Genomic DNA, 137,534 nt, shown 5'->3' with positions numbered 1-137,534 from the left:
GCTAATGCCAAACACAGCATGTCTTAACTGACACGTCCACAACTGTGGTCGGCCAATAAACAGCAGCACACACAGGAAACACAGTTTGAGTGACAGCAGCAGCAGGAAGCTGAGCTCTGAATTATTTGAACGTACTACAGGTGTTTTGCGGTGATGGGCAAAAACGATTGTGACAACAGCACAGAAGCAGGTGCCGAGCAGAGAAGCAGTGGTCAGGGAGATGCCCAGAGGTTCCTCATAGGACAGAAACTCCACTTCTTTAGGAATACAGCGATCATTATTTAGGTTCGACCAGAAGTCATTCGGACATGCTATACATTCAGTTAAATCTGTATGCAAGGAAGAATCAGAAATGTTAAAAAAGAGATAAAACAATGTGAGTAAGACAAAGCAAATTAAAGTGACAGCATAAGGAAAGTGTTTTAATATATAGTGTAATTAAAATGCATGTTCAATTTGCAATGCACAGTATTATCTTTTCTTGTTTTGCTATAACTATTTTTTTCACCTGTTGTATTAGAAATCTCTCCATCTGCACATGGCAGGCAGTCAAAACAGCAGACAGGAAGGCCTTTCCTCCTGGCTCGTCTTGTGCCTGGTGGGCAGCTCTCACTGCACACAGACCGTGGAGGCTGAAGGATACATCAACCATTACTTTTAATCATGCAGTGCATATATATATATATATGGAAAATAGTCTGTTTAAATCGGCTATAATTAAATATAAACATAAATCTAAAATGTTAATTACTTTTCTTGTCTCAAAGTTCCAGTATAATGCATCTTCGTCCAGTGTGAGCACCTTTCCTGTTGCTGCCCCTTCATCCACCACACCGACTGTGCGGACAATGATTGACCCGTCAGCGCTCGGCTGCCAGTTCAACACATCATAGATGGCCAGAGCATCTCCATTCTTATCAAATGACACATGATCCCCAAAACCTGTGGTGAAGTTCACCTTCTGTAAGTAATAGACCACCTGCACATTTTACAAACAGGATAGTCTTTTACTGCCTTCAGGTTTTTGTGCACTTGCTATAAATTTGCTTTGTAAGTGACTGCACTTATTAGTCTTACCTGCCAGGGCTGCAGGTTTGTTATGTCAGCACAGGTGTTGTCACTGAATGGTCCTCTCCCCTCCTCACACTGCATCAGATCATGAAGTGCATGTGCCAGGGCATAAACTGCCTTATACACATTATATGAGGCCCTTAGTTCTGATACATCAGTGTATGCTGTGTTTGTGCTCCTCAGATCCTCTTGCCCGGTACAGATGTTTTTTCCTGTACTGTCTCCAGCCTCAAATTTGCACCTGAACATGTTCTCCCAAAAGATTCTCACCATATTATTCTGTGAATTGTTGTCAGGGCGAAGGCGTAGTAGAAAATCACCCAGTCCCTGAATCTCTCCACGTCGGATGGCAATACCCAATGTGCCCCCGAGGACAGGCTTAAGCCGTGCAGCAAGAAGCACAGGTGAAGTGGCCCAAGCCTCACTAGCAATCCATTGCATTCCTGTCACATTTTGCAACAGCATCTCATCAACAAGGGGCAACAAATAGCTTGAAGTGGAAAACACTACCACAACCTTTGCTGTGGAGTCCTGCATAACGTTTATTATGCGCTGTATTTCCTTGGGGTTGTTATCAGTAGGTAGTATCTCAGAGAAAGCCACACATCCTCCAAACAGCTGAACATCCTGCTGAAAGGATTGAGCGGCATATTTACCATAGTCATCGTCACTATACAGAAGACCAACCCAGGTCCATCCAAAATGTCTCAAGATCTGAATCATAGCTCGAACCTGGAAGGCATCACTGGGGATAGTTCTGAAGAAGGAGGGATATTTCTTCCTGTCACTTAAACAGGAGCAGGTGGCATAATAGCTAACCTTATAGGGAGATGAAAAAAGGGAAAAATTAAACACAGATGACAGTAAGCACAAAAAGGTTACTTTTACAGAGTTATTGTGTTAGCAGAAACTAAAACATTTTTGAATATTTGCACAATACTATAATCTCTACCATAGGCACTCTGAATAACCCCAAGACACTGGAGATCGCAATAGAATGAGTGGAACCTGGGTCCCCAATGATCCCAATCACTGGTGGTGGTCCAGTACAGTTAAGATGAGAGAGGGACTCCTTTGCCCCACTTATTAAAGCTGTGGCAGCACGAAATGCCACTCCAAGTCGTAAACAGTTATCATAGATTTGGTAACCAAGCGTGATGTTTGGCAGCAGATTGTGATTATTATTGATCTCATTTATGGCAAAAACCATAGTCTGTGCCTGCTGAAAGCTTGTCATATAAAATCTGGAAAAAACAACAATTAAGTTTGCATTTAATATAAGCAACATACTGTAGATACATTAAAAACATTACATTTATAAAAACATTTATAATAAATTTAAAAACTTCAAATACATTTTCATTATACACTTATTTAGGCTTTATGTTACACAAGCAGTTTCATTTCAGTCCTGTATCTTGTCAAGTTTCAGCTCTTCACATGATATCAGTTAAATGCGACCACCACTGACAAGGGACAGTGCAATACAATTGTTCATTTGAAATGAAATGAAGCATTACGGTCCAGACTCACTGCTCACACTTTGGTAGTTCTGGCTCAGTTGTGAAGCTCAGCACTGGAAATGCTTTAAGGTATTGAACCTCAAAAAGACCACCTATGATAAAGTCTCCATCCGTGTACATCCCGTTCAACTTGAAGCGTCTCAGAATCTGACAGGAGTCTGAACTGGCCATCATAGATACAGAGATATAGTTCGATAACAGGAGCAGGCAAATATGCAGAATTATCCACATCTCTTACTCCGTATGTGCCTCTTTATCTTTCTGTATGACCCTTACACACTGATTTCTCTTAAAGATTGTGTGTGGTGTTTTATAGAGCAGGCGGTGTCACATGGGCATGAAGACGTCATTTTGCCATTCTCAAACTCTCCACCTTTTCATCATAACATAAACATTTAATTTGATTTCATCTATCATTAAATTCAATCTAATTTTAACATTAAATATGAGTTAAAACAGAGATATCTCATATAGTTTAAAGTTTATACGGTAGTTGTATTTTTTAAAACTGGATCTTATAGATCCCTGGCCTAGGTAAAAAAACACCATTTAGTTTGCTTTTATAACATCAAATCTATAATCTCAAATTTTTTATTCAATTATAAGTGAATTTATATGATTTAATTGTTAAACAAATGTTTATGTGCTTGTGTGTTTATGAACCATGGTCAGCATTGGTGAATCTTATTTAGTGAAATGGGTTGCTAATTCATCATTTGTATTTTATGAATTTAAATTTTTTTTCTTTGTGAACTATGCTCTGTATTCTTTATCATTTCATTTTTAGACTATAAAACATAATCTGTTACATCACACAGCTCTGATTCAATCTCATCGGCATTCTGCTATTTGGAGTCTAGATGGCACTCGAGTGCTTGAATTTGCTTTGTAATGCACCTGTGGTCCTTCACAAAGCCTTATCCTCCTATGGGTATGTGTAATTACTAACATACATACCGTGTACATGGCTTAGCAGGTTATACCCATATATAACTATAAGTTAGAGCTGTAATCGAGCCTTAAAAGTTAGGCCCGAAATGACCGAAGCCCGACAGAATTCCCACTGTGCAAAGTGACGTTGGAATGACGTCTTTTTCATGTAATTTTTGGACGTCCGAATCCGGTCCATAAAAGGGGTTGTTTTGTAACGGCAGGCGACGTCTTTTTTTCGACGTCTTCTGCACGTCTAAAGGTTGACATCCGTAGGACCTCCGTGTGAGGAAAATAGACATAAAAAAAGCGAAAAGAGATAATTGTCTCTGCAGTTCACCCATCCATTGCAACACCGAAACACTTTAGTCATTTCGTGCCTGCCGCAGGATTCGAACTACCGATCTCTGGGTTACAAGCAAGTCTCACTAACCACTCAGCCTCCACACTCTATATAAGGCACACTTATTGCATTCATACCATGAACTCAACATTATGAGAATATGTGACAATATTTTCATGTTAAATTGTTAGTATGATCATATACTTTTAATATAACGAACTACACAGTTAATTACAGATTTTTAATTGTACATTTAGATGAATTTGTATATAATTCAAGAAAGCAGAAAAACAGTACTGTATAAATAATATAGACTATTCGTAAGTATTAATCATGTTGGGACAACAATCCTGATATTTGTATATAAACACATTTTTATAGGCCTTATCATGTAATAAAGACATAGGCCTGTCATAGACGTCCAAATGACGTCTCAAAAAATTACCCAGTTCAAATGTTGCCGTAAATATGACGTCCAAAAAATTACCCAGTTCAAACGTCAAATGTTGCAGTAAATATGCCAATAAAATTATTATTTCTTAACAAATTAAATAAAGATAATACATTCTGAATTAAGATGGGTATTTGGCAATAATGAAATTAAGATAAAGGCTCCGCGGGATTTGCGTCGGCACTTCTCGCCATTATTGCCAACATTAGTCTATATCCTGTCTAAATGATGTATTTAAGACTCAATTAATATTTAGTTATACATTGAAAAACCTTTACTCATGAAGATTAGGCTACATCTTTTTGTTGAGGAAAATTATTAAATCCACTGTAAATGGCTTCAGTGCAGTCCTGCGCTTACTGATCCTGCGCTGCATCCAGCAGCATTGAACTTGACCGCTCATTTACTGCGCAAAGCCGGAGCGCAAGCCCGAGCCCGGCCCGAGCCCGTGTAAAATGTTAGAAATGAAGCCCGACGGGTCCCATCGGGTTCGGGCAAAGATCTTCAGCTCTACTATAAGTATGCTTTCTATTGCGTCTTACTTAATGCAGCTAAAACATTCAATACTGCTTTAAATAACTTTCAGGATTCAAAATGTCCTCTTTAGTTGAACATTTCAGGATTAAAACTTTCACCCCAATCCTCAAATATGCTGTGAACAGCTCATTTCAAAATCTTACTAGTCATGACATCACGACAGTGAATATATTAACAACAACAAAACTCTGGATGATCATTGCACTCTTTTCCATTAAAAAGCCTATATTGCTTCAATATGGCTGCATACAAAAAGTAAAAAAAACTTCTACCCACTCTAGGGAGAGTAACACAGCAAACTTAAGTGAGAATTATATTATTTAGTCACATGATTAGATAATAGATATCATGTGACTAACATCTCATAGTATTAAACAATTGCCAGTACAACTTGTCTCCATTCTCAAAAACACCAGCACCAAGAAAATCTGCTTGTTTATTCCTGAATATTTCCGAGCCTTAAGTTTTTAAATCCAAAGTCTCTCTGGTTAAAGGTATATTTCACTTTAAAATGAAAGTTCTGTCATCATTTAGTCATCCTCATGTTGTTCTAAACCTGTATGAATTTCTTTTTTTTTGATGAACACAAAATAAGATATTTTGAGAAATTATGGTAAACATACAGCAGATAGTGACCATTGACTTCCATAGTAGGAAAAAATATTTTGGAAGTATTGTGATGAATGATGAAGAAAATATTTTGGTAAATGATGGTAAGCACACAGTTGACAGTACACATTAAACTCCATCATATTTTTTTATTCCTACTATGGAAGTCAGTGGTCACCATCTGCTGTGTGTTTACCATCATTTCTCAAAATATCTTCTTTTGTGATCATCAGAAAAAAGAAATTAATACAGGTTTAGAACAACATAAGGATGAATAAATGATGATAGAATTTTTATTTTAAAGTGAACTATCCCTTTAAGTCCATTTTATGTAGTTTCAACTTCTGTGAATAGGAACCTAATACTGCGTCTCGTCTATCTTGCCCTTCATCTTTTGATATCTTTGGGCTGACGAGGCCTTACTTCAAACCGTATCAAAGCAGTTGTAGGGCTGTCACAATGATTAAATAATCGTCTTAAATAATCGCGATTGTTTGACCTCATCGCGATGATTTCAGATCACCGCAATGATTGCACATTTCTCTAAAAAACACAAGGGGGAGCTGTAGCGCCTTTATAAATGAGACGGTATTAGATTGCGTTCCTTAACTGACAGTGTAATGCGATACATTGCAAAACCATTCAATACAGTGGAAAAACAGCATTTAAAAAAATCCTCCAAAACTTTGATAAGCAGTATGAACTATTATCATTAAATAATTACTTTTAAATATGTGTTATGTGTATTAATATTCACTGCTAGGTAAAACTTGCAAAATATGTCATTTAAATAATCACAACCATGTGTGAAAATGATTTCATGAACAAACTAAATGTATGTCAATTAAATGTCAAAGCAATAAAACAGACAATTAATCCTCATAACCAGCAAATACCAAAAACAGGCAATTAATTTTCATAATCGTCACAATTTATTAGGCAATTAACCATCAGCCAAATTTCACAATCGTGACAGCCCTAAGCAGCGGCCGAATTGTAAAGGTGGCATTTTTAATTACAACTGCAACATCTATTCTTTCCCCTTTCATACACACAGATCAGGTACTGTAATAGGTGTGTTTTAATAGTTATTAGTAGCATTTTTTTTAAATAAAAAAATTGGTGATATGAAACTGGTCAGCTGTTTTATAGCATTATTGAAACATTTAACACTCTGTCAGAGTTAGCAAATTAACATAGCATTATTTCTATATTTTTATTGTAATTGTTATTTATTAATAACAATAATATTGCAGTAATTGTATAAATATTTTACAAATATATACAATGCATCAGACAGAGAAAACATGCTTAATGATTTAATGAAACATATCTGAAAAATACAATTCCTATAACATGGACAATAAGACCATCAAAGATGGAAGTACCAGAATTAAATTATTTAACAGTAAACATTTATTTATTTTTTTCAGTTTGTCGGGCCATGACAGCTTTTTTAGTGTTTCTCTCTGGATGTAAGAGGATGATGTAGCACTTCGGGGCAAATATGGCCACCAATAATCCAAAACTGGAAGCCAGGATGGCAAAAATCTCCACAGCCACTGCATATTTCCCTGGTGAGCTGACATAAGCTGGAACAAACGTGATCCACACAGCACAAAAGATCAACATACTAAAGGTAATGAACTTTGCTTCATTAAAGTTATCTGGAAGGTTCCTTGCAAGAAATGCTAACATGAAGCTCACTGCTGCCAGAAACCCAATGTAGCCCAGCAAAATGGCAAAACCTGCCACTGAACCAATAGAACACTCGTATACTATTTTGGAGCGAATATACATTGTGTTTTTATGCGGTGTTGGAGATGCAGTTGATAGCCAGACTGCACATATTACCACCTGGACAGTGGTAAGTACCAAGACTGTACCTCTTTGTTGTGCTGCTCCGAACCATTTCATTGCACTTTTACCCTCTGGTCTAGATGACTTAAACACGGCTATTACCACCATAGTCTTGACCAGAATGCTGGAGACGCACAAAACAAAGCTAATGCCAAATACAGCATGTCTTAACTGACACGTCCACAACTGTGGTCTGCCAATAAACAGCAGCGCACACAGGAAACACAGTTTGAGTGACAGCAGCAGTAAGAAACTGAGCTCAGAATTATTGGCACGAACAACTGGAGTGTTGCGGTGATGGCCGAAGATGATCATGACAACAGCACAGAAGCAGGTGCCGAGCAGAGAAGCAGTGGTCAGGGAGATGCCCAGAGGTTCCTCATAGGACAGAAACTCCACTTCTTTAGGGATACAGCGATCCTTTTCTGGATTCGACCAGAATTCAACTGGACACAGTGTACATTCAGTAGAATCTAAGACAGAGAGACAAAGAGTTGTATAATAATTGAAAAGGGATAGTTTACTGAAAAATGAAAATTATGTCATCATGCACTCACCCTCAAGGTGTTACAAACCTGTAGAAATGTTTTTTTTTATTCTGTTAAACATAAATGAGAATATTTTTTAAACTGTTTGTAACCAAGAACATCTGGGGCACCATTCACTTCCATAGTATAATTTTACTATGCAAGTGAATGGTGCCCCAGATTTGCTTGGGGTCAAATACACTTTAAAATATCTTCCTTTGTTTAAAATAACAAAGAAATGTATACAGTTCAGGAACATCTTGAGTAAATAATGACAGAATTTTGGGGGTGAACTATGCCTTTAAGATTTGAATATTTGTGTATTACTCTTCACCTGTTGTATTAGAAATCTCTCCATCTGCACATGGCAGGCAGTCAAAACAGCAGACAGGAAGGCCTTTTCTCCTGGCTCGTCTGGTGCCTGGTGGGCAGCTTTCACTGCACACAGACCGTGGGGGCTGAAGGATACATAATATATATTTTTAGTCATTTTTCTTATGAATGTCTGATTAGAAAGAATACACTACTTTTAATTAATTTATCCTCTTTTATCGTATATCTTTGAATTCTATTTATACTAGTTATTTACACAAAGGATTACATTAACATTCAATGTAATTTACTTTTCTTGTCTCAAAGTTCCAGTATAATGCATCTTCATCCAGTGTGAGAACCTTCCCTGTTGCCGCCCCTTCATCCACCACACCGACTGTGCGGACAATGATTGATCCATCAGCGCTCGGATGCCAGTTCATCACATCATAGATGGCCAGAGCATCTCCATTCTTATCAAATGACACACGGTCTCCAAATCCTGTTGTGAAGTTTACCTTCTGTAGGTAGTGAGCAAGCTGTACAGTTTGTACAGTTGATTAAATGTAATCTAAATGAACATGTAGCACATCTTTAGTTTATTTCTGTGACTACATATTTGAACCTTACCTGCCAGGGCTGCAGGTTTGTTATGTCAGCACAGGTGTTGTCACTGAATGGTCCTCTCCCCTCCTCACACTTCATCAGATCATGAAGTGCATGTGCCAGGGCATAAACTGCTTTGTACACATTATAAGAGGCCCTTAGCTCTGATACATCATTATATTCATTAACTGTACTGCTCAGATCCTCTTGCCCTGTACAAATGTTTTCTCTCACACTGTCTCCAGTCTCAAACCTGCACCCGAACATGTGTTCCCAAAAGACTCTCACCAAATTATTTCTGGGATCATTGTCAGGACGAAGGTTTTGTAAAAAGTCCTGAAGTCCCTTGATCTCTCCGCGACGGATGGCGATGCCCAGTGTGCCCCCAACAAGAGGTACGTAACGTGGAGAATGAAGCACAGGTGAGGTGGTCCAAGCCTCACTTGCAATCCACTGTCTGCCTGTCACATTTTGCAGCAATAACTCATCCATCAGAGCTAATAGATCAGTTGAGAATGCCACAACTACCTTGGTTGTAGATTCCTTAATCACCCTCACGATTCGCTTAATGTCCCGGTGATTATCATAAGGCATTATTTCAGAAAATGCCACACAACCTCCAAACAGCTGCATCTCCTGCTGGAAGGACTGAGCAGCGTAGATCCCATAATCATCATCACTATAGATAACGCCAACCCAGGTCCATCCAAAATGTCTCAAGATCTGAACCATAGCTCGAACCTGGAAGGCATCACTGGGGATAGTTCTGAAAAAGGAGGGATATTTTTTCCTGTCACTTAAACAGGAGCAGGTGGCATAGTAGCTAACCTATTTAGGAAACAGAAATTATATTGTGAAATATTACAATAAACACCATAAAGGAAATACAATAACAAGTATTTTACATTGTATAATGTAAACATAAGTAATGACTATATATATATATAGCATTCATTATCATTATTATTATTTTCATTCTGTATTTTTGTATCATATCTTACCATTGGAACTCGAAACAGACCCACTAAACTAGAAAGAGCAATGGAGTGAGTGGATCCTGGATCTCCCACAATAGCAATCACTGGGGGTGGACCGGTACAGTTGTGGTTTGAGATGGTCTCCTCTGTTCCACTGATAAGAGACGTGGCTGCCCTGAATGCCACCACAAGCTTTAAACAGTTGTCATACAGATGATAACCAAGATTGATGTTTGGCAGCAGGTTGGGATTCTTATTGATCTCATCTATAGCAAAAATCATGGTCTGTGCCTGCTGGAAGCTTGACATATAAAATCTATAGAAAACAAAGTTTTACATTCAGTGACTGAAAAAAGACAATTAAATATTCAGTGATCACATTTTGTGAACTATACACAGTCACACTATGCAGGAATTGATTTCTGTACATATTGTGTATGTTGCAAACGATCAAATAAAGTTTGATTTCTTTAAAACAAGGCATTAAAGTAGTTATATTGGTATTAAATAACATCTTTTTCTTTTTCTCACTGTCCTCCTGTTTTGTCCAGACTCACTCTTCACACTGGGGCTGTTCTGGCTCTTTTCTGAAGCTCAGTTCTGGAAATACTTTGAGATGCTGAACCTCAAACAGGCCTCCAATGATAAAATCTCCATCCTGGTACATCCCATTCAACTTGAAGTGTCCCTGGATCTGACAGGAGTTTGAGCTGGGAATAAAGGTAGCTGAGATGCAGGTAAGGAACAGATACAGACAGATGTTTACAGTGACCCACATCTCTCTCTCTCTTCATCTCTGTGTTACACACTTACCCTCTCTGTGCTGCAAGTTTATTATAAGGGCTGTGAACTTTTTTTCTGTGGAGCAGGAGGTGCCAAATGTACCTCCCTGGGAATGAATGTGTTATTTTGAGTTTTTTATTTTTTTTTAATTTACTTTTTGTTACAAATATACATTTTATTATTAGAAACATTCACACTTTAAATTAAAAATAACTTTTTAAAAGAGGAAATCACAAAAAAATTATTTTTACCTTTGTCCTTAAAAATTTAGTTTTTCCTTCTGGAAACACACACACACACACACACACACAAATTGTTTTAAAAACTGTTCTGTTAAATTATATATACATGTTTGATTTGTTTAAAATCTGCTAGAGAGAAACCGCTTTTACATGTACTCTACATTTAGTAATGTCCAGTTGGGTGAGATTACATTTGGTAAGATTTAATGATTGATACTGAAAGACCTGAGCTGATGTGACCCAAGGCCCATTTTTCAATGTTAAAGTAAAACTAATGTAGCTGTTTTAAAGCACATCATAATTAAACCAAGAATCGTATCTCTGATCAACAGTGTGTTACATTGGACATCATCTAGATGGCAGTCATGTGCTGGACTTTGTGTCTTTAATGCGTATGTGGTCCATCATAAAAACACCTTTGGTTATCATAGGATCTCTCACTATCTTCTGGGAATTGTGTAACACAAAGAATTAAAGCATTTTTTAACGAAAAAGAGGCTCCAACCCTTTACTAGCAAGGTGTACCTAATAAAGTGACCGGTGACTCTATATGTAGTACATAAATATATATTCATAAGTGTATAATGTATCGTTATCATTATATTTAAAAAACATTAATGTTTTTCCACATGGCTGGAATGACAGCTTTGGAAAGTTTTCATGTATCCATATTGTAATCCTACATTAAGTGTTTCCATTTAAAATTATTATTTTGTTTTAATGTGTTAATTAGTGAATTATTCATTAATTTTTAATTAACTGACCAAAAACGTAATGGATGCATTCCGACAGCTGTTAAAAAAGGATCATAAACCTGTGAGAGATACACATACCTGCATTTATATATATTTTTGCAACACACATTTATAAAGATTTAATAAGGATAAAAGATTAGTTTAACTGGATTTTACAGTACATGTTTTAGTAAGAACAGTAAAACGAGGTAAACGATCATGGTGAAACATCTTACAACGGTAAATTTATCATACAGTCAACAAGTGACGCTATTTCAATTTAGTTTCTTTACCCATGATTGCTTTTTTAGTGTTTCTTTCTGGATGTAAGAGGATGATGTAGCATTTTGGGGCAAATATGGCCACCAATAATCCAAAACTTGAAGCCAAAATGGCAAAAATCTCCACAGCCACTGCATATTTCCCTGGTGAGCTGACATAAGCTGGAACAAACGCGATCCACACAGCACAAAAGATCAACATACTAAAAGTAATGAACTTTGCTTCATTAAAACTATCTGGTAGTTTTCTTGCCAGGAAAGCTAATAAGAAGCTCAATGCCGCCAGAAACCCAATGTAGCCCAGCAGCACAGCGAATCCAGCCACTGAACCAATAGCACATTCATAAACTATTTTAGACCTGATATACTGACTGTTTTTATGAGGTGTTGGAGATGCAGTTGATAGCCAGACTGCGCATATCACAACCTGCATAAAAGTTAAAACAACAACTGTGCTTCTTTGCTGTGCTGAACCAAACCACTTTATGGCAGCTTTGCCCTCTGGTCGAGATGACTTAAACACGGCTATTACCACCATAGTCTTGACCAGAATGCTGGAAATGCACAGGACAAAGCTAATGCCAAACACAGCATGTCTTAACTGACACGTCCACAACTGTGGTCGGCCAATAAACAGCAGCACACACAGGAAACACAGTTTGAGTGACAGCAGCAGCAGGAAGCTGAGCTCTGAATTATTGGCACGAACAACCGGAGTGTTGCGGTGATGAGCAAAGATTACAATCACAAATGCACAGAAACTGGTGCCTAGAAGGGAAGCAGTGGTCAGCGAGATGCCCAGAGGTTCTTCATATGATAGAAACTCCACTTCTTTGGGAACACAGCGGTCATTTTCTTGACTGGACCAAAAGTCATTTGGACACAAAAAACATTCAGCTGAATCTGTAAAGACAGAAAAACAGAAAAAACATAATAGAAACAATAATTTGTTCAAATGCTTATTACTGTACACTTATAATTATGATGAATCTCATCACCTGTTGTATTAGAAATTTCACCATCTGCACATGGCAGGCAGTCAAAACAGCAGACAGGAAGGCCTTTCCTCCTGGCTCGTCTGGTGCCTGGTTGGCAGCTCTCACTGCACACTGACCGTGGGGGCTAAGAGATAAATAATTAAAAAAGTAAGGCATGTGTCTGTATATTACAGACCATTATACACATAAATACCGAACTGTCGTTTTGTTTAAACTGCTTACTTTTCTTGTATCAAAGTTCCAGTATAATGCATCTTCATCCAGTGTGAGCACCTTTCCTGTTGCCGCCCCTTCATCCACCACACCGACTGTGCGGACAATGATTGACCCATCAGCGCTCGGCTGCCAGTTCATCACATCATAGATGGCCAGAGCATCTCCATTCTTATCAAATGACACATGGTCTCCAAATCCTGTGGTAAAGTTTACCTTTTGTAGATAATGGACCACCTGAACAGTTTACAAACAGGAAAAGTGTGACTTTGCTTATATGAATATTTTGTATTTATTATCTATAGCTGCCAAATAAGCTGTGCTTCTGTTTACAGTCTTACCTGCCAGGGCTGCAGGTTTGTTATGTCAGCACAGGTGTTGTCACTGAATGGTCCTCTCCCCTCCTCACACTGCATTAGATCATGAAGTGCATATGCCAGGGCATAAACTGCTTTGTACACATTATATGAGGCCCTCAGTTGTGATACATCAGTGTATGCTGTGTTTGTGCTGCTCAGATCCTCTTGCCCTGTACATAGTTTCCCTTCTTTCATTTCTCTGTCTCCAGTTTCAAACTTGCACCCAAACATGTTCTCCCAGAAAATTTTCACCATATTATTTTTTGGATTTTTGTCAGGATGAAGGCGTAGCAGAAAGTCAAGGAATCCTTGAATCTCTCCTCGTCGTATAGCAATGCCCAGCGTGCCTCCCAGGAGAGGCAGAAAATGTGAAGAGTGCAATATAGGTGTTGTGGTCCATGCTTCGCTTGCAATCCACTGCTTGCCTGTTACGTTTTGCATCAACAATTCATCCATTAGAACAAACAGATCAGTTGAAAATGCTACTATAACCTTTGCTGTAGAGGTCTGAATGACTTTTACTATGCGCTGAATATCTTTGCGGTTGTTATCATAGGGAATGATTTCAGAAAAAGCAACACAACCTCCAAACAGCTGCATCTCCTGGTGAAAGGACTGAGCAGCGTAGATGCCATAATCATCATCACTATAGAGAAGACCAACCCAGGTCCATCCAAAATGTCTCAAGATCTGAACCATAGCTCGAACCTGGAAGGCATCACTGGGAATATTTCTGAAGAAGGAGGGATATTTCTTCCTGTCACTCAAACAGGAACAGGTGGCATAATAGCTAACCTAATGTAAAATGTCAAAAACAATTTTGGACTAAATAAAATGTTAAACTTTAAAAAAAATGCATTTCTGTCAAAAACAACATATCTTACCATAGGCACTTTGAACAACCCCAGCACACTGGATATTGCAATGGATTGAGTGGAACCTGAATCCCCAATGAGCCCAATCACTGGGGGTGGTCCAGTACAGTTAAGGTTGGAGATGCTCTCCTCTGTCCCACTTATTAAAGCTATGGCAGCACGAAATGCCACTCCAAGTCGTAAACAGTTGTCATAGATTTGGTAACCAAGCGTAATGTTAGGCAGCAGATTGTGATTATTGTTGATCTCATTTATGGCAAAAACCATAGTCTGTGCTAACTGAAAGCTTGCCATGTAAAATCTAGATAGAACAACACAAATGTTGTCATTTTATGACTCTCATGTAAGTTATACTTATATAAAATAGGTTTATTACAAATACATTTTGAATGTTGAAATGTGTTTTATGAGAGATTTATATAACAATTTATTACCATAATACATTTTCTTCTCTTAACACAATGTCAGTTAAACATGTTAACAGTTTGGAGGTCACACATATAATACAAAATATACACTAGATAGCTCTATCATTTTCTCCTTTCATTTAAACCTCATTTTAGTGTTCTTTGATTGTTTTTATCCTTTGCAGTCCAGACTCACTCTTCACACTTGGGCTGTTCTGGCTCCATTGTGAAGCTCAGTTCTGGAAATACTTCGAGATTCTGAACCTCAAACAGGCCTCCAACAATGAAATCTCCATCCTGGTACATCCCATTCAACTTGAAGTGTCCCTGGAGCTGACAGAAGTCTGGGTTTGGTAAGAAAAAAGCTGAGGTAAAGAACAGATATAGGAATATGTTTCGAGTGATCCACATCTCTCCTCCTCTGTTCCACTCCGCGATATTCACTATATGAGTGTGTGGGGTGTTGTTTATAGAGGAGGAGGTGTCACGTGAGGAATGAGGACATCATTCTGGATAACTGATTTGTTTAATTTACTCATGAAATGGATGAAGAATAGTATCTAAGGCATGATAAATTCCCCAGGTTTCCCACTTTGTGATTATTATTGATCTCATTATGCCAAAAACCATAGTATGTTCTTCCTTAAATCATATCGTGCTGAATTAAGAAAAAAAGAAATGTTGCCATTTTAAGTTTCTAGGCAAGAAAGGTTTATACAGAGCACATTTAATACACAGAGGTAATTTACAGTTTTACAGTTTGTTATTTGTTTCACTATTTATTGTTTTTCATTATTTGCTTGGTTTCTTATCTTTCCAGCCTCACTCCTCACACTTGGACAGTTCTGGCCTAACTTTGAAACTCGTTTGTGTAAATTGAAGTTATTGAAGCTTTGGACCTCAAAAAAGCTGCCAATAACCTCTCCGTACATCCATTAAAATGTCCCTGGATCAAACAGAAGTCTGAGCTTGGGATGAGGGCAGCTGAGATACAAGTAAAGATCAGATACAGGTATGACCTATCACCCTTATACAGTATAGTGCTTTTCTCAAATGTAGCATTAGCACTGTGCACCAATGAAGCAGAAGGTTCTACATGGACCTCTCTGGGAATAAATATGTCAATTTGAATTTATTAATATTTCTTTATTCTGATAATTGCAGAATGGCTCATGGTTCAGGATGATCAAATATTAGATTGCTTGCTTTGCTGTCACTGTCTCAAAACACAGCTCTAAAATCGAAAAAAAAATTGTACATAGCTCATTACAAGGACTTGTAAGGACTTTGATTTAATGTAATTTATTATTAAATTAATGATGTTTTCTTCTCTTTAGCATTGACCCTTAAAGAAACCTCTTACATTTTTTTGAAGATCCCTGAGGTCACTTTTTCTCCCTATAATATTGGTCAAATCAGAAAACACACAGGTTTTTTCTCTATATTTTTAATGCAGCTCATAGACATACATAGTTTTCATATCAAGGTAATGCAAGGGATCTTTTCCATACCCTTATTCAAACAATCTACAATGTTCTTACAAAACTGTTTCTGACACAAGGCTGTTCAAAACCTACCATGAGAGCTGTATCTAAATGCAGGGAAAATTATTTAATAAATGCAAAAGAGCACAATGTTATCTATGACATGAACGATAAACAAGGACCACATAAAACTTACAGCTTGCAACAACCATAGTAACTGACAGAAGACAATGGCAACATAAGGGCTTTAAATATACAGACCAATCAAGGGTAACAAGGGACACCTGGGGACAATTAGGGTATGCAAACATGATAGGACTAGAATGACCCAGACACATGGACTACACCAGGAAATGACGAAATACAAGATTAAAAATAAATAAATAAACTTCAAAACACAAAAGGCGGCTCCTGACGCCCAACAAAAACAAAAAGTAAAGTCCAGGGGTGGGATGGGTGGGCCTAAGCCATGGAGCCGTGGCGGGCCTTGGCCATGGAGCAGTGGTGGGCCTTGGCTGTGGAGTGGTGGCAGCCTTTGCCATGGATTAGTGGCAGTCCTGTCTAATGGAGGACCTGGACCGTGGAGCAAAGGGCCATGGTGCAGTGGTGAACTTGGACCGAGGACCACTGGAGGACCTGGACCTTGGAGGATCTGGGCCGTGGATCAGACGGCCAGGGTGCCGTGGTGGACATGGGCCTTGGAGCACCGGGGAACCTGGGTCGTGGAGCACTGGTATGGGCTTGCACCAGGGCGAAGCTGATGGAGACCAGGGCGAAGTCGGCAGGGCAGAAAGCCGGGGCGGTGCTAGCTGAAGACCAGGGTAGTGCCCTCTTGGCCATGACAGGAAGCTTAAAAGACTTGGGTTCAACCATTTTACCCATGACCGGATGGTCTGGGAAATCTAGTTCAGTCAACTTGGCTGTTAAAGGAAGGTATGAAGAGGACTTATGGGCTGCAGTGACATCTGGGGAAACTGTTGAGCAGTGTGTGGTCCAAACACACCACAGAGCAGTAGGCACAACAGGAAGAACAGAAGACAGGGGATAAACCTCAGGCACCTTAGGGAACACTGGACATGGAAACTTTGGGATGTAAGAGGGATCTGGCTTGGTGGCCAGTTATTCTGTCACGAGGCTGTACAAAACAAAACACATGAGAGCTGGATCTAAATGCAGATAAAGTAGTTTAATAAAGGCAAAACAGCAAAACGCAATCCATGACATGAACGATGAACAAGATACTAATAGCTTGCAACAAGTACACATCCCTCTAAATGAGTATATACATGGACTTAGTCAAACCCTACCCCAACAGAAAGCATGAATTTACATGTTTACATGAAACATGTTCTATTTCATCCCTACTGACCGCCAGAGGCGGTGCTTTAGCACTGAATGATCCATCTTGCGCATGCACAAGTCGAGTGTTTATACCAACAAAGTCAACTGTGACCCCTGATGACTACGGAGAGTCTATATCTTCCGGTGACAACAGGGGATCTTTTCCTTTTCATCTTCTTGTATCACCAAGCTAGCTGAAGACTGAAGGATCTTGTTAACTGTTACGTGTTTCATTCGTTGCTGGTGTCCTTGTGACTTTTTTTGTCGGAGCTGCGAGTTGCTCGCCCTCCAAAGGGCGCAACGGAATCCACAGAGAGGTTTGTTACATGCTTCGGTGAATTTTCCTCAGCTGGGTGAGTTACATACTTTACATTTAGCTGGTTGCTTATTTGCTTGACTATTGTTTCGGTGCATTTGTTGGTGACGGCTGTTTTCGCTCCCTCTCCCGACATTTGTAACCTACCTTTTATATTATTGGATTAATGTATTATTGTATTTTGTACCAACTCGGTTGTGCAGTTTTTTTGTTACTAGCGCTTACCCTTAATTGGCTTCACAACATTTGCGGTGACGGTTGTGCTTTTGCTTCTGCTCCCGGCACCTGTACTGCTTTTAGTGTTTTCTTTTTGTTGGGATAGTTTACCCTTAGCTGGTGAAGGCAGTGCTTTCGCTCTCGCTCCCAGCATATTTGTGCCTCAGTGACTAGATTGGTGGCAGCGTTCCCGCTGAGGCTACCTTTTTCTTTTTTGCTACGTTTGTTGGTGAAGGTTGTGCTTTCGCTCCCTCTTCCGGCATTTGTACTGCATTTTTTGTCTTCTTTTTGTTGGGATAGTTTACCCTTAGCTGGTGAAGGCTGTGCTTTTGCTCCCGCACCCAGCATAGGTATGCCCCTGTGACTAATTGGTGACAGCGTTTCCACCGAGGCTACCTTTTTCTTTTTTCTCAGTTGCCAGCATGGTTGACAACCACTCCTGCTCGGCCTGTAAGGCTCCCCTGCAGCTTGAGGATGGCCGTGATTTATATCTCATGTCTTAACTTTGAACATTTAAAGGAGGGTCTTTCTGACGTCCGCTGCATGAACTGTGGTATCATGCCTCGGGCAGTGAGGGCAGCTAGACTGACTGAGGTGGAGCAACTGTTGGGCTCTACATCGTCACCTGGACATTTGACCCCAGCCCAGGGACTGGCTCCAGATCAGACTGGGCAGTCTAAACGTCAGGCTGCTGAGACCGCAGGCCCCACTCCTACAAAAATGGCTAAGGGGCCCCGGCTTGCCTCTAAAGTGGACCAACTAACAGCGGGACTTCAATACTATAAAGTCCCTGTTCCTGGCCTTCCAGTACGGGACTGGAGGAGAGCTGCCAGATGATTTTCTATTTTAATGATAATGAGCCAGAGGTACTCCTACAGATGGGAGCCTCTCAACCCTCTGCAGCCGGCTCCCGTTCTTCAACCCATAGCTGTACTGGTGGTGTTGAGGACTGCTCTATGGGAGCCATCATGCGTATGGCTCTAGCCTGTCTCCAGTTAGATGTGCCACAGACTCAGCCGGCTCCGACCAGAGCTTTTTTCAGAAGTGTCCCAGCCTCCATCAGCTTTACTGCGCCCCCATCGGAGGAGTATCTGAGGGAATTGCAGGCATGTTGGAGCGATTCTAAAGCCCTCTGTCATGCAACGTCCGACGGCCAGACCCTGGCAGCCATGCAGGATGCACAAAATTTTGGCTTGGACCACATGCCAGCAGTTGGGGCGGTTGATGTCTACTCTTGTGCAGGCTCGCCGCCAGGTATGGTTGGCACAATCTCGTCTCAATGAGGCCTGCAGGAGAACCCTCTGCAGTGTTCCAGTGGAACCGGGAGAGCAGTTTGGTTCCGCAGCCCTGGAAGCGCTTGAGTGCCTCCTCCTAGCAAGCCTAGAGGTCCTCCAGCTGTCCCACAGTGCAGCTCTCGTCCACAGGCTCACCATGTAGTTTTTCCTTCTGGGAACACACACACACACACACACACACACACACACACACACACACACCAGAGGTGTGGACTTCAGTCATGTGACTTGGACTTGAGTCAGACTCAAGTCATGAATTTGATGACTTCAGACTCGACTCGACAAAATGTACAAAGACTTGCAACTCAACTTGGACTTTAACATCAATGACTCGTGACTTCACTTGGACTTGCACCTTTTGACTTGAGAAGACTTGCTACTTCACATGAAAACCTGGGGATTTTTTTTCACACGGCCGCGCCTCTCTCAGTGTATCTGCATCTGTGAAAAAAATGTGCACCACCTGCATGCAGAGAGCACGCGCGCTGCCTGCATGACATCCAATCACTGTAGTCCCACGTTGGTTGTGGTGTAGTGGTGTAGTCTACGTGATATGCAGGTACACGCCTTATACCCACTAGGAATTGTCAAGGATTTCTGTATACCCATTAAAAATAGCGTAAGGATGCTAACAGCATGGTTTTGTGACATTTCAAACTTTTAGTCATAGTAAAGCACTGACCATTAGCATGCTACACTTGCTACTTACAGCAAAGTACCGCGAGTGCGATTCCAGTTATCACATGGAGTAATCTGCTTTGAATCACTCTCGCGGTACTTTGACATCATCAAGAGGTCTGCTTAGCGCCAAATGAAGTCGAACCTGCAATGTAGCTGCTCACGCGACAATGTAAACAAACAGTCCATGTGGAGAAGTGAACGAGTGGAGCAATGCTGCAACATAAAATACGGGGAGTTAACAACGCACATGTGAGTAAACAACATTTAAATCATCAGTCCAGTTTATTACTTTATCTGGAGGTAAGAATCCAAATGCTTTAAAATAAGTCTGTGATTATATTATATCCTTATGGTTTTTAGCTGCCTTCAGTTCTTCTTTCAGCATGTTTGCTTGTGCTTCACAGTGTTAAACTTTCCCTCTCTGTGTTCATTTATATACAGTATCTACGTTCAAGATGTATATGATTTTAAATAGTGTTGGGTGATATGCCCCATTTTGAGATCGTCCTATCGTCAGCCTGTGAGATCGGCGATACACGATAGTATCGGGGGGCGGGGCAGTAGTTTACTCGTTTTTTATTTGTAAATTTTTTACTCATTATAACAAGTCACTTGATTGGTGGAAAAAAAGGACAGGAGCAACACCGTCATGACCGCAACCTTTTTAAAACTGATGCCATTAATGCGAGCGTGTCATTAAAACCCTAATCATGATTACTTAATAACTGTAAAAACATGCATCTGCGCGCGCGCACACACACACACACACACACACACACACACACGTGCACGCACATACAAACAATTCAATGCATTTGTTAGGTGCTGTTGTTGCAGAAGACAACACGTGTCAAGCAGTGGTGCTCTCAGAGGTGACTTTTTAAACACCTTGGTCCAGCGGAACGCGATCATATTTTAAACACAATCATATTTTAAACACGAGGGACGTGTTGCTACAACTCATTATAATGCATATCATAAATAGGATTAGTGATCTGACTTCGGACAGAGCGCAGCTCTCTGCACGTACGCGAGAGTGAGAGAGGCGCCAATATGCAGCGGGTCATATTCTAAACAAAAAGTAAAGTTTGCCTCAGCTCGCATGAAACGCATTAAACGGAACAAAGACATAAGGATTACTACTTTAGTTTATGTTTAGACTTCGGACAGATGCGAGAGCGCGTGCATGTGAGACAGAGAGAAGCGCAGCTGTTCATGACACGATGGATTTGCTAGAAGGAGTCCAAGACGCGCGCATTAAGTGCAGGTACGTGCAAGAAGGAATTCTCTCTTTACAAGCTCTCCGCGTAAAGCGAAGCATGCAATGTGGGTGTTAATGTAAAACTATGATGATAATAATAACCATTCGCCAACTATCGTCATGACTATCGCCATGAAAGCCCGCCAGTGGCGATATGTCTGAAGATCGTCGATACACGATACTATCGTCTATCGGCACAACCCTAATTTTAAACTTCTGTTTGGTTTGGGTGTCTAATATTAGGGTACAGAATAATCTTGTAATAAGTAAAAGCCTATTTTCATTTTTAGACAATGCTTGTATTATATGCAAAAAATAAGCTTTTTATATCAAAGACTATGCAAATTAGAGTTAATTCATGGTCATCTTAAATCTGTATTAATTAAAAACATTTAAACCATTAAATTACACATAGTAACATTATCAATAGTTGTCAGATAATAGCTATTGAATGAAAGAGTGGATATTTTTCTCCTTCAATGCATGTGTTAGCCACGGATTGAAGATTGTAAACAGTTTATTTAATTTTAATTAACTGTTGAGTAACTTTTGGCCCCAAGATAGATGTTGATTAACACTAAACCAGTCTAAAAATCAGTCCAGTTTCCCCAGCTGTAAATGCCATTGGCTGTTAAAGTCTCTTCTTTTCCTATAATAAACTGACATGTTGATAACACATTCAGTTTATGTGTTTATGAGTACACTTTCAGAATGCTGATGAAGATTTATACTATATACATCTGTGAGTGTGATGGTGCTTATGGGGTGTCGCGCTGGGCCGAGTGAGCATAAGGGTGAGAGAGAAAACAAAAATCTATACCACTGCAGCTATGTCACTACATTGACATGGCAGAAGGACAGAATGCCCTTTTGTTCTGGGCACTTTTCCTTCACTCTTTCAAAAAGCCATCCGGGTCTTGGCAGTGCCTGCTTCTAGTGATCCAGTGGAGCGAGTTTTCAGCCATGGTGGCATCATTCTGCATCCCTTTCACGCACAAATGACTGACGGACTTTTGGCCAATTTGATCTTTTGCAAATGCAATGCAGTATAGGGGCCTCCCTCCACCTGTCCACAGCAAGCATTTTATTTCTGTGGTAAGAGGACTTGAAATGACTAGAAACTAAAATGGTAGGACTTTGGACTCGACTTGAGACTTGTTGGCTTTGACTTCTGACTCGACCGGGACTTGCCTAATCTTTGACTCGACTTGACTCGGGACTCGAGGGCAAATACTTGAGACTTACTTGTGACTTGCATAACAATGACTTTGTCCCACCTCTGACACACACACACACACACACACACACACACACACACACACACACACACACACACACACACACACAAACACACGCACACACACACACACACACACACACATTTTTTTTAAACGGTTCTATTAAATTATATATACATTTTTGATTTGTTTAAAATTTGCTAGAGAGAAACAGCTTTTACATGTACTGTACATTTAGTAATGTGCAGTTAGATGAGATTACATTTGGTTATATTTACTGATTGATACTGAAAGACCTGAGCTGATGTGACCCAAGGCCCATTTTTCAATTTTAAAGTAAAACTAATGTAGCAGTTTTGTAGCACATCATAATTAAACCAAGAATCATATCTCTGATCAACAGTGTGTTACATTGGACATCATCTAGATGGCAGTCATGTGCTGGACTTTGTGTTCTTAATGCGTATGTGGTCCATCATAAACACCCTTGTGTACCTCCTGTGGTTATGATAGGATGTCTCACTATCCTCTGGGAATTGTGTAACACAAAGAATTAAGGCAGTTTTTAACGAAAAAGAGGCTCCAACCCTTTACTAGCAAGGTGTACCTAATAAAGTGGCCGGTGAGTCTATATGTAGTACATACATATAAATTCATAATTGTATAATGTATTATTATCATTATATTTAAAAAACAGAAAAGTTTTTCTTTATGACTGGAATGACAGCTTTGGAGAGTTTTCATGTATCCATATTGTAACCCTACATTAAGTGTTTCCAATTAAAATTATTATTTTGTTTTAATGAGTTAATTAGCGAATTATTCATTAATTTCTGATTAGTTGACCAAAAACGTAATGGATGCATTTCAACAGCTGTTAAAAAAGGATCATTAAACTGTGAGAGATACACATACCAGCATTTATATATTTAATATACATGTATTTTTGTAACACACATTTCTAAAGATTTAATAAGGATTAAAGATTAGTTTAACTGGATTTTACATGTTTTAGTAAGTAAAATGTGTATTTTTTGCTTATTTATACATGTCTGTTCAGTAAAGCTTCTACAATTAGAACAGAAAAAGGTGAAATGTTCATGTTGAAACATCTTGCAACAGAAAGTTTATCATACAGTCAACAAGTGAAGCTATTTAATTTGTCTTTCTTTTCCCATTATTGCTTTTTTAGTGTTTCTCTCTGGATGTAAGAGGATGATGTAGCACTTTGGGGCAAATATGGCCACCAGCAATCCAAAACTGGATGCCAAGATGGCAAAAATCTCCACAGCCACTGCATATTTCCCTGGTGAGCTGACATAAGCTGGAACAAACGCAATCCATACAGCACAAAAGATCAACATACTAAAGGTAATGAACTTTGCTTCATTAAAACTATCTGGAAGTTTTCTTGCCAGGAAAGCTAACACGAAGCTCACAGCTGCCAGAAAGCCAATGTAGCCCAGCAGCACAGCGAATCCAGCCACTGAACCAATAGCACATTCATAAACTATTTTAGACCTGATATACAGGCTGTTTTTATGAGGTGTTGGAGATGCAGTTGATAGCCAGACTGCGCATATCACCACCTGCATAAAAGTTAAAACTACAACTGTGCCTCTTTGCTGTGCTGAACCAAACCACTTTATGGCAGCTTTGCCTTCTGGTCGAGATGACTTAAACACGGCTATTACCACCATAGTCTTGACCAGAATGCTGGAAATGCACAGGACAAAGCTAACGCCAAACACAGCATGTCTTAACTGACATGTCCACAACTGTGGTCGGCCAATAAACAGCAGCACACACAGGAAACACAGTTTGAGTGACAGCAGCAGCAGGAAGCTGAGCTCTGAATTATTGGCACGAACAACCGGAGTGTTGCGGTGATGAGCAAAGATGACGATCACAAATGCACAGAAACTGGTGCCTAGAAGGGAAGCAGTGGTCAGGGAGATGCCCAGAGGTTCCTCATAGGACAAAAACTCCACTTCTTTGGGAACACAGCGGTCATTTTCTGGACTGGACCAAAAGTCATTTGGACACAAAAAACATTCAGCTGAATCTGTGGAAGACAGAAAAAACATCATAGAAACAAGCATTTGTTCAAATGTTCATTACTTGTTATTGTACATTTATAATTATGAATCGCATCACCTGTTGTATTAGAAATTTCACCATCTGCACATGGCAGGCAGTCAAAACAGCAGACAGGAAGGCCTTTCCTCCTGGCTCGTCTGGTGCCTGGTGGGCAGCTCTCACTGCACACAGACCGTGGGGGCTAAAAGATACATGATTAAAAAAGTGAAGCATGTGTTGCTATATTATAGATCATTATGCACATGAATACCATACTGTAGTTTTGTGTAAAAAAATTTTTTAAAAGACTGAAAGGAAATATAATGTTAATTACTTTTCTTGTCTCAAAGTTCCAGTATAATGCATCTTCATCCAGTGTGAGCACTTTTCCTGTTGCCGCCCCTTCATCCACCACACCGACTGTACTGACAATGATTGACTCATCAGCGCTCGGCTGCCAGTTCATCACATCATAGATGGCCAGAGCATCTCCATTCTTATCAAATGACACACGATCCCCAAAACCTGTGGTGAAGTTCACCTTCTGTAAGTAATGGACCACCTGCACAGTTTAAATACAGGAAAAGTGTGACTTTGCTTTATACGAATATTTTGTGTCAATACAGTATTTATTATCAATAGCTGCCAAATAAGTTGTGCTTATTTGTACAGTCTTACCTGCCAGGGCTGCAGGTTTGTTATGTCAGCACAGGTGTTGTCACTGAATGGTCCTCTCCCCTCCTCACACTGCATCAGGTCATGAAGTGCATGTGCCAGGGCATAAACTGCTTTGTACACATTATATGAGGCCCTCAGTTGTGATACATCAGTGTATGCTGTGTTTGTGCTGCTCAGATCCTCTTGCCCTGTACATAGTTTTTCTTCTTTCATTTCTCTGTCTCCAGTTTCAAACTTGCACCCAAACATGTTCTCCCAGAAAATTTTCACCATATTATTTTTTGGATTTTTGTCAGGATGAAGGCGTAGCAGAAAGTCAAGGAATCCTTGTATCTCTCCTCGTCGTATAGCAATGCCCAGCGTGCCTCCCAGTAGAGGCAGAAAATGTGAAGAGTGCAATATAGGTGTTGTGGTCCAGGCTTCGCTTGCGACCCACTGCTTGCCTGTTACGTTTTGCATCAACAACTCATCCATTAGAAAAAACAGATCATTTGAAAATGCTACTATAACCTTTGCTGTAGAGGTCTGAATGACTTTTACTATGCGCTGAATATCTCTGCGGTTGTTATCATAGGGCAGGATTTCAGAGAAAGCAACACAACCTCCAAACAGCTGCATCTCCTGGTGAAAGGACTGAGCAGCGTAGATGCCATAATCATCATCACTATACAGAAGACCAACCCAGGTCCATCCAAAATGTCTCAAGATCTGAACCATAGCTCGAACCTGAAAGGCATCACTGGGAATAGTTCTGAAGAAGGAGGGATATTTCTTCCTGTCACTCAAACAGGAGCAGGTGGCATAATAGCTAACCTATGTGAAGTGTCAAAAACAATTTTGGACTAAATAAAATGTTAAACTTTAAAAAAAAATGCATTTCTGTCAAAAACAACATATCTTACCATAGGCACTTTGAACAACCCCAGCACACTGGATATTGCAATGGATTGAGTGGAACCTGAATCCCCAATGAGCCCAATCACTGGTGGTGGTCCAGTACAGTTAAGGTTGGAGATGGTCTCCTCTGTCCCACTTATTAAAGCTATGGCAGCACGAAATGCCACTCCAAGTCGTAAACAGTTGTCATAGATTTGGTAACCAAGCGTAATGTTAGGCAGCAGATTGTGATTATTGTTGATCTCATTTAAGGCAAAAACCATAGTCTGTGCCACCTTAAAGCTTGCCATGTAAAATCTAGATAGAGCAACACAAATGTTGTCATTTTATGACTCTCAAGAAAGTTATACTTATATAATTTAGGTTTATTACAAATACATTTTGAATGTTGAAATGTGTTTTATAAGAGATATATAACAATTTATATAATTATAAAATTTATATAATACATTCTCTGCTCTTAACACAATGTCAGTTAAACATGTTAACAGTTTGGAGGTCACACACAAATCATAAAAAATTGAACTAGCTTTATCATTCTGTTATTTTCTCATTATATTTAAACCTAATTTTAGTTTTCTTTGATTGTTTTTATCCTTTGCAGTCCAGACTCACTCTTCACACTTGGGCTGTTCTGGCTCCATTGCAAAGCTCAGTTCTGGAAATACTTCGAGATTCTGAACCTCAAACAGGCCTCCAATAATGAAATCTCCATCCTGGTACATCCCATTCAACTTGAAGTGTCCCTGGAGCTGACAGAAGTCTGGGTTTGGTAAGAGAAAAGCTGAGGTAAAGAACAGATATAGGAATATGTTTCGAGTGATCCACATCTCTCCTCCTCTGTTCCACTCCGCGATATTCACTATATGAGTGTGTGGGGTGTTGTTTATAGAGAAGGAGGTGTCACGTGAGAAATGAGTACTGGATAACTGATTTGAATAATCATTCTGGATAACTGATTTGTTTCATTTACTCATCTTGGGTGAAGAATAGTATCTAAGGCATGATGAAACCTGTTTTGCTTTTGTACTGTAGTCCAGGAAGCCAAAAACTCTCCAAGCAAAGAAAAAATGTCTGGATGGACACCCCAGGACTTTTGGAAACGCGTGGGCTGGGGCCACCGGCATATCATTGTTATCAGTTTCCAGAATAAGTTGTAGAAGGTCTCCTCTTTCCCACTTTGTGATTATTATAGATCTCATTATGCCAAATACCATACTATGTTCTTCCTTAAATCATATCGTGCTGAATTAAGAAAATAAACAAATGTTGCCATTTAGGTTTCTAGGCAAGGTAGGTTTATACAGAGCACATTTAATACACAGAGGTAACTCAAAGTGCTTTACAGAGAAAGAAATAATTTCAAATTGAGGAAAAAAAGAGAAAACATTATATTTCTAATGTGAAACGGTATATTTATAAAATATAAGAATTTATATAAAGAGATATATTAGTCTTGAAGTCACACAAATCATTGATAAAAAAAACTGTGATCTGTAGCTTCATCATTTTGTTAATATGACAGCATCTATTTATTGTTTTTCATTATTTGTTTCACTACTTATTGTTTTTCATTATTTGCTTGGTTTCTTATCTTTCCAGCCTCACTCCTCAAACTGGGACAGTTCTGGCCTAACTGCAGACAATTAGGACATGCAAACATAACAGGACTACAATGACCAAGACACATGGACTACAACAACAAAATTAAAGTAAATAAATAAATAAATCAATTTCAAAAACACAAAAAGCGGCTCCTGACGCCCAACAAAAACACCAAAATATCATAAGTCTAGGGGTGGGATGGGTTGGCCGTGGAGCCGTGGTGGGCATTGGTTGTGGAGCAGTGTCAGGACCTGGACCGTGGAGCAAAGGGCCATGGTTCAGTGGTGAACCTGGGCCGAGGACCACTGGAGGACCTGGACCTTGGAGGATCTGGGCCGTGAAGCACTGGAGGATCTGGGCCGTGGATCAGAGGGCCATTGTGCAGTGGTGGACCTGGGCCTTGGAGCAATAGGGGACCCGGGTTGTGGAACACTGGTGTGGGCTTGGATCAGGACGAAGCTGATAGAAACCAGGGTGGTGTCGGGAGGGCAGGAAGCCAGGAAGCCAGGGCAGTGCTGGCAAGCCAGGGTGCTGGAGACCAGTGTAGGGCTACAGGAACCAGGGTGAAATCTGGAACTTAGGAATGGCCACCTTGGCCGGGCCAAGGAGCATGGGAAACTACAGTGGGGCAAATAAGTATTTGATACACTGATGATTTTTCACGTTTTTTCACTTACAAAGAATGGAGAAATTTGTAAGTTTTTATCGTAGGTACAGCTCAACTGTGAGAGAAAGAATCTAAAATAAAATCCAGAAAATCATATTGTATGATTTTTAAAAATACATTTCCATTTTATTGAAAAACAAAAAGAGTATTTGATTCAATACAAAATCCAGATCCTTCAGGTTTTGGGCCTGTCAATGGGCAACACGGAGTTCCAGCTCCCTTCATAGATTTTATATGGAGTTCAGGTCTGGAGACTGGCTAGGCAACTCCAGGACATTGAAATGCTTCTTATGGAGCCACTCCTTAGTTGCCCTGGCTGTGCGTTTGGGATCATGTGAGAGAGCTCTGGCTTGGCAGCCATGATGTGAGAGGGCTCTAGCTTGGCAGCCATGATGTGAGAGGGCTCTTGTTTGGCGGCCATGATGTGAGAGACCTCTGGCTTGGTGGCCATGATGTGAGAGAGCTCTGGCTTGGCGGCCATGATGTGAGAGGGCCCTTGTTTGGCCGCCATGATGTGAGAGGGCTCTAGCTTGGCAGCCATGATGTGAGAAGGCTCTTGTTTGGCGGCCAAGATGTGAGAGAGCTCTGGCTTGGTGGCAGAGACATGAAAGGGCTCTTGTTTGGTGACCGTGACGTGAAAGAGATCTGGCTTGGTGGCCATGATGTGAGAGAGCTCTTGTTTGGCGGCCATGACGTGAAAGAGCTTTGGCTTGGAGGCCATGATGTGAGAGAGCTATGGTTTGGCGGCCATGATGTGAGAGAGCTCTGGCTTCGTGGCAATGATGTGAGAGAGCTCTGGCTTGGTGGCCTGATCTGAGAGGGCTCTTGTTTGGCGGCCATGACGTGAGAGAGCTCTGGCTTGGCAGCCATGACGTGAGAGGGCTCTTGTTTGGCGGGCATGATGTGAGAGAGCTCTGGCTTGGCGGCCTTGATGTGAGAGGGGTCTTGTTTGGTGGCCATGATGTGAGAGAGCTCTGGCGTGGCGGCCATGATGTGAAAGGGCTCTTGTTTGGCAGCCATGATGTGAGAGAGCTCTGGCTTGGCACCCTGATGTAAGAGGGCTCTTGTTTGGCGGCCATGACGTGAGAGAGCTCGGACTTGGTGCCCTGATGTGAGAGGGTTCTTGTTTGGTGGTCATGACGTAAGAGGTCTCCTGTTTGGCGGCCTTGATGTGAGAGAGCTCTGGTTTAGTGGTCGTGACGTAAGAGGGCTCCTGTTTGGCGGCCATTGCGTTAGAGAGCTCTGGCTTGGTGACAGTGACGTGAAAGGGCTCTTGTTTGGCGGCCATGACGTGAAAGAGCTTTGGCTTGGCGGCCATGATGTGAGAGAGCTGTGGTTTGGCGGCCATGATGTAAAAGTGCTCCTTTGGCTGCCATGATGTGAGAGAGCTCTGGCTTGGTGGCCATGATGTGTGAGAGCTCTGGCTTGGTGGCCATGATGTGAGAGGGCTCTGGCTTGCTGGCCATGATGTGATAGGGCTCTTGTTTGACGGCTGTGACATGTGAGAGCTCTGGCTTGGCGGCCATGATGTGAGAGAGCTGTGGTTTGGCGGCCATGATGTAAAAGTGCTCCTTTGGCTGCCATGATGTGAGAGAGCTCTGGCTTGGTGGCCATGATGTGTGAGAGCTCTGGCTTGGTGGCCATGAGGTGAGAGGGCTCTGGCTTGGTGGCCATGATGTGAGAGGGCTCTGGCTTGCTGGCCATGATGTGATAGGGCTCTTGTTTGATGGCTGTGACATGTGAGAGCTCTGGCTTGGCGGCCATGATGTGAGAGGGCTCTTGTTTGGCCGCCATGATGTGAAAGAGCTCTGGCTTGGACATAAATTATCTGCTAGATCCATAATGTTGGTCAGTTATTCTGTCACGAGGCTGTCCAAAACATAAACCTGAGAGCTGGATCTAAATGCAGATAAAGTAGTTTAATAAAGGCAAAACAGCAGTACAGTAATCCACGATGAACGATGAACAAGAAACTTATCCCTCTAAATAAGTATATACTATACATAGACTTAGTCAAACCCTACCCCTTAGTCAAACCCTACCTCTAACAGAAGACATTGATTTACATGTTTACATGAAACATGATTTACTTTATGTACAATCATTTGACAAATAAGCCACCCTCAGATGTCTATACAGAAAGGTTTATTACATAAAGCTAAATTCTGGGGAAAAATAAGTGATTAATCCCACACATGAACAAACTATAAAGCTTTACTTTTAATAATAATACCTTTAATAACTGTTGGTATTGTGAAAAAAATTATATGTTTAGATTTTAATTGAAAAGTAATGTATCTTTTAAAGCAAAATTATATTTAATTTTATTCGGCCTGGATTGGCCATCTCTTATAAGAGTTCCTAATGTCTTCTGACTGTCGTTTGTATTTCATTTTCTTTTATAGCCTAATGCAGCCAAGTGACTTCAGCTTTCTTCCTATTAAAACATTACTGGTTAGTAATGGTTAGTATGTCATGTATTTTTTAGTCATGCAAAATTATTTGTATAAGTAATATTGTTCACCTCATAATTTACAATTACAATTTACAATAATTAACAATTTACATATATAAAGAAAACAGTAAGTAATTTTTTTTAGTTTGTTCTACCCATAATTGCTTTTTTAGTGTTTCTTTCTGGATGTAAGATGATAATGTAACATTTTGGGGCAAATATGGCCACCAGTAATCCAAAACTGGATGCCAAGATTGCAAAAATCTCCACAGCCACTGCATATTTCCCTGGTGAGCTGACATAAGCTGGAACAAACGCAATCCACACAGCACAAAAGATCAACATACTAAAGGTAATAAACTTTGCTTCATTAAAACTATCTGGAAGATTTCTTGCTAGAAAGGCCAGCAAAAAGCTCACTGCTGCCAAAAGGCCAATATAGCCAAGTAATATGGAAAAGCCTGCCACTGAGCCTATAGTACATTCATACACTATTTTAGAGCTCATATAAAGGCTGTTTTTATGAGGTGTTGGAGAAGCAGTTGTAAGCCAGACCGCACATATCACCACCTGAAGGGCAGTTAAGGTCAAGACTGTTATTCTTTGTTGGGCTGCTCCGAACCATTTCATAGCAGCATTGCCCTCTGGTCGAGATGACTTAAACACGGCTATTACCACCATAGTCTTGACCAGAATGCTGGAGACGCACAAAACAAAGCTAATGCCAAACACAGCATGTCTTAACTGACACGTCCACAACTGTGGTCGGCCAATAAACAGCAGCACACACAGGAAACACAGTTTGAGTGACAGCAGCAGTAAGAAACTGAGCTCTGAATTATTGGCACGAACAACCGGAGTGTTGCGGTGATGAGCAAATATAACAACAACCACAGAACATAAGCAGGTGCCAAGCAGAGAAGCAGTGGTCAGGGAGATTCCCAGAGGCTCTTCAAAGGATAAATACTCCACTTCTTTAGGAATACACAGATTCTTATCTGAATTCGACCAGAATTCATCTGGACACTCTATGCATTCATTTGCATCTGAAAGAGACAGAAAGAAAAATAAATTTAGAAGAAAAAATATTATAAATTTTTTTTAGTCAATAATCTCCTTACCTGTTGTATTAGAAATCTCTCCATCTGCACATGGCAGGCAGTCAAAACAGCAGACAGGTAGGCCTTTCCTCCTGGCTTGTCTGGTGCCTGGTGGGCAGCTCTCACTACACACAGACCGTGGAGGCTAAAAGATACAAGATTAAAAAAAGTTAAGCATGTGTTGCTTTATTATATATCATTGAAAGGAAAATTTTATGTTAATTACTTTTCTTGTCTCAAAGTTCCAGTATAATGCATCTTCATCCAGTGTGAGCACCTTCCCTGTTGCTGCCCCTTCATCCACCACACCGACTGTGCGGACAATGATTGACCCATCAGCGCTCGGCTGCCAGTTCATCACATCATAGATGGCCAAAGCATCTCCATTCTTATCAAATGACACATGATCACCAAAACCTGTGGTGAAGTTCACCTTCTGTAGGTAATGGACCACCTGAAAAATTTACAAGCAGGATATCTGTGACTTTGCTTTATATGAATATTTTGTGTCAATACTTTATTATTATCTATAGCTGCCAAATAAGTTGTGCTTCTGTTTACAGTCTTACCTGCCAGGGCTGCAGGCTTGTTATGTTAGCACAGGTGTTGTCACTGAATGGTCCTCTCCCCTCCTCACACTGCGTCAGATCATGAAGTGCATATGCCAGGGCATAAACCGCTTTGTACACATTATAGGCAGCCCTCAACCCTGATACATCAGTGTATGCTGTGTTTGTGCTGCTCAGATCCTCTTGCCCTGTACACAGTTTTTCTTTCTCGCTGCCTATAGGCTCAAAGCTGCACCCAAACATGTTCTCCCAGAACATTTTTACAACATTATTTCTTGGATTGTTGTCAGGACGAAGGCGTAACAAAAACTCATAAAAACCCTGAATTTCTCCACGTCGGATGGCAATGCCCAGTGTGCCACCCAGAAATGGTAGGAGACGCTGTGTGTGAAACAAAGGAGAGGTGGCCCAACCTTCACTTGCAATCCACTGCCTCCCTGTCACATTCTGTAATGCCACCTCATCCATCAAAGGCACGACATAAGCTACTGTGGAGAAAACTACCACAACTTTAGCCGTGGAGGTCTGAATGACTTTTAATATGCGCTGAATATCTCTAGGGTTGTTATCACGAGGCAGAATTTCAGAAAAGCCAACACAGCCTCCAAACAGCTTCACATTTTGGTGGAAGGACTGAGCAGCGTTAATGCCGTAATCATCATCACTATAGAGAAGACCAACCCAAGTCCATCCAAAATGTCTCAAGATCTGAATCATAGCCCGCACCTGGAAGGCATCACTGGGAATAGTTCTGAAGAAGGAGGGGTGTTTTTTTCTGTCACTCAGACAGGAGCAACTGGCATAGTAGCTAACCTAATAAAAGAGACAATATTAAAAAAAGAGTCAGTTCTATAAATGTCCCTTTTACATGGCTGCAAATTAAGTAAAGCTAAATAATTGTTTAATAGAAAGATATAAGACATTATATTCTTGTCATCCTACCATAGGTATTCGAAACAACCCCAGCACACTGGAGATTGCAATACAATGAGTGGAACTTGGGTCACCTACAATTCCAATCACTGGTGGTGGACCGGTGCAGTTAAAATTGGAGAGGGTCTCCTCTGTACCACTAAGCAAGGAAGTTGCAGCCCGAAATGCCACTCCTAACTTAATACAGTTGTCATACAGATGATAACCAAGGGTAATGTTAGGCAACAAGTTAGGATTCTCATTGATCTCATTTATGGCAAAAACCATAGCCTGTGCCTGCTGGAAGGCTGCCATATAGAATCTAGAAAAAGCATCACAAATGTTGATATTCAGTCTAATAATACATGAAACATTGTTGTCATTAATGCAGCCCCATAATATGATGAAGTTTTAGTTCTTACATAATACAAGTTAAGTCACAATATCAAAGAAAATTAATTCAGCTCTAAATGAATGTGGACAGTCAAATACAAATCAATAACAGCATTAAATTTGTGATTTGCGATATGTATCCTCTTATTTCCTCATTTCTGATGTCCCTTATTTGCAGTCTTGTCTGATTTGGGATTATTTGTTCAGTTTAGCCCAGGCTCACCGCTGGCAATGCGGTTGTTCCGGTTCTTTAATGAAGCTCAGTTCTGGGAACACTGTGATGAGATGAAATGCAAACAGGCCTCCAATGATAAGGTCTCCGTCCTGATACATCCCATTCAACTTGAAGTGTCCCTGAAGTTTACAGATGCCTGTGTTGGTGACCGAAGCTGCAGAGATGAAGTTAAAGGTCAGATATATACATATATGTAGAGTGATCCACATCTTTCTTTCTTATCCACTGGACTATTAATGTATGACAAAGATTGTGTGCGGTATTAATTTATACAGCAGGCGGTGCCACATGGGCATTTCAGAAAAGACGTCACAGTAGATCTGTCCATTTCTTTATTACCTTTTTTTAGATAACTGTATAGCACTGTTTATATTGTATGGGTGAGCCATTACTTTGAAATAGACTTTTAAGTTAAACGAGTCCTTAAATATAGACAGTTTCAAGGACATCTACATGGCTTTTTGAGTCCCTCTAGAGTAATTTTTTTTTTATTAATCTACTCAAATAAATTACCTTAGTTCAAATTATAGCTGAAGCATTTCAACCAATCTGAGCTAATGTTAATCTGTATAAAATGAATGTATACAATATTAGCTACGGATCCTTACATTCTTGCTTGGCTGCTAAATCTGCACAGCGTTGATCGATGGTCGCCCTCTCTCCTTGTCTTTAGGAAACTGATTTGTTTATTTTTTACAAGTTATAAACTTGTAAGGTCAGTTTAGTCAGACCGATAAACAAGCACATACCATAAAGTATCTTTGGGCCAGGCATTTAACTGTGGCAACGCACGTGCTTCTGATAAAACTGTTTATGAAATGTAAATTGTTAATTTTTTAAGTACTGCAATTCCCTCACTTTTTATCACCATTTCAATGCTGAAAACCGATACTTCAAACATTTATTAAGTCTTCAAACTGTATCTGTTTATTACATGTTCTAGAATAAAAATCTGATCATGGTAGTAATGACAGTAGTTATGGGAGAACAATTTATGTTACAAAATATACACATAAAAAATATTTAAAGTAGATTTTTCCTAAATGTTTTTATATATTCATTAATAGTAGAAGCACACACTTTCTGTATGAATGCACACATATTTGTTAGTGTGACCAGAAGGCATTTTGTTTAAAGCCCTGACAGTGTCTGTTACACACAGATGATATATTTTAAACAGGTAATGAATGTCATTTGTACTGTAGTTGGGTATGCACCTTAAGTTGTCCAGAAGATGGCAGTCACCTCATTACAGGCTGTGTATCTGTCACTCCATCAAACACTAACCATAGAGGCCACAAGCCTTACACACATAAATACAGTATACATATACACGTATACACACAAGCATACATACACATATAGACATAATATACTGTGTAGCCCAACCTGTAGATTTATACACATAAACAAATACATACCATTGCATAGCCCTCAAAATGAGTACTGTACACTCGAAATAATATAGGCTTACTCAAACCATAATTTTACATCTAACAGAAAATGTATTGCATTTTTAGAATAATTTTACAAATGAGGACACACAACATGTTCATAAACGAAGGCTTTATTAGATTTGTATATTGGATTAAGTCAGCATTACTCTTGAGTGTTTAGTTAACTCTTCCCATAATTGCTTTTTTAGTGTTTCTCTCTGGATGTAAGAGGATGATGTAGCACTTTGGTGCAAATATGGCCACCAACAATCCAAAACTGGATGCCAAGATGGCAAAAATCTCCACAGCCACTGCATATTTCCCTGGTGAGCTGACATAAGCTGGAACAAATGCAATCCATACAGCACAAAAGATCAACATACTAAAGGTAATAAACTTTGCTTCATTAAAACTATCTGGAAGATTTCTTGCAAGAAAGGCCAGCAAAAAACTTACTGTCGCCAAAAGGCCAATATAGCCAAATAGTATTGAAAATCCAGCCACTGAGCCTATAGTACATTCATAAACTATTTTGGACCCCATATATTGGCTGTTTTTATGAGGTGCTGGAGAAGCAGTTGTAAGCCAGACCGCACATATCACCACCTGAAGGGCAGTTAAGGTCAACACTGTGCCTCTTTGATGGGCTGCTCCGAACCATTTCATAGCACCTTTACCCTCTGGTCGAGATGACTTAAAGACGGCTATTACCACCATAGTTTTGACCAGAATGCTGGAGACGCATAAAACAAAGCTAATGCCAAACACAGCATGTCTTAACTGACACGTCCACAACTGTGGTCGGCCAATAAACAGCAACACACACAGGAAACACAGTTTGAGTGACAGCAGCAGCAGGAAGCTGAGCTCTGAATTATTGGCACGAACAACTGGAGTGTTGCGGTGATGAGCAAATATAACAACAACCACAGAACATAAGCAGGTGCCGAGCAATGATGCAGTGGTCAGGGAGATGCCCAGAGGCTCTTCAAAGGATAAATACTCCACTTCTTTAGGAATACACAGATTCTTATCTGAATTCGACCAGAATTCATCTGGACACTCTGTGCATTCATTTGCATCTGAAAGAGACAGAAAGGGGAAAAAAAATTAGGAGAACATTTTTTATTAAAAATAGTCCTGTTTTTAAGTCAATAATCTCTTCACCTGTTGTATTAGAAATCTCTCCATCTGCACATGGCAGGCAGTCAAAACAGCAGACAGGAAGGCCTTTCCTCCTGGCTCGTCTGGTGCCTGGTGGGCAGCTCTCACTACACACAGACCGTGGGGGCTAAAAGATACATGATTAAAAAAGTGAAACGTGTCTGTATATTATAGACCATTATACACATAAATTCCGACCTGTCGTTTTGTATAAAATGTATAAATAATTACTTTTCTCGTCTCAAAATTCCAATATAATGCATCTTCATCCAGTGTGAGCTCTTTCCCTGTTGCCGCCCCTTCATCCACCACACCGACAGTACGGACAATGATTGACCCATCAGTGCTCGGCTGCCAGTTCATCACATCATAGATGGCCAGAGCATCTCCATTCTTATCAAATGACACATGATCCCCAAATCCTGTGGTGAAGTTTACTTTCTGTAGGTAATGAACCACCTGCACAGTTTACAAACAGGAGAGGTGTGTCGTTACGTTTTAAATAAATATTTAGCATTTTTTTTTTCATTTTGAATTAATTATATAGTTCTAATGTCAAATTAATATGTAGTGTCATCATATAAGCTGTGCTTCTGTCTACAGTCTTACCTGCCAGGGCTGCAGGTTTGTTATGTCAGCACAGGTGTTATCACTGAATGGTCCTCTCCCCTCCTCACATTGCATCAGGTCATGAAGTGCATATGCCAGGGCATAAACTGCTTTGTACACATTATAGGCAGCCCTCAGTTCTGATACATCAGTGTATGCTGTGTTTCTGCTGCTCAGATCTTCTTGCCCTGTACAGATGTTTTCTCCCTCACTGTCTCCTTTCTCAAACCTGCACCCGAACATGTTCTCCCAGAAAATCTTTACCATATTGTTTTTTGGATTGTTGTCAGGATGAACGTGTAGCAGAAAGTCTTGAAATCCCTGAATTTCTCCACGGCGAATGGCGATGCCCAATGTACCACCCAGGAAGGGCAGAAGACGCTGAGTGTGAAATACAGGAGAGGTAGCCCAAGCTTCACTTGCAATCCACTGCTTCCCTGTCACATTTTGCAACGCCACCTCATCCATTAAAGGTAACAGATAGGCTTCAGTGGAAATAACCACCACAATTTTAGCTGTAGAGGTTTGAATCACTTTTACTATGCGCTGAATATCTCTGTGGTTGTTATCAAGAGGCAGGATTTCTGTAAAAGCAACACAACCTCCAAACAGCTGAATTTCTTTTTGAAAGGACTGAGCGGCGTAGATGCCGTAATCATCATCACTATATATAACCCCAACCCAGGTCCATCCAAAATGTCTCAAGATCTGAATCATAGCTCGAACCTGGAAGGCATCACTGGGAATAGTTCTGAAGAAAGAGGGATATTTCTTCCTGTCACTCAAACAGGAGCAGGTGGCATAATAGCTAACCTAATAAAAAGACAATAAAAAGTGTCATAGTCACAAGTTATTCTTGTACATGGCTGTATAAAAGTAAAAAACACTTATAACACATTTTATTTATGTCATCCTACCATAGGTATTCGAAACAGCCCCAGCACACTGGAGATTGCAATACAATGAGTGGATCCCGGATCACCTACAATTCCAATCACTGGTGGTGGACCGGTGCAGTTGAAATTGTGGAGGGTCTCCTCTGTACCACTAAGCAAGGATGTGGCAGCCCTGAATGCCACGCCTAGCTTCACACAGTTGTCATACAGATGATAACCAAGGGTAATGTTAGGCAACAGGTTAGGTTTCTCATTGATCTCATTTATGGCAAAAGCCATAGCCTGTGCCTGCTGGAAGCTTGAAACATAGAATCTAGAAAAAGAATCACAAATGTTGATATTCAGTCTCAGTCTCTATAGAGTCTCATAAAACATGAAATAACTTAACAATTAGTGCAGCCCCATAATATGAGGAACTTTTAATCCTTAAAAAATAAAAGTTAAGTCACAATATCAGAGTAGTTTTTTTAGTACATTTCAACAATTCATTAGGCAATAATTCAGCTCTAAATGAATATGGACAGACAAATACAAATCAAAAACAACATTAAATTAGTGATTTGTGATATGTATCCTCTTATTTCCTCATTTCTGATGTCCTCTTATTTGCAGTCTTGTCTGATTTGGGATTATTTGTTCAGTTTAGCCCAGGCTCACCGCTGGCAATGCGGTTGTTCCGGTTCTTTTATGAAGCTCAGTTCTGGGAACACTGTGATGAGATGAAATGCAAACAGGCCTCCGATGATAAGGTCTCCATCCTGATACATCCCATTCAACTTGAAGCGTCCCTGAAGTTTACAGATGCCTGTGCTGGTGACCGAAGCAGCAGAGATAAAGTTAAAGGTCAGATATATACATATATGTAGATTGATCCACATCTTTCTTTCTTATTTACTGGAGTATTAATGTATGACAAAGATTGTGTGTGGTACTTATTTATACAGCAGGCGGTGCCACATGGGCTTATCAAGTAAGGCGTCACAGTCTCTTTATTCATATTTTCTTGAGATGGCACTTGAGATAGAACTCTGTAGTACTTCTTTATTGTATGAGTAAGTTATTACATTAATACATTTATGTTAAACAGGTAGTGATTCTTGTGTTTTAAGTAAGATTAAGTAATCCCCAAATGACTGACATCTTTATTTATATATCTTATTTATTTATTTTTGCTATTTTTTAATCCATGTTTATCACACTTATCACATTTCCTGCAATTCTGTATTTTCTGGATGATCTGATCTTAGTGTTAATGACATTAGTAAGGACACCAGCTCATTATTTTAAATTTTTTTACAAGCTAAATGATTATTTTTACATTTATTTATTAATTAATCACCCAATTACTTTACACAGATCCTCATGGTTTATGAGTTTGTGTGATTAAAGGGTGTTTTAGGTCATATTTAAAAGTGTCTTTTACAATTTAAAGTGTCTTTTTTACAGTTTAAATAATTTAAACTGGTAATGTCTACTATAGGGTATGCACCTTAAGTTGTCCAATAGATGGCAGTCACCTCATAACAGGCTGTCTGTCTGTCACTCCATCAAACACTAACCATAGAGACCTATACTGTACATGCCTTACACACAGATACAGGCACACAAGCATACAGTACACAGACATTCAGACTACAACACACATCACAGGAAAAAAAATTGTCTTGAATCTTAAGTAATCATTTAAAAGTTTTTAAGTAAATTCTGTTCTTTCTTCAAGCAAACAATGAAGTGTTGCAAACCAAACTGGTTCACCTGCTATGTAGTAAAGAATGATATAACATAATGGGGCAGTTTCCTGGACAGGGTTTAGATTAATCCCGGACTAGGCTTTAGTTAGGACATGCAAGTTGTTTTTACAAACATACATTTACTGGTGTGAGACAAAACAATGGCAGTGATATATTTACTAACAAGATATGTCATTGGAAGTTATTTTTAATTAAGGCAAACATGCACTTTAGTCTGGGAGTAGGATAAGCCGTGTTCGGGAAATCGCCCCAGTTTGTTTTATACTTTGTCAAAAATAATCCAATGTAATTTATAGATAATGCATTACCAATTATATTGTAAAAAATATTGTTTCAACAAGCAGAACATTTGAAGAGTTTGGTTCCAAAATGCAATAAATCCATTTTGACAAACTTCGGTAAAAACGTGTTTTCTATACCAAGAAAGTGATAAGATGAAAACCACTATTTTCTGTTACAAACTTTCACATAGCATCTTTAGGTTATAAAAACATAAAAGATTCAAATCCATAACTTGATTTTCAAAGATTTATTATAAAAACGAATTATTTTTTCCACAAAATGCAATTTTTTTTTTCAAAATTCTATAAATCTATTTAATCAATGTATAAATGTGCATTCATTTTTGCCATTTTATATTAATTTAGTTGAACAGTTGTACACACTGATTAATAAAATAAACATTAATGGCATGGCATTAATCAAAACACTTACTTTGTCATACTGTCATTGCTGCGCGTTTATACTTGATGTCGTCGCTTAACATTTTTCACAGCTATCAGCTGTGATTCTCATTGACTTTGAGTAAAATTATGGAAAGTTTTTCATAAGATCCCCTGGGGTCAATGTGTTAGCACGAAAGAAGCTAGATGCTCCCGAGTGCCTCTCTCGTAAATTATTAAATGTTGATGGCTTACGTTTCTTTCACAGGTTTATTAATGCTATTAAAGTATTATTTCGTTTTTGTTTGTTTGTTGATCACAAAGTACAAAGTTGATGAGAAAAACAAGGACTCTGTGTACTCAATGCGGCGCCCGCCATTGTTTGTTTACAATGTGTGGAATGGTGCACTGTAATTTGTGGAGCGGATTTATTGCATTCTGTAGAAAAGGAGGAGTGGCGTTATTGCATTTTGGGAAAAAAGGGAGAAAAGATGACAGAATAACACAGCGATATTGGATTTTACATAAAATTAAGAATTTACTTTTAAATACTGACCTGATATAATACTGATTTTTGCAGTAACTCTTAAAAATGGCGTTTATAGCGTTTTGGAACCAAAGTCTTCATTTAGAGATAAATTGTATTACAGTAGCAAAAATATACACTTCAGTACACTTTTAAAGTGTTTCTTTCTGGACATATGAGCATAAAATTGAATGCATTGAATGCAGTCCTTGGTTTGTCTGACATATGTTGGAAACATATCTACACAGTACCGATATTAAAAATGTACTTCATCATAATGATCTAAAAGGCTAATAAAAAGATCACTACCAGAAAGCCAATATATCCCAGTAGAAAGTCAAGTCACTGGGCCAACAGCAGTCAAACAACATTTTAGACCCAATCCTACTGTAGATTATGGATTACTTTGTTATTATAGACATAAAAAAGAATTTTGAAAAATCTTTTAAATGTGTGTTTTTAGGATGTGGCCCTATTTTCCATCTGTACACTGTTTGTTTAAAGTGTACTAGTTTTAGAAATGATTGCCCAGAAATGTGACAATTTAAAATCTGTAAATGAAAAGTATCAGCTAAATATTACTTGTCATATGTTTATTATTATGTCATATGTTTAGACACTATAATGTGACTGTTTGCGTACTCCACCCACCATGTATGTCATTGGTTAGTTTTATATGACATGTTTGTGATGTTATTTATATATCTGGGAATTCAAGACTTTGATGCAGTCTGAATGAAGTCCTCCTCAATGGCTGGGTCCATGGTTGGAATTAAAAGATTTAGCAATGGCCAATAAGATGCCAGTGAATGAACTGGTACCACTTGGTCTTTTGCTCCTACCTTACTTGTCAGTAGTTGCCTGCACCTTATTAGACAACGATTGCCGGAGATTGGGTGATTTTAACTCTCCGGTGCTGGAACGGGATGGTGATATTATAATAGGAGGGCTGTTTCCAATGCACAACATAGCTTCAGAAACTAAGTCCACTTACACTGAGCTGCCGCAGCATGAAGAGTGCAGCGGGTGTGTGAATCTGCAGTGCAAATAAATAGAGAATAACAATGAAATTCAATATAATGTTTCAGTTTAATGAGCAAATTAGTTGTTTTTGTTTTGTGTCTAGGTCCCATCTGTATCGCTGCTACTACTAACTTTCTCCTTTTAATCTCTCCTCTTTTCTTATCTACTCGAAAGGTTTGATTTTCGTGCCTTCCGGTGGGCTCAAACAATGGTGTTCGCCATTGAAGAAATCAACAGAAACTCTGCTTTGTTACCAGGAGTGACGCTAGGTTATCGGATCTTGGATAGCTGTGATTATATCCACACCAGCCTGCACAGTACACTGGCCCTGGTGAACGGCACCTCTAGTCAAACACAGTCTGCTCACAGTGTCGGTGCTAAATGTCTCTCCACTGCCCCGGTATCAGCTGTCATCGGTCTGGCATCATCTTCACCTACACGAGCTGTGGCTCATACTTTGGGTCCATTCGGAATTCCACTGATAAGCGAGAAAGGGGACAATAATAGCATGTGATTACTTATATTTCAGCTTTTGCACTTCACTATGTACTGTTTTTGATTTTTTTGTTGTTGTCAATTAGACAACCCATGAATATAAAGAAAAAAATCAGTCACAGTACTGTGCAAAAGATTTGGCCAACACCACCAGACTTGTTGTTTTAGAAAATTTAATGTCCATCCATATTTATTTTTCAATCTATTTTATTAGGATACAAACTGAAAATACAGGAAATATATACAAATTGTAAAAATTTAACATTTTTCAGGACTAAATGTCTTCTTTAGGCATCGTCTGTGTTTAGTGTGACATCTCTTGGCACTAAACACATCTTGAGCGGTTTTGAGCAGAATGAAGTAAAAAGACTAATTTCTTTAAAATTTGAAATTAGGATTTAATTTTATTTAGGTTTAAGAGATCCTGCAGCTTCTAGTGGAGTTTACCCTAAAAACTTGACACATCAGCTTACATTTTTATACAGTTTTAAATACTATATACACATTTCCTGTGTTTTCTGGATGTATCTTTTAAAGAGATCGAGAAACAATTATATATGATCACTATAACATTGTAAAAACAACTAATCTAATTCTAGCATGGTGGCCATAGACTTTTGCACAGTACTGTATATCTGCTGATGTTTGTAAAAATTTAAGACACACGGATTAAATGCCCCTTCATTAAAAAAACTTGTATTTATTTATTTCTTTATTTTCTTTCTTTCTTTCTTTGTTTTGTGTCCTCTAAGTTCAAATAATTTAAATGAAATAAACCTAAACTATTATATGTTGTCATATTTTATAAAAAAATCTAATCTAATATGAAATGTCATTTGTTAGATCTGTTATGAACCTCAAAACACATTTCACTGGGATGCAATGTTAGTGCAATGAAATGTTCAAAATATGATGTTGATATGATGTTCAAATATGATGCTCTGATTTTCATTAATGTCGAAAATAAGTCTCACCCTATTTTCTTGTGTGGTTGTACAGATAATGGGAAACAAGCCTAACATCTTAATGGACAAATAAAACACAACCCAGTTAATGCAACAAAACACATCTTAGGCATATTTGTATATGTACTGTTTATTGTCATGATTCTCTTTACTATAATTTATTAGCTATGTACTATTAGACATGAACTATCAATTATTTCAGTGTCCTAAATATGATTTCCGAATGTATTTCCCCTGAAAATGCCTAAGCTTTGACTTTATATCTCTTTTAACTTTTTCTCCTTCTTCATGTTCTGGTCTTCAAGATAAGCTACTTTGCGACTTGCACCTGCCTTACGGATAAGACAGAGTACCCATCTTTTCTTCGCACTGTACCCAGCGATGTATTTCAAGTGCAAGGCCTGGTTCAGATGGTTTCCCACTTTGGCTGGCGCTGGGTGGGTACGGTGGGCACAGATGATGACTACAGTAACTATGGCATCCAGGCCTTCACCGATCAGCTTAATCAACTTGGAGGCTGTATAGCCTTTCACCACACTATACCCAAATCAGCTTCCCAGGCACAAATCCACTCTATTGTCAATAGCCTAGAGGGTTCGACTGCTCGTGTGATAATAGCATTTGCCACTGAAGGACAGCTGCTGAAGCTCCTAACCGAGGTTGCTCATAGGAATCTGACAAGGTGGCAGTGGGTAGCCAGTGAAGCTTGGGTGACGGCAAAACTTCTCACTGTTCCTGAACTTCAACCTGTCCTTACTGGAACACTGGGATTTGCCTTCAGGGGTACCACTATTCCTGGCTTGGCTGAGTTTCTCCTAAGTGTAAGACCTTCACCTAGAACTGAATCGGTTTTTATTAACATGTTTTGGGAGGAACTGTTTGGATGCAGGCTAGGTTATGATAACAACAGTGAGTCTGACTTACCTCTCTGTACTGGCTCAGAGGATCTAATGGACACTGAGACTAGCTACACTGATTTTATACCGGTGAGGATTTCCTACAATGTCTATAAAGCAGTGTATGCCATTGGTCATGCTCTACATCAGCTCTTACAATGTCACTCCAAAGACAGAGTCTGTAACACTGCATCACAGTTTTCTCCATGGCAGGTATTAAGTCTGTCTGTCTATCAATACAGTCAAATGTATGTTACATATGTGACCCTGGGCCTGGTCGCATGGGTATATTTGTACCAATAACCAACAATACTTTGTATGGGTCAGTGGTTCCCAAACTTTTTCAGTGTGCGCCCCCCTTGTGTATGGTGCATTCCTTCGCGGCCCCCCAAAGAAAATTTGTGACAAAAAAACGGTTCTAAAAATTCATGAATTCATGATAAATTAATGTATTTCATAAAATGTCATAAAACTGGGGCCCCCCTGGCACCATCGCACGGCCCCCAGGTTGAATACCACTGGTCAAAATTATTGATTTTTTATGCCAAAAATTACTTAGATATTAAGTAAAGAACATGCTTTATGCAGATATTTTGTACATTTCCTACCATACATATATCAAAAATGTAATTATCATTAATAATATGTGTTGTTAAGGACTTCATTTGGACAACTTTTCTCAATATTTTTATTTTTTGCACCCTTTCAGATTTCCAAATAGTTGTATCTCTGCCAAATATTGTCCTATTGTAACAAACCATACATCACCTTTGATATGAAAGTTTATTTAAAAAAATGACCTTTATGAAAATAGTTTTGTAGTTCAGGGTCACATTTATTTTTATTTATTTATTATTTTATTATTATTATTTTTATACATTTATTTATTAATTGCATTTATATTGAATATATTTCTGTTTTAACCAACAGCTTCTTCAGTACCTGAAAAAAGTCAATTTTATCAACCAGTTTGATGAGAAAGTATATTTTGACAAAAACGGAGAGCCTGTGCCCCTTTATGACATCATAAACTGGCAAACGAATGGCAGAGGTGCCATTCACTTTCAGATTGTGGGTAAATTTGATGGCTCTGCCCCACAAGTTGAGCAGCTTAAGATAAATGAGAGGTCAATTCGGTGGGCAGGAGGACATGTTGAGGTGAGCTTGCATCACCATGGCAAACAGTTATAGATTTTTATCTTTTAGTTTTTACTAGATGACTAATTTTATTGTATATTGAATACAGGTACCTGTTTCTCTGTGCTCCCCTCCTTGCCCTCCTGGCACACGACAGGCCAGTCGACTGGGGCAGCCTATCTGCTGCTTTGACTGTTTGCCTTGTGCTGAAGGAGAATTCAGCAACATCTCAGGTAAAAAAGATGATACGTCAATTATTTATGTTGTCCATATACTGTATGTTCGGGTTGGGAAATCTGGTTAATCTTTTAAATGTCTACCAGGTGCTACTGAGTGTATGAAGTGTCCTCAGTACTACTGGCCAAACAAAGAAAGAGTCGCCTGTGTTGCTGGCATAGAGGAGTTCCTCTCCTACCATGAAATTATGGGCATCATTCTCATTTCTCTGTCTCTCTTTGGGGTTGCCACGGCAGCTGTTATCACAGTGATCTTCTTCCTTTTTCGAAGCACGCCCATAGTTAAAGCCAACAACTCTGAGATGAGCTTTCTACTTCTGCTGTCCCTCAAACTCTGCTTTCTTTGCTCGCTGGTGTTTGTGGGCCGGCCTTCACCGTGGACATGCCGTGCCCGACAAGCTGCGTTCGGGATCAGCTTTGTTCTCTGCATATCGTGCATACTTGTGAAGACCATTGTGGTGCTGTTGGCCTTTCGTTCAACAATGCCTGGGTCTAGTTCTTTAAAGTTATTTGGTCCTGGACAGCAGAGGGCTTTTATCTGCTGTTGCACAACAGGTCAGGTTATCTTGTGTGCGTGCTGGCTGGCACTAGCGCCTCCTTACCCTTATAAAAACACATCTTACCAGGGAGGTAAGATTGTTTTAGAGTGTAAAGACGTGTGGCCTTTAGGATTTTACCTGGTGCTGGGTTATATCGGATTGCTGTCTTGCATGTGCTTTGCACTTGCTTTTCTTGGACGGAAACTCCCAGATACATTTAATGAAGCTAAGCTCATCACATTTAGTATGCTCATTTTTTTTGCCGTGTGGATCTCCTTTATACCAGCATATAACAGCTCACCGGGGAAATACACAGTGGCTGTTGAGATTTTTGCCATTCTCGCTTCCACTTTCGGACTTCTGTTTTGTATTTTTGTACCTAAATGTTACGTCATTTTGCTAAGGCCTGATTTAAACACTAAGAAGGGAATGACTGGAAAAATGTCAAAGTGACATTTTATTGACATGCGTAACTCATGTTTAGTTACACACAATTTGTCATATTCATATATTCTGTATTTATTGATGATTGTATCTATTGCATTTATGCATTTGGCAGATTTTTTTATGTTTTTTCTCTGGGATCAAACCTACAACCTTTTGCACTGCTAATGCAATGTTTTACCACTGAGTTACAGGAGCATGTTATATTTTTCAAACTGTAAAGTTTATTTCCTTATTGTTACAAGTTTGTCTTAACATCAATAGAAGCATTGCTCTTAATTTTGTTGTAAGTAGAGCTATGCAATCACAAAAAAGGCTTTTATTCATTCATTCATAGTAAAAGGATTCTGTAAATTTGCATTTTTATTCATAAATAATACCTGATGACCATGTTGACAAATAAAGCCATTTAAAAAGTTGTTTTGACTTTTATTTTTAAAGATGAAGGATCTGCATAAACACAACATAAACAAACTAAATGAGTAACCATGACCATAACGAATTAGCAAATGAAATGGGTAGAAAGAGCATACCAGACACAAAACCTTAAGTCGATATGCAATAGCCAACAATACATTGTATGGGTAAAAAAAAATTTTATGCCAAAATTATGTAAAGATCATGTTCCGTGAAGATATTTTGTACATTTCTTACCATAAATATATAAAAAAATATTTTTGTGAGTAAATGCATGTACATTCATTCATTGGTTTACTCTTCTTTTTCAAACATATTTTCAATATAATGAATGTGAACATTAATGGGGACATTTCACAAGACTTTTTAAAGATGTCATATAAAACGTATATACGTATGTGAAGTTTTAGCTTGAAAAACCATATAGATAATTTATTATAATATGTAAAATTGCCACTTTGTAGGTATGAGCAAAAATGTGTTGTTTTTGGGTGTGGCCTTTTAAATGCAAAGGAGCTGATCTCTACACTAAATGGCAGTGCCGTGGTTTGATAGTGCAGATTAAGGGGCAGTATTATCCTTTTCTGATATAACACTAGGAGCCAGATTTTATTGACCTATTTTTTACATGCTTGCAGAGAATGGTTTACCAAAACTAAGTTACTGGGTTCATCTTTTTCACATTTTCAAGGTTGATAGAAGCACTGGAGACCCAATTATAGCACTTAAATATGGACAAAGTCAGATTTTCTTGATATGTCCCCTTTAAATCAGACTATTAAAACAAGTTTTTAAAATGGTTTAATCCTTAGTGTTTATCATTTATGCACTGTAAATATGTAATGTCCAATATTATGCACCATCAGAAATAAAGTCATTTGGGTATAAAAAGTATACCTTTGTACCATATTAGTATGTCAAAGGTACATATCTGTAACTAAATGGGTAAAAGGGTACCGCCCCCAAGTACAGCTTTTGTAGCTTTATTTCAGAGAATGTGCTGTATGTATCTCACAGGGCTTTTGATGATACTTTACCCATTAAGTGTTTTTTAGTATTCTGATCCGGTCTAAACACAATAATAAAACACTTAGGAGCAAAAATACAAAAAATCAAACCAAAACTCGAAGCCAAAATAGCAAATATCTCAACAGCTACAGTAAATTTTCCAGGTGAACTGACATATGCTGGTACAAATGTGATCCATACAGCACAGAATATGAGCATACTGAATGTGATGAATTTAGCTTCATTGAAGTTATCAGGCAGCTTTCGTGCCAGAAAAGCTAAAACAAAGCAAAGAAAAGCCAGGAGGCCAATATAACCCAACACAGCCCAGAAACCAACAGCAGAACCTAAATTACATTCTAAAATGACTTTTTCTTTATAGTATTGCATATTGTTGAAAGGGAAAGGTGGAGATGTTGTTAACCAAACCACACAGATAAGAACCTGTACAAGAGTAAAACCAAGAACGCTGAGTCTTTGTTGAGGAGGCCCAAACCATTTCATGATATTACTTCCTGGAAGTGTAGCCCTGAATGCCATTAACACCACTATTGTTTTCCCCAGAACACAGGAGATACAGAGGACAAAAGTGATCCCAAATGCTGTGTGACGCAACATACAGGACCACTCAGTGGGGCGACCAATGAAAGTAAGTGAACAGAGAAAACACAAAGTCAATGAGAAGAGCAACAGGAAGCTCAACTCTGAATTGTTGGCCTTTACTATGGCAGAGGCTCTGTTTTTATAAAACACTAAAGCCATGCTTAAAGCTAATAAAGAGCCAGTAACAGAGAAAACAGCCAGGATAATTCCAAGAATCTCATCCCATGACAGAAACTCCACTGGTTTAGGAAGACATTTATTCTTTTCTTTATTGGGCCAGAACTCAGGTTGACAGGTGTGGCAATCTAAAGAATCTGTAAGAAAAATACTTGTTGTTAAACATCTACAGCATTCATGAACCATAGCAATACAGAGATAAAATATCTAATACAGTACATACAGTTTTGTGCTTTCCTCATCAGAACACATTACCTGTCTCATTACTGATCTCTCCATCTGCACATGTAATACAGTCATAACAGCAGACAGGTCTTCCTTTCTGTACAGCCTTTCTAGTGCCTGGAGGACAACTCTCACTGCACACAGACACAGGCACCTGGAGGTGACAGGTGACACAAAGCATTTACAGATAATCACAATTAGACAAATAAACCAAAACATTTGTATACCTTTTCACTGCCATCGTTCCAAATGATAGCTCTGCTCAAACTGAACTCTTGTCCTTTCGGCTGGGATGCATCATAGTGACCCACTGTGACAAAGTCAATTGAAGCATCATCCTGAAGCTGCCAGTTCACAAGTTCATAAGTGGCTACTGGATCCCCATTGATATCAAATGAAACAGGATAATTATTTTTAGTGAAGTTCACTCGCTTGAGCTGATCTGTAATCTGCATGATTAACATAAGAAATGTTGTTATAGTTTTACACAATTGCTGGTTAGTGTTATTTTCTGCTAAATAATCTGTGCTGAAATCCCAATTGATGCCTGTGCGTCTGCACAAGATTTTACCGTTCACACACAGAAGCAGAATACAAGTTTTAATTAATTAATCCTTTGTGAAATTAAAACTTTAATTAATATGATAAGGAAGCTTACCTGCAAGCGTTCAATTTTGATGTTTTTGTCACATTGCACGTTGTTACAGACAATGGCATGGATGGCATGAGCTATAGCATATGTGGCTTTATACACCATGTTAGTGATTCTCAACTGGGATGTATCTGTATATGGATTCTGTAATGTGTGCAGATCCTGAGTGCCATCACATGCTGGTAAACCAGATGAAGAACCTGTCTTTTGTCTTAAATTACAACTAAATGAGCTCTCCCAAAATTCTGTCAGTAGGGGAGATTTCAGCACCTCATCTGTAGAAAGATCAAGCAGAAAGTTACGAAAGCCAGGGATAACAGAGCGCGGGATACCAAAGCCCACAGCACCAATACACAAATTGAGGTGCAGCATTCCTGAGTCTACAATCCAAGTCTCACTACCAATCCACTGCAGAGGTGGTGGGGGGTCATGGCTAAGCTCCTCTAAGAGGAACCTCATGTCACCTGAAGCCATGAAGGCAACTATTACACGAGCCGTTGACCTGCGAATGACATCTGCGACCCTCTTGAGTTTACTGTGTGGTTGAGTCCTGTAGTAGGCCTCTGAATACTCCACACAGATTCCCTCCTCCTCCGCAGCTTTCAGGAACGATGCCATGCCGTTGTTCCCGTAGTCTGAATCACTGCGCACCGCTCCGATCCACGTCCATCTGAAAAGCTTGACCATTCGTGCCAATGCGGCCGCTTGATGGTGGTCACTGGGGATGGTCCTGAAGAAAGTCGGATACTGACGCTTGTCACTGAGACACGCACAGGTTGCATAATGGCTCACCTATACACAACAAAAAAAAGCAAATTATATGCAAAAATTATATTTACACGTTATACACAAATTATACACTTACTCATTGTTTTTTATTTTTCCATGTTTCATGTAGCTCAAATGTTACAATTATGCTGTGATTAAAAAAATATGCAAAATAAATCAACACTTTATATTGTAGTATCCAAAATATCTACTAACGTACAGTTTTTGCTGCCTTAACTTGTTTATCAAATTCACTGTAAAAGTAAACTTTTTTTACATTTTGACTACTTGTACTGTTAGAACCTATTTTTATTAAATAAAATAATGTAAAACACATGTCATGATTATGTCATTCACATAATTTTTTACAGTATAGAGTTAGCAAAAAGTTTATTTATGGCATTTTATCAAGCAGTTTTGTGAGGTTTTAACTTTGGATGATTTTATCATTTATTATTATGCATTTAGCAGACATTTTATCCAAAGTAACTTACAAAAATAAGGAAAACAATGAAAACAGTAATTCTAAAATTCATATTTAAACAGTACTAAAGGAGTTACCATCTATTAAAGGCTCTTATGTTTTCTTATTTGGTCCAGGTCATTCATACAAACTCATATTATGTTGAGCAAGCACCTGTGGATATCCAAATCGACCAAAAACTCTTGACATGCTGATAGACGGCGTTGAACCAGATTCTGCGACTACAGCAGTTACAGCAGCAGATTTTGCACAGGAATCAGAGTCATTATATTTGAGATCAAATCCATTGACAAGCTGAAACGCTATTTTTATTGCCATCGGCACAGAGGCACAAGAGTCATAGATATGGTAGCCTAAAGTGATGCCTGGTAACAGATCAGAGCTGTTGTTGATCTCTTCAATGGCAAACTGCAAGGCACGACTAAAGCGCATCTCTCTGGTGTCCATGCTGGTAAAACAAACATAATAAATACTGCAGTAGAAAAACTGGTTATTAAAACTTAAGTGAACAAGTTATAGTTTTGATTTTCATTAACTTATTTACACAACAAATAAAATAACAATTATAAGCATAAGCATAATTTTAACAAACTCCTGTTGTATTTCAGCCTGTATATCAAACTCTAACCTGCCACTGCACTCTAGTGGCTGTGGTCGTCTGGTGTATGTGTGATTTTCTGCCTTCAGATAGTCATGAATGGAGAAAGCCCCTCCAATAAGAAAATCTCCATCCTTGAAGAGACCAGGAGGCTGTGGGTCACCTTGCAGAATGCAGGTTACTGGATGAACTCCACACAGAGCAGGACAAAGCCTGGTAATGTACAGTATTGTCACTGTCAGTACAAATTTAACTTGCATTTCTTCTGCTAGCTCAGCAAGCACTCCAAATGTGAAGTGAGCATTACATCTTGTTTATATACCCACTATTAGTACAACCATTGTCTGTGTTGTAACCCCACAAATGGGAAGCCTAAAAGGGTGTGGTTACAATATTTGATATCTGTCAATCATAATGACATCATTGTCCAAAGGCATAGATTTGGTTTGAATATTGATTTGAATTGTGTTTATTTGACAAAATTTACAAAACTGTAGAAGAAAATACATAACATCACTGTTATAATTTAACACAACTTTAAAAGATTAAAAACACAATAAAGCCTATAGCTTATTTCTATTGTGGTACTCAGTACACAGGCAGTGAGGCAACAATCTTATAATATACATAAAAACTTACAATTTACATAAAATTATTATTCAACCATCTCTTTACCTCAAATGTAAAATGTCCTAATTCATTTAACCCTTTAATGGCATTGGTAATTTATTCCATGAAATTGCACTAGTATATAAAATGTATATACAGTAAAAGTCAGTAAAATGCCTATAATATACACTAGGTAATTATTTAATATGCACATGAATGTAAATAATCTAAAAAGTTTTATCTCTGTTTGATAATTTAGACAACAAGTGGCGATTTGGAAGAGATATTTACTTCATTTTAATGATGTATGTTTTAAAATGTGTGCTTTTGGAGGTTTTGTGTGTGTTTTCTTATGAGCAAACATTTAACAAAAATTAAATTATCAGTGTTTTAAAGTCTCAAAAATGTCATTGATGATGTGATGGTTATTCATGAAATGTAATGTCAAATGCACTCACAAACGTGTCATGTTTAATTAAGAATTAATTATGTAAGAAATTCAGATGCAAAACCCTCTAAGTGCGTCTGACATGTTTCCTACTGTAGTAAATGAGCATCATTTGTCACTTAAGTCATTTTATTGGGATTTAAAGAGCAACTATGGTCCGATTCATGATTTTACATTTTCTTTGGTGTGTAAGTGTGCATTAGTTAGGGTTGTGACAAATAATAATTCAAACAGTGTTGGGAAAGTTCACTTTCTAAATGAACTAGTTCAGTTCACAGTTCACAAATTTTAAAATGAACTAGTTCAGTTCATAGTTCATATTTTTAAAATTTTGAACTAGTTCACAGGTCCAAAAATGAACTAATTTATAGTTCTTTTTTCTCATATTATTAAAAAAAAAAATGATTGCCATTATACCCCATATAGAACCACAGACAGCAATTATTTTAAGTTTTAACTCTGAAGCTAAATGCTTCAGATTTCATCTTCATATCCAACTTTAAATCTTATCCAACCAGGGTTTACATTAGCATTGACTGTCTTTTAATTTTTATTTTTGCTTGCATATACCTTGAAAGGCTAGGCGGTGCTTCAAGGGGGTTTTTCGGGCGAGAAGCGCTGAGAGGCATCGCGTGTAGTACAACTCGCAGTGCACCGCACGTGCAGGTTAAATAGCGTGAGAATATGCGTTCGCAGCCTATGTTAATCGTTAACGATTTAAGACAAATATGATGTTATTTAATGTTAAACTATATGAGTGGCGCGGCAGGGATTTCAGCAGCGTCCAGTCAGTGTTGCTTTGATGACGTATGCAGCCTGGTGGCGGTGTTGCCAGATTGGGTGTTTTTTACGCTACACATTAAGGCCTGTTTACAGTGTGTTTTAGACGGGTTTTCCCCTGGAAGACTCTACAGAAATCTGGCACCCTACTGAAAGACGTTAAACTGAAAGAACGTGCCGTTCACAGACACCAGAATGAACGAGTTCACTTTGCGTTCATCAGGCAGTAATGCAGTACGTTCAGTTCACGTTAACCCAAAATATGAACGACTTCATGAACTTTCGTTCAATGAACTCGTTCAGGCACAACACTGCATTCAAATGCGTGTTTTTTCAATGAATGAATTTTAATGAATTACGATGAAATGCCGCCACATCCAAAAGACAGAGGGTGCTTTCGAGCAGAAACACCATTTGTGCCACAGAAGTATTACAAACTCAATTCAAGGAAATGTCTAGAGGCATATTAATATCGCTGTTCTTCAGATTGTTTCAGGTATTTTCATGATAAAAACGAATACTTTGAATGATTATGTTTGATGAGTCTTGCTTTTTAAAATGCATGTTATAAACGACTCAGACTCGTAATGATTTTAGATTGATAAGGACTTCCTACTGATCACAGAGCCGTAGTACATGCACAAGCTGCGCATGAAACACAGAATCCGAGTCTTTCGATTCAGAATCGATTTCAGACAGGTCTTTTTAATGGGGACCACAATGCATCGTTACATCTCTAGCATTAGTACATGTTAACGATATGCAAAGGTACATATACCCCAAAGTAAACGATGAAACGAGTAGTTTTTTCTAACATATATCTCTTTTCTTGGATTACAACAAACACACAGATTTTAGGCAACAGTTTACTTCTTGGGCCTGTTGATGTGGACAAGACCGACATTATCATAATTACTCCCGCGTTGACAGCCTGTAAGTTAACTCCTGGTAGCATTGCATTGTGTGAAAAATAATGTGTTTTTTAACCATAAACTATGCAAACACATTGTATTATACCAAATACACAAAATAAAGTTGTTTTTAGCAATCAAATAGGTGCACTTTAACAATTTGACAGTCTTTTGCTGCAAAACCCTCTAAGTGCATGCAAGCTTTTTTGGCAAAAACTTCTACTTTAAAAAAACACTTTTTTGGAAATAGTAAACAGTTGCAAGATTACTGAAGATGCAGCTACAAACATTGCAAATGATGAAAGTCAGAATGTAAAAATAAAGAAACTTAACCACAAATTAGGGGGCGCTGTGATCCATGTGACTGCCACAAACGGGTTATACTGAATTGGGGTCCAAGTACTCACAAGGGACACAAGTTTAAATGTGATCCACAGATGTTTTCTATGTTGTCGTTTATCTAATTAATCTTTTGTGCACTTAGGGGACAAGTGCACAAAGTCACGTGGCGTTTAGCGGACCCTGACAACAGTGCTGTATTTGTGAATGGCACGGGGCTGGAGGGCAGCAGAGTTGAAAGTATTTGATGATGAACATATAGTACATGCTGGGAGCATTTGGTTAATATAATTGCCTAATTTTTGACAAAGGTGGCATTTAGCAACTTTTGCATCTGAGTGCCTCAAAGGTCAAAGAATAATCTAAATGTAGTCAGATTACATTAGATTATATAACTGACAAAAATTTTGCCATGTAATTTATAATCAGAAACTGGTTACATGTCCCAACCTACACGGCACTGGTCACGTGTGGTGCAATATTATATACCTAAGGTAAAATCCTTTTTTAATTTCTGATTAACTGCCTGTTTTATTATAATGTAATACCCAAAATGTCTTAAATTATATGAATTGTTATAACATTACAAGTAATAGAATAAAATTAGATACAATTAAATAATTATATTTTATGTCTTACATACCAAAAAATTTCCTAAAAACAACGTGGAGTTAAAAACATGAAGTACACATATCTTCTGAATAAACATCTTCGGTTGGGGTTACATATGTGAAAATTAATCCGTTAAAGGTGTATCAGCATATTTTTTAATTGTGTTATTATATTTTGCGTTTTTGCAATAACTGTACATTATGATTTATAGAGTTGTTCCGATTCCGATACCAGTATCGGAAATGCGGCCGATACCACAAAAAATTCTGGCATCGGAATCGGCGAGTACTTGAACCCATGTACCGATCCGATACCATTTTTTTACTAAACCTAGTTATGCCTGTTATAGCTAACGCTGCAAAGCGAAACTAATTTCTTCTTCGCTGCTCTGAATGCAAACACCAGGAAGTTACCTCATGCGTGACGCAACCACTGTTTACTTAGAGCGGCAAAGAAATGAAGGCATGCAGCCGTATGTCCGCTGTTTGTTAGCATTTCAGACTAATAAAACAAAACATCGACATGTCTCAACGGAATCCGCGCCCGCAGATTTTGGCGGAGTACTCAACGGAGTTAATGCCCGTGATTGACAAGCACACATACCCCGCGCTTGAGCGCGTTTGTGAGTGACCAGTACTGTCATTGACAACAAGTACACATACATAGCCGCGCGCGTTTGTGAGCAGCATTGATAAATACATAAACCCTGCGTGTGCTGTTTGCTGTGATTGTTTTTAATGATAAGAGCATGAACCGTTTGATATTTGAGATGAAATAAAACTTACCACTCAGTTTTACCGCAGATCTTACTTGTCTCTGTCGTCTATGTGACGCGACAGTCAGCACAGCACATCTATAATTTCAAATCCGTTTACAAGACGAATGCTCTTGTTATGTTTAATATAAAGTTTACATTGCGTTGTAAAAATGATGAAATTATCTTCATACGTGCTTATTTCATAATGAGAACGTTTACACAAGCTTTTTTATTCTGCTATATATTAACATTAATATATGTCATTTTATATAGGCTACAAACTATAATTCTATCTTGACATGCACATTATCTGGTTCATGTTGGTCCAGTTTAATTCAGAGGACTCATTGGTTTGGTGTTTTCATTTTAATTGTAAGCCTTTAAAAAGTAATTATTTTAGATGCAATTTTGTAATATTTAATAGCTTAAATTCTCTAATTTCTTCTAAAAACATTTAAAATCATCCCACAGAATTCCACAGATTTTTCAAATTATTCTAAAACTAAAATACCCTTTCAGTGTACAGTGTTAGATTTGTGGCTCGTTTTCTCTTAAGTCAAATGTCTTTCAGATAATAAAAATACCCTAGTTCACTGTATGTATTTGTTCATGTTTTATACAGGAATAAGTCTGAAGCACACCATAAAACCGTTATATCCATTCATACAGGACTAGTAGTATGTATAGCTGTATATTTTACAGATATACACCCAGGTATCGGATCCGTACTCGGTATCGGCCGATACCCTGAGCCCAGGTATCGGAATCGGTATCGGGAAGAGAAAAATGGTATCGGAACATCTCTAATGATTTTCAGTACATATATAGGCTTAGTTTCACAGACCATGCTTGGCTAAAGAAAGGACAAGGTCTTATTTATTAAGATGTTTAAGCATCTTTTATAAACATGCCTTAGAAAAAGATGTTACTGGTGTACATATTGAGACAAATCAATGGTACTTGGATCATTCAGTGCAAGTTATTTTCAGTTGAGATGTCTTTAACACGTGGTTTACTCTTGGGCGAGCTTTAAGCCTTGTCTTTGAAACCGGGGGACACAGTGTGTCACCTAATACAATGAAATTAGATTTCCCTGTGTGTTTCAAGGGGCTTTTGATGATACTTTACCCATTAGATGTTTTTTGTTATTCTGCTCTGGTCTGAACACAATAATGAAACACTTAGGAGCAAAAATACAGATAATCAAACCAAAACTTGAAGCTAAAATAGCAAATATCTCAACAGCTACAGTAAACTTCCCAGGTGAACTCACATACGCTGGTACAAATGTGATCCATACAGCACAGAATATGAGCATACTGAATGTGATAAATTTAGCTTCATTGAAGTTATCAGGCAGCTTTCGTGCCAGAAAAGCTAAAACAAAGCAAAGGAAAGCGAGAAGGCCAATATAACCCAACACAGCCCAGAAACCAACAGCAGACCCCAGACTGCATTCAAGAATGACTTTTTCTTTAAAGTATTGCATGTTATTGTAAGGAAATGGTGGAGATGTTGTTAACCAAATTACACAGATAAGAACCTGTACAAGAGTGAAACCAAAAACGCTGAGTCTTTGTTGTGCAGGCCCAAACCATTTCATGACATTACTTCCTGGAAGTGTGGCCTTGAATGCCATTAACACCCCTATTGTTTTCCCCAAAATACAGGAGATGCAGAGGACAAAAGTTATCCCAAATGCTGTGTGACGCAACATACAGGACCACTCAGTGGGGCGACCAATGAAAGTAAGTGAACAGAGAAAACACAGAGTCAATGAGAAGAGCAACAGGAAGCTCAGCTCTGAGTTATTGGCCTTTACTATGGCAGAAGCTCTGTTTTTATAAAACACTAAAGCCATGCTTAAAGCTAATAAAGAGCCAGTAACAGAGAAAGCAGCGAGGATAATTCCAAGAATCTCATCCCATGACAGAAACTCCACTGGTTTAGGAAGACATTTATTCTTCTCTTTATTGGGCCAGTACTCAGGTTGACAGGTGTGGCAATCTAAAGAATCTGTAAGAAAAATACTTGTTGTTTAACATCCACAGTATTCATGAACCATAGCAATACAGAGATAAATAACTCTCTAATACAGTTCATACAGTTTTGTGCTTTCCTCAGCAGAACACATTACCTGTCTCATTACTGATCTCTCCTTCTGCACATGTAATACAGTCATAACAACAGACAGGTCTTCCTTTCTGTGTAGCCTTCCTAGTGCCTGGAGGACAACTCTCACTGCACACAGACACAGGCACCTGGAGGTGACAGGTGACACAAAGCACTCACACATAATCACAATGAGACAAATAAAGCAAAATACTTGTATACCTTTACACTGCCATCGTTCCAAATGATAGCTCTGCTCAAACTGAACTCTTGTCCTTTTGGCTGGGATGCATCATAGTGACCCACTGTGACAAAGTCAATTGAAGCATCATCCTGAAGCTGCCAGTTCACAAGTTCATAAGTGGCTACTGGATCCCCATTGATATCAAATGAAACAGGATAATTATTTTTAGTGAAGTTCACTCGCTTGAGCTGATCTGTAATCTGCATGATTGACATAAGAGATTTTGTTATAGTTTTACACAATTGCTTGTTAGTGTTATTTTCTGCTACATAATCTGTGCTGAAATCCCAGTTGGTGCATGTGTGTCTGCACAAGATTTTACAGTTCATACACAGAAACAGAATACATTTCAAATATCTGCAGATTATAAATGTTTTAATTAATTAATCCTTTGTAAAATTAAAACCTTAATTATTATGATGAGGAAGCTCACCTGCAAGCGTTCAATTTTGATGTTTTTGTCACATTGCTTGTTGTTACAGACAATGGCATGGATGGCATGAGCTATAGCATATGTGGCTTTATACACCATGTTAGTGATTCTCAATTGGGATGTATCTGTATATGGATTCTGTAATGTGTGCAGGTCCTGAGTGCCATCACATGCTGGTAAACCAGATGAAGAATCTGTCTGCTGTCTTAAACTACAACTAAATGAGCTCTCCCAAAATTCTGTCAGTAGGGGAGATTTCAGCACCTCATCTGAAGAGAGGTTAAGCAGAAAATTACGAAAGCCAGGGATAACAGAGCGAGGGACACCAAAGCCCACAGCACCAATACACAAATTAAAACGCAGCATGCCAGGGTCTACAATCCAAGTCTCACTGCCAATCCATTGCAGAGGAGGAAGAGACTGCTTGCTTAGCTCCTCTAATAAGAAATAAATGTCACCTGAGGCCATGAAGGCAACTATTACACGAGCCGTTGACCTGCGAATGACATCTGCGACCCTCTTAAGTTTACTGTGTGGTTGAGTCCTGTAGTAGGCCTCTGAATACTCCACACAGATTCCCTCCTTCTCCGCAGCTTTCAGGAACGATGCCATGCCGTTGTTCCCGTAGTCTGAATCACTGCGCACTGCCCCAATCCACGTCCATCCGAAAAGCTTGACCATTCGTGCCAATGCGGCTGCTTGATGGTGGTCACTAGGGATGGTCCTGAAGAAAGTCGGATACTGACGCTTGTCACTGAGACATGCGCAGGTTGCGAAATGACTCACCTATAATGCACCATAACACAGAAAAAAACGTAACGCTGTGTCAGTAAACAATCAAAATATGTTTGTATATATTTTATACATTTATGCAACCCAGTCTGTAAAAGCCCAGCTGAAGTCATTTTTTTGTGATTTACTGTTTCTACATAAAATCATAAATCACACATTCTGTAAAAAATTTAACCTTAATATCTTTAATATTGACCATAGTGATCCATGCTAAAGTCTCATAATCAAATTTGAGATTTGGAGCATCATAATTTGATTATGAGACATTAGCATGGATTTCACAGACAGGGCACATATTTGATAATTCATATAATGCCAGATACATATAGTTTCTTAACATGCAAAAAAAAATTAAATAGACTATTCACTTTTTCACAGTAATGCATTTGTTTGACTTTATGTTTGCGGGATAGAAAAAGGCACCTGTGGATATCCAAATCGACTGAAAACTCTTGACATGCTGATAGATGGAGTGGAGCCTGTTTCTCCAACTAGTGCTGTAACAGCAGCAGATTTTGCACAGGAATCAAAGTCATTATATATGAGATCAAATCCATTGACAAGCTGAAAAGCTATTTTTATTGCCATTGGCACAGAGGCACAAGAGTCATAGATGTGGTAGCCTAAAGTGATGCCTGGTAACAGATCAGAGCTGTTGTTGATCTCTTCAATGGCAAACTGCAAGGCACGACCAAAGCGCAGCTCTCTGGTGTCCATGCTGGTAAAATACACATACAGTAATAAATACTACATTAGAATAACTGGTTAAAGTTATATGTCTGATTTTCATAAGCTTATTTACACAACAAATAAAATGACATTTATAAGCATAATTTTAGCAGACTCCTGTTGTATTTCAGCCTGTATGTCAAACTCTAACCTGCCACTGCACTCTAGTGGTTGTGGTCGTCTGGTGTATGTGTGATTTTCTGCCTTTAGATAGTAATGAATGGAGAAAGCCCCTCCAATAACAAAATCTCCGTCCTTAAAGAGACCAGGAGGCTGTGGGTCACCTTGCAGGATGCAGGTTACTGGATGAACTCCACACAGAGCAGGACAAAGCCTGGTAATGTACAGTATTGTCACTGTCAATACAAGATTAACTTGCATTTCTTCTGCTAGCTCAGCAAGCACTCCAAATGTGAAGTGAGCATTAGTCCTCATTTAAATAAGAACCATACCCCAAAAAAACTCTTTGTTGTACCTACAGCTGGGAAACCTAAGAGGGTGTGGTTAATATTTCATATCTGTCAATCATAATGATGATAATGTCTCAAGTGTATCGTAAAGTTTCAAAACACGAAAACATAGACCTGCCTTCTTTAAGTTCACCTCATGAGAAATGTGTTACAATGAAATCATATTTATTATGTAGGTTGTTTTATTTCCTCCTTCCTGTCACCAAAATATGACAATAAAGCTTTCTCAGCATGTACTGTAAATTAAAGCTTTTTTTTTAAGGCTCTTTGAGGCTCTGCCCCGCTTCCTGCCACCTTAAGCTCCACCTGCTGACTTTGCCGGTGTCACTAAACTCCTCACCTCTTCTCTCCCAAATGCTCTATCCAGATCTTCACATCTGTCTCAAATTTCTTCATGCCCAGCTATGCTCTGTGAGGCAGATCCCTTGACTGTACAGTATTCCCCTGGGCTGTCCCCATGACTCAACCTCAACCCATCAGCCGTTTGGCTCTTCTTTTGCTTGGCATTCTTTTGCTCCAACATGATCCATCATCCCTTAGGCTCCGTTGCTCAGTTCCTTTTCCTTTGTCTGTAGTCCTAGTTTCTCATCCATCCACCACTTTGGCTCCACCATGCTCCTCCTTCCTTCTGGCGCCATCTTTTGTTCTCTGTCCCTCCAGCATTACCCTGGTCTTTAGATCCCTTGAGCTGGTGGTTTCTTTGTAAACTTCTGGGTCTGTGATTTCCCCTGGGCCCATGATTCCACCTCGACTCATCATCCCTTTGGCTCTGCACTGTGTTGGCTCCACAATGGTCCATTATCCCTCAGGATCCACTGGACTCCCTCAATCCTCTGACTCTGTCTTGGTTTCTCATCATCCTAGTTCTGCCATGGACTTCTGAGCCTCACACTATGCCTCAGATCTCCTCAGCTAGTCTTCACTCCCCGTTTTCACATCAGTTCCTTGAGCTAGCAGCTTATCTCTGAACTTCTGGGCCTGCAATGTAACTTTAAGGCACTGTCCTTCACCTCCTTCCAGCTCCATTGGTCCTTTGTGTCCAGGAGTCCAGATTACTGGCTCCATTGCCTCTGTTTGTGTCACTCAGCTTCTTGCTTCTGCCTCCCCACTAGCGCTGTTCAGCTCTCTGGCTCTGCTTCAGACTTCTTCACATCCATCTTAGCATTTAAGCAAATTCGTGACTGCCCTACAATCCCCTGGGCCCACAGTCCATTATCTCTCAGGTTCCACTAAGCTCCCTTGATCCTCTGGCTCCACCATGGTCTCTTACCATCCTAGTTTTGGGACTTCTGAACATCTGCCTACGCATCAGCTTTCCACCCCTTTGGCTCTAAGTGCCTCAACCTGGATGCCCTGAGCTGACAGCTTCCCCCTGGACTGCCGGCCTTGCAAAGCCACTCTGGTGCATCATCCTTTCTCCAGCTCCGCCATCAGTCAGCCCCTGGGCTCTGCCTTGAAAGTCCATATGGGCTCCACCCTGGCTTCTACCTCTATTTGCTCTGTAATGATGTTGCTTTGCCTCTGCTGCCTAGTCCTCCAGTCCCTTGAGAATTGCCAGTCCTTTAACTTTTGTTAATGGCACAAGAATACACCTTGGGTCTCATTCATGAAACACGAGCAGAACGAATTTTTGTGTAAATCGTTCGTAAAGTCCTTTTGGCGTACATTTTCGGATTCATGAAAATGTGCGTATTTTCCAAATATTAGTTGGTACGAAAGAAATCTACACCTGCTCCCACCCACGCGTAAATGGTGCGTTTAACATCCGAACCTTTTGCTCATCAATAAGGCTGTATTTTAATTCACCATAATCATGTACATATTACACAGCATTTTGTAAAAAATATTACACAGTAATTATATATGTTTTTTCTTTTAACTTAAGCTCCAGTAATAGCATCTGCAAACGGAACACTTTAATCAAATACATTATTGATTTCAATAGGGCTGGGCAAACGAAATTGTTAAGGAAATTGTTTCCTATAAAATGGCCATAATCAGGCATAACACATTTACGATGGCTAATATATAGATTTGGCAGAGCGATGCGCAAAAGGCGTATTTTCAGAGACCGCACAGACTTACTTGCTGAGAATGAAGACTGATTAATGAGTTGTTTCAGGCTACCCAGACCAGTTCTTTTGTGAAAAGTTATATATGCTCAAATGTAAACTGCTTGTGTATTTTCTCTAAAATTATATATTTTTTATTTTTGAATAAGATTTTTTTTAAGTTAACTAATTCGTTTTTTGCAGTCAAGTTTCGTGTCGAACCATTTTCTTTTGACTTGTGGGACTGTTCGATTAACAGATGAAATTTCATTAACAGCATCTGTAATGTGCTGCTAAGCTTTCTTTTTTTAGGACCTGAGACGCCACTATGTATGCTTCAAAATAAAATTAGATTTTTTTAATTAACTTCTGATAATAAAACTTCAATTTCTGCATCTGATAAATTTTTCTTTTTCATTTGCTTTTAAGAAGACATGTTGAAATCCTTCGTTTGGTGTCTTAATATGATGCCCATATATAGTTTTCAGTCGGATTTAATGGGCAGTATTTACGGTAATTGAGAATAAGCGTGCACGCGCGTCCCATGTACGATTGATAGAAATTCATTAACACATACACACATTTAACTATCAAATCTGACGTTTACGAAGTATTTGTGAATCAGGAGGAGAGTTTTCGGGAAGGTCTGTTTACGTGCAAATCACTCATAATATAATTTACTCATATATTTACGAATGTTTCATGAATGAGACCCCTTGTGTGTGTTTTTGTATTTCCTTTCGGTTAAGTTCATGAGTTGCTCTCACCAGTTTTTCTGGTTACTGACTCCCTTTTCTGGTTTTCTGGTTACTTACTCTATTCCCTTTTGTTTATACAGTTACTGATTATTATCACGTGTCTTGTTTAGTTTATTTACTTGTGTATATACTTTTGGTCATGTTTTGGTTAATTTCTTGTCCATTTCTTGTCTTTAGAGCGTGTATGGTTTATATGTGTCCAATGTGTATTCTATTGGTTATTTTAAAAGACTCCTAAGGGTGCGCTTACACTATCCAAACCGCACCCAGGTAAGTTTGACCCCAAATCCTGGTTAGTTTGACTAGTGTGATCACTTTGTACCATGCCCGGGCGTGGATCTGTTAATCGCGCCCTGGCTGGTTTGACCAAATAAGAGTGCCCTAACATAAGTGTGTTTTGGATTGGATTGTGTTACACACCATTGTAACAACATCTGTATAACAATATGGGGTGGTTTCCCGTACAGGGATTAGCTTAAACCAGACTAGTTTTATTAGGAAATATAACTTGTTTTAACAAACATGCGTTACTAAAAACATTACTGGCGTGCATTTAGAGGCAATGATGTATTTTAAGATATAGGTATTATATAAAGTTATAATATATTTAAAAATAATTAAATAACTTAAACTTAAATTTTTCTGTCTAAACCATAGAAAGTTACTGAGGTTAGTCCTTAAAAAAGTTAACTGCAAAAGTTCTGAAAAGCATTTTGTGTTAAGGTTATGTATATCATGTAAAAATAAACCCATGATGTATTAACATTTGTATAAACCCAGATTTTTATTTTAAATTTAATGTATATATTTTTATTATCTAAATGTTCAGTACAATTTACAGTACATATACAGTGTGACAGCTAATGCAATAAAATCACAGTCTGATATTAGCATGAGTGTCACAAGGGGTGTGTTTACCCTTACGAAAAAGAAGTTTATTGAAGTGTGCTATAAGTATTCTTCTTTTAAACTTAAAATAAGAACGTATACTTTCAGTTTACTTTTTATGTACTTCTCTAAAATGTACTTTAGGTACTTCTCAGAAATACACTTAAATTGTACTAAAGTATACTTGACCTATACTGACCGAAATGTCTAAGTATATTTGGCCTATACTTGTTTACTGACATATACTTAAAAGTATAAAGTAAAAATGCAACAACGAAAGCTACATCAAGAAAGCTGCAAAAAGCCATATGCCCTGGTGAAAAATAAATATACTTTATTGTATTTCAAGTATATTTAACTTTGCAATAGTACATTACAAATATACTTAGAAAGAAATGTACCATATTTGAATATATTAAAAGTACTATGCTTACAACATATTTGCTTACAATTAAACTTTTAAAATATTTCAAAATAATTATAATTTAGTATATTTTCTAAAATTATACTTTAAAAAATATACTTGGAGATAAAGTTCTGTGCAATTTTTAAAGTATACCAATTTGAACTTATTTTAAAGATTATTTTAGGTATACTTTATCTGTTAAAGTTATCATTATAATAATGCACTGACAGCATATTTATAAAATACATTATTTAGCATCCTTTAGAAACAGTATATTTTAAGTAAATTTTGAAAGTGTAGTGTACAAATGTATATTATCTTTATGGAGAATCTTTAGTGTTAGTAAACTAGTAAGTTATTAATTTTGTGCTGCAGGTATACTTGCAAGTATTCTTTTACTATACTTTTAGTTAACTAGTGTACTCATACTGAAAGTGTACATGCAAGTGTTCTGTTAGTGTACTCTTAGTAAACTAGTAAGTTACTAATTGTGTGCTGCAGGTATACTTGCAAGTTTTCTTTTACTATACTTTTAGTTAACTAGTAGTTTACTACTCAACTTTACTTTAAGTGAACTTAACATCATACTATAAATATTAATATATTGCACTTAAAGTACAATACAATGTGTATTAATTTTTTTACTTGTACCTTTTAATTGTACTTTCAATTTGAAGCTAAATCTTTCATATGCTATCAGTGAGCTAATCAAACAAAAATAATAAATACAAAAATGATATATATATAATGGGACACTACAGTGGGACACTGTAGAAATTGTAAAAAAAAGGAATGGAATAATTTACAAATCTCATAAACTTATATTTTATTCACAATAGAATATAGACTATCTCTGCCCATCTTGACTTCTGAGAGACACTGCCACACTTTTTATACCCAATCATGTTGCCAATTAAGTTTCAAATTGGTCCTTTAGTTGTTCCTTATATGTACATTTAACTTTTATACTCTTATTGCTACCTGTCCCAACTTTTTGGGAATGTGTAGCTCTCATAAAACCCAAATTGAGCCAATATTTGGCATGACATTTCAAAATGTCTCACTTTCAACATGTTATTTATATTCTATTGTGAATAAAATATAAGTTTATGAGATTTGTAAATTATTCCATTCCTTTTTTACTCACAATTTCTACTGTGTCCCAACTTTTTCTGATTTGAGGTTGTATATATATCTATATGGCTGAACCCCCTGAATATTAACTTTCGTTCTGGACTCCATTTCCCATAATCCCGCATGCCTGGACTGATTAGTCTGCCAGCCTATATAAACTCTCTGGAAACATTCAGTCAGTGCAAAGTCTTGATTTGTACCGGCTGTCATTGCTGACCCTTTTGCCTGTTTCATGACTATGAGATTTGCCTGCCCTACATTGCTGTGTTTGCTGTTGTTTGACTTTGTCTGTTGGAATATGAGTGTGTTTAATAAAAACCTGCAGATGGATCCTCAGTGTCAAAGGGCTTTGTTACACAAGCATACAATAAGTAACCCACATAGTCCACCAAGAGCACACCAACAGAACACCTGCATGCACACTCCCAGCATATGACTAGTAAACTACTAGTTAACTAAAAGTATTTCAAAAGAACACCTGGAAGCACACCTGCAGCACAAAATTAGTAACCTACTAGTTTACTAAGAGTTATCTAACAGAACATTTGCATGTACACTTGAAGTATAAGTCTAGAAAACTACTAGTATACACATGAGTTCACTTGCAGTACAAATGAAGAACTAATTGTGCACTAGTTGTACACTTAAAGTTGACTACTCTTACACTTATAGTACACTTAGAAGTATACTTTTATATACTAAAAGTGGGCCAATTTAGTCCCAAGCGGTATTCAAGCAGTACACTTACAAGTTTACTACTAGAGCATAAATGTTAGTACACTTACTACATAAAGTATTCTTAAAACTATACTCCAACATTACTTAAAGGAATAGTCTACTCATTTTCAATATTAAAATATGTTATTACCTTAACTAAGAACTGTTGAATCATCCCTCTGTCATCTGTGTGTGTGCACGTAAGCGCTGGAGCGCGCTGCGACGCTACGATAGCATTTAGCTTAGCCCCATTCATTCAATGGTACCATTTAGAGATAAAGTTAGAAGTGACCAAACACATCAACGTTTTTCCTATTTAAGACGAGTAGTTATACGAGCAAGTTTGGTGGTACAAAATAAAACGTAGCGCTTTTCTAAGCGGATTTAAAAGAGTAACTATATTTTATGGCGTAATAGCACTTTTTGGAGTACTTCGACTCGCCTGAAAAGTCTGCTCCCCTTCTCACTCTCATAATGGGAGAGGGAGGGTGTTGCTGCGCCGAGTCGAAGTACTCCCAAAAGTGCTATTACGCCATAAAATATAGTTACTCTTTTAAATCCGCTTAGAAAAGCGCTATGTTTTATTTTGTACCACCAAACTTGCTCGTATAACTACTCGTCTTAAATAGGAAAAACGTTGATGTGTTTGGTCACTTCTAACTTTATCTCTAAATGGGACCATTGAATGAATGGGGCTAAGCTAAATGCTATCGTAGCGTCGCAGCGCGCTCCAGCGCTTACGTGCACACACACAGATGACAGAGGGATGATTCAACAGTTCTTAGTTAAGGTAATAACATATTTTAATATTGAAAATGAGTAGACTATTCCTTTAAGTATACTTAATATAATGAACTTGAAGTGTACTTCTTTTTCGTAAGGGTATCAAGGCTCTTTTGATAGTCATTTACCCATTAGATGTTTTTTGGTATTCTGCTCCGGTCTAAACACAATAATGAAACACTTAGGAGCAAAAATACAGATAATCAAACCAAAACTTGAAGCTAAAATAGCAAATATCTCAACAGCTACAGTATATTTTCCAGGTGAACTGACATACGCTGGTACAAATGTGATCCATACAGCACAGAATATGAGCATACTGAATGTGATGAATTTAGCTTCATTGAAGTTATCAGGCAGCTTTCGTGCCAGAAAAGCTAAAACAAAGCAAAGTAAGGCGAGAAGGCCAATATAACCCAACACAGCCCAGAAACCAACAGCAGAACCTAAATTACATTCTAGGATGATTTTTTCTTTGTAGTGTTGCATATTATTGAAAGGGAAAGGTGGAGATGTTGTTAACCAAACCACACAGATAAGAACCTGTACAAGAGTGAAACCAAAAACGCTGAGTCTTTGTTGTGCAGGACCAAACCATTTCATGACATTACTTCCTGGAAGTGTGGCCTTGAATGCCATTAACACCACTATTGTTTTCCCCAGAACACAGGAGATACAGAGGACAAAAGTGATGCCAAACGCTGTGTGACGCAACATACAGGACCACTCAGTGGGGCGACCAATGAAAGTAAGGGAACAGAGAAAACACAGAGTCAATGAGAAGAGCAACAGGAAGCTCAGCTCTGAGTTGTTTGCTTTTACTATGGCAGAAGCTCTGTTTTTATAAAACACTAAAGCCATGCTTAAAGCTAATAAAGAGCCAGTAACAGAGAAAGCAGCGAGGATAATTCCAAGAATCTCATCCCATGACAGAAACTCCACTGGTTTAGGAAGACATTTATTCTTTTCTTTATTGGGCCAGTACTCAGGTTGACAGGTGTGGCAATCTAAAGAATCTGTAAGATAAATACTTGTTGTTTAACATCTACAGTATTCATGAACCATAAAAATACAGAAATAAATAACTCTCTAATACAGTACATACAGTTTTGTGCTTTCCTCAGCAGAACACATTACCTGTCTCATTACTGATCTCTCCATCTGCACATGTAATACAGTCGTAACAGCAGACAGGTCTTCCTTTCTGTACGGCCTTTCTAGTGCCTGGAGGACAACTCTCACTGCACACAGACACAGGCACCTGGAGGTGACAGGTGACACAAAGCACTCACAGATAATCACAATGAGACAAATAAACCAAAACACTTGTATACCTTTTCACTGCCATCGTTCCAAATGATAGCTCTGCTCAAACTGAACTCTTGTCCTTTCGGCTGGGATGCATCATAGTGACCAACTGTGACAAAGTCAATTGAAGCATCATCCTGAAGCTGCCAGTTCACAAGTTCATAAGTGGCTACTGGATCCCCATTGATATCAAATGAAACAGGGTAATTATTTTTAGTGAAGTTCACTCGCTTGAGCTGATCTGTAACCTGCATGATTGACATAAGAAATTTTATTATAGTTTGACACAATTGCTGGTTAGTGTTATTTTCTACTAAATAATCTGTGCTGAAATCCAAGTTGGTGCCTGTGCTTCTGCAAAAGATTTTACAGTTTACACACAAAAGCAGAATACATTTCAAATACATGGAGATTATAAATGTTTTAATAGAGTAATCATTTGTGAAATTAAAAGTTGAATTATTATGATGAGAAAGCTTACCTGCAAGGGTTCAATTTTGATGTTTTTGTCACATTGCTTGTTGTTACAGACAATGGCATGGATGGCATGAGCTATAGCATATGTGGCTTTGTATACCATGTTAGTGATTCTCAACTGGGATGTATCTGTATATGGATTCTGTAATGTGTGCAGGTCCTCAGTGCCATCACATGCTGGTAAACCAGATGAAGAACCTGTCTGTTGTCTTAAACTACAACTAAATGAGCTCTCCCAAAATTCTGTCAGTAGGGGAGATTTCAGCACCTAATCTGGAGAGAGGTTAAGCAGAAAATTACGAAAGCCAGGGATAACAGAGCGCGGGACACCGAAGCCCACAGCACCAATACACAAGTTAAAACGCAGCATGCCAGGGTCTACAATCCAAGTCTCACTGCCAATCCACTGCAGAGGAGGAAGAGACTGCTTGCTTAGCTCCTCTAATAAGAAATAAATGTCACCTGAGGCCATGAAGGCAACTATTACACGAGCCGTTGACCTGCGAATGACATCTGCGACCCTCTTAAGTTTACTGCGTGGTTGAGTCCTGTAGTAGGCCTCTGAATACTCCACACAGATTCCCTCCTCCTCCGCAGCTTTCAGGAACGATGCCATGCCGTTGTTTCCGTAGTCTGAATCACTGCGCACTGCCCCGATCCACGTCCATCTGAAAAGTTTGACCATTCGTGCCAATGCGGCTGCTTGATGGTGGTCACTGGGGATGGTCCTGAAGAAAGTCGGATACTGACGCTTGTCACTGAGACACGCACAGGTTGCGAAGTGACTCACCTATAACGCACCATAACACAGATAAAAACTTAACGCTGTGTCAGTAAACAATCAAAATATGTTTATATATATTTTATACATTTATGCAACCCAGTCTGTAAAAGCCCAGCTGAAGTCATTTTTTGTGATTTGCTGTTTCTATATAAAATCATAAATCACACATACATAATGTAAAGAACATTCTGTAAAAAATGTAACCTTAATATTTTTTATATTGACCATAGTGATCCATGAGGTCTTATAATCAAATTTGAGATTTGGAGCATCAAAATTTGATTATGAGACTTTAGCATGGATTTCACAGACAGGACACATACATATAATGCCAGATACATATAGTTTCTTAACATGCAAAAAAATAAATAGACTATTCACATTTTCACAGTAATGCATTTGTTTGCCTTTATGTTTGCGGGGTATAAAAAGGCACCTGTGGATATCCAAATCGACTGAAAACTCTTGACATGCTGATAGATGGAGTGGAGCCTGTTTCTCCAACTAGTGCTGTAACAGCAGCAGATTTTGCACAGGAATCAGAGTCATTAAATTTGACATCAAATCCATTGACAAGCTGAAACGCTATTTTTATTGCCATCGGCACAGAGGCACAAGAGTCATAGATGTGGTAGCCTAAAGTGATGCCTGGTAACAGATCAGAGCTGTTGTTGATCTCTTCAATGGCAAACTGCAAGGCACGGCCAAAGCGCAGCTCTCTGGTGTCCATGCTGGTAAAACACACACACAGTAATAAATACTACATTGGAATAACTGGTACAATTTACATGTCTGATTTTCATTAGCTTATTTAAACAACAAATAAAATCACAATTATAAGCATAATTTTAACAAACTCCTGTTGCATTTCAGCCTGTATATCAAACTCTAACCTGCCACTGCACTCTAGTGGCTGTGGTCGTCTGGTGTAGGTGTGATTTTCTGCCTTTAGATAGTAATGAATAGAGAAAGCCCCTCCAATAACAAAATCTCCATCCTTGAAGAGACCAGGAGGCTGTGGGTCACCTTTCAGGTCGCAGGTTACTGGATGAACTCCACACAGAGCAGGACAAAGCCTGGTAATGCACAGCATTGTCACTGTCAATACAAGATTAACTTGCATTTCTTCTGCTAGCTCAGCAAGCACTCCAAATGTGAAGTGAGCATTAGTCCTCATTTAAATAAGAACCATACCCCAAAAAAAACCTCTTTGTTGTAACTACAGCTGGGAAACCTAAGAGGGTGTGGTTAATATTTAATATCTGTCAATCATAATGACAGTATGTGTCTCAAGTGTATCATAAAGTTTCAAAACACGAAAACATAGACCTGCCTTCTTTAAGGTCACCTCAGGAGAAATGTGTTACAATGAAATCTCTGTGTGTGTGTGTGTTTGTGTGTGTGTACCTGGTAATTATCACGTTGTGGGGACCAATTGTCCCCACAAAGATAGGAATACCAGTATTTTTGTGACCTTGTGGGGACATTTTGATGTCCCCATGAGGAAACAAGCTTATAAATCAAAGAAAATAATGTTTCTTGAAAATGTGAAGTAGGAGAAGGGTTTCTGTGATGGTTGGGGTTAGGGAATGGGGTAGGTTAGGGGAATAGAATATACAGTTTGTATGGTATAAAATGCATTACGTCTATGGAATGTCCTCACAAAACATGGAAACCAGAATGTGTGTGTGTTTTATTTTCTTCTGTGTCTGATGTCCTTCACAATGGCCCTTATTTCTGAAATGGGTAAAATTAGGTTAACAAATTGTCTAATTTCTAATTTAATTACTTTTTCTTCTTAGTTCTTGACTTACCCATATTAATTTTTCTGGTTACTCATTGTTTTATGTTTATTTCTGTGTCTACAGTTACTGATTGTTATTATCAGTATCTCATTTAGTTCTCTCATTCACTTATGTGTGACTATACTCCTTTTTTTTGGTTCACTCATTGTTCGGTTCTTGTTTTTAGTTAATGTATGGGCTAACACGTTATTCTGACCAGTCCCTTAGTATGTTTTACCATGCCAGCCTCAGTAAGAGGTCCAAGGACTCCTGATCTGTGGTTCCCCCCATTGTCTGTCAGGCAAAAGAGTACCTAATCAGCCTTGTACCCGTCACAGACTCAGCTATGCCACCCAAGCCCACCACATAGCCCAGAGCCAGACCACCATGTCTATCCTGAGGCAGGTGCCTGCTGCCAGGTCAGCTCCTGAATGAGTGTCAGGTGCTCAGTCCACTCTACAGCCGAAAACAAAGCACCTTCTTATTTATTTGTGGTTACAGAGCCAGTTACCACCAATCTGTCTTGTCTGGAATCCTTTCTTTTCAATATTATCTGTCCTCTACACTGGCTCTGCTCAGTTTTAGCGATCTTATGTCTGCTAATATTGTTCAACACTTTGGCACCACTTTTCCTGCTGGCTTGGTCCATTCCTCCGGCTCCACCTCAGTTTATTCTGTCACCAACTTCTTCCTGTGAGCTAGCTCCCCTGGCTCCTTTGTCTCAATAGCCTCCACTGGTATTCCTTCCTGGCTCCTATAACTTACCCTCCTGCCTGGTTCTGTCTTGCTCCCTTGGCATCACCTGACTCCCTGGCCTCTTTGGCACTCTGGCCTCTTTGCCTCCCTGGTCCCTATGGCTAATTTGGCTCCCTGGCACTTAAGGCTCTGCCCCGCTTCCGGGCACCTTAAGCTCCACCTGCTGACTTTGCCGGTGTCACTAAACTCCTCAACTCTTCCCTCCCAAATGCTCTATCCAGATCTTCACATCTGTCTCAAATTTCTTCATGCCCAGCTAGGCTCTGTGAGGCAGATCCCTTGACTGTACAGTAGTCCCCTGGGCTGTCCCCATGACTCAACCTCAACCCATCAGCCGTTTGGCTCTTCCTTTGCTTTGCATTCTTTTGCTCCAACATGATCCATCATCCCTAGGCTCCGTTGCTCCATTCCTTTTCCTTTGTCTCTAGTCCTAGTTTCTCATCCATCCACCACTTTGGCTCCACCAAGCTCCTCCTTCCTTCTGGGGCCATCTTTTGTTCTCTGTCCCTCCCGCATTACCCTGGTCTTTAGATCCCTTGAGCTGGTGGTTTCTCGGTGAACTTCTGGGTCTGTGATTTCCCCTGGGCCCATGATTCCACCTCGACTCATCATCCCTTTGGCTCTGCACTGTGTTGGCTCCACAATGGTCCATTATCCCTCAGGGTCCACTGGACTCCCTCAATCCTCTGACTCTGTCTTGGTTTCTCATCATCCTAGTTCTGCCATGGACTTCTGAGCCTCACACTATGCCTCAGATCTCCTCAGCTAGTCTTCATTCCCCGTTTTCACATCAGTTCCTTGAGCTAGCAGCTTATCTCTGGACTTCTGGGCCTGCAATGTCACTTAAGGGCACTGTCCTTCACCTCCTTCCAGCTCCATTGGTCCTTTGTGTCCAGGAGTCCAGATTACTGGCTCCATTGCCTCTGTTGGTGTCACTCAGCTTCTTGCCTCTGCCTCCCTCTTGCTCTGTTCAGCTCTCTGGCTCTGCTTCAGACTTCTCCACATCCAGCTTAGCATTTAAGCAAATTCGTGACTGCCCTACAATCCCCTGGGCCCACAGTCCATTATCTCTCAGGTTCCACCGAGCTCCCTTGATCCTCTGGCTCCACCATGGTCTCTTACCATCCTAGTTTTGGGACTTCTGAGCATCCGCCTACGCCTCAGCTTTCCACCCCTTTGGCTCTACGTGCCTCAACCTGGATGCCCTGAGCTGACAGCTTCCCCCTGGACTGCCGGCCTTGCAAAGCCACTCTGCAAAGCTTCTCTTGCAAAGCTTCCCCCTGGACTGCCGGCCTTGCATCATCCTTCCTCCTGCTCCACCATCAGTCAGCCCCTGGGCTCTGCCTTGAAAGTCCATATGGGCTCCACCCTGGCTTCTACCTCTATTTGCTCTGCCATGATGTTGCTCTGCCTCTGCTGCCTAGTCCTCCAGTCCCTTCAGAATTGCCAGCCCTTTAACTTTTGTTAATGGCACAAGAATGCACCTTGTGTGTGTTCTTGTATTTCCTTTCTGTTAAGTTCTCTCACCGGTTTTTCTGGTTACCGACTTCCTTTTCTGGTTTTCTGGTTACTTACACTATTCCCTTTTGTTTATACAGTTACTGATTATTATCACGTGTCTTGTTTAGTTTATTTACTTGTGTATATACTTTTGGTCATGTTTTGGTTAATTTCTTGTTCATTTCTTGTCTTTATTTAGAGTGTGTATGGTTTATATGTGTCCAATGTGTATTCTATTGGTTAATTTAAAAGACTCCTAAGGGTGCGCTCACACTATCCAAACCAAACCGCGCCCAGGCAAATTTGACCCCAAATCCTGGTTAGTTTGACTAGTGTGATCACTTTGTACCGTGCCCGGGAGTGGATCTGTTATTCGCGCCCTGGCCGGTTTGACCAAATAAGAGTGCCCTAATATAAGTGTGTTTGGGATTGGATTGTGTTACACACCATTGTAACAACATAAATCTGTATAACAATATGGGATGGTTTTCCGTACAGGGATTAGCTTAAACCAGGACTAGTTTGATTAGGAAATATAACTTGTTTTAACAAACATGCATTACTAAAAACATTACTGTCGTGTATTTAGAGGCACTGAGGTATTTTTAGATATAAGTATTATATAAAGTTATAATATATTTAAAATAATGAAATAATCTTACATTTTTCTGTCTAAACCATAGAAAGTTACTGAGGTTAGTCTTTAAAAAAGTTAACTGCAAAAGTTCTGAATAAGCATCTTGTGTTAAGGTTATATATATCATGTAAAAATAAATCCATGATGTATTAACATTTGTATAAACCCAGATTCTTATTTTAAATTTAATGTATATATTTTTATTATCTAAATGTTTCAGTACAATTTACAGTACATATACAGTGTGACAGCTAATGCAATAAAATCACAGTCTGATATTAGCATGAGTGTCACAAGGGGTGTGTGTTTCAAGGGGCTTTTGATGGTCATTTACCCATTAGATGTTTTTTTGGTATTCTGCTCCGGTCTAAACACAATAATGAAACACTTAGGAGCAAAAATACAGATAATCAAACCAAAACTTGAAGCTAAAATAGCAAATATCTCAACAGCTACAGTAAATTTTCCAGGTGAACTGACATAAGCTGGTACAAATGTGATCCATACAGCACAGAATATGAGCATACTGAATGTGATGAATTTAGCTTCATTGAAGTTATCAGGCAGCTTTCGTGCCAGAAAAGCTAAAACAAAGCAAAGGAAAGCGAGAAGACCAATATAACCCAACACAGCCCAGAAACCAACAGCAGAACCTAAATTACATTCTAGGATGATTTTTTCTTTGTAGTGTTGCATATTATTGAAAGGGAAGGGTGGAGATGTTATTAACCAAACCACACATATAACAACCTGTACAAGAGTAAAACCAAGAACGCTGAGTCTTTGTTGAGGAGGCCCAAACCATTTCATGACATTACTTCCTGGAAGTGTAGCCCTGAATGCCATTAACACCACTATTGTTTTCCCCAGAACACAGGAGAGACAGAGGACGAAAGTGATCCCAAATGCTGTGTGACGCAACATACAGGACCACTCAGTGGGGCGACCAATGAAAGTAAGTGAACAGAGGAAACACAAAGTCAATGAGAAGAGCAACAGGAAGCTCAGCTCTGAATTGTTGGCCTTTACTATGGGAGATGCTATGTTTTTATAAAACACTAAAGCCATGCTTAAAGCTAATAAAGCACCGAAAATGGAGACTATGATGAGAATGATCCCAAGTATTTCATCCCATGACAGAAACTCCACTGGCTTTGGATTGCACTTGTTTTTCTCTTTGTTAGGCCAGTAATCGGATGCGCATGGAAGACAATCTAAAGAATCTGTAAGGTGAATTATGGTTAAAACATAAAGAACAAAAAAAAAGGAATATAATGACTAAATGTAAGCAGAAAAACACCATTATATATATTAAATGTGGGATTTGATATCATACATAAAAATCAAGAATGCTTTCCTCAGCAGATTATGTCCAAACACATTACCTGTCTCATTACTGATCTCTCCATCTGCACATGTAATACAGTCATAACAGCAGACAGGTCTTCCTTTCTGTGCAGCTTTTCTAGTGCCTGGAGGACAACTCTCACTGCACACAGACACAGGCACCTGGAGGTGACAGGTGACACAAAGCACTCACAGATAATCACAATGAGACAAATAAACGAAAACATTTGTATACCTTTTCACTGCCATAGTTCCAAATGATAGTTCTGCTCAAACTAAACTCTTGTCCTTTCGGCTGGGATGCATCATAGTGACCAACTGTGACAAAGTCAATTGAAGCATCATCCTGAAGCTGCCAGTTCACAAGTTCATAAGTGGCTACTGGATCGCCATTGATATCAAATGAAACAGGATAATTATTTTTAGTGAAGTTCACTCGCTTGAGCTGATCAAAAACCTGCATGATAAATATATTTTAGAATGATTTATAGTTTACAGAAAAAATAGGAATATTTCAAATACTTTTTAAGCATTTGTTAGCTGTCATTTACAACTTACCTGTAGCGGCTCAACTTTGAAGTATTTATCACATTTTTTGTTGCTACATACAGTGCCATGGATGGCATGAGCTATAGCATATGTGGCTTTATACACCATGTTAGTGATTCTCAACTGGGATGTATCTGTATATGGATTCTGTAATGTGTGCAGGTCCTGAGTGCCATCACATGCTGGTAAACCAGATGAAGAATCTGCCTGCTGTCTTAAACTACAACTAAATGAGCTTTCCCAAAATTGTGTCAACAAGGGAAATTTAAGCACCTCATCTGGAGAGAGGTTAAGCAAATAATTACGAAAGCCAGGGATAACAGAGCGCGGGATACCAAAGCCCACAGCACCAATACACAAATTAAAGCGCAGCATTTCTGGATCTGTAACCCATGCCTCACTACCAATCCACTGCAGAGGTGGTGGGGGCTCCTTGCTAAGCTCCTCTAAGAGAATCCTCATGTCACCCGATGCCAGGAAGGCAACTATTACACGAGCCGTTGACCTGCGAATGACATCTGCGACCCTTTTAAGTTTACTGCGTGGTTGAGTCCTGTAGTAGGCCTCTGAATACTCCACACAAATTCCCTCCTCCTCCGCAGCTTTCAGGAACGATGCCATGCCGTTGTTACCGTAGTCTGAATCACTGCGCACCGCTCCGATCCACATCCATCCAAAATGCTTGACCATTCGTGCCAATGCGGCCGCTTGATGGTGGTCACTGGGGATGGTCCTGAAGAAAGTCGGATACTGACGCTTGTCACTGAGACACGCACAGGTTGCATAATGACTCACCTATAATGCACCATGAAGGAAAGAAAAAGTCAGGTCTAAAGACAGCTTCAGTTTAAAAATGCATGCAAGAAATGGTCATACTGAGCAAGAACCTGTGAAATGCCAAAGGGACTGAGAAGTCTTGCAATGCTGATAGACGGTGTTGACCCAGATTCTGCGACTACAGCAGTTACAGCAGCAGATTTTGCACAGGAATCAGAGTCATTATTTATGAGATCAAATCCATTTACAAGCTGAAATGCTACTTTTATTGCCATTGGCACAGAAGCACAAGAGTCATAGATGTGGTAGCCTAAAGTGATGCCTGGTAACAGATCAGAGCTGTTGTTGATCTCCTCAATGGCAAACTCAAAAGCACGAACAAAGCGCATCTCCCTAAAACCCACACTGTTGAGGTGAACACCATAATAACAATTACACTTAATTAAGCAATTACACTTCTGAAATGTCCTAATCATTACATTGCAAAATTCTAGTCATTTTAAACATACTTTTTGAACTATGTAATAAATTATTAAAAATAACATTTCATCATTTGCTGTATTATAGTAGAGTGCATGCTATCCCATCATACGTGCATACAGTATGCTAACCTGCCACTGCACTCTAGTGGTTGTGGTCGTCTGGTGTATGTGTGATTCTCTGTTTTTAGATAGTCATGAATGGAGAAAACCCCTCCAACAAGAAAATCTCCATCCTTGACGAGAGCAGGAGGCTGTGGGTCACCTTGCAGGACGCAGGTTACTGGATGAACTCCACACAGAGCAGGACAAAGCCTGGTAATGTACAGTATTGTCACTGTCAATACAAGATTAACTTGCATTTCTCCTTCTAGCTCAGCAAGCACTCCATATGTGAAGTGAGCATTACACCATGTTTAAATAGCAACTGTTCTATGAATAATAAATGAATTTGCAAGGGAAATGTGCGAGAGGGTGTGGTTAATATATCATAATGGCTGACTATAATGACATTATGTATTATGCATATAATACAGTTTAAGTTTAAAATAAGATCCTACCCCATTAAAAGGCCCAACATTTTTAGATATTTCTCACAGTTTCACTGAGACCTGTTTTAATCCAACCTAAGGCCTTTTGGGTATGTGGAATATGACTGATTCATATACCTGTTTCATTTCTTTTTGTAATACATCATGATATAACCATCATTTGTGACAAATTGTAATACACTGTCAGAAAAAAAAATTAGGAACAGATGTGTATACTTTGTATATATTTAGCTTTAAGGTGCTAATATGCACGCTTTGGTACCAATACGTACCTCTAACAGTACGTTCACACAGGGCGTAAGGGTAAACGCTTCCCATTCACTTTTTATGGATGACGTCATGCTTGCCGAACTGAATTGTGGATCTGTCAGTGCCGCGTCACTGCCGTTGTTCGCGGGAGAAGTTGAACATTTCTCAACTTTTCAAGCAGCAACGAATGCGTCAGCCTTATGCAAATAACCTAAGCAATTACATTAATGGAAGACCGGAGCATGTGTTGCGGCCACTGTGATTGGCTGTTGGCCACGCTTCAGACAAGCCTTCCTTCAAGCGTTAACGCTTCTGTCCCATGTGAATGTACCATAAGGTACTATTATGGACTCTTTAGGTGCAAATGTGTATTTTTTAAAAGGTACAGAACCCCGTGATGCTGAACGTGATTTAACCAAGTAGGATGTGATCCTGGATCAACATTTTCGTTACCAATCAGATTGCAGGATTAGAGTGTATGTTAGATTTAGGATTGGGTTACGGGCTTTTAAAAATTATTCTCAAACTCATAATTTCACACTAATTTGAAGGAGGGATAAAAATCATTAGGGTTTAAGTTAATGGTAAGTTGGGGTTTCTTTGATTAAAATGTTGATCCAAAATCACATCCTACTTTGTGAAATCATGGCGACCCCCAGGGACAGTTAGGGATAATTTTTATTCTGTCAGTGTCGTTTTTTTGTGATTTAGCATTGATTTTTTGCTAATTAAGTCTGATATTAAGTCAACGGAGAACTCACACCGTTATGTGATAGTTGTATTTATTTATGGTAATGTTGCCATCTTATTCACATTTTTACCAAATATAGATAATGATTGATAGAATTACTTGTCTTTTCCCATGAGATGTTGTTTGGTGTTTTTCTCAGGTTTTAATAAAATTATATACACCTTTGGGGTGAATAAGCAGAGGAGCAGGCCAAAACTAGAAGCTAATATAGCAAAAATCTCTACAGCAGTTGTAAATTTACCAGGTGAACTGACATATGCAGGTACAAAAGCCAACCACACTGCACAAAATATAAGCATGCTGAAAGTGATGTACTTGGCCTCATTAAAATTGCCTGGTAACTTCCTAGCCAAAAACGCCAGAAAAAAACAAACGCAGGCCAAGAGTCCGATATAACCCAGCACACACCAGAAAGCCAGATCAGATCCCACACTGCAATCCAGAATGATCTTGGACTGTTGATATTTAGTGTTTCTATAAGGGAACGGCGGTGACGCTACAAGCCAGGCCGTACATATCAGCACTTGAACTAAAGTACAGCTGAAGATGATGAGTCTCTGTTGTGTGGGACCCAACCATTTCATTATATTGTTTCCAGGTCGGGTAGCTGTGAAAGCTGCCAGCACCACTAAAGTCTTTCCCAGTATGCAGGAGATACAAAGTGAGAAAGTGATGCTGAATGCAGTGTGTCTCAGCATGCAGGACCAGGATGTGGGTTCTCCAATAAACACCAAAGCACACAGAAAACATAGAGTCAAGGATAACAGGATGAAGAAACTGAGCTCGGAGTTATTGATGCGTACTATAGGTGTGTTCCTGTAATACAGAAATACAGCAAACACCACTAAAGTGAGACAGGCCCCCATTACAGCTATCACTGTTAGGGTCAACCCCATTGCATCATGGGACAAGAATTCAACCACTTTCGGAATGCATATAGTTCCATCATCATTCGACCAGTAATCTTCAGAGCAGGCCATACAGTCTATTGAATCTAAAGAGAGGAAAATACTACACAAATTAAGATGAAAGTCACTTTTCATGAGATTTATTATTGCTGAATAATTGTACCAACCTGTCTGATTACTGATTTTGCCACTGTCACAGGGTACACAGTCAAAGCAGCATAAAGGCTGGCCATGACGTACAGCTTTTCTGAATCCTGGAGCACAGCTGTTACTGCACACAGACACCAGCACCTGCTTAAGCCACAGATTCACACATACTTAAAGGTAATGTGTATGCTTGTTTATTAGTTATTGTCTTGCAGATCAGTAGCGCTACATAGCTAAAAAAGAGTGAAGTATTTCAAGGACGTCCTCTGTATGGTTAGGGAAAACGATTCAGTTTGCCCTTAGAATTTCCACCCTAGTACAGACACACCCGGCATCTTCCGATCAACAGACACTTACCTCCATTTCACCCTACAGAACTTCAGAACATGGTATCTCATGTACTGAAATACACTGTGAGAACAGCTTTCCTCAGTCTGATGGCCAGGCCACATGATAGCCTCCTCCTGGATGACCAGTTCCTGGCCGGATTCTTGCGCACCATCGAACATGCCCACATTAATAAACTCAATATTTCCAGCCGAGCCCCTCTGCCAGTTTATGAGGTCATATGATGGAATTGAATCACCTTTCATGTCAAAGTTTACTGTCTCTCCTGAAATAGTGAATGACACCTCTTGGAGATAATGCTGTAACTGAAATATTACATTGATGAGATAAAGTCACAACTCCATGTTTACAGTACTCATCAGGGGTTCTCAAACATTTTGGGGTCAGGGACTCTTTACAGGGGAGAAGAAAATCCCAAGGACCCCAATATAATTCTAACAGTTATTAATCATATGCTTACCACAGTTTGTACTCTTATATGGTATTTAACCATTTGTAGTACAGATTTCAAACCTAAAATACTTAATTGTAAACAAAAGCACATTTCAACTTGAATCAAATTAATACGACTTCAGTGCTTTTAAACAGAGGGTCATTTTGTGTAAAATGCACTTTTGGACTGAACAATATTAATACTTTACAAGTTATCTTGTAAAATCAAGAGTAGACAGCCATATTTAAAAAAAAAACAATTCGTAAAAATGTCTAGTTTAAGATTATTTAAGTGCTACAACGTCTGCCAGGTCCACCTTAATTAAACCAACTAAATATTTTAATCACTGTATTTTCTCAATTTAGATATTTTAGGCCTTGCTTTACTTGAGTTGTAATGCGCTCTGAATAAACCTTTTTAAAGTAAAGCAAGTGGTTTATGACAATTTTTGTGATACTGTATGTCACAATCATTAAATGTATGCTTTTATTACAACACATTTTCATAATGTATAGCAAATTATTCCACAGACTCCCTGGGTATGGATTGTTAACCATGAGGGGTCCCGGACCCCACTTTGAGAACCCCTACTGCAGAGAAAATATTTGACATCAATCATATAAACAGTCGTTTCTTAAGAGTACCTGCCATGGATAGACATTATCTATGTCCGCACATGTGAAGTTATTAAAAGGCCCTTTCCCAGGAGTACAGTGAATGAGATTGTGCATTGAATGTGCAATGGCATACACTCCCTTATAAACATTATAGGAAATGCGAGGGCTGGAAGTATTCATATAGGCAGAGTGCTGTTCCCTAAGACTCTCCTGTCCTGTACAGGGGGGCAGATGACCGTTCAGGCTGGATGATGAGGAGGAACAGCCATAAAGAGCTGCCCAAAGCTCATGAACCAGAGGATTAGAGGGATACATTTCTGGGTTTACTGTTGTGAGATAGTTCCTTAAGCCTGGGATCTGGCCCTTCCGGATTCCAAACCCAATCGTACCGCCCAGGAAAGGATAATACTCACTCCCTGCAAACACTGAGGATGTAATCCACGCCTCACTAGCAATCCACTGTATCCCAGTGACATTCTGCTCCATGTAGTCACTCAGGAAGGGGGTGAGCTCCCCTTCTGCCGAGAACACCACTACCACACGAGCAGTGGAGTGGCTCATGACACGGATGATTTCTAGCGCTTTCTGACGGTCATATAACAGAGGGATCATTTCCTGATATGCCACACATATGCCCGTGCCCTCCAGCTCCCTCAGTAAGCCCTGAAGGGCAAAGCGACCATACTCGTGATCTCCTCGCACCACTCCCACCCATTTCCATTTAAAATGCATCAGGAGTTTGGCAATGGCCTTTACTTGATAGTCATCGCTAGGAATGACTCTGAAGAATGTGGGAAATTCTCTCCGATCACTCATACAGGCACAGGATGAAAAATAACTGATCTGTCAGGAAAGAAGAAAAGATAATTTGATTAAAAACCTGTATCACAACATCTTATTGTTCATCTTGTAATGAATCAAATGTTGACTTTGCATGACTGGAAAAAACATGCATGCACGCTTCATGCACAAACACAAATTGTCCCAAAAGTATAGCAAAGTACAAACAATATATTAATAATAATATTAATGCACTCTGCATATATTTGAAACTTAAATATCTCATGTTAGAATCACCATTGGAATCCTGAAAGGCTGTAAAATTCTCGAAACTACAATCGACTGAGCTGATCCTGACTCTCCTATAATAGCAAGGAGCGGACCAGCACCTGAACACATGGGGCTTTCTGTCTCACTTAGCCCATTTAAAACAGCTACTGCTGATCTCTGACCTGTCAAAGGGTATGCACAAGAGTCAAATATTTTGTAACCCAGTGTGTGGTTAGGTAAGAGATCAGCTCTTTTGTTTATTTCCTCTATTGCAAGTTTCATTGTAATGGCCCAGCGGAAAGCTCTCGGATCAAACCTGCAAATAAAGCAAATTGGACAAAACAGCATAAAAGGCAAATGCAACTGTTTGTCACAATATGTAAAAATATTACATTTTAGCATGTGTAAAGCATAAAGGCTTTAATACTTACCCATTACATTTGACTGGCCCGGGTTTGTAAGTACAACTGAGGTCTGGCATTTCCTGATTATAGTGTAAAGGAAAAATACCACCTATTAGAAAATCTCCAGGAGCCATGAGGCCCGGCTCAAAGTCATTTTGCAGGATGCATTTGGTTGCACAAACTAAAGTAAGTGAACTGAGATGCTGAACCACAAGCCACAGCAGCATGATAGTCATGCTGAGTAATGTCTGCATCCTCAGCATGAACACAAGGCAGAGCTCAGTTATATATATATAGTAAGACACTGATCTACATGCATCTCATTATGTGTCATTGTCATGTGTCATCGACATGATTCAAAATAACTACAGAAATATGTCTGTAAACATGTTTTATTAATATCTCTCTTTTTTACAACAATAGGACACATTGTAACCATGATACACATTGTAATTATAAGAGAAAATGTAAAGTTTGTGCATAAAGTTTATAGTCAATGAAGTATCATGTATGTTATGTTACTTAAGAACCTAGTATCCTATATGAAGATATGGCATAATAGAATAAACATATTCTTTCAAACTTGCAACAAAGAAAAGATATCTAAAGTATTTGTAATAGTGAAATTACAAATGTTTATTTAGTAACTTTACCCAAAAGATGCTGCTTGGTGTTCTTCTCAGGTTTTAGTAAAATAATGTAACACTTTGGAGCGAATAAGCAAAGTAGTAGACCAAAACTAGAAGCCAATATAGCAAAAATCTCTACAGCAGTTGTGAATTTACCAGGCTGGCTGACATATGCAGGTACAAAAGCCAACCACACTGCACAAAATATAAGCATGCTGAAAGTGATGTACTTGGCCTCATTAAAATTGCCTGGCAACTTCCTAGCCAAAAACGCCAGAAAAAAACAAACGCAGGCCAAGAGTCCGATATATCCCAGCACACACCAGAAGGCCAGATCAGATCCCACACTGCAATCCAGAATGATCTTAGACTGTTGATATTTAGTGTTTCTATAAGGGAACGGCGGTGACGCTCCAAGCCAGGCCGTACATATCAGCACTTGAACTAAAGTACAGCTGAAGATGATGATTCTCTGTTGTGTGGGACCCAACCATTTCATTATATTGTTTCCAGGTCGGGTAGCTGTGAAAGCTGCCAGCACCACTAAAGTCTTTCCCAGTATGCAGGAGATACAGAGTGAGAAAGTGATGCTGAATGCAGTGTGTCTCAGCATGCAGGACCAGGATGTGGGTTCTCCAATAAACACCAAAGCACACAGAAAACATAAAGTCAAGGATAACAGGATGAAGAAACTGAGCTCGGAGTTATTCACACGGACGATAGGAGTTCCTTTGTTGTACAGAAATATCACCAGAACTGTGATAGTCAGAAAGGCTCCCACAATAGCAATAACAGTTAGAGTCATTCCCATTGCATCATGGGATAGAAACTCAACAACTTTTGGAATACACATTGTGCCATTTGCATTGGACCAATAATCTTCAGGGCATGACAGACAATCTACTGAATCTAAAAGAATTATAAATGAACAAAGTTAGAGTTAGCATTGGGGAATTCATGACTATACAGTACTTTGAGTATAATTTTGTGCTCATACCTGTCTGATTACTGATCTTGCCACTCTCACATGGAACACAGTCAAAGCAACACAGAGGCTGCCCACGATGGACAGCTTTCCTAAATCCTGGGGTACATCTATCAGTGCACGCAGAGACAGGAACCTATAAAAATTATAACAAAAATAAAGTTGTTTTACAATTAAGAATTATCTTTTTTTAATCAGAAAGACAAATTGTATGTGTCATTGAGGCAAAGGAGGTCAGAAAAGATTTTTAAAAAAAAATTAGCTTTATATACAGCATGTTATGATAAAAAGCACATGTCACTTAAACATATTTGGGGCTGAAAGACTACACAATGCTTGATTTGTAAAAAAAAAACAACAGGTGGCAGTGCAGTGCACATTTAACACCTTGCCTTATTGTATTGGTTCGGCCACATGATGGCCTGCTCCTGAATGAAGAGTTCTCTCCCGGTGTGCTGAGCACCATCATACAGGCCAACTTTAACAAACTGCACATCTCCATTTGTATGTCTTTGCCAGTTTATTAAATCATAATATGGGATTGAATTTCCTTTATTATCAAAGTTAACATTTTGTCCAGAAACTGAGAAGGAAACTTCCTGAAGATAATGCTGAAGCTTTAAAAATATATATATACATGGATTTTTCAGTGATATATATAAACAGAAAATTTAATTTTACGTTTACTTTTTTTGAATCATCAAAGCCTAAAATACTTTTACCTGCCATGGATGCACATTGTTAAAGTCTGCACATGAGAAATTCTCAAACGGTCCGTTTCCAGGTTCACAGTGAATAAGATTATGAAGAGAATGAGCAAATGCATACACTGCTTTATACACATTGTAGCTCACACGAGGGCTAGAAGTGTTTAAATAGGCTGAGTGCTCTTCTCTGAGAGTCTCATTTCCTGTACAGCGGCGCAGATGATTGTTCAATGAGGAGGAGGATGAGGAACAGCCATACAAAGCTTCCCACAGCTCCTGAACCTGAGGATTAGATGGATATCGTTCTGGATTCACTGTTTTAAGATAATCCTCCAGACCTGGAATGTGTCCTTGACGAATTGCAAACCCAATTGTGCCCTCTAAAAATGGGTATGTCTTTGCTAAGATTGAAGCTGTAACCCAGGCCTCACTTGCAATCCATTGAATTCCTGTGATATTCTGAGTCATAAACTCTCTCAAGAATGGGTAAAATTCACCCTCCACTGAAAAGACAACTACCACCTTAGCTGTTGATTCCCTCATCACATTTAAAATCTTAAGGACTTTTTCCCGGGTGTAGTCTTTAGGGATCATTTCATGATAGGCCAAACAAATGTCAGTGTTTTCAATTTCTCGCTTTAAGCCCTGCAAAGCAAACCTGCCATAGTCATGGTCTTCAGTGACCACACCAATCCACGTCCAGCCAAACTTTTTTAAAAGCTGCGTGATTGCTTTGACCTGGTAATCATCATTGGGAACCACTCGGAAAAATGTTGGGAATTGCTTGCGATCACTTAGGCAAGAGCAAGTTGAGAAGTAGCTTATCTATGAGTTAAAATATATAAAACAAATACACATCTAATTACCAGTGTCTACAAATTAAATGTCTGAATACAATAAAAAAAATGATGTATTGCATATGTCACAGATTCTAAAATTTTGAATTATTCATTTTCTTTTTGGAAATCTCTTGCATTTTATTACCATTGGTATTCGGAAAGGCTGAAGAGTTCTAGAGAGTACAATGGATTGTGAGGATCCGGATTCTCCTACTAATCCTAATAAAGGACCAGAACCAGTACACATTGAACTTTGCATAACGTCCTGGCTATTCAGTGCTGCCAGGACTGCCTTCTGAGCTGTCACAGGAGTGGAGCATGAGTCAAAGATCCGGTAAGACAAAGTATGATTTGGCAGAAGGTCGTTTCTGTTGTTTATCTGTTCCACTGCAAACTTCATAGTAAGAGCCCAACGAAAGGCCCTTGGATCGAACCTGCATACAGTGGAATAACATTACTTTTTTACAATGGGTTTACATCTTACTATTTGATTTCAGAATTAAAACAAATTCTAGACAAAATATTGAACATCTCAGCTAAGAAGAACACAAAGCCCATATTCTTACCCTTGACACTGAGCTTTTAAAGGTTTTGTTATGTAGTCTGTTGATGGAAGCTCAACTCTATAATGCAAAGGAAAAATTCCCCCTATTGTAAAGTCTTCAGTTGTTAAGAATACTGGCAGACCAAAGTCATCCTGTGGGGAGCAGTTTGAAGACACAGCTGCACTGGAAAGATGAAACACATAGACAAATATGTAAATCATTGTTCTTTTGAGCTCCATATAAACAAAGAGCTAGGACACATCTCTGTTTCCTGATGTTTTATATGGCTAGTCGTGCTCTTTGCATATCATTATGTCTGACGTATTGGGTTATTTGCTGAACCAGTTGTGTGTAATATTATCCACAATGTATCTAAAGGGAGGTGACAGCCTAAAACTTCCTTATGTGCTTTTAAACACCATTAAATACATCAGTTTACACCAAAATTGTGCTTTTTATTTATGTTAACATTTTTAATAATAATAAAACATATCAACAAATAAAATAAAATCAAGTAAAACAAAACAAAAGTTTTGAGTGGACTACGGTATATAAAAAAGTAGCCATCCAGATTGTTTGATCCATTGTGGTAGCCCTTGCTCACAAAAAGGTTGAAGACCCCTGGTTTAGACCATATAACATCTCATTTTATAAGTTTTGGTTGTCGTATTTAACAATAACAATACCTAAACATTGTACATTGGTTTAAGAATAAACAATATTTGCATAATAACAATAAACATGATTTATTCTCCAAACAAATGTAAGTTTAATTTTATTTAGCCTATCAATTTATTTTTTTTGGCATATATTTTTATATGCCAACTGGCATATTTATTTTATTAATTTTTTTGCGGCATTAGACTTCATTGACATTGTTAAGAAAATTAACCAAGTAGGCCTAAAGATGAATACAACCAACCCGTACTGTATTGGATGTGAAAGTCACAGCGCCCCCTAATGTTCATCTAATTTGTGGGTTCTAGTTGCATCTTTAGTGTGGATGATTGTCAAAAGAGCTTACATGCACTTGGGTTTTGCAGTCAAAAGACAGTCACATTTGTTAAATGCTAAAATAAGGCATTTCAGTTAATGACAAGTAACCGTTTCACTGCCAGTACATTGAAATATCTTTACAATAACTAAACATAAGAGTCTAATAAAATTAGACTGGATTGACAAATACCCTTGTGGTAAGTGTTCGGTATGCCCAACCGACAGAGGGCGACCTTGCCTCAAAACAATTAATTTCACCTTGTTTTATGTGCTTATCAAAAGTTAGCTACAATCTTTGTCCTTTTCCAGAACGATAAGCAATATATAGAAATCGTTAAGGTGAGTGTGTCTGATGCACATTTGTAACTGTTGCAACATTAAAACTGTTTAAAAGCTGCATGACACTTTATGGCTTTTTACAATATGATTTGAATAAGAATCATATGCGTATTGCTCAGTCAAATACTTTTCAAAATATCATTACAGAAAGCGTTTAATGTTTTTACTTAGTGTACAAATAAAAAATACATAATAGTTAATACATGTACAAGGTGAACAGTAAAGTATGCATAGTCACTAAAGTTAATGTAATGAACATGAATGTACAGTAACGTTTTGAGCAAGTAAAATCCAGATACTGTAAATAACCATGCTTAGTTGGAGACTTTAGATATAAAAACAGCTACTTAATTATTAGATAATGTATTCAATATGTTTAGGCATGTCAATAGGGCAGCGCGGTGGCTTTATTATGACGACAAAGTTAGATCAGTGCACTGATGCGTGACATGTTCTACATTATGATGACAATAGTTCGTAACAGTTACTGTATTTTGACATCATAATGCTCGCGTTCCATAGACGGGTATAAATAGCAGCTCACAGAACTGCAGTCACTCACTCATTCAATGATCATCTGAGCGAAAGCGAAGATCATAGAGAGAGAGTTTTTATCGACTTTACAAAGCGATAAAAAGCTACATCGAGTGCGAGAGTGCAGAAATATACGAGTTTACAACCACTTATACGTAGTGTATTGGTGTTTGTTCACACGTGTTTTCGTGTAACTTGACCGCTCATCTAACATAATGTACTCCGGGTTGTCCCTCGACACCGAGGGCGGCACCCAGAGTAGAGACGATGACGGGCTTGAAGTCAGCTTTTGGAGTGACTGGTTCCCTGGTCTGACCATCAATCATTCACGGGATTTGTCGCACTTTGCTGACGGAAAGTTTACGGAGGCGTCTATTTTACGTGCTATGGACGACAGTCCAGAAGGTGAGATAAAATTAATAATTTAGTGCAAACTAAATGTATGCGGGTATTAGCTATAAGCTCTTTATATATTAGCAGACAATGTTTGTTTTATGGCCTAACTGAACACGGTTATCAGGCAATGTGTTTATATAATGTCTTGACCACTTACTGTAAATATCACACATTAGTGTTATATTGATGAGAAAATGAACAACAGTAGCCTATTCTTGTATTTTTGAAAAAATGTATTCACTTTTTCATATCTACAGTACGTTTGCCCCTCACCAACACCGAGGGAGGCATTTCTAAGAGTAAAGGAGATCATGGACAGGAAGTCAGGAGTGACAGTTTTCCTGATGTCAGCAACATCCAGGCATGGGATTTGTTGCTCTCCATTGACCAAATGTTCATGAAACCCTTTATTATACATGCTGAGGACAGCAGTCCAAAAGGTAAGATGAAATGAATGAATGAATGTGCAAACTAAATTGATGCTGATATTAGAAGATATTTACTGTTAGTAGACAATTATTGGACAATATTGGAAAATAGTGTCTTTTTTATTAGGTACATTAAATGTCATTGTTGACCAGTTAAAGGCGAAGTCTATGATGTTTGAAAGCCAATGTTGATATTTGAAATCACCTAAACAAACACCTCTCTACCCCAATAAAATCTGCACCTTCTGTTGATAGACCCGCCCCACACATACACAACCCGGCAAGGATGTCGGTTAGTAGACATGCTCCTTACTGCTGATTGGCTATAAGTGTGTTTTGGTAGTCGTCCCGTCTCCTTTTCCAAAGCGTTTTTCAAACATCGTGGACTCCGCCTTTAAATATCACACACTATGTGTTATTCTGATAAGAAAATTTAGCATATATTATGATAATATTAGTAATTTGCAGTTATAACAGTGAATGGTCCAGTTTACTGCAATGTTAAAGTACAACAAGTAAAAAAAGGATATTTTACTATAAAATAAACGAGGGTTAAGTCTTTAGACTTCTGATATAACTAATATATTTCAAAGTAATATATGAAAGCATGCATTTTTATTGATTTAAGCCAAATAAATGTCCTGAACAAAAATAGGCCCTGCCATAATTTCTATGTCGTGTGAATGGGTGCGGTATGCACCATTAGGAATACTTAAATTTGAAAAGATGGCCCGCCTCACAGTTTTTTTTTTTTTTTAGTTTTTGAAGCAATAGAAGTGCAAAAGTTGGTGTACAAACGCAAGTGTTAACCTTTGATTTATCATCATATCCTCAGCATGTTTGTCCCCCATTTCCACCATGGGGGACATCTTTGAAAGAAAAGGAGGAAGGGGACTTGAAGTCGGCGTTTGCGGTGACCGATTCCTTGACCTGAATATCCATCAGTCACAGGATTCGTCGCTCTGCGCTGGCGGAAAGTTCAGGAATGGATATATTGCACAAACTGTGGACGACAGTCCAAAAGGTAAGATGAATTGAACATGTAAACTACATTTATGCTGACGTTAGATAGGTGATCTTTAATATTAGTAGATTGGCACACAAAGACGTCTGTTTTATGGCCAAGTGTCACCTACGTAACAAAAAGTAGAGTACGTCCTATGTGGGATGTGCGGGTGCAGCATGAAGTCTACTGTACATATGACTTACATTTGAAAAGTTTTCTTGTAGTTTTCTGTTATTACCTTTTTAAATTTGATGTATCAGATAGTGTGAAAACGCAGAATTGCCCAAGTGTACAAACACACGCGTTGTCTCATTTAACCACTTTTTTTAACATCCTGTCTACAGTGTCCCTCACTGACACCGAGGTTGACACCTATGAAAGGAGTGAAGTAAGTGGATTGGAAGTTGGCATTTCTAGTGACAGTTTCACTGAATTGAATAACATCCCTTCAGAGGATTTGTCACTCAGCCCTGTCAAAATGCCAATGGATTTGTCAAACACCGTGGACGACAGCCCAAGAGGTAAGAGGAAATGAATGTGTAAACTAAAACATTTATGCCGACATTAGATCTATTAGTCACTATTAATTGCACACAAGGGAGAATGCCATGTCTGTTTATCACCCAATCATTATCTGTGTCTGATATGTATATTAAAATGTCTGTGTATTGACCACTTAAACATCACACACTATTTTTTTGTCATTTTGATGAGAAAATTGAGCATCTTTTAGGAATGTGAACTTAAAGGCTGTACAACTGTTCCCATAAAGTCACCAATGTATAGCAACGCTGCACTTTACAGTACTTAGTCCTAATCTAATGAAGATTAAGAATCAGGGCTCCAGTATTTGTTTGAAATAATATCTTAGTGTTTTATCCTGAAAAAAAACAATAGTTTTTAAAATATTGTAAATTTCAATTTAAAATGAAATGGAAGTTTATTTAACTAAGGCCAGTAGGAGCATAGAGAGAGAGCGCAGCGCGTCATAACCTGAAAACCACGCCCACCGGGGGGGAAAGCAATCCAACCGTCTCCATTGACTTTGTATTGCGAGAAGCCGCCTCCTTGTCATTTCTGGCTTATAACAAAAAACTGAATAATGCCTAAAATTTGCTGTGTGACAATATGTACAGCTAACAAGCCAAAGAACCCAGATATAAGTTTTTATAAGCTGTCGAGCCACCCAGCTTTTAAGGAGAATAAAGTGGATCGCCGACTACGTTTCCCCCTATTGGACGCAGTTTTACTAATAGGAGTACTATGAAAAGTTGCCTGTTTCCATTTCTGTGTCTTTAAACGCTCGTTTTTTTGAAGTTGAAAGCTTCTTCTTGAATGCCACTTCTTCTGTGGCACAAATGGTGTTTCTAAGTGAGAGCGCCCCCCGGCTTTTGGATGTGGCTGCATTTGCCCGATTAATTGTCACAACCCTAGTAAGTGTATATTAGTACATGTTAACGATATGCAAAACATACCCCAAAGTAAACGATGATGTAAGTTATCGTCTCCAATGTAAATCTCTTTTCTTGGACTACAACAAAAACACGAATTGTAGGCAACAGTTTACTTCCTCGGATTGGTGATGTACACAAGAAGGACATTATCATAATTCCTCCTTCTTCGGACTCAAAGTCTGTAAGTTAACTCCTGTTAATAACCGAATCTTTCAAACATGGTAAGGAGCGTCAAATTTCCGGCTGAGGTCAGAGGTATTCAGACCAATCACAATGTACAGATTAGCTGGCCAATTAGGGACACAGAGCTTTTCAAATCTGTGCGTTTCAGGAAGAGAGTGAAATCTGGAGCTACAAAAATGTACGGTATTTTGAAATTAACGTGTTTTAACCATAAACCACGCGAACACATTGTATTATACCAAATACACAAAATAATGTTGTTTTTAACAATGAAATAGGTGCTCTTTATATATAAAAGATAAAAAATAACAATTTACTATGTTGGAAATAAAATTTCATGCAGTCTGTGGGCTAAACTGTTTTTCAAATGTGTTCCTTCTCAAAGAAATTTGCCTTTGCCAAACACACAATAATAACAGTGTTGTCAGCTTATGAATTTTATTCATTATTAACTGTGGTAAATAGCTGATTTTTAATCTGCGGTCAGAGATGTTTTTAACAGTTTACTGTGTGCTTCTCTTTGTTTCAGAACAAAATGGCAACGGGAGGACGATGGCCGGGATCCGTGGGTTCTTTAAGAGAACTTGTAAGGCTGTGACGAGCCTCTTTCTCCCTAGCCGCACTACTAAAGTGGAACCTATTGCTACCTCAATAATGCCGGACACACCTCCATCTTCTGTAGGGCTGCCTGTCCCAATTGTGTTAAGCCTCGAGCAAAGTTCAGGTTCCCACTGGCTCGAGCATGCATGTCCGGTTGAGGATGAAAATGCAGCCAAAGTTTGTTCAATGCCGCAACAAACTTTAAACACGGATTCAGATTTTGGGGAAGCGCATGTTATGGACACATCGGACATCATGTCTGCATCCTCGTTGCACATCGCTGGTGAAGATGGCAATCAGAGGCATGGCGCTGAAGCACTGACAGGACTCAGTGCAAGCAGTGAATTTTCACTGCCACCTGACATACGGTCTGTTGAGGTGAATGATATTTCATCAGAAGCCATAGAGATGGAAAAGAGACACCAGTTATCTGACTCCAGGAGGGTGACAGGAAATTCATCTGCATCCGTAAGACTGGACATTTTAAATGACATGAAGAAACCTAATGGAACATTCAGTGGGGTCAACCCAGATGGTAAGAGGAAATTAGACAAATATAATACAAAAATAAGAGCGATTTTAAATAAAAGTGATTTTAGTTTTGACTTTATGCATTTTGATGATTATCATTAGCAGCTAAATAAATCATTCTTACTTAATCTGTGATCAGAGATGTTTTTAATAATTTATTTTGCTGTTTTTTTATGTAGAACAACCTGTCAAAAGTAAGAAGAAAAAGAAGGAAGCAGGAAAAATCCGTAGGTTCTGCACGAATACCTGGAAGGCTGTGAAGAAACCCTTCACCCGCCAAAGCAATAGAGCTAAGCCTATTGTACTGCCACACAGATCTCCATCTTATGAAAAACTGCTTGAGCCCACTGATGGTGAGTATGTAGTTATTATAAAATTATTATCATTTTTAGTTCTGTCCAGTTTTCAAGTTTCATTTAATGTCTATTTATTATTGCTTGAAGTATTCATTTTAGTTTCATCTCACTTAACCGCAACCGTCTTGTCTGCAATTGTGTTGTATTGGATTAAACATTAATGCCTGGTTTCAAAGACGAAGCTTGTCCTAGACTTAGACACATGTTTGATCTTAAAATATGCCAGTGCCATTGATTTTACTCAAGATACACACCAGTAACTAAGGCATGTTTATTAAAGAAGGCCTAGTCTTGGCTTAAGCTAAGCCTGCCCTGTTGAAAAAACAATAAAACCATTACAGAAAATTCTATTGGTTTTATTGGGAATTTTATTGGTTCTAATGGATTGGTATTTTAATGGAAACCATTAGAATTTTCTGTAATGGTTTTATTGTTTTTTTTTCAGCAGGATTGTCTGTAAAACCAAGCCTAAAAGAGTTTTTTAAACTCTTTGTCACAACCAGCATTGAAATTATGCTTCATGCCTGAGTCTGACAATTAATGGAATCTTCAAACTCATATATAGTATTGTCATGTACTTTGTGTTTGTGTGTTTCAGGAGATGTTCAGTCTTACTATAGATTGAATAATATCCTGGGAAAAGGAGGATTTGGGATGGTCCGTGAGGGAACACGCATTTCTGATGGTCAAGAGGTAATGTGCTCTTTCCAAATTCATCAAAAAATCCTGTATGTACTTAGATGTTTATGCCCATGCTCAAAACATGTGCAAGGACGGGGTCTTTTTTTAACTTTATAAATCTTTTGCAGGTCGCCATCAAATTTATGTCCAAGTTGGAAGATGACCGTACTATTTTGATTGTGAGTGTTAAAACTTAATGAATATATATATTCAGAGTTAGCAGTTTTTATTGCATCTATAGAAATTCAAGTCCATTCAAATATATTGGAGCATATTTTCTCTGTTTTCTCTAGCCTGGCCATCCCAAACCTCTGATTACCGAAGTGGCTTTGATGCTTAAGATGAGCGAAGCTCCCTTAAGCCCAAATGTGATCAGAATGTTTGAATGGTTCGAAGACCCCAAGGATGTAATAGTGATTATGGAGTACCCTAAGCCCTGCCTAAGCTTATGGAGTTGTCTCTCAGAACCACTGAGTGAAAACACAGCACGTGTTTTAATGCGTCAAGCAGTACAGGGAGTAATCGACTGCATTGACCACGGCGTGTTTCACACGGACATCCATCCGGGCAACATTCTGGTCAACACAAGCACACTGGAGCTCAAGTTAATTGACTTCGGTTGTGGTCAGCTCTTGACTACTGCTGGCTACGATATAAGTCAGTATAGAGGTGAGCTGACTTTTTGTGTTGCTGTAGCACAGTGTTGAAACCTATCAATCACATGACGCATGGTATAGGTTCGTTCAACTCTGAAATGTCTTGCTTACAGGAATAGCAGACTACTGCCCACCTGAGGTCTTTAAGAAGCGCAGATATCAGGCCATCCCCGTAAACGTCTGGGGTCTAGGTTTGGTTCTGTTTAAAATGGTCAACGGGCGTACAAGTATGCCGTTTGAAAATTCAAAGAAAGTCCAGTTTGTGAATCCCGACTTATCGGAAGGTGAGTGAGGAATTAGTGACAGAAACCTTTATAAACGCACACATAAATCTCTCAGAGTGTCACATGGAGTAACAGAAAGAAACAGCTGAATATTATTAAGAGTCAAATCTAACACATACAGTGAGACTCTCTGAACTTAGAGGTTGTAAGTGTCATCAGAGGTTTCTTATAATTACGTGATGAATGCATGTAGCATATTAATCTTATAGAAGCAATATTATTTGTCATGTATGAGTATTGTGTCACATGGTCATGACTAACCAGCTTTCATCTTTAAAATTCTACAGAATGTCGTAGCATTATTTGTAAGTGTTTAGCTCTTAAACCAGCTAAACGGCCCAAGTTAAAGCAGATCTTGAAACACAGGTGGTTTATTCAAGAATGAAGGCAGGCAGGGTCTTCAGTTCATCACTGCTGTCAGACATGAGGTAGCATTACAGACAGAGTAGTCACAGGTGTTGAAGGGAATGGAGATCATTGTTCCGTTTCTGTTTGAGAGCCTGATCATTTTATAAGTATGAATAGATAAATAGAAGACTGAATGAACAATTATTTTGTTTTTTCTTCCTTAGGGCTAAACATAAATGTGCTGGACATTACACAGGACTGAGTTGACCAGACCAGACCTCATTAATCTACTTTTATTATTTATTTATTTTGTTTTGTCTTTATAGTTATACTTATATATATACTTTTCATTATTATTATTATTATTATTTGTCATTCATTTTATATTTATTTAAGTTATTATTGTAATATTTTTACATTAATTGTTTGCATTTTAGATGTCGTCTTTACAAAGACTTTTCCTGAAATAATGTAACTTTTCTAATTTTGATAATTAAATTGTCATATTAATTAAATGTTTTTTCTTAAATGTCATTATTTTAATAAATCAGATACTTTTTCAAAAACTGTTTTGTTTATTTGAGTACAAGTACAATAAACAAGGGTCTAACACACATATAACCCATATATTTAAAGATGTATTTTTAACAAAAATGTATTACATTTAAACAGTATATTTTACATAATCAATAAAACACAAAAGGCAACATAAAGAGGCACAAGAACAATAACAAAGACTTGGTACTGATGGGAATGCTTTAGTGACCTCAGTCTGCTATTATTTAACCATGTTGGTCTTAATCTTTCAAATTGATAAAAATAGAAAAAAACAAAACATTTAATATGCTTTCAGTGGAGGCAGTCAACCATATATCATACAGCACATTATATATTTAAAAATGTTACTTCTGACCAAACACGATACTCACTTCAGGTTTTCATCGACTGACTTATGCAGGGCTCTCAAGTTTGACCAAATGTTTGTAGTGAGATTTAATCTGTTAGGAGTAGGGGCCACTCAGGTGTTTGGACCCAAACAATTTTCTCAAGTTTTTGTTAGCAGCTTAAATGTACCTATTGCTTATAATTGACCAGCACATATAGAAATTATAAAAATTGATTTAAATGAAATCTGGCCTTAAAAAGCCAGGTGGTGCTCAATGTACACCCAGGTGAAAAAATAGTACACTCTCATAAATTAATATACTTAAAGTGCTCCATTTTCGTGCACTAATTTTGTACTTTTTAAAAAATTCTTCTTCAATACTTCTTGAGGTTATCTTAGTGTACTTAGTCTATATGTGCTATTTTGAGACACCGTGAATATGATATGAACTAAAATGTGCTTTTAACATATACTATCTTTGTTTTAAATGTAATTAATTACCACTTGTAGGAAATGTGAACCCTTCTTTGTATGAAAGATGTGTTCACATTTACTACAAGTGGTAAATCAATTTTTTAAATACATTTTAGTTCATATTTATGAAGTTTTAAAATAGCACAGATACGTACACTTAGATATGTTTAACCCTTTTCGCCTACAGAGTTTAAAAAAAAAAAAGTTGCCAGCCAGCGCCAGCGTTTTTCATGATTTTCAGATGCCTTTCAGAAAATGTTCTTCTTTAAATATATAAACATACAATATACCAAATGAAAGAACAGACCCTCTGCTTTTAAACAAACAAAAAAAACCGTTTCATCCTACGTTCAGTTTTAATAATTACATTTTGTAATCAGCTTTTGAATATGGGTAGGTTTCTGCAAAAACACCACATTTTGAGGAAAAAAACGAGATAATGGAGATAATTCCATTTTTGTGATGGACTTTTCATAGAGATCCCATTCAGAGCGATCTTTAAAACAGACACGGACATGCCATAGGGCAATACTTTCGGGTTTAAAAATTTGCGGAAGGGCGCCACCTGGTGGATAATAGAGGTATTGCGGAAAACCGGAAATACTCATCATTGGCAGGGAAGCGTTTTCTCTTGATTGACGAGATATCTTGGCAAAAGAGTTAAGAGTGTCTTGAGAGGTGCTAAAGAAGAATTTTAGTTGGCTATTAAGTATAACATTAGTTCATGAAAATAAAGCACTCTAAAGTGTAGATATTTTAACCTAAACATGCTGTAAACATACAGTATTGCCGAACAATTGATACCTTGATAGGGCAATAATAATGTAATACATCTACTCATTTCATTCATTCACGAAACCTCTACTTATAGAATCAGGTAAGCTAAAGCTTCTGGTTGCAAAGCTGTTAGAGAGTTTTTGAGAGAACCAATTAAAAAGCACGAATTTGGGTATAACATCAGCCCCCCTCTGATCAGTGATTTTATTCTGAAATATTAAAATCGACGGCATAAATTGGATATTGCTCTTCCAACTTACACTCGGAAATCCATGTTGTAGCGAACGTGATTGCAGTGGGATCATGTAACCTAACCAGAAACAATGGCTGCGTTTTCTCGCTACCTCATGAGGCAATGACTTCGGAGGCATCAAGGCAGCTCTGAGAAATGCATTTGGACAGGCTTTATAGGCAGCAAAATGGAATTCAGTTTGAAATATAAACATAGAGCGCCTTTGTGATAACTTAACACATATTTGAAAACTACAATTCTCGCTAGAAATGAAATTAGAAGTTGTAAAAAGTGAATATATAACTTTATTTGCACTACATTTATGCTCCAGACGCTTCCTTGGCCGGCATTTTATTTTTTCAAACTTGACCAAATAGTATTTAACTGCATCACCAAAGCACCACATATTTCAGGGCATAAATGAGCCCCCTGATTATAAATAGCCTAATGTAATAATAATCAATAGTAACTATGCCTCACACATAAGTCACATATAATTCAGATGAAAGCGTGGAATTTTGAATAAATAGATGCGAGAATTGTTGAAAAAGCAGGAAACAACTTCCAGGGACCTCGTGCATTCGTTTGTACTTTTTCATTTACAGCAATAGATAAGATATATAGCATTGATACAATCCTTGTTTTTCCAAATAAATCCAAGGATTTTTCCTCGCTGAAACCCGCTCCTGAGGCGTTTCAAATTCCCGCATCAGGTACAGTAGGACACGCGCAGTAGACAGGGTTAGGGCACACAATAAAAATGTCCTTTATTGATCCATCCAAGTAACTTTACTCTCATTACATCTTTAAGAAGTTGCATTTCTTCAATAAAACTGAAATACATCTGTTTAAAAATTATTATTTTTATTTAATATTTGGTCATACAATGAATGCCCACGTAGGAAACTGTAATGTAATAAAGTGTAATAAAATACAGTAAACAAACATTTACTGTGTACTTGTTGTATTACTGATGTATTATTTTAAAAAACATTTTTAATTATACTGTTCTTTTGCACAGTTATTTCATACAATAAGGTTTGGTAAAATTAGTAAAGTGGAGCGTCATTTAAAAAGTGCAAGTACAATTTTTACAATAAAGGCATGCTTTTTTATTTTGCAGCTTTTCCCATTAAATGGTGCTTGGTGTTCTTTTCAGGCTTCAGTAATATAATGTAACATTTTGGAGCAAATAAGCAGAGGAGCAGGCCAAAACTAGAAGCCAATATAGCAAAAATCTCTACAGCAGTTGTGAATTTACCAGGGGAACTGACATATGCAGGTACAAAAGCCAACCACACTGCACAAAATATAAGCATGCTGAAAGTGATGTACTTGGCCTCATTAAAATTGCCTGGCAACTTCCTAGCCAAAAACGCCAGAAAAAAACAAACGCAGGCCAAGAGTCCGATATATCCCAGCACACACCAGAAGGCCAGATCAGATCCCACACTGCAATCCAGAATGATCTTAGACTGTTGATATTTAGTGTTTCTATAAGGGAACGGCGGTGATGCTACAAGCCAGGCCGTACATATCAGCACTTGAACTAAAGTACAGCTGAAGATGATGATTCTCTGTTGTGTGGGACCCAACCATTTCATTATATTGTTTCCAGGTCGGGTAGCTGTGAAAGCTGCCAGCACCACTAAAGTCTTTCCCAGTATGCAGGAGATACAGAGTGAGAAAGTGATGCTGAATGCAGTGTGTCTCAACATACAGGACCAGGACGTGGGTTCTCCAATAAACACCAGAGCACACAGAAAACATAAAGTCAAGGATAACAGGATGAAGAAACTGAGCTCTGAGTTATTCACACGGACTATAGGAGTTCCTCTGTTGGACAGAAATATCACCAGAACTGTGATAGACAGAAAGGCTCCCACAATAGCAATAACAGTTAGAGTCATTCCCATTGCATCATGGGATAGAAACTCAACAACCTTTGGAATACACATTGTGCCATTTGCATTGGACCAATAATCTTCAGGGCATGACAGACAATCTACTGAATCTAAAAGAATTATAAATAAACAAAGTAAGAGTTAGCTTTAAGAATTAGACATGGAATTAAATATTGAGTCTTTCTATTTAACTTTCAAAATAAACCATACAACTAGGTTGATCTTACCTGTCTGATTAGTGATCTTGCCAATATCACATGAAACACAGTCAAAGCAACACAGAGGCTGCCCATGACGGACAGCTTTCCTAAATCCTGGAATACAGCTGTTGCTGCACACAGACACGGGTACCTACATGAAAATTATTCTCATTATATATTGATCTGAAAATAAACACACTGTTAAAATAGTTCAAAGTTGGCATATATATCAAAAAAGAAAAAAAAATTGTTTGGAGAAAGCTTAGATAGAATCTGCATAAACTAAGACTAAAATACTGCATTGTGGGCTTGATTTGAATTTAAAATATACAAATTTATTTAATTTATGCATTTTAAATTGTATACACTCTTAAAAATAAAGGTGCACCACAATGCAATTGAATAACCTTTTTGTCTAAATGGGTTTTTAAAGCACCTTTAACATTTTAAGAACCTTTCTGTTACACAAAAGATTATAAAAATGTATCATGTAATGGTTCTTTAAAGAACCTTTGACTAAATGGCATTGTATGGCATCGCTGCAAAGAACCTTTCAAGTATTTTTAATGTAGATGAGGCCGTCTTAAAGAATTTAGTGGAGGTAATGCATTAAAGAGAAATATGAATGTTTTAAAGCTACAATTAGTTGAAACAGTACTTCAAGATTTGTGCATTTAAAAAACCCGATAAACTGTTTAATTTACTGCATATATTTTAAATTATATTGATACACGTCATTAAAAATGCATTTGTTTGTAGTGTAATAATTTATGACTAAGCAACATCAAATACAATGTTATTGTGAGAACTGTGGCCTAGTGATCCTATAATGTCCTTCTTTATCATAAATGGCAACAGATGGCAGTGCAGCACGCAGTCAACACCTTGCCTTGTTCTGTTGGTTCGACCACATTATGGCCTGCTCATCAATCACTAGTTCTCTCCCAGCATGCTGTGCAGTGTAATAGAGACCCACTTTAATAAACTCAATGTCTCCATTTGTATGTCTCTGCCAGTTTATCAAATCATATGACGGGATTGAATCGCCCTTAACATCAAAGTTAACCTTTTCTCCGGAAACAGAGAAGGAAACTTCCTGCAAATAATGCTGAAGCTTTAAATGAATAAAAATAAGCAAGCAAGCAAGAAGAAATTGTGAGAGGGAGCAGACAGCTGTTTTTAGAAGGATAAAAAACTGAGATGGAATTTCTGGATTGTTTCTAACCAAAGTTACTAAAAGAAAGATAAAAGTATGTTTACAATACTTTCCATCAGTTTCGAGATGCTTTTACCTGCCATGGATGAACATTAAAGTCTGCACATGAGAAATTCTCAAACCGTCCGTTTCCAGGTTCACAGTGAATGAGATTATGAAGAGAATGAGCAAATGCATACACTGCTTTATACACATTGTAGCTCACACGAGTGCTAGAAGTGTTCATATAGGCTGAGTGCTCTTCTCTGAGAGTCTCATTTCCTGTACAGCGGCGCAGATGACTGTTCAATGAGGATGAGGATGAGGAACAGCCATACAAAGCTTCCCACAGCTCCTGAACCTGAGGGTTAGACGGATATCTTTCTGGATTCACTGTTTTGAGATAATCCTCCAGACCTGGAATGTGTCCTTGACGAATTGCAAACCCAATTGCGCCTTCTAAAAATGGATATGTCTTTGCTAAGATTGAAGCTGTAACCCAGGCCTCACTTGCAATCCATTGAATTCCTGTGATATTCTGAGTCATAAACTCTCTCAAGAATGGGTAAAATTCACCCTCTCCTGAAAAGACAACTACCACCTTAGCTGTTGATTCCCTCATCACATTTAAAATCTTAAGGACTTTTTCCCGGGTGTAGTCTTTAGGGATCATTTCATGATAGGCCAAACAAATGTCAGTGTTTTCAATTTCTCGCTTTAAGCCCTGCAAAGCAAACCTGCCATAGTCATGGTCTTCAGTGACCACACCAATCCACGTCCAGCCAAACTTTTTTAAAAGCTGCGTGATTGCTTTGACCTGGAAATCATCATGGGGAACAACTCGGAAAAATGTTGGGAATTGCTTGCGATCACTTAGGCAAGAGCAAGTTGAGAAGTAGCTTATCTAAAAATATAAGGGAAAAAAAAGCTTTATATATATAGACAACGGAACAAAAATGTTTCCCAAACATTTTCACAGAAAGATCTTGTGATAAACTGTACCTGTAAATATGCATGTCACCTCGACAAATATAATAAGCTTGAAACATACAAAGAAAACAGTAAGAAAACACAGCTCTGCCTAAAATCGTATTACCATTGGTATTCTGAAAGGTTGCAGAGTTCTGGAGACAACAATGGATTGTGAGGATCCAGATTCCCCTACTAATCCTAATAAAGAACCAGACCCAGAACAAATAAAAGTTGAAACAACATCCTGACCATTCAGTACTGCCAGGACTGCTTTCTGGGCTGTCACAGGAGTGGCACAGGAGTCAAATATCTTGTAAGCTAGCGTATGATTTGGCAGAAGGTCGTCTCTGTTGTTTATCTGTTCCACTGCAAGCTTCATAGTAAGAGCCCAGCGGAAGGCCCTTGGATCAAACCTGCATAAAAGTCATAATATCACATAATTAATAGCAGTAATAAAAATAACCAATAAAAAACACTTTTCCTTACCCATGACACTGTGCCACTAAAGGTCTTTTTATGTAGTCTGTTGATGGAAGCTCAACTCTATAATGCAAAGGAAAAATTCCCCCTATTGTAAAATCTCCTGTACTCTTGAACACTGGCAGATCATAGTCACCTAGTGCAGAGCAGTCTAAAGAAACAGCTGCATTGGAAAGGTGAAAAATCGAGAAAATAATCTGAATCATTATCCTCATAACTCTAAAAGTCAAAAGGCAGCGAGATGCTTCTCTCATTTTGTTTTATATGTCAGTCATGCTTCATGCATATCATTATGTAGATGACATCCTCCTGAGTTTCGTATATCGAATCAGGCGCTTTGTGACTTCACCCAGCAAAACCCCAAACTGAAACAATTTACATACAAATTACACATTACTATTTAGTTCCAATAACAATAAAACTGTATGAATAGCAGTACTTATAATTATAATATACATTAAGGATATCATTATTATTATAAATTACACTGTACCCTGTAACACTATACATGCTACAGTGTCATTATAACATAAGTCTTACCTGTTTACATAAGACTTTAATAATTACACTGTAATGTATGTGTGCAACAAAACATATTAAACATGTTTTAGTTTTTGTAGTTTTACTTAAAGGCACAGTCAACCCAAAAAAGAGTTATTCTGTCATAATTTACTCATCCTGAAGTTAAACCTGTATACTTGTTTTGCTGGATACAAAGGAAGATATTTGTATCAAGCAGGAAACAGCAGCACCATTGACTTCCATAGTAGGAAAAATACCACTGTAAAACATTTGCTGTAATTATGCAGCTGGTTGCCAGTAACTTACTGTAGAAGATAAAGACTGAAAATGTTTCATGTTCATTTAACTTTGAACAAACTCTTGCCAGTAAATAACATAAATGTGAAATCTACAATAAGTTACTGGCAGCTAGTTGCCAGTAATACCTAGTAATACTGTAATTTCTACAGATTTTTTTACTGTGTGTGTAAGTCATGGTGCTCAAGAATGGTTTGGTTACAAATATCTTCCTTTGTGTTCAGCAGAACAAAGAAATGACAACACATTCTCACTCCCCAAGGCGTCAAAATCTGAAGCATGTTCAAACGCCTTCAGCGTCAGTATGAAGATGCGAAGGGTGCCCCATGCGTCACTATATCGACGAAATGGGAACTCCGTTGCTTTCATGCTAATCCCTCAGCGTCGGATATAGACGAAAGGGAATCCCGGAAGGTGATGCCGTCACGTTATGCGACGATCGGCAGGAACATGGCGCTTCTGGACAGTAACTACTCAATTTTTTTCCAATTTTTAAACCATTGTCGCTTGAGGTTGGGGTTAGACTTGAGGTTTGGATGTCAGTTTGTTTATACTTTTTGTCTTCTGATTTTTAAGCCACTGTTGCTTGGGGTTAGAGTTCGGGTTTGGGTTAGGATGTCTGTATTGGTTTATACTTTTTGTCTTCTGATTTTTAAACCATTGTCGCTTGGGGTTAGGGTTAGAGTTGGGTTAGGATGTAATTTTGTGTAACAGAAAGTCGTTCTAACCCCAACCCCAAGCGACAATGGTAAAAAATTTGGAACACAAATTGAGTAGTTACCGTCCAGAAGCGGCATGATCCTGCCGATCTTCGCATAACGTTCCGGGATTCCCTTTCGTCTATATCCGACGCTGAGGGATTAGCATGAAAGCAAAGGAGTTCCCATTTCGTCGATATAGTGACGCATAGGGGCACCCTTCACGTCTTCATACTGACGCTGAAGGCGTTTGAACATGCTTCAGATTTTGATGCCTTGGGGAGAATGGGTTGGTAATGAATACAGGTTTGTAACAACTTGAGAGTGAGAAAATCATGACAGAATTTTTGTTTTTTGGGTGAACTATCCATTTAGCCAGCATAGGTAAAATTGACCGACATGAAGAATAACAAGATATATGCTGCATGACCTCTTTAAAACTGCAAACATTGCTTTTGTATGATAAAAAAAGTGATTACGGTGGCTTAGTGCATAACGCATGACAGCATGAGCGGCAAATGTTATTGGTTTGTGTGATTCCACATGAAAAGTTAAGGCCATCCCTCCATTACAAATTGTGTATATATTCTGAACCACCAGTTTGTTTGTCTGTGTCAGTTATGGCACGGCTCTCTGCAACTCTGTTCACATTTTGGCCTCTGATTTGCATAAGTGTGCAAAGCAAAGACAAGTGCATGTATCAGGGAGATGAGGATACTCTCAGTTTTTACCAAGGGGGAGATGTTGTTTTGGGTGGGCTTTTTCCTTTGCATTTTAGCCCTGTATCATCTGATTTGTCATTCAGGACCAAACCCAAGCCAAATACTTACAAATTGTGTGTAATGATTCAATCTTCTAACTGTCAGTGCTGTAAAAATAAGAAATATAATCATTTATATATCTGGTTTGATACAGTTGCTTTCCGGTTTGCTATATCTTCTGCTATAAATATTTTTTTTTGTAAAATCTGTTTTAGCTTTACCCCTCGAGCCCTAAGGTGGATGCAGACAATGATCTTTGCAGTAAAAGAAATAAACCAGCGGCAGGACCTCTTGCCAAATGTGTCTCTGGGCTACCACATCAAAGACAGTGGTGATGACATACCTGTATCTGTAAAGAGATCTCTTCTACTGGTCAATGGACAGCCAGAGAAAGGTGGTGGACAAACCTGTGAAGACACAGAAAAACAATCCAGTCCTGTAATAGTGGGTGAGGCTTCATCAGGAATATCCATGGCTGTTTTAAGAACTCTAGGATCCTTCAAAATACCTGTGGTAACACAAAAATATTTCAACATTAAAATGTCACTTTGCTATTATATTTCTTCTATCTTTGTCTTGGTTATGAAATGACTGTGTTGCTGAATTCATATTATGCTTTCATTTTATTAACAATCACATTTGGTCAACTTACTAAAAACGTGCATTCATTTTAATTCATAATTTATTATAAATCATCTACAATTTGTTATAGAGATATTTTTGTTTTGGTCCTGCAGTTTTGTTTATATTGCACTTTAAAACTTAAACGTTCATTATCTGATTTCAGGTGAGCTACTTTGCATCCTGTTCCTGTCTCAGTAACAAGAGAGAGTTTCCAACATTCATGCGCACAATGCCAAGTGATGTTTTTCAGATAAAGGCGTTAGTGAAACTTTTCCATTATTTTCAGTGGACATGGGTCGGGGTAACCGGTGTGGATACAGACTATGCACGATTTGCCATCCAGCTCTTCCTTAAAGAGTCGGAAAGATTCAATATTTGTCCTGCTTATGTTCTCCTTTATCCTGTTGCACTGACCCAAGATGCAGTTGAGGAGCATGTGAACATTTTAAAAGCCTCTTCTGCCACAGTCATACTAAACTTCTCTGTGGAATCATATTTGCACAGTATCCTTAAAGAATGCAGACGACAAAATGTTACACATCTTCAGTGGATTGCTAGTGAGGCCTGGGCCACTTCAAAAGACCTCTGGGAGGATTTTGGTGATTTGTTAAAGGGAACTTTGGGGTTTGCCATACGAAGGGCTGAAATTCCACATTTTGGCAGTTACCTTACAAACTTAAGTGTTCCGGTTGCACAAACGTCCCATTTTCTTTCTGAGTTTTGGGAAGAGACTTTTCGCTGTCACCTGAATGGATCTTTAAATACTCATGTACATGGAGAAGGGGCACAGAACTGGCCACCCTGCAATGGCAGTGAGAGCTTATATGATGTGTATAATCTTTATTCAGATGTTTCACAACTCAGAGTCTCCTACAATGTTTACAAAGCTGTGTATCTTATAGCACATGCACTACATGATATGAACACATGTGTCCCAGGAAAGGGCCCTTTTCAGAATGGGACATGCGGGAGTCTGTATCCCATTCTGCCATGGCAGGTGTGTTACTTCCTGTTGTACATCTTCTTAGTATATTTTATTGATACCATCTATCATTTCTTAGAAAGTTGATTCATGCATTTTAATGAGTTTGCTTTATTTGTATCATTCTGTATCCCAAGCTCTTGCACTACATGAAAAAAACTAATTTCACAACATTAGGAGAAGAGGTTCGATTTGATGACAACAGTGACCCCATTGCATCATATGATCTGATGAACTGGCACAGAGCCCCTGATGGTTCCCTTCAGCTGGTGAGGGTGGGCTTCTATGATGCTTCTTTCGATGAGGACAAAGATCTGGTAATAGATGAGCCAATAATTATGTGGCACAGAGGAGAGAAGGTGTGTGCCATCCCACTCATCACCAGATACTGCTTGCTTTGGTTCCTTTTCTTTGAACTATATCTAATATTTAAGACTGAACTATTCAGAATCCAGTTTTGTATCTTTAAATGGAAATTCCCTATTATATTTTGTATTAAACATAAACCTATTACTGTAAACAATGCTATTCATGTTTAATTCTGCACTCTTATAATTCTGCATTATATAGATCAAATGAGGTCAACAATATCTATAGCCATAACCAAGATGTTCTAAAATAATTAGCGATTTGCTTATAAATATAAAACAGATATGAAGTATTTAGGTTTGAAATATGTATATATTACAACCTATATATAGTCCCTGACCCCTAAAATAGTTCATCCAGATCATTCAGTTTATATTATTTATGCAAATTATTTGTAGAATATATCTTTGTAGAAAGTGCTTACTGTAGTAATATGCTGTCACAAAAAGTTTCTTTTTCAATGCTGTGATCATCAGGCACCAGAATCATTGTGCAGTAAAAGTTGCCTGCCAGGCTTCAGGAAGGCTCGGCAGAAGGGAAAGCCAATCTGCTGCTTTGACTGTATACCATGTGCTGAAGGAGAAATCAGTAATCAAACAGGTGTGGAATTCATTTTAGCTCCACACTTTGTAGTATTTACAGAGGAAAATTTGTATTATACATTTTCTTTTACCTCAATTTTTTCGCAGACTCAATTAAGTGCCTGACCTGTTCTAAGGAGACATGGCCAAACCAAGCTCAAGACCAATGCATTCCCAAAACTGTAGAGTTTTTGTCCTTTCTGGAGCCATTGGGAATGGTTTTATGGGTAGTGTCAGTTTTCGGGGCATGTGCAACATTAGGAGTGCTTGGTGTGTTTATAATGTACAGGAAGACTCCGGTCATACGAGGAAATAATATTGAGCTAAGTTTCCTTCTCCTGTTGTTCCTCTGTGCATGCTTTCTGATTAGTCTCACATTTATAGGGAAGCCCACTGATTGGTTATGCCAGATTCGGTATCCAGCCTTCGGAATCAGTTTTGCTCTTTGTATCTCATGTATCCTTGCAAAAACCGTGGTTGTTTTAATGGCTTTTAGGGCCACCCTCCCTGGCAGTAATGTCATGAAGTGGTTTGGTCCTGCTAAACAAAGATCAAGTGTAATCCTGTGCACTTTTGTGCAAGCACTTATTTGCATCATATGGTTAACAGCCAACCCTCCTTCTGCTGTATATAACACCAAGTTTATGAGTGCAACTTTAATTGTTGAATGTGCTGTAGGATCTGAAGTTGGATTTTGGTGTGTGATAGGATATATTGGATTCCTAGCGTCCTTGTGTTTCTTATTGGCATTTTTAGCCAGAAAACTACCTGATAACTTCAATGAGGCTAAATTTATCACATTCAGCATGATTATATTTTTTGCAGTGTGGATCACCTTCATTCCAGTTTATATGAGCACACGTGGAAAGTATATGGTTGCTGTTCATGTATTTGCTATTCTAGCTTCTGCCTTTGCTCTTTTGTTGTGTATATTTGCACCTAAATGTTATATTGTATTGCTGCAACCTGAAAAAAATGACAAAAGGAGTATGATGAAAAAGTAGTACTTACAGTACACACACAAAAAACACTTGAGATGCTAGCCTATCAATAAATAACAGAGATGTTGTATTTTTGTGAGAAATTCAGACTACAATGAGACTCCCATATGAAGTGAAAATCACCTTGACAAAATGATCTATTTTTAACTAAAATCTTTTACAAATGCAACTACAAAACATATTATAAAGGTTGCCTAATAAACCTTGCTTTACAAAGACACTTTGTTGTTGCTGTTATGATTAGTTCAAATGATTTTTTATTCTTGACATTTATGTTCACATTCAGTAGAAGAATAGACATAGTATTATCTTCACAACAAATGCACTAAATACAGAGGAAAAAATAGACGCATGATTTTTGATTCAGATATATAATTCTTGCACATGGTAAAAGTGTGTCCGGTAGTTTTAAGTGCCCTTGCATATCCTTGAACATCTGTTTTATCTGCAACAAACATTAACCAGCTTTAATCAGATATATACTCACCATACAGAAACACAAACAAAAAATAGTGTTTAAAGTCTACTTTAGATTTTGAGTCTGAGCCCTTTATGTTTCCTTTTCAGCACAGAACGTCTCTGTTCCTTATATGCCAAACTTTCTCTTTGATTAATGTGAAATATATAAAAAAATTACTAAAACATACAATTATGTTTAATTTACCATCTATAAGCAAATGTTTAAGAAATTGATGAATGTAATTACGGTTATAAAATTGTTCCAAGCTGTCACTGGGCAGTACACATTAACATTTCCTAAAATATACCATTTAGTTACAGATCAGTGTTTGGTGTAACTAGTTACTGAGTATTTAGTTAATGTAATTGAATTACTTTTTTCTTTAAAAAGTAAAGTAAGGGATTACTCTTATTTTCCAGTAATGTAATTACTGTTACTTCTGATAATTGAACCAAATACTGTGTATGGACTGTAGAAAAAATTATATATAAATAATTTTATATATATATATATATATATATATATATATATATATATATATATATATATATATATATATATATATATATATATATATATATATATATACAATAGTGCATTTAACATCAAACTCTTAAATCTAATGTTAAATCCATGTTTTTTAAGTATCCTTCTCACTTTAAGTACTTTAGTAAGTTAATAATGGTAACGCATAGTGAAGTTTCCAATTCTCCCTATTAACTGGTTGATTATTAGCATTAATATTACTGAGATATTGGCTGTTTATTAGTACTTAAAAAGCACATATTAATGCCTTATTCTACATCCTTAATCCTACCCAATTCCTACCAATACTTAAACTTAACAACTACTTTACCAAGTAATAAAAAGCAGTAATTAGAAGTATACTGAGGCAAAAGTAGTTAATAGTTAATTAATAGTGAGAATTGGACCTTAAAAAGTGTGACCAGAATAATTGATGTACTTTTATATGATTTTTTTCGAGCCGTTTCAAGCCTATCTTTGTATCACTTACTAAATTGGATTTAAAAAGTAATTAGTAATAAGAAATTCAATCATTTTTGGAGAGAGTAATTTGTACAGTAATCTAATTACACTCTTAGAATGAATGTGTTAAAAACAACACATTAGCGTTGATTCTGGGACAACACACTAAGCGCGTTGTCCCAGAATCCACCCATCTCTGTGTTATTATTGAAACAACACATTTTGTGTTAACACAACATGTGTTATATTTTAACACAAAATGACACATTATGTGTTAAAATTACACATAATTTGATAAAAGCTTACCGCACAATGATGTGTAAAAAATGAACACATCCTTTCTAAGAGTGTACATGATTGAAGATGTTATTAGTAACTAGTAGTTAATTACTTTTTTGAGTAACTTACCCAACACTAGTACAGGCATACAATTGATAGTATGTTGGTAGTACTTTGAAATACTAATATAAACTCTTTGGATGGAATGGTGTACTCTTTAAAAACATATAGCGGAAAAGTAAAAATCAGTGTTTCATAAATCATCCTGCATAGGAACTCATATTAACACATTTTTTTCTGATGTTTTTACTTGTTTGCTAGACTGCACAAAGCCATTCATTGCCCTAATATTGCTGGATTAAAAATTGAATAAATATTACTGCTAGAAATTTGAAGAAAACATATAAAATCAATCAATATTTTTCCAAACATGCACACCTTTGAATCAGAAGCCCCAAGGGATGTTGTTTTGTGAAGTGCTTTCATGACAACCAGGCATGAGATTTTTTTTCAATGACTGCGACTGAGGGTCAAATTTCATTTTACAGGTATGGACTCCCAATTTTCATTTTCATAACTTGTGGAAATATCAGGACATTACTGACACTATAATATATTCTAAATAAAATAAACATCAAATACAAACGTTGGAGCCTTAGACCTTTCATTCGCGAGGCCGTCCACAACCTTTGATCTGCAACAGGTTAACCATTGACAGCAGGATTGGGAATTATTTGTTGTTTCTACTGTATGCAATACAATAATAAGACCCTCCCTCAGTCGTAGATTGTCTATATATTTTGTAACCACCAGTTGTATTTGTCTGTGTCAGTTATGGCACGGCTCTATGCAACTCTGCTCACATTTTTCCCTCTGCTGTCTATTGGTGTGCAGAGTCAATTTAAAAGCAAGGACATGTGTATTTATCAGGGTGATGAAAATATTCACAGCTTTTATCAGGGTGGAGATGTCATTTTAGGGGGGCTTTTTCCTTTACATTCCAGTCCTAAAGCATCAGTTTTTGCCTTCAAGACCAAACCTAAACCAACAGAGTATAAATTGTGTGTCATAGTTTAATCTACTAATTTATGTTCATAAATAATTAAAATTGTATTATCAATGTTCTTGAGTTAATGGTATTCTTTGTTGTTTTATGCCTACAGCTATAGTAAAGTAATAAGATTTTTTGTGAAATATGTTTTAGCTTAACTTCTCGAGCACTAAGGTGGATGCAGACGATGATCTTTGCTGTTAGAGAAATAAACCAGCGGCAGGACCTCTTGCCAAATGTGTCTCTGGGCTACCACATCAGAGACAGCTGTGATGACATACCCGTATCTGTAAAGAGATCTCTTCTACTGGTCAATGGACAGCCAGAGAAAGGCAGTGGACAAAGCTGTGAAGACACAGAAAAACAACCCAGTCCTGTAATAGTGGGAGACGCTGCATCAGGAATATCCATGGCTGTTTTAAGAACTCTAGGATCTTTCAAAATACCTGTGGTAAACATTTTTAACATTATTTGTTTTTAAGGCTGTAATACATGATTACATTATTATTGTGTTCACTTCTGCATAAAATAAACACTGTGCAACATTTTTTAACAAATATATATTATTTTGATAATTGTAAACGTCATGGCAGAAAAACAGGTTGAGAGTTGCCTCGAAGTTTATTAGGTGCAGTTTTAATCTTACTAGCATGTTGTGCTATCTAATTTATTCCAGGTGAGCTACTTTGCATCCTGTTCCTGTCTCAGTAACAAGAGAGAGTTTCCAACATTCATGCGCACAATGCCAAGTGATGTTTTTCAGATAAAGGCTTTAGTTAAACTTGTCTATTATTTTCAGTGGACATGGGTCGGAGTAATCGGTGTAGAATCAGATTATGCTCGCTTTGCCATCCAGCTCTTCCTTAAAGAGTCGGAAAGATTTAATATTTGTCCTGCTTATGTCCACTTTTATCCTGTTGCGCTGGTTCAAGATGCAGTTGAGGAGCTTGTGAACATTTTAAAAGCCTCTTCTGCCACAGTCATACTTAACTTCTCTGGTGAATCTGAAATGCACAGTATCCTTAAAGAGTGTAGACAACAAAATGTTACACATCTTCAGTGGATTGCTAGTGAGGCCTGGGCCACATCACAAGCACTATGGGACAGTTTTGGTGATTTGTTAAAGGGAACTTTGGGGTTTGCCATACGAAGGGCTGAAATTCCACACCTTGGTAGTTATCTGAGGACAGTAAGTGTTTCAGTTGCACAAACATCCCATTTTCTTTCTGAGTTTTGGGAAGAGACTTTCCGCTGTCACATGAATGGATCTTTAAATACTCATGTACATGGAGAAGGGGCACAGAATTGGCCACCCTGCAATGGCAGTGAGAGCCTGGATGATGTGTACACCCCTTATTCAGACGTTTCACAACTCAGAGTCTCTTACAATGTTTACAAAGCTGTGTATCTTATAGCACATGCACTACATGATATGAACACATGTGTCCCAGGAAAGGGCCCTTTTCAGAATGGGACATGCGGGAGTTTGTATCCCATTCTGCCATGGCAGGTGTGTTACTTCCTGTTGTACATCTTCTTAGTATATTTTATTGATACCATCTATTTTTTAATTTTTTTAGAAAGTAGATTTATGCATTTTAATGAGTTTGCTTTATTTGTATCATTCTGTATCCCAAGCTCTTGCACTACATGAAACAAACAAATTTCACAATATTAGGAGAAGAGGTTCGATTTGATGACAACGGTGACCCCATTGCATCCTATGATCTGATGAACTGGCAAAGAGCCCCTGATGGTTCCCTTCAGCTGGTGAGGGTGGGCTTCTATGATGCTTCTTTCGATGAGGACAAAGACCTGGTAATAGATGAACAAATAATTATGTGGCACAGAGGAGAGAAGGTGTGTGCCATCCCACTCATCACCAGATACTGTTTGCTTTGGTTCCTTTTCTTTGAACTATACATAATATTTAAAACTGAACTTTGCAGAATCCTGTTTTTAAACAATCATTTGAAATGCACTATTGATTTACACTGTATTAAAATGCATATTAAAATATGTTTGTAATTTGGAATGACATCATACAGATAACAGAGCAACATTTTACATTTTAAGTTGTACTATTAATTATAACATTAATTCAGGATGCCACTTTAGAATTCAATTTAGACCAGAGTTTATTGGAGACTTTTTTCTCCACTGCTTCATCTGCTGTGGTTATCAGGCCCCAGAATCATTGTGCAGTAAAAGTTGCCTGCCAGGCTTCAGGAAGGCCCGTCAAAAGGGAAAACCAATCTGCTGCTTTGACTGTATACCATGTGCTGAAGGAGAAATCAGTAATCAAACAGGTGTGGAATTCATTACAGCTTCACATTTGATAGTACTTTTGGAAAAAATTTAAAATTGGTGTCATGTGTTCACCTTTCCCAATGTTTTCACAGACTCAATTAAGTGCCTGACATGTTCTAAGGAGACATGGCCAAACCAAGCTCAAGACCAATGCATTCCCAAAACTGTAGAGTTTTTGTCCTTTCTGGAGCCATTGGGAATGGTGTTATGGGTAGTGTCAGTTTTCGGGGCCTGTGCAACATTAGCAGTGCTTGGTGTGTTTATAATGTACAGGAAGACTCCAGTCATACGAGGAAATAATATGGAGCTAAGTTTCCTTCTCTTGTTGTTCCTCTGTGCATGCTTTCTGATTAGTCTCACATTTATAGGGAAGCCCACTGATTTGTTATGCCGGATTCGGTATCCAGCCTTCGGAATCAGTTTTGCTCTATGTATCTCATGTATCCTTGCAAAAACCGTGGTTGTTTTAATGGCTTTTAGGGCCACCCTCCCTGGCAGTAATGTCATGAAGTGGTTTGGTCCTGCTAAACAAAGATCAAGTGTAATCCTGTGCACTTTTGTGCAAGCACTTATTTGCATCATATGGTTAACAACAAAGCCCCCTTTTGCTTCACTTAACACCAAGTTTATGAGTGCAACTTTAATTGTCGAATGTGCTGTAGGATCTGAAGTTGGATTTTGGTGTGTGCTAGGATATATTGGCGTCCTTGCCTGCCTGTGTTTCTTAATGGCATTTTTAGCCAGAAAACTACCTGATAACTTCAATGAGGCTAAATTTATCACATTCAGCATGATTATATTTTTTGCGGTGTGGATCACCTTCATTCCAGTTTATGTGAGCACACGTGGAAAGTATATGGTTGCTGTTCATGTATTTGCTATTCTAGCTTCTGCCTTTGCTCTTCTGTTGTGTATATTTGCACCTAAATGTTATATTGTATTGCTGAAACCTGAAAAAAATGACAGAAGGATTATGATGAAGAAATAGTACACACACACACTCTCTCTCTCTCTCTCTCTCTCTCGCTTTCTCTCTCTCTCACACACACACACACACGCACGCACACCTTAATACAAATTAAATGCTTTCCTCTTTGAAATGCATCCATTAAAGTCCATAAGCAAAACATTTTAATATGTTTGGTTGTTTATTAAATACACTTCGCTGTTCCTGTTAATTTATTACTGTATTATTATTAAACTTAGTAGTGTGGCAATTTACTCCCAAATAAGCATTTTAGTAGAAGCTTATCAATTTAGTTCAAAGCATAATTTACTTAGGTTGGCCAGCTAATGAATGAATAATTCACACATGAAATAGAGTTAAAAGGTTTCAATATAATGATCTTCAGAATTGGGATTTGCATCTGTATCAGCTTGAGCATGTTCGACTTGAGACCAAATTGGTGTTGAAATCAGTACATGTGACAAAGCAGTACATTAAGCTCATAATGTTTAGCAACTCAATCAACTGTAAACAAGTTCAATAAAATAAAAATATCTTAATATATTGTATTTGTAGAAAAAAAGTTGACATGACAATTATGTTGTTATAGCTATATGCTTTGCTACCAGTGAATAAAAACAAAAGATGATTTAATCAGGGATAAAATTAGAAGCTCAGAGACCAGAAATATCATAAGATGCCTTTAAAAGTCTTTTCAGTATAGACACTTCCCATTCATTGACTATAACAGACAACGTGATCTCACAAATTTCCGTGGGATAGTCACAGATTTTTTGCACATTTTTCCGTGGCATTCTCATGGATCTCCACATTTTTCCGTGGCCCTGCCACGAACTGTCCTTTCCGTGGCATTCTCATGGATTGGTTACTCAACTGCTTTTTCCTATTTTCAAACCATTGACGCTTCGTTTCAGGGTTAGGTTTGGTGTTTGCGTTAGTATGTCACTTTAAGTATTGGTTATAGTATTTTTCTGATTTATTCTTTTATATTTTCTAAACTTTAAACAATTGTGGCCTGGCGTTGGGGTTAGAGTTGGGTTTGGGTAAGGATGTAATTTAATGTAAATCTAACCCTAAACCGAAGCGACAATGGTAAGAAAATAGAGTAACCAATCCGTGAGAATGCCACGGAAAAGACAATCCGTGGCAGGGCCACGTGGCAGGGCCACGGAAAAATGCGGAGATCAATGAGAATGCCACGGAAAAATGAGCAAAAAATTCTGTGACTATCCCACGGAATTTTGTGATAACAGAATATAACACATAAATACATGATATCTTTAACATTCAGATGAATATAGCGAATAAAATTCATGGTAGCATGAGCATTTATAGTGCTTTAACAAAAGGCCTTGTCGGTCAATTCCACTGTATATAACAGATCACTCGGTTCTGTTCTGCTGCATTGCGCCACCCTGAATACTTCAAAGCGTGATGATCTGTTGGTTGTGACTTCCAAAAAAACTGACCAGTCAAAAAGTGCTTTTCAGTTCTACATTTTTAAAATCTAAATTAACCTATAAACCATTAATCCCTAACACTTTAATTCAAAGTGACTTACAATTTATTAAATGTATACATTTTCTTAACAAGGGTTCCGGGGAAATAAGCAATATTAAATTAATGTTAACATACATGCAACTTCAAAACAAAATGCTGTGATGAGAAACTTGATGTTATGGTAGCGGTTTAAATATCATAACAACATTACCTTACCAACTTTATCAGGAAAAAATCTGAAACCATGACTGTAGTTTTCATGAACTGACATAACAAATACAATTGCTACGTTATTGGTTTGTGAGATTCCCCATGAAAGTTAACGTCATGCCTCAATAACAGATTTCCTATATATTCTGTCCCCATGCACCAGCTACATTTGTCTGTGTCAGTTATGGCACAGCTCTATGCAACTCTGCTCACATTTTGCCTTCTGCTGTCTACTGGTGTGCAGAGTCAATCTAAAAGCAAAGACAAGTGCATGTATCAGGGAGATGAGGATACTCTCAGTTTTTACCAAAAGGGAGATGTTGTTTTAGGGGGGCTTTTTCCTTTGCATTTCAGCCCTGTATCATCATCTGATTTATTATTCAGGACCAAACCCATGCCAACAGAGTATAAATTGTGTGTTATAATTTCATCTTTTAAAAGTAGTTTGCAAATTGTAATTTTATCTCGTTGCATGTTTTTTTTTTTGTGTTGTAGTTATGCGATATTTTCAATACAAGTGTTTGTAAAATCTTTTGCAGCTTTACCCCTAGAGCACTAAGGTGGATGCAGACGATGATCTTTGCAGTAAAAGAAATAAACCAGCGGCAGGACCTCTTGCCAAATGTGTCTCTGGGCTACCACATCAGAGACAGCTGTGATGACATACCCGTATCTGTAAAGAGATCTCTTCTACTGGTCAATGGACAGCCAGAGAAAGGCAGTAGACAAAGCTGTGAAGACACAGAAAAACAACCCAGTCCTGTAATAGTGGGAGACGCTGCATCAGGAATATCCATGGCTGTTTTAAGAACTCTAGGATCTTTTAAGATACCTTTGGTAAATTAAAATTATTTGTTTGTGTTATAGTGGCTGTGATGCATTAATATGGTCACATTATTATGTAGACTTATGCATAAAATAAACATTGTGCAACTCTGCAATTTAGCATATTTTTATATAATATATATTATTTTGATAATTGTAACCATCATAGATAACAGATTGAGAGTTACTTTGAAGTTTATTAGGTGCAGTTTTAACCTTACTAAAATGATGTGTTTTTTAATTGATTTCAGGTGAGCTACTTTGCATCCTGTTCCTGTCTCAGTAACAAGAGAGAGTTTCCAACATTCATGCGCACAATGCCAAGTGATGTTTTTCAGATAAAAGCTTTAGTAAAACTTTTCCATTATTTTCAGTGGACATGGGTCGGGGTGATCGGTGTGAATAATGACTATGCTCGCTTTGCCGTCCAGCTCTTCCTGAAAGAGTCAGAAAGATTTAATATTTGTCCTGCTTATGTCCACTTTTATCCTGTTGCTCCCATTAAAGATGCCGTTGAGGAGCTTGTGAACATTTTAAAAGCCTCTTCTGCCACAGTCATACTGAATTTCTCTGTGGAATCAGATCTGCATAGTATCCTAACAGAATGCAGACGACAAAATGTTACACATCTTCAGTGGATTGCTAGTGAAGCCTGGGCCACATCACAAGCACTATGGGACAGTTTTGGTGATTTGTTAAAAGGAACTTTGGGGTTTGCCATACGAAGGGCTGAAATTCCACATCTTGGTAGTTATCTGAGGACAGTAAGTGTTTCAGTTGCACAAACATCCCATTTTCTTTCTGAGTTATGGGAAGAGACTTTCCACTGTCACCTGAATGGATCTTTAAATACTCATGTACATGGAGAAGGGGCACAGAACTGGCCACCCTGCAATGGCAGTGAGAGCCTGGATGATGTGTACACCCTTTATTTAGATGTTTCACAACTCAGAGTCTCTTACAATGTTTACAAAGCTGTGTATCTAATAGCACATGCACTACATGATATGAACACATGTCTCCCAGGAAAAGGCCCTTTTCAGAATGGGACATGCGGGAGTCTGTATCCCATTCTGTCATGGCAGGTGTGTGAACTTTATAATGTTTATATTTAGCATTATATGAATCAGATCTATAAATATTAAGATTTATTTATTTGAATTACTTCTTTACTTTAAATCATCCTGTCACTTAACTTTCATCCAAGCTCTTGCACTACATGAAACAAACAAATTTCACAATATTAGGAGAAGAGGTTCGATTTGATGACAATGGTGACCCTATTGCATCCTATGATCTGATAAACTGGCAAAGAGCCCCTGATGGTTCCCTTCAGCTGGTGAGGGTGGGCTTCTATGATGCTTCCCTCGATGAGGACAAAGATCTGGTAATAGATGAGCCAATAATTATGTGGCACAGAGGAGAGAAGGTGTGTGCCATCCCACTCATCACCAGATACTGCTTGCTTTTTTTGCTTTTCATACAACTTTATCTAATGTTTATGTGTAAACTAAGCAATATCCAATTCTGTAAGTTTAAATGTAAATGTGATGTCAGTTATGCTTATTACATTTTGCATTAGACATAAAAAGTAGCTAATACAACATAATGAATAATTCTGACAATTTTACATATAATGTTTTTAGCACTGTAATATATGTTTGATTAATTAGAGTTTAGATTATGTACTGTAGTACACTGCTACGTCTGCTGTGGTTATCAGGCCCCAGAATCACTGTGCAGTAAAAGTTGCCTGCCAGGCTTCAGGAAGGCTCGGCAGAAAGGAAAACCACTCTGCTGCTTTGACTGTATACCATGTGCTGAAGGAGAAATCAGTAATCAAACAGGTGTAGATGTCATTACAGCCCTACAATTTACAATTTATTTCTGAGTAAATTTGTATTATACGTTTCCTTTTACCTTAATGTTTTCACAGACTCAATTAAGTGCCTGATATGTTCAAAGGAGACATGGCCAAATCAAGCTCAAGACCATTGCATTCCCAAAACTTTAGAGTTTTTGTCCTTTCTGGAGCCATTGGGAATGGTTTTATGGGTAGTGTCAGTTTTCGGGGCCTGTGCAACATTAGCAGTGCTTGGTGTGTTTATAATGTACAGGAAGACTCCGGTCATTCGAGGAAATAATATGGAGCTAAGTTTCCTTCTCTTGTTGTTCCTCTGTGCATGCTTTCTGATTAGTCTCACATTTATAGGGAAGCCCACTGATTGGTTATGCCGGATTCGGTATCCAGCCTTCGGAATCAGTTTTGCTCTTTGTATCTCATGTATCCTTGCAAAAACCGTGGTTGTTTTAATGGCTTTTAGGGCCACCCTCCCTGGCAGTAATGTCATGAAGTGGTTTGGTCCTGCTAAACAAAGATCAAGTGTAATCCTGTGCACTTTTGTGCAAGCACTTATTTGCATCATATGGTTAACAACAAAGCCCCCTTTTGCTTCACTTAACACCAAGTTTATGAGTGCAACTTTAATTGTCGAATGTGCTGTAGGATCCGAATTTGGATTTTGGTGTGTGCTAGGATATATTGGCGTCCTTGCCTGCCTGTGTTTCTTAATGGCATTTTTAGCCAGAAAACTACCTGATAACTTCAACGAGGCTAAATTTATCACATTCAGCATGTTTATATTTTTTGCAGTGTGGATCACCTTCATTCCAGTTTATGTGAGCACACGTGGAAAGTATATGGTTGCTGTTCATGTATTTGCTATTCTAGCTTCTGCCTTTGCTCTTCTGTTGTGTATATTTGCACCTAAATGTTATATTGTATTACTGCAACCTGAAAAAAATGACAAAAAGAAAATGATGAAATAGTACGCATACCATAAACACTTAAAGTACCAGTCTAGTTGTATGTGTGTGTGAAATTTACACAGCCGCCACATTTGTCACTTGACAACAAAATGTAACTTGAGTAACTTGTTTATTAAACTTCCAAACACACGATTTTGTTGTTGTTATTTATTATATGTGACCCTACCTGTGAAACAGGCTCAAGTCTCAATTTATGAGATTTCAAAGTTTCATTTCAATCATTAATTTCACTCTGATTTGAGTTATGACCTGATCTACTCAGTCAATATTAAATATATCAAGGTGGCAGAAAAATCAAATAAATTAAAGATAATAATTAAGAAAATATTTTTATGCATAAAATGTGTAGCCTACGTTTTTTTAACGCCAGTTGCATTTTTCGTGCCAACTTTAAACATACATAATCAATATTAACAATTATAAAGTTGACTATTATTCTTATTTAATCGTAAATTGTTGTAATATGCTTAAGCCTTGCAAATGTTAACTTAAATAAACCAGGCTTGATGACGTTTTTAAATAAATAATAAATATTACGAGTAACGCTTCCCATTCACTTTTAATGGGTGATGTCATGCGTTGCCGAACTGAATTGTGGATCCGTCAGCGCCGCGTCAGTGCCGTTGCTCGCGGCAGAATTTGAACATATCTCAACTTTTCAAGCGGCAACGCGTGCGTCAGCCAATCAGATCACCTTATGCAAATTACCTAGACAGAGCCAGCCAATTACGTTTATGGAAGAACGGAGCATGTGTAGCGGCCACTGTGATTGGCTGTTGGCCACGCTTCAGACAAGCCTTCCGTTAAGCGTTAATGCTTACGCCCCGTGTGAATGCGCCGTAATTATTGAAGCGTTTTTTATTGTTTGTATTTAAATAAAACTTGGTTTTAGTTGGATCTGTTTTTCTGCGCGCAACCAGTTAATGACGTCGCCGAGCAACCCAGCTATTCGCCCTGAACGGACGTCATGGCGGGCACATTTTCTATGTGTTCGACGGCATGCAGCACTGCGCAGACCAATCGAGCTATGACATCAAAGTTCCGCGAGAGCTGTTCAAAAGCCTACCGCTCTTGGAGTCACTCTCACGTTACCATGATGTCATGTGCCGAACTGCGCCGCGCGGGATCAACATCACGAAGATGATTACAGCGCGGGTCTCACTCTCAAATAAGTGCACGGACACCTCCTAAAATAGACGAGATGTGTTTATACTCGACGCGCATGCTGTTACAACAGAGTTGACTGAACTGTAAGTAACGTTAATCGAGTTTAATCACAACACGAAGTAGCACTGAAGTTAGTTTGCTTGAACAGCAATCCCTGGAAAAATTCACCATAGTTTTACCATAGTATTTTTTGTGAATCCTAGCCATCACACATTTACCATTGCCTCATTGCAGTAAAAGTAATTTAACCAAGATATTTCCTGTAAAAGTATGATTAAGTAGTGAAAATGACCCAAAACAAAATAACTAACATACGGAGCCCGGCGGGTCACCACTTGGATAAAATAAACGAAGATCCGCACCTATTTCGTTGCTAAAAACAATGTTATTTTGTGTTTTTGGTATAATACAATGTGTTCGCGAGGTTTATGGTTTAAAAACACATTATTTTTCACATACTGTACTAGGGATGGGACGGTTAGAAAATAATTTCATATCATGATTAAAGTGACCAAAGTTATCACGGTTATCAATATTATCATGGTTTTTCTTAAATTGAGATGGAAATGTTCAAAAAGAACCGATACACACACTGAAAACATTTTAACAAGTTTTATTTTTGAAAATCAGCAAACAACAAATACAATTAGCAGCTATATGCACTTTTTTAAGCATAAACATTAAATCAGGGGTGTCCAGCCTTTTTTTTGTGGCAAAAAATCTCAAATTTTTTAAAAAATCTACTTTTAAAATGATAAAGCCGACAAGACCTACCTGCTAAAAACATTTTTTTAAACAAAACACTGTTACATTTTTTTAATAACACTTTAAATGTGTGTTAGGAGGACTATCGCCCTTCTGAAAAAACAGCATCACACCAGCATGGACCAGCATGGGAATTGTGCTGGTCTATGCTGGTTTGATGCTGGTTTAGCTGGTGGTCACCAGCATACCAGCACCAAAACACAACATATGCTGGTCTTACTGGTATGACCAGCATGGGATGCTGGTGCTAATGCTGGTTTGGTGCTGGTTTAGCTGGTGCTAATGCTGGTTTGATGCTGGTTTAGCTCATGCTAATTCTGGTGCTGATGCTGGTTTGATGCTGGTTTAGCTGGTGTTCACTAGCAAACCAGCACCAAAACACAACATATGCTGGTATGCTGTTTTTTTCAGCAGGGTCTCTATGTTGAATTTAGGGCTGTCACCATTACTCCATTCTTTTTGAGGAGTTAAAAAAAATCCTTGAGTACATGCCGAGTGCTCCTTATAGCAGAATAGAGGAGATGCAGTTTTGATGAAATAAAATAGAAAATGACAACATTATCAGAAGCATTTCTCTCTCTCTCTCTCTCTCTCTCTCTCTCTCTCTCTCTCTCTCTCTCTCTCATTCGTCGCTCGCGGGCACATACACCGTGCGTGTGGATCAACTACTGGATGATTGCAAGAATGAGCATCCAGATTTATAAAAACGCACTTGAGAAGAAATGCGCAGAAACGCAAAAAGACTTGTTTCTTAGACCATAATGCAAATTTGGCGCTTTGTTTTCCAAAGCTCGTGGAGGCGTGGAGCAGCATACACAGTTATTTACTTATGTGTGTGCGATCTACCGGCATTGCATTTGCGATCCACTGGTTGTATTGGACACCCCTGCATTAAATAAACATTAACATGGAGCTCTGAGATGAACCTGTTTTAATGAACAGTACCTTAAATAAGAACATCAAATGCACACATAAGCAACGCATTAAAACACAGTGCACCTGTTACTGCCTTCCGCCACGCCTTCTCGGTCAAAAACCAATGTTGCATGCGCGCGCCTGCGTCAAGCTGATTCTGGCTGGACAGGATTTACCGCGAGTTTTCAAAATCACGGTAATCAAATACGGTTGTAATGATAATTACATTTTAAATGATAATACTAACCGTCAGGACATTTTATCATGGTTAACCATGAAACCGGTAAACATCCCATCCCTATACTGTACATTTTTGTAGCTCCAGATTTCACTCTCTTCCTGAAACGCACGGATTTGAAAAGCTCTGTGTCCCTGATTGTGTCCCCCTCTGAGGTCAGCTGGAAATGTGACGCTATTTACCACCATGTTTGAAAGATTCTGTTACAATGCATTGCTAACAGGAGTTAACTTACAGACTGTAAGTCCGAAGCAGGATAAATTATGATAAAACATTATGATAATGTCAGTCTTGTCTAGATCACCAACCCCAGGAAGTAAACTGTTGCCTACAATTTGTGTGTTTGTTGTAGTCCAAGAAAAGAGATTTACGTCGGAGACGATAACTCACATCATCGTTTACTTTGGGGTATGCACCTTTTGTATATCGTTTACATGTACTAATACACACTTACACACCAAAGGAAATTTAAAAACGTAAAATTGTACAATAGGTGCTCCTTAAGTTATAATTTATGCTTATAACTAATCACAAGTCAAAACTTTAAAAAGTAGGTTGAATTGACTTGCATAATTAAGTTGTTTAAACTTCATGCCGCATTTTTTTTTACAGTGCACTCGTTACTTATGTCCTCCAACAATGAACAAATATGTCCATAGGACTAGAATAACACAAACTAGATGGCCTGCATTTGTAATGAACCACTATCATGGGCTTTCTGATAAAGTAAATCACAAAATCTGGAATAGTTTTGAATTTCAATTTCAGTTGACAACACGTAAACAAATCCCCTGGTTGTTGGATCGGAGACAGCGCCTGTGCAAGATTTTCTACAGTTTATCCATAACATTAGATAGTGGTCTTTTTAACCAGTTTCGTATGTCTATTTGTATGACTGTTTAAAAAAAAACTTAAAATGAGAAGCACACGTCTCTCTCTTCTCACTCTCACAATTTAACAAGCTAAGCACAGAATTGCATATTAAATGTAAAACATATTCAGTATTCATTTTTTAAATACATCAGTATTTTGGATGTTGATAAAGCAAATGTAGTGGTGATAAAGCAAATACATGTGACAGGCTTTGCAGTGTTTTACTTTTTTGTTAAATTGAGATAAAAAACAGTACCTTCATGAGATTTTTTAACGTCTGTAGCCCTGTAGAAAATTAACACAATTTTTTCCTCTAGAATAACAGCGGTGATCCAAAACACTGGAATGCAACAGACAGGACCAGTACAAGAAGTGTACCAGAAGTGAAACCAGTGTTAGATCAGAAGAACCATCTCTGTGAGTGCTCCCTTACAGTTGGTCATATGGTGATAACAATATCAATATGATAACAATAACAATATGATTTCTTATGTCATATTGTATGTTGGCCTTTGCAGTTTTTTTTGTTTTGTTTTTATAGTCAACATCACTTTTACCTGTGATGGGATTTGTGGAAGTGACAGTAATACTGGGTAGGGGAAACAAAATGGCCTGATGAAATTTCCTCTTGTGAAATTGAATAGTTTAAGGTTCAGTCATTCATATATAAACTCTAGATTTTATTATTGCATTGCAATTATAGTGATATTAATGCTTCTCTACAGTATGTTTTGTGCCTTGTGCACAAACACACATAACTGGAATCTGGTATTATTGTGTGTTTGCAGACAATTCCAGAATGTTCGAAACAGTATTGTTTATTGAAAATAAAAGACATTTTATATAATACCAGAAATTATTTACACACCTAGGTTAACAAGTTCACAGCCTTTAAGATCTACAGAGACATTCAAATACAGATTAATAAAAGCTGCTTTTTCTTTTCATTTTTTATAATTACATTTACACTGATGGCCACCAGTAAAAATAACATGATGTTAAATATCTACCTCAAGATCTTTTTAACTTTTCCCATCATGTGTTTTTTAGTATTCCTCTCTGGTTTTATGAGAATAATGTAACATTTTGGCAAAAATATACTCAACAATAAGCCAAAGGCAGATGACCAAATTGCAAAAATCTCTACTGCAACTGTGTATTTACCAGGTGAACTGATATAGGCAGGTATAAATGTTGCCCAGACGGCACAAAAAATAAACATACTGAAAGAGATAAATTTGGCCTCATTAAAATTATCTGGTAGTTTCCTAGCTAAAAATGCCAGAACCAAACAGACTGCAGCAAGTAGGCTGATGTATCCTAAAACTGCATAAAATGCAGCGTCTGATCCCGTGTTGCATTCTAAAATGATTTTTTTATTGTTATACCTCAGAGCTTTATCAGGAAACGGTGGGTTAATTTTAAGCCACAGTACACAGATGACTATTTGAATCGCAGTACATGAGAACACAATAATTCTTTGTTGAACTGGCCCAAATCTTCCAGCCATATTATTTCCTGGTTGTGTGGCTCTGAAAGCAGTGACAACTACTATGGTTTTCCCCAAAACACAAGAAATACACAGCGCAAAAGTAACCCCGAATGCTGTGTGACGTAGCATGCATGACCAGACTGTTGGTTCACCAATAAACGTAAGTGGACAGAGGAAGCAAAAGAAAAGAGAAACAAGTAATAAAGAGCTCAGCTCTGAATTGTTAGCTTTAACTATAGGTGTTTCTCGAAAGTGGATGAAAATGATAATTGTGGCTAAAGTAATACTGGCACCAAATAATGAGAGAGCTGTCAGAATTATCCCCATTGTTTCTGTATACGATAGAAACTCTGTGGTTTTTATGATACACTCGTCTCGTCTTTCGTTTGACCAGTATTCTTCAGGACAGAGAATGCAGTCTGCTGCTCCTATACAGTGGACAGAAAAACAAAAACAAATCCTGATGTTGGTTTAATTGGTGACCCTAGATATGTTATACAATAGGCAGTACAGGTGAATAAAAAAAAAACGGCACCTGTTGTATTTGATATTGAACCATCAGCACATGGGATGCAGTCAAAGCAGCACACTGGCTGTCCTTTAATTTGTGCTTTTCTTGTGCCATTTGGGCAGACGCCTGTGCAAACAGACTTTGGTATCTGACAAGTGAACATGTGTTAGACAATTCACAATAAAAGTAAACTATAACTATGTGTACTATAAATACCATATTTTAGATACCAAATGGCCTGTGTTCCAGTGGATGTCATCCTCTGTAACTTTAAGTTTAAATGTTCCATCTGTGGAGGTGCTGAAATAGCCCACTGCAACATGTTGTACCTCTCCATCTCTTAGCTGCCAGTTTATGAGCTCATAGGATGCAGGTGGATCTCCATTCTCATCAAAGAACACCTTTTCACCGTATTCATCTACAAAATTCACCTTCTGCAAGCGATCGTTGACCTTAAAGTACAAAACAGTAAATTAGTTAACTATTAAATAACATATTTTAACAGTTCATACCCTATATATTTTTGCTCACCTGTTTAGGAGTTATCTGTGATATGTTCAGACACTGTATTATGAGATTATTTTGATCTGTTTTGCAAAATAGCAATTTATGAATGGCATGTGCAATTGCATATACAGCTTGATAGACATTATATGTTACTCTCAATTGTGTTACATCAAAAAATTTATCTGTGTAATTAAGTTTTTCATCTCCTTTACACACTTGGTTATCAAGTGTAAGGTTTGCAGATAGTGCTGCACAATTAAGACAAGGTTTACAGCCAACCATCGTTTCCCAAAAGTCACTGACAAAAGCAGATTGTGAAGTAGAGTAAGGACTTATGTTTTTCAAAAAGGGTCCCAGCTTGGGTATAGCCATCTTTCGTACCACAAATCCAACTGTCCCTCCAAAAGACTTAAACATTTCTGGGGTAGAGGGCCTTGCTGCAGTTACCCAGGCTTCACTTGCTATCCATTGTATTCCTGTGATGTTTTGTCTCACAACTTCTTTCATTAAAGGATAGAGATCTCCCTCTGGCACAAATGCCAGAATCACTTTTACTGTAGATTGCTTTATTAATTCAACAACTTCGTTGATTTTACTCGGGGGATATGTCCTTAAAATCGTGCCAACAAATGCAATGCAAACTCCCATTTTTTCAACTTCTTTTGTGAAGGCTGAGATTCCATTTCTTCCATAATCATTGTCAGACTGTAAAGCTCCGATCCAGGTCCATTCGTGTCTTTGTACAAGAGAGGCCAAAGCCTTTGCCTGGTAGTAGTCACTTGGAATTGTACGAAAAAATGAGGGATATTTACTTCTGTCACTTAGACATGCACATGTTGAAAAGTAGCTTACCTAGAGTAAATAAATAAAATATAGTCGACTTTGATGCGGTATTAAAGGCACAGTTTTACATAAAATGCTAGTCGTCATTCACTCACATTCTATTGAACCGGTATGACTTACTTTCTTCCATTGAAAGTTTCTGAATTGAATGTTATTGACTTCCCATTTAACTCTTCAGATTAAAACATTTCTTCTTTTTTGTTCCATGAATGAAAGAAAGTCATAATGGTTTGGCTGGCGTGAAATCTAAAAGGTTGATTATGTAAATGCCCTTTGAAGAGCAGTTAAAATATTTTAAAAGATGCAAGAATGATTCATTTTACCATTGGCACTCTGAATGGCCCAAGTGTCCCGGCAACTGCCAAGGACTGCGACGATCCTGATTCAGCTACAAGAGCTGTCATAGGAAGGTGACACTGAGGTGTAGTTTCCTCTTTGTCCTGCTCCCTCACCAGTGTGAGAGCAGCACGTAAAACATTTGTGGGAGAAGCACAAGAGTCAATTATTTTATATCCCAAAGAAATGTTAGGAAGCAAAAACTCATCCCGGTTTATCTCGTCTATCGCAAACATCATGACTTGAATCCAGCGGAAAGCACGTAGGTCAAATCTGTGTGGAAGATTTGAGAAGAGTGATAAAGAATGCATAACTTTTGATGATAATGTTTGAATCACAAGCATGTTTTAAACTTACCCGCTACAATTAACTCTTTCGGTTTTTCTTTCAAATGAGGCAATTACAGTTTCTTGTTTGTTAAAAATGGGAAAAATTCCTCCAATCATGATGTCCCCAGGTTTGAAAATATAAGGCATTTTAAATTTATCAAGCAGCTGGCACGTGAAGCCCGTGTGTATGTATAGCAGACAGAGAAGTAGCAAAATATAAACCCTTCCCATGGCTGAATGTGAACTCAAATAAGAATAAGGTTGGCTCTTACCCATAGTTAATATTGACCCATTATTGCTGGCTGTTTTTTCAGTTAGAGTGTCATATATTCCCAGATGAGCTGGTGTTGTAATATGGGCACACTTTACAAGAGTTACAATTTCATATATGAATGATGACTGTGCACATAGTTATTTTAGACAGTTTTTGTGTGTTGACATTTGTGAATTTGTTTGTGTTCATTCCCACTTTTTATATGCAGGGCAGAGTGGAGTAAGTTGTCACACTGTTCATAACTCCAACACTAGAGGCTCTATCTCAAAACTCAAACAGCCACTTTGTGTGACGATTTCTTTCATAGTCAACTTTGTGTTTACATTAGGGGTGGTACGGTTCATGAAAAAAATCTGAACCGTTCGGTTCGCTTGTCTTGGTTCGGAGCGTGTGTGCGTCGCACGGTTCAACGGTTCATGGCATGCGCAATGTAGCCTCATGCCCTGTATGTGACCTCAGATATCATGTTTCCCTTTCGGGAATCGCACGAAAGAGGAGGTGACTGGTGTGGATAGTGAGTGCTGCAGGTCATGTTACGTGTTGAAATGGGAAGTGGGAAGGAAGGCTGCCCGGAGTTGGAGGATGCGCCAGTGTCGTATAAGTTTGGTGTGTGGAATTTTTTTTATTTCATGTTACCTATGATGACAGCGGAAATAAAACAATAGATAGAACTGCAGTTTATGGGTTGAATGTGTTCGAACAGCCACATGCGACAGCCTTCTCTCCGCCCATTTATCTAATCTGAGGTACTGAACACAATTGTTTTACGTCTTTTCTGACTTCTGCCACAGCGCTATTTTTAGCCTTTCATTGATAAAACAAAAGCGGCTGATTTCTGCGTAGTTTCATTTTGCTAGCGTGTGAAAGTTGCGCAATCTTATTTCATAAATTGCCCCTCAAAGTAATCAGGACAGAAGTGGTCAAAAGTGGACAAAAGAGACGGATTTAAATACTACAGGTGTAAACATTATGTTTCTCTCTCGTCCACATATATTTAAGCAGCCTCTCAGTGATAAATCTTAGAGCTACACTGAAGTGTCAGGATCCCGAATGTTATTAAGTGTATTTTGTCTTGTTTCTGGTGCCGGGATCCTGACACCCCCGTATACGTGTTCTGTGTCTATGTGGAAAGTCATGTGGTCTGTGTTTATGTTTGGTGTACCGCATGCTCTCCTGTCTTTAGTCTTAACCTTACCCTCCTGTTTCCTTGTTAACTCTTGATTAGTTAATTCCCTCCACCTATTTGTCATTGTTCCCTAGTTTAGTTTTCCCTATTTAAAGCCCTTGTGTTTGCTGTCCTGTGCCGGTTCATTGTGTATCTATGATACCATGTCGTGTGATCTGTTTTGTCTTGATTATTTTCTAGTTCTGTCATTGTTTGCCCCCTCGAGGGTTTTTATGTTACAATAAACGTCTTTTAGTTAAGAGCTGTCTGCGATTGGGTTCTATCCACCTCCACATCCTGACAGAATGAACCGGCCATTCTGGAACCCAGCAGACAGCTCTTTTGTTTTGTTTTTTACCTGATGTCGTCGAGTCTGCTGTTGTCCGTCCAGTCCTGATGTCAGTCCAGTCCTGCCCCGTCCTGCCGTTGTCTGTGCCGTTGTGTTCCTGTGGCCGTGCTGTGAGCCCCGCGGGTGTGTTCCTGATCGGTGGCGTCTTCGGTAGGGCTACTGGTCGACGAGCTTCGCGGGAGTGTTCCTGTTCGGGGAGCTCCGCGGGACAGATCCGGATCGACGAGCCCCACGGGAGTGTGCTGGTCGGTGAGCCCCGCGGATAAGTGCCAGGAAGGTGAGATTCGCGGGAAGTTCCTGGTCGGCGGATCCCGTGGGAGTGTTTGCACGTCGGACTGTCACCGCGACGGAGCTCTGTTCAGCGAGCCCCGCGACAGAGGATCGGCCAGCAGCTCCGGGATGCTCACTGGTCAGTGAGCCCCGCGAGCGTTCCTGTACGGCATGTCCTGTGTCCTGTTCGGGGTCGGCGGGCCGAGCGGTGCTGGGTTCCGGGCCCACTTCCTGGGCGGAGACCGTCTGTCCCGCCTTCTTGTTTTCGGGGGTCCGGACATTGGGCACTGTCGGCCTTCTGGCCGTTGGACTTTGTTTATTGTTTTTGTCATGTACTGTTGTGTTGGGTTGCCATGTGGCAACCCTTAAGGGAAGGGTAGTGTCAGGATCCCGAATGTTATTAAGTGTATTTTGTCTTGTTTCTGGTGCCGGGATCCTGACACCCCCGTATACGTGTTCTGTGTCTGTGTGGAAAGTCATGTGGTCTGTGTTTATGTTTGGTGTACCGCATGCTCTCCTGTCTTTAGTCTTAACCTTACCCTCCTGTTTCCTTGTTAACTCTTGATAAGTTAATTCCCTCCACCTGTTTGTCATTGTTCCCTAGTTTAGTTTTCCCTATTTAAAGCCCTTGTGTTTGCTGTCCTGTGCCGGTTCATTGTGTATCTATGATACCATGTCGTGTGATCTGTTTTGTCTTGATTATTTTCTAGTTCTGTCATTGTTTGCCCCCTCGAGGGTTTTTATGTTACAATAAACGTCTTTTAGTTAAGAGCTGTCTGCGATTGGGTTCTATCCACCTCCACATCCTGACATGAAGTTGGCAGTTTGATAAATAAAAATTATCTTTGTGTGCTAAACAGGCACATAAGTTCATGTAGATGGCAATACACAGTCTATTTTTTGCCAAATAAATAAAAAGCATGTTGAAATCATCAATGTCTTCCCTCTTGCTGTATCAAAATCTCGCCTGGCTTCCCTCAGAGATGGTCCCAATACTGTGCTTAAAGTCAAATTCAGTTTGTGCATTATTACATGATATAACTTTTTAATACTGTTATCCTAAATTATGGATAATTAAGACATTAATAAGATAATACATTTCCGGAGTGTTAAAAAATTAAAAGAAAAAATAACAAGAACCGTACTGAACCAAGAACCGTGACCATAAAACCGTGATATGAACCGAACCGCGGGTTTTGTGAACCGTGCCACCCCTAGTTCACATGTGGTCAAGATCGCTCTAATCTGACGTTAGCACAATTTTCTTATATTTTGGTTAAAAAGTAAAAAAGATGCACTTTACATTATATGCAATACAACTTTGTTAGGTGTGAATGTTAAAAATTATTATTTTGCACAAAATAGAGACAATAACGTGTCTTTTATTACTTTAGTTGATGTGCTATGTTAAGCTAACCTTGAGATTTAGCCAACATTAGCACGCATGTCAGTTTGGGGCAAGTTGTCTTAATGACTTTGGGGCAAGTCGTCACATGCTTTTTACACTGGAAATAGTCCTGGCTCTTCCAAGCTTTATTACAGTAATAAACAGGAACCAGGGACCACCTAATGACTTTAAAGCCCAAAAAAGTGCACCCATACTTCACAGACATAATCTACAAGGCTTCATGAGGTTAATAAAGGCCTTCTGAGGGTAATGATGTGATTTTGTTTGAAATTTTTTTTTTAAAAGGTATAAACCATAATAACTCATTTTCAGTATTGGCCAAAGTGCATTTACAGATTCTTCTTCGTTTAATGGTGGGTAGCACCAACGTTAAGGAGCATTATTGTCACGATAATGCACCTTAACGTTGGTGCTACCGGCCATTAAACGAAGAAGCAGCTCCGTGAATGCACCTTGGGCGTTGGATTACACAAACTAGATTGACCGTTTAAACCATAGATATGTATAAAGGCCAGATGTCTCGCATGCGCTGCTGGCCAATTGATTGGAATGTCCGCATTTTGGCTGTCATCTTACCACAGGGCGCTCGCTGACTTGTAGCATTGAGTTTTAATGATGCAGGTTTGTTATAAACATCAAAGATGTACCTATGACACTGCATACTTATACTAAAAATAAATAAAAAATTCATTAAACATGTTAAAGCATCCAGTACCTGCTTTAAACTCAATGATACGAGTGAACGAGCTGTCTGAGGTAAGATGGCCGCCAGATGATGACGTTAGATACTCCGCCGTAAGACATCTAGCCTTTGTACTTATCTATGGTAAACTGTTATCGTTAAAATGTGAACTGCCCTAAAGTCTCATAATTTAATTATGAGATTAGAAGCATCAGAGTTTTAACTTAATTGATATTAATCTATGACTTTACTCAGTCAGTAATAAATATATCTTGGTTATATTTTCACAGAATTGTCTTTACATTATGTAGGATGTTTTTATATAGAAAACTGTAAACCGCAAAAATATGAGATTCATAGTCACATTGGTTTTTATTTTGTAATGGTTTTCGTTACCAGATATTATTTATATTTTATATAATCGGGATTGGAGTCTCTTTATTGTCTCATTGTTTCACATACAAAAGGATGTTTTAAACAGTATAGTCTATTACGGTTACATACAGATACAGATGTTTATATTGACTTTACAATTAATACTATACTTCATCATATTTAGATCAGGTCCAGGTTTTTATAATGCAGAACATAATTTTTTCTGTGTGGTTAAATTACACATTGACAATGCTTTAGCCATTTTTAAAAACACCAAATTGAAACCATGCCAAAAAAAATGTTTAAATTAGCTCAGAAATGTTGGATAGCTTTTTATACATTGGAATTTAGATATTTCAATGTCAGAAATTAGTGAAATCAGTGTCATATTTTCTATTTGTATAAAAATGTATTATTATTTTTACCATTTACAAGTTTGTATTTGGCTCTGACCTTCTAAGCTGGCCCAGTTATACCTTTTTAATGTGGTGGCCTAAAAATGTTTTTAAGTGATATTCCTGTCATCAAACGCATAACTCCATGGACATTCAGTATTGTATAACAGGTTGTTTTAAATGGTGTGGTACATACAAGAAATGTCAGAATTAAAGTGAGCAGCAAATAACGCAAAATGAAACAGAAACCAACTGCTAAAAGCCCATAACATTCTAGGGTTTTATCTTGGTACCAGTTCATAATTATATTAAAGCAAGAGGAATGTATGGAAAACCAAAACACAAAATCAATTATGATAATTATAAACGTATAAACATTACTGCCAGGACTTATAACCTTGAATGCCAATAATACCACTATTGTTTTCCCCACAACGCAGGTGATACAGAGGACAAAAGTGATCCCAAACGCTGTGTGGTGAAGTTTGCAGGAACATCCGGTTGATTGCCCAGTAACAGTAAGTGGATTTAAAGAGCACCATGACACTGTAAAGAGCAGCAGAAAACTTAGATTTGAGTTCTGGTTTCTGTGGACACAAGTAAGTCTTTGTTTGTAGCTGATATATATCCGAACTGCTCTCTGGCCAACAAAAAACATAGAGACAATCATCAGCAGCACTCTCATAATCCACTGATGAAACAGACCAATGTTTAGTAGTTGAGTGCAAATCTGACGTTGTGCTGGACTTTCTGTGAGCACAAATGAAATGGAAAAACACACAAATAAATTTAACAGTGTTCATCATGCATATTCTTAAGAATAGCAACCCAGCAAATACTTTAATATTCTAAAAACACATCAAAAACAGGTCACCTTTTTGATCTTTGCAGAAGAACATAGCTGATCTGAAGCAACTTTTAGTCATGTGGTTGAACTTACTCTGTTGCTGCAGTGAATATGTCCATATGTGTATGAACTGTCAGAAAGATAAAAGAATGAATTATTTACTTGGAATGTTATATTTCGCTATTTACATTTAATGTATTGTGTTTTATGCTTTCATTTGTATAGTCATTAACTAAAAGAGAGAAATTCAAGTTGCAGTAGCATTTACAAAAGCAGATTTTTTTCTCTACCTGGAAAATATCAGCACAGGAAAAGCAGCTGTCACTGTTTTCCCCCATAAGGGAGGTCACACACACAGACCTATGGAGTGACGGTACACACTTGCAATGCATAGTAGCACTCACACAGATCGAGCAAGACACACTACAGCAATCTGTCAGCCGGGGAGAGGTACAGATGAGAGCTATCACATTCATGCCTTGTAATAACATAGTCAGTCCTTGGAATTTGGGGTTTTCATTGGTAAAGTTAGATGACACAAACCAGGCCCCAGTTCTCATCCACAGTTTCTCTGTGATATTCATCTGCTCATTTTCAGACATAAAAATATCAACTTTGATGAAGCACACACAGTTCATCCTTCTTGCGTGAGTTTTGACATTGAGTTCATAGATAATGTTAAGTCCATTTGTTCGGGAACTGTCTGAAATATTTCCCCGACCAGTCAGATAAAAGAAGTAACTGTCCATAGGTTTAAAGTGTGGGGCATACATAAGACAATAGCTTGAAGATGGATAGGTAACCTAAATAAGAAAGACAGAAAAAGATGAATCAAGCAAGCAGAACTCTGATTGAAAGAGGTTTCAAGAGCAACCTTGTGTTATTCTTTTAAAACAGGTTTAACATACACATTTACATATACAGATATACACAGTTGACTCAGGTTTCCCTTTTGCTAAATCTAAAGTGTGTTTAAAAGCAGACAATTTAACATCATTTTACACTTTTGTACTCTGGCATTGCTGTATTTACAGTGCTCACCTCATGTAAGCACTCTGTGTTTTGGTTGGGCTCCTGTATGTGCTGCCCATCCAGTTCCTGCTCATTCAGAAGCTCACAAAAGCAGATGACAGGGCATATTGAAAAAAACTGCACTGTGATCACTTTCAAGTTTTTCATAGATGTAGAGTATTTCTCTACAAAGCAGCTGAAATAAAATCTAGAAGATATAGTAAAAGACTCATTCACTTATTTTGTTGCATTTACTTCCAAAAGTGATGTTTTAGAAAAAAGTGAATCTTGATTAATTAAAACACAGCATCATCATTTTCATGATCACAGTTACCTTATACATTTTGAAATGAAAAACATCACATAATATAATAATTTTCATAATATTAGTTAGAAAAATTAACATACAAACATATTGACATTTAACTGTGACATAAAGTATTAACTTAAAAAGTTAAATAACTTAAAAGTTCAAAACATATTATACCCACCCTTTACATGCCATTGTTTCATGACTTGCTGCATGTGTAAAGGCTCTGTTAACATTGACACCTCTATGCACATTATGTCTCTCTGCATCTCCTAGACTTGGTGCTCTACAGCAAGGGTTCAGTGCTCCTGTAAGAAGAGCAAGTAGAACCACAGTGGCTCCTCTCATCTCAGAGGTTGGGTTGGTGTGGAGGTCCTGTTTAGGATAGCTTGCTAGATTTATATGCTCGGTAAGTAACACAGGAGGAAAGGACAGTTCATGTCAAACCCAAGGGTCAATTCCCAGTGGCAAGAAATACATTGCACAAATATTTGTTTTCAAGCAGCACTATGCCTGCAGAGAAATCTGGAATGGTAGGGCACAGTATGTTGGTTTATTTTTTATTATTTTAAATTATAATAAACTCAAAATAACTTCAAATGAAATGCCAAAATATTTCAAAGTAATGGAATTTTGTTGCAGAACATTATGATGGACTATTTATAAAGCTTAGTCAGGATAGTAATTTAATGTTTACAATAAGTCTTTGAGGGGATGTATTTTTCTAATCTTCGTATTGTTTTATTCACTTCTCTCACTCTTATTTTTTACAACGTTCTTTCTGGTTCTCGAATCTGATTGGCTAAGAGGCTTTTCCAGCCATGCAATATTCACCGTTTGTATAATTCTAGTCATTTTATAATAAGCACCTGAGGCTTGTTTAACCCCTTGAGCTGTACGGTCACCTACAGCATTTGTGACTGATAAACGCTGTCATCAGAGTGGACGGCCACACACTCACACATTCACCTGCACAACCGCTATTTTTTCCTATCATTTAAAGCACACAAGTATTACATTAAACAAGAACAAATAAATCAATTATTATTGATCGCCAACACAGCTCTCATCTATTGTTTCGGCTGTATAATATTTTGAACCCTGTTCAATAGGGGTCTACACCCTAATGGTGCACTTATTGCCTTAAATGCTATAGAGGGTATGCACGTGACGTCACCTTCGGTGAAAGTGACTGCAGTTAAGCCCACTGAGTGGCAAAAAGTCTGAGCGACAGCATTAGCATAGCATGACAAATGCATCTAAAATGGTAAAAGTAGTTGTGTGATCGACTGTGCTAACAGATTCAACAAAATTTTGAGCTGTCTTTTTCCAAACTGCAAAAAACACTCAAAGGAGAAGTAAATCAGTAGCCATACGTCAGATACAATTTTGGGATAAAAAAATCCAATAAAAATACACCAATGAATACTCTTATTCTGTGTAATTGCAAAGTTTTGTCAGTGAGGCTTCATTAAAAAACACCCATTATGATCCTTGTGTTCTACAAAGGTGGGATGATTTAATAGTATTATAAGCAGGACAAACATTTATGGCAGGAAAAGCAATGTCTGGCCATACAGTATGCCAATGTCCACAGACTACTGGATGTTTGGCAAGTTGTTAGAGTCACTGTTAAGGCCAACTAAATTCAATTTAGGCTGATAATAGTCAGTTTTACTGGCGTTTTCGCAGAAGCCGCTAAGAAAACCATCCATTTTGTTTAATGTTTTGCCACTCAAGGGCGAGGGCGACCGGCGAGAGCTCCGGCATGGTCAGGTGAAAAAGTGACATCTTTGCATATCCTTTTTAACCAACATTTGTAAGTTGTGGAAAAGTTTCATGATCAAAATCTTATGTTAGATGTTAGACTTTAACATGTTTCATTGTGATGCTCACCAGGCCTTACATTAGCTTTGCTATAGTTTATTTAGAGAGGATGGAGCAATGGGTTTGAGGAGATCAGGATGAAGAGCAATTAATGATTCTGCATAGGACCTGCACA

At 38.3% G+C, this 137,534-nt stretch overlaps 20 protein-coding genes and 5 long non-coding RNA genes across 30 annotated transcripts in view; 10 read left to right on the top strand and 15 right to left on the bottom strand.

Annotated features, from left to right (window-relative positions):
* Positions 1–2,825, bottom strand: part of LOC141349716 (extracellular calcium-sensing receptor-like) — a 3,410-nt gene extending 585 nt beyond the window's left edge. Inside the window, exons 1-6 of the mRNA XM_073853475.1 lie at positions 2,605–2,825; positions 2,024–2,315; positions 1,078–1,890; positions 752–979; positions 509–632; positions 1–329 (exon numbers count right to left, since the gene is read on the bottom strand). The exon at positions 1–329 is cut by the window's left edge and continues 585 nt beyond it. Coding sequence (XP_073709576.1) covers positions 1–329; positions 509–632; positions 752–979; positions 1,078–1,890; positions 2,024–2,315; positions 2,605–2,825 — 2,007 coding nt within the window. The remainder of the gene's footprint in view (positions 330–508; positions 633–751; positions 980–1,077; positions 1,891–2,023; positions 2,316–2,604) is intronic.
* Positions 1–3,549, top strand: part of LOC141349717 (uncharacterized) — a 6,942-nt gene extending 3,393 nt beyond the window's left edge. Inside the window, exons 4-5 of one of the 2 annotated variants that reach the window (XR_012357696.1) lie at positions 521–963; positions 1,368–3,549. This is a non-coding gene — a long non-coding RNA (uncharacterized lncRNA). Of the gene's footprint in view, positions 964–1,367 lie in introns of both variants that reach the window. The other variant, XR_012357695.1, reaches the window with a different exon arrangement.
* Positions 3,550–5,760: 2,211 nt separating this feature from the next.
* LOC141349712 (extracellular calcium-sensing receptor-like) lies at positions 5,761–10,524 on the bottom strand. The gene is made up of 6 exons (XM_073853472.1): positions 10,304–10,524; positions 9,771–10,062; positions 8,794–9,597; positions 8,475–8,702; positions 8,186–8,309; positions 5,761–7,797 (listed from the first exon to the last, which is right to left on the bottom strand). Exons 1-6 carry the CDS (start codon positions 10,522–10,524, stop codon positions 6,881–6,883), a joined length of 2,586 nt encoding a protein of 861 aa, XP_073709573.1. The 3' UTR covers positions 5,761–6,880.
* Positions 6,902–12,416, top strand: LOC141349715 (uncharacterized). 3 transcript variants are annotated; one of them, XR_012357693.1, is made up of 3 exons: positions 6,902–8,686; positions 9,015–9,164; positions 10,298–12,416. It is a non-coding gene; the product is annotated as an uncharacterized lncRNA (long non-coding RNA). The 3 variants fall into 3 exon arrangements; XR_012357692.1 differs by having other exon boundaries at positions 6,902–8,690; XR_012357691.1 differs by lacking the exon at positions 6,902–8,686 and having other exon boundaries at positions 8,970–9,164; positions 10,298–10,483; positions 11,104–12,416.
* LOC141349713 (extracellular calcium-sensing receptor-like) lies at positions 11,709–15,049 on the bottom strand. Its single transcript, XM_073853473.1, has 6 exons — positions 14,835–15,049; positions 14,241–14,532; positions 13,339–14,151; positions 13,007–13,234; positions 12,785–12,908; positions 11,709–12,689 (listed from the first exon to the last, which is right to left on the bottom strand). Exons 1-6 carry the CDS (start codon positions 15,047–15,049, stop codon positions 11,776–11,778), a joined length of 2,586 nt encoding a protein of 861 aa, XP_073709574.1. The 3' UTR covers positions 11,709–11,775.
* Positions 13,023–23,799, top strand: LOC141349714 (uncharacterized). Of its 2 annotated transcripts, XR_012357689.1 has the most exons (4): positions 13,023–14,345; positions 14,824–15,233; positions 15,459–15,650; positions 23,663–23,799. It is a non-coding gene; the product is annotated as an uncharacterized lncRNA (long non-coding RNA). The 2 variants fall into 2 exon arrangements; XR_012357690.1 differs by lacking the exon at positions 13,023–14,345 and having other exon boundaries at positions 14,800–14,991.
* On the bottom strand, positions 23,622–26,954 carry LOC129419824 (extracellular calcium-sensing receptor). The gene is made up of 6 exons (XM_055175022.2): positions 26,740–26,954; positions 26,130–26,421; positions 25,228–26,040; positions 24,884–25,111; positions 24,628–24,751; positions 23,622–24,535 (listed from the first exon to the last, which is right to left on the bottom strand). Exons 1-6 carry the CDS (start codon positions 26,952–26,954, stop codon positions 23,622–23,624), a joined length of 2,586 nt encoding a protein of 861 aa, XP_055030997.2.
* Positions 26,955–30,816: 3,862 nt separating this feature from the next.
* Positions 30,817–34,269, bottom strand: LOC129419474 (extracellular calcium-sensing receptor). The gene is made up of 6 exons (XM_055174614.2): positions 34,049–34,269; positions 33,463–33,754; positions 32,521–33,333; positions 32,178–32,405; positions 31,973–32,096; positions 30,817–31,897 (listed from the first exon to the last, which is right to left on the bottom strand). Exons 1-6 carry the CDS (start codon positions 34,267–34,269, stop codon positions 30,993–30,995), a joined length of 2,583 nt encoding a protein of 860 aa, XP_055030589.2. The 3' UTR covers positions 30,817–30,992.
* Positions 34,270–35,622: 1,353 nt separating this feature from the next.
* Positions 35,623–40,441, bottom strand: LOC129419471 (extracellular calcium-sensing receptor). The gene is made up of 6 exons (XM_055174612.2): positions 38,823–40,441; positions 38,187–38,478; positions 37,270–38,082; positions 36,892–37,119; positions 36,664–36,787; positions 35,623–36,578 (listed from the first exon to the last, which is right to left on the bottom strand). Exons 1-6 carry the CDS (start codon positions 39,041–39,043, stop codon positions 35,674–35,676), a joined length of 2,583 nt encoding a protein of 860 aa, XP_055030587.2. The 5' UTR covers positions 39,044–40,441; the 3' UTR covers positions 35,623–35,673.
* Positions 40,442–40,531: 90 nt separating this feature from the next.
* olfcu1 (olfactory receptor C family, u1) lies at positions 40,532–47,244 on the top strand. The gene is made up of 6 exons (XM_073853470.1): positions 40,532–42,130; positions 42,302–42,637; positions 43,898–44,696; positions 45,414–45,641; positions 45,730–45,853; positions 45,944–47,244. Exons 1-6 carry the CDS (start codon positions 41,892–41,894, stop codon positions 46,846–46,848), a joined length of 2,631 nt encoding a protein of 876 aa, XP_073709571.1. The 5' UTR covers positions 40,532–41,891; the 3' UTR covers positions 46,849–47,244.
* A 1,023-nt stretch (positions 47,245–48,267) lies between these two features.
* LOC129419469 (extracellular calcium-sensing receptor-like) lies at positions 48,268–52,031 on the bottom strand. Its single transcript, XM_073853938.1, has 6 exons — positions 51,802–52,031; positions 51,327–51,621; positions 49,928–50,713; positions 49,497–49,718; positions 49,300–49,423; positions 48,268–49,181 (listed from the first exon to the last, which is right to left on the bottom strand). Exons 1-6 carry the CDS (start codon positions 52,029–52,031, stop codon positions 48,268–48,270), a joined length of 2,571 nt encoding a protein of 856 aa, XP_073710039.1.
* Positions 52,032–57,329: 5,298 nt separating this feature from the next.
* Positions 57,330–61,055, bottom strand: LOC129419479 (extracellular calcium-sensing receptor). Its single transcript, XM_055174615.2, has 6 exons — positions 60,689–61,055; positions 60,232–60,526; positions 59,017–59,802; positions 58,562–58,783; positions 58,365–58,488; positions 57,330–58,243 (listed from the first exon to the last, which is right to left on the bottom strand). Exons 1-6 carry the CDS (start codon positions 60,970–60,972, stop codon positions 57,330–57,332), a joined length of 2,625 nt encoding a protein of 874 aa, XP_055030590.2. The 5' UTR covers positions 60,973–61,055.
* A 6,599-nt stretch (positions 61,056–67,654) lies between these two features.
* Positions 67,655–71,564, bottom strand: LOC129419483 (extracellular calcium-sensing receptor). The gene is given in 6 exon segments (XM_055174620.2): positions 67,655–68,760; positions 68,882–69,005; positions 69,079–69,300; positions 69,534–70,319; positions 70,750–71,044; positions 71,207–71,564. Coding segments are annotated over 6 exon segments (2,607 nt in total). The 5' UTR covers positions 71,491–71,564; the 3' UTR covers positions 67,655–67,864.
* A 3,734-nt stretch (positions 71,565–75,298) lies between these two features.
* LOC129419825 (extracellular calcium-sensing receptor-like) lies at positions 75,299–78,605 on the bottom strand. The gene is given in 7 exon segments (XM_073853937.1): positions 75,299–75,340; positions 75,342–76,213; positions 76,376–76,499; positions 76,573–76,794; positions 76,896–77,681; positions 77,774–78,068; positions 78,275–78,605. Coding segments are annotated over 7 exon segments (2,571 nt in total). The 5' UTR covers positions 78,505–78,605.
* Positions 78,606–79,714: 1,109 nt separating this feature from the next.
* Positions 79,715–83,863, bottom strand: olfcv3 (olfactory receptor C family, v3). Its single transcript, XM_073853471.1, has 6 exons — positions 83,628–83,863; positions 83,224–83,512; positions 82,174–82,989; positions 81,207–81,401; positions 80,769–80,895; positions 79,715–80,687 (listed from the first exon to the last, which is right to left on the bottom strand). The coding sequence occupies exons 1-6, from the start codon at positions 83,861–83,863 to the stop codon at positions 79,789–79,791; spliced, it is 2,562 nt and encodes an 853-aa protein (XP_073709572.1). The 3' UTR covers positions 79,715–79,788.
* On the top strand, positions 80,364–82,011 carry LOC129419487 (uncharacterized). Its single transcript, XR_008636545.2, has 3 exons — positions 80,364–80,501; positions 80,801–80,925; positions 81,124–82,011. It is a non-coding gene; the product is annotated as an uncharacterized lncRNA (long non-coding RNA).
* Positions 83,864–84,234: 371 nt separating the features above from the next.
* On the bottom strand, positions 84,235–87,869 carry LOC129419482 (extracellular calcium-sensing receptor-like). Its single transcript, XM_055174619.2, has 6 exons — positions 87,327–87,869; positions 86,906–87,194; positions 85,937–86,746; positions 85,607–85,831; positions 85,227–85,350; positions 84,235–85,138 (listed from the first exon to the last, which is right to left on the bottom strand). The coding sequence occupies exons 1-6, from the start codon at positions 87,542–87,544 to the stop codon at positions 84,237–84,239; spliced, it is 2,568 nt and encodes an 855-aa protein (XP_055030594.2). The 5' UTR covers positions 87,545–87,869; the 3' UTR covers positions 84,235–84,236.
* A 1,062-nt stretch (positions 87,870–88,931) lies between these two features.
* Positions 88,932–96,652, top strand: LOC129419480 (uncharacterized). Of its 2 annotated transcripts, XM_055174616.2 has the most exons (12): positions 88,933–89,579; positions 89,828–90,010; positions 90,834–91,022; positions 91,349–91,525; positions 93,171–93,776; positions 93,952–94,125; positions 94,727–94,821; positions 94,938–94,988; positions 95,103–95,478; positions 95,579–95,749; positions 96,037–96,177; positions 96,322–96,652. In XM_055174616.2, the coding sequence occupies exons 1-11, from the start codon at positions 89,390–89,392 to the stop codon at positions 96,132–96,134; spliced, it is 2,310 nt and encodes a 769-aa protein (XP_055030591.2). In that variant the 5' UTR covers positions 88,933–89,389; the 3' UTR covers positions 96,135–96,177; positions 96,322–96,652. The 2 variants fall into 2 exon arrangements, with proteins under 2 accessions (XP_055030592.2, XP_055030591.2); XM_055174617.2 differs by lacking the exon at positions 96,037–96,177 and having other exon boundaries at positions 88,932–89,579.
* Positions 96,653–99,477: 2,825 nt separating this feature from the next.
* LOC129419826 (extracellular calcium-sensing receptor-like) lies at positions 99,478–103,155 on the bottom strand (the record flags this gene model as incomplete). Its single annotated transcript, XM_055175023.2, has 5 exons — positions 99,478–100,480; positions 100,598–100,721; positions 101,460–101,684; positions 101,863–102,669; positions 102,862–103,155. Coding segments are annotated over 5 exons (2,352 nt in total), but the record flags the coding sequence as incomplete, so codon positions are not given.
* Positions 103,156–105,350: 2,195 nt separating this feature from the next.
* Positions 105,351–109,272, top strand: LOC129419481 (extracellular calcium-sensing receptor). Its single transcript, XM_055174618.2, has 6 exons — positions 105,351–105,569; positions 105,711–106,008; positions 106,283–107,116; positions 107,239–107,460; positions 107,947–108,070; positions 108,160–109,272. The coding sequence occupies exons 1-6, from the start codon at positions 105,355–105,357 to the stop codon at positions 109,053–109,055; spliced, it is 2,589 nt and encodes an 862-aa protein (XP_055030593.2). The 5' UTR covers positions 105,351–105,354; the 3' UTR covers positions 109,056–109,272.
* Positions 109,273–112,016: 2,744 nt separating this feature from the next.
* LOC129419488 (extracellular calcium-sensing receptor) lies at positions 112,017–115,127 on the top strand. Its single transcript, XM_055174622.2, has 5 exons — positions 112,017–112,280; positions 112,506–113,339; positions 113,468–113,689; positions 114,015–114,138; positions 114,232–115,127. The coding sequence occupies exons 1-5, from the start codon at positions 112,017–112,019 to the stop codon at positions 115,125–115,127; spliced, it is 2,340 nt and encodes a 779-aa protein (XP_055030597.2).
* Positions 115,128–116,352: 1,225 nt separating this feature from the next.
* Positions 116,353–120,586, top strand: LOC129419491 (extracellular calcium-sensing receptor-like). The gene is made up of 6 exons (XM_055174625.2): positions 116,353–117,230; positions 117,356–117,653; positions 117,893–118,726; positions 118,849–119,070; positions 119,365–119,488; positions 119,578–120,586. Exons 1-6 carry the CDS (start codon positions 116,971–116,973, stop codon positions 120,468–120,470), a joined length of 2,631 nt encoding a protein of 876 aa, XP_055030600.2. The 5' UTR covers positions 116,353–116,970; the 3' UTR covers positions 120,471–120,586.
* A 4,184-nt stretch (positions 120,587–124,770) lies between these two features.
* On the top strand, positions 124,771–135,935 carry LOC129419492 (uncharacterized). The gene is made up of 3 exons (XR_008636547.2): positions 124,771–124,845; positions 133,805–133,882; positions 135,809–135,935. It is a non-coding gene; the product is annotated as an uncharacterized lncRNA (long non-coding RNA).
* Positions 125,305–128,563, bottom strand: olfcn1 (olfactory receptor C family, n1). Its single transcript, XM_073853961.1, has 6 exons — positions 128,475–128,563; positions 128,105–128,390; positions 127,218–127,790; positions 126,761–126,883; positions 126,456–126,570; positions 125,305–126,342 (listed from the first exon to the last, which is right to left on the bottom strand). The coding sequence occupies exons 1-6, from the start codon at positions 128,561–128,563 to the stop codon at positions 125,435–125,437; spliced, it is 2,094 nt and encodes a 697-aa protein (XP_073710062.1). The 3' UTR covers positions 125,305–125,434.
* On the bottom strand, positions 132,986–135,880 carry LOC129419490 (uncharacterized). The gene is made up of 5 exons (XM_055174624.2): positions 135,714–135,880; positions 135,253–135,430; positions 134,502–135,014; positions 134,239–134,341; positions 132,986–134,114 (listed from the first exon to the last, which is right to left on the bottom strand). Exons 1-5 carry the CDS (start codon positions 135,878–135,880, stop codon positions 133,450–133,452), a joined length of 1,626 nt encoding a protein of 541 aa, XP_055030599.2. The 3' UTR covers positions 132,986–133,449.
* Positions 135,936–137,534: the final 1,599 nt, after the last annotated feature.

This window comes from Misgurnus anguillicaudatus, chromosome 15 (assembly GCF_027580225.2).
Source record: "Misgurnus anguillicaudatus chromosome 15, ASM2758022v2, whole genome shotgun sequence".
In the NCBI taxonomy this organism is placed as follows: Eukaryota; Metazoa; Chordata; class Actinopteri; order Cypriniformes; family Cobitidae; genus Misgurnus; species Misgurnus anguillicaudatus.
This window is presented reverse-complemented; position numbering and strand designations above follow the sequence as displayed.

What these genes read in the sequence shown, in the direction of transcription:
- LOC129419481 (XM_055174618.2), top strand. Translation starts at nt 105,355, where the DNA reads ATGGCACGGCTCTCTGCAACTCTGTTCACATTTTGGCCTCTGATTTGC. An exon ending in GATCCTTCAAAATACCTGTG is followed by an intron (nt 106,009 to 106,282) that starts GTAACACAAAAA and finishes ATCTGATTTCAG; the next exon opens with GTGAGCTACTTTGCATCCTG. An exon ending in ATCCCATTCTGCCATGGCAG is followed by an intron (nt 107,117 to 107,238) that starts GTGTGTTACTTC and finishes CTGTATCCCAAG; the next exon opens with CTCTTGCACTACATGAAAAA.
- LOC129419471 (XM_055174612.2), bottom strand. Translation starts at nt 39,043, where the DNA reads ATGTGGATCAATCTACATATATGTATATATCTGACCTTTAACTTTATC. An exon ending in GGCTGTTTCGAATACCTATG is followed by an intron (nt 38,083 to 38,186) that starts GTAGGATGACAT and finishes TCTTTTTATTAG; the next exon opens with GTTAGCTATTATGCCACCTG. An exon ending in CAAACCTGCAGCCCTGGCAG is followed by an intron (nt 37,120 to 37,269) that starts GTAAGACTGTAG and finishes TAAACTGTGCAG; the next exon opens with GTGGTTCATTACCTACAGAA.
- LOC141349713 (XM_073853473.1), bottom strand. Translation starts at nt 15,049, where the DNA reads ATGTGGATCACTCGAAACATATTCCTATATCTGTTCTTTACCTCAGCT. An exon ending in GGAACTTTGATACAAGAAAA is followed by an intron (nt 12,909 to 13,006) that starts GTAAGCAGTTTA and finishes TTTATCTCTTAG; the next exon opens with CCCCCACGGTCAGTGTGCAG. An exon ending in TGAAATTTCTAATACAACAG is followed by an intron (nt 12,690 to 12,784) that starts GTGATGAGATTC and finishes CTGTCTTTACAG; the next exon opens with ATTCAGCTGAATGTTTTTTG.
- LOC129419469 (XM_073853938.1), bottom strand. Translation starts at nt 52,031, where the DNA reads ATGCAAGTTAAATTTGTACTGACAGTGACAATACTGTACATTACCAGG. An exon ending in GGAACGATGGCAGTGAAAAG is followed by an intron (nt 49,424 to 49,496) that starts GTATACAAATGT and finishes TGTCACCTCCAG; the next exon opens with GTGCCTGTGTCTGTGTGCAG. An exon ending in AGAGATCAGTAATGAGACAG is followed by an intron (nt 49,182 to 49,299) that starts GTAATGTGTTCT and finishes TTTTTCTTACAG; the next exon opens with ATTCTTTAGATTGCCACACC.
- LOC129419474 (XM_055174614.2), bottom strand. Translation starts at nt 34,269, where the DNA reads ATGTGGATCACTCTACATATATGTATATATCTGACCTTTAACTTCATC. An exon ending in GGTTGTTTCGAATACCTATG is followed by an intron (nt 33,334 to 33,462) that starts GTAGGATGACAA and finishes CTCTTTTATTAG; the next exon opens with GTTAGCTACTATGCCAGTTG. An exon ending in GGAACTTTGAGACAAGAAAA is followed by an intron (nt 32,097 to 32,177) that starts GTAATTAACATA and finishes TGTATCTTTTAG; the next exon opens with CCTCCACGGTCTGTGTGTAG.
- olfcu1 (XM_073853470.1), top strand. Translation starts at nt 41,892, where the DNA reads ATGGCCAATAAGATGCCAGTGAATGAACTGGTACCACTTGGTCTTTTG. An exon ending in CAGCATGAAGAGTGCAGCGG is followed by an intron (nt 42,131 to 42,301) that starts GTGTGTGAATCT and finishes TCTACTCGAAAG; the next exon opens with GTTTGATTTTCGTGCCTTCC. An exon ending in GGGCAGGAGGACATGTTGAG is followed by an intron (nt 45,642 to 45,729) that starts GTGAGCTTGCAT and finishes TATTGAATACAG; the next exon opens with GTACCTGTTTCTCTGTGCTC.
- LOC129419479 (XM_055174615.2), bottom strand. Translation starts at nt 60,972, where the DNA reads ATGAGGACTAATGCTCACTTCACATTTGGAGTGCTTGCTGAGCTAGCA. An exon ending in GTCGATTTGGATATCCACAG is followed by an intron (nt 59,803 to 60,231) that starts GTGCCTTTTTCT and finishes GGTGCATTATAG; the next exon opens with GTGAGTCATTTCGCAACCTG. An exon ending in AGAGATCAGTAATGAGACAG is followed by an intron (nt 58,244 to 58,364) that starts GTAATGTGTTCT and finishes TTTTTCTTACAG; the next exon opens with ATTCTTTAGATTGCCACACC.
- LOC129419488 (XM_055174622.2), top strand. Translation starts at nt 112,017, where the DNA reads ATGATCTTTGCTGTTAGAGAAATAAACCAGCGGCAGGACCTCTTGCCA. An exon ending in ATCCCATTCTGCCATGGCAG is followed by an intron (nt 113,340 to 113,467) that starts GTGTGTTACTTC and finishes CTGTATCCCAAG; the next exon opens with CTCTTGCACTACATGAAACA. An exon ending in AGAAATCAGTAATCAAACAG is followed by an intron (nt 114,139 to 114,231) that starts GTGTGGAATTCA and finishes ATGTTTTCACAG; the next exon opens with ACTCAATTAAGTGCCTGACA.
- LOC129419824 (XM_055175022.2), bottom strand. Translation starts at nt 26,954, where the DNA reads ATGTGGATCACTCGAAACATATTCCTATATCTGTTCTTTACCTCAGCT. An exon ending in CAAACCTGCAGCCCTGGCAG is followed by an intron (nt 25,112 to 25,227) that starts GTAAGACTGTAC and finishes TAAACTGTGCAG; the next exon opens with GTGGTCCATTACTTACAGAA. An exon ending in TGAAATTTCTAATACAACAG is followed by an intron (nt 24,536 to 24,627) that starts GTGATGCGATTC and finishes TGTCTTCCACAG; the next exon opens with ATTCAGCTGAATGTTTTTTG.
- olfcn1 (XM_073853961.1), bottom strand. Translation starts at nt 128,563, where the DNA reads ATGATTGGAGGAATTTTTCCCATTTTTAACAAACAAGAAACTGTAATT. An exon ending in GAAAGAGTTAATTGTAGCGG is followed by an intron (nt 128,391 to 128,474) that starts GTAAGTTTAAAA and finishes TCTTCCACACAG; the next exon opens with ATTTGACCTACGTGCTTTCC. An exon ending in GTGACTTTTGGGAAACGATG is followed by an intron (nt 126,884 to 127,217) that starts GTTGGCTGTAAA and finishes TTGTACTTTAAG; the next exon opens with GTCAACGATCGCTTGCAGAA.
- LOC129419482 (XM_055174619.2), bottom strand. Translation starts at nt 87,544, where the DNA reads ATGGAGCTCAAAAGAACAATGATTTACATATTTGTCTATGTGTTTCAT. An exon ending in ACAATGTGCATCCATGGCAG is followed by an intron (nt 85,832 to 85,936) that starts GTAAAAGTATTT and finishes ATATTTTTAAAG; the next exon opens with CTTCAGCATTATCTTCAGGA. An exon ending in CAAGATCAGTAATCAGACAG is followed by an intron (nt 85,139 to 85,226) that starts GTATGAGCACAA and finishes TAATTCTTTTAG; the next exon opens with ATTCAGTAGATTGTCTGTCA.
- LOC129419491 (XM_055174625.2), top strand. Translation starts at nt 116,971, where the DNA reads ATGCACCAGCTACATTTGTCTGTGTCAGTTATGGCACAGCTCTATGCA. An exon ending in ATGCCAACAGAGTATAAATT is followed by an intron (nt 117,231 to 117,355) that starts GTGTGTTATAAT and finishes AATCTTTTGCAG; the next exon opens with CTTTACCCCTAGAGCACTAA. An exon ending in GATCTTTTAAGATACCTTTG is followed by an intron (nt 117,654 to 117,892) that starts GTAAATTAAAAT and finishes AATTGATTTCAG; the next exon opens with GTGAGCTACTTTGCATCCTG.
- LOC141349712 (XM_073853472.1), bottom strand. Translation starts at nt 10,524, where the DNA reads ATGTGGGTCACTGTAAACATCTGTCTGTATCTGTTCCTTACCTGCATC. An exon ending in CAAACCTGCAGCCCTGGCAG is followed by an intron (nt 8,703 to 8,793) that starts GTAAGGTTCAAA and finishes CAAACTGTACAG; the next exon opens with CTTGCTCACTACCTACAGAA. An exon ending in AGAGATTTCTAATACAACAG is followed by an intron (nt 7,798 to 8,185) that starts GTGAAGAGTAAT and finishes TCTCTGTCTTAG; the next exon opens with ATTCTACTGAATGTACACTG.
- LOC129419490 (XM_055174624.2), bottom strand. Translation starts at nt 135,880, where the DNA reads ATGAGAGGAGCCACTGTGGTTCTACTTGCTCTTCTTACAGGAGCACTG. An exon ending in CCTGTGCTGATATTTTCCAG is followed by an intron (nt 134,342 to 134,501) that starts GTAGAGAAAAAA and finishes TCTTTCTGACAG; the next exon opens with TTCATACACATATGGACATA. An exon ending in CTTCTGCAAAGATCAAAAAG is followed by an intron (nt 134,115 to 134,238) that starts GTGACCTGTTTT and finishes TTGTGCTCACAG; the next exon opens with AAAGTCCAGCACAACGTCAG.
- olfcv3 (XM_073853471.1), bottom strand. Translation starts at nt 83,863, where the DNA reads ATGCTGAGGATGCAGACATTACTCAGCATGACTATCATGCTGCTGTGG. An exon ending in AGCCTTTCAGGATTCCAATG is followed by an intron (nt 82,990 to 83,223) that starts GTGATTCTAACA and finishes CTTTCCTGACAG; the next exon opens with ATCAGTTATTTTTCATCCTG. An exon ending in AACTGGTCATCCAGGAGGAG is followed by an intron (nt 80,896 to 81,206) that starts GCTATCATGTGG and finishes CTGTGGCTTAAG; the next exon opens with CAGGTGCTGGTGTCTGTGTG.
- LOC129419480 (XM_055174616.2), top strand. Translation starts at nt 89,390, where the DNA reads ATGTACTCCGGGTTGTCCCTCGACACCGAGGGCGGCACCCAGAGTAGA. An exon ending in TGTGGACGACAGTCCAAAAG is followed by an intron (nt 91,023 to 91,348) that starts GTAAGATGAATT and finishes TCCTGTCTACAG; the next exon opens with TGTCCCTCACTGACACCGAG. An exon ending in CAGTGGGGTCAACCCAGATG is followed by an intron (nt 93,777 to 93,951) that starts GTAAGAGGAAAT and finishes TTTTTTATGTAG; the next exon opens with AACAACCTGTCAAAAGTAAG.